Here is a 144,179-nt window from a genome sequence, read left to right as displayed (position 1 = left end):
ATCTGGGATACAATTTCCATTTACTTTGTGCAATCTTATTGTGGTTGAGATCAGCAGAGATTTTTTACAAAATGGGATCTGCAAATAAATTATTTTTTAAAATATTGTTAAAACGTTTACAGACTTGTATGCCTTTATATTAAAGATTTACAGACTTGTAATGACTTTGTATTAAAGAATAGGATTTCTCCTACCTGATTTTAAAAACAAAATAAGATCAGTAGAGCAGTACTGACTTCTGAGCCTGCTCTAAATTCAGCCTTTTTTTTTTTTTCTTTTTTTTTTCTCCGCAGAGACTTCAAGGGAATTTTTCTTTTATTTATATAAATAAAAGTGTGCTTTCTTGGTTATAACTTTCTGGTCTTTCATGGGATAAGTGAGTTTTAAAACTCCATGGAAACAAAAATGGACATCCAAAAAAACTGCAACTTTTAACTTGCAGCAAATATTTTTACAGTACAGATAGAAAAAGTGATTACTGCACTAAAAAACCCAACCAGTTAAGATCAATATGATCAATATGTAGAACCTCTAATGAAAATAATGCATCCAAAAATCACAGAACCAAGCAGTGCATCTCTGTACTTATTGAAACAAATTCCAAGTCAGAAACAAAAGTGTCAAGTCAGAAATAAAAATGGAAGTTAGCTAGAGAGAAAGATATAAAAGCTAGAAAACACGTAATGAGAAAATTGAAGACAAGAAATTTACTCAAAATTGCTTGCTAGTAGAAATAGATAAATAATTTAAAATAAATTTCTGCATAAAACCCCTTGGTTAAAAACAGCTGATATCATAACATTTTTTGCTCAGTCCTATGCAGCCAAAACGAAAGCCAATTAAAATATAAAAGTTAACGGTCAATTCCTATCCTGGACACAAAATTGCTAGATTTTTTTTCTGTTATTGTTACAAGGTACTGATTATGACTTAAATTTTAAAAAGTAACATGGATATCATTGCTATGTAAGATTTCTTCTTAAGCATAAGGATTTGACAGCTATAGATGATAACTCCCTGTGAGCTCCAATATGGATTGATCCTGCACTTTTAATGACCAGCAGCAAAGCGAATGCAGCAATGCGACGACTGGGATCTCCATGTTAGAGGAACAGCAGAGCTTTGGATCACATTGCAGTTAACTGCTATTACCACTCAGAAAGAAAGGGAAAGATTGGTCTTGCTGGTTCCAGTGGAAAGTCTGTGGGTTTTATTTATTTGCTCACTTATTTTTGCAGTAGCAGTACTAGCAATTGCAGTAAATATTGTACTTTAGCAAGTATAGAATTCAGGGACAGCAGTAGGAGACAAGGACTTGTAAACTGAACCCTGCTCCAGTGGGTTAGTGACCTACAAAGTTTTATTCCTCTGTGATTTATGACAGATATATGTCAGTGCTGTCCCCAGCACTAGAAGTAGCCAGCTCTGCACATGAGCCATTCTGCAGGAGCCTCAACTCCTCCACTATGTTTCCCTCTTAGTTTTGGATTATGGCATGTGACCACTGGCCACGCACATCCCATTCGACTGTTACTGTAAGAATGGTGGTGTGCTGTACTGATTTCTTTTTTCCTTATGTGCCAGAGCACATTAGAGCACAGTAAAACCCTTCTTTGGCTCTCCTACAGAAACCTTTCCTTAAAAGGAAAGCAAAATAAATCTCTCCTCTGCCCAGCTTCAATTTTTTTACAAAGCTTATACAGTCTGGTGTAATTTTGATAGCTCTACTGCTCTGATAAATTTGGTTGCATTACACAGTAAGTTCAAAAGCTATTGAGAAAGTATCAGCAAGAGATAAATATGCCATTTCCATCATATAACTAAAATTATATCAGCCAAATCAAATTCACTGGGAAAAAATAATCTATATTAGGAGAAAATAATTAAATCAGTTTTAAAAACTTGTAGCAGAAAACATAATTGATTAATCAATTTTAGCAGGATTTAAAAGGAACGATGAAAGATCAAGTAGGCTTCTCATAAAATAAGTAACAGACAGCACACTTTTTTCTACTTAATAGTTATTATTGAAAATATTTGTAAAAAGCATAGGGTTGCTTTTGCAAGGACATTCACTTAGGATTTTTTTTTTAAATTTTCTCAAACCAAAGGACTGATCTATTACAGAAAGACCCGAGATGATTACCTTTTTACATAATGCTGACAAGCACAGTATGTTTGCTAAGGTAATGCCTAATAAAAATTCAGTTGGAGAGCCAGCCCTGGCTGGTATCACTGGCACACTCCTACAGCAGATGTTTCTTACTCTAACATAGCTGAAATGGCTCCCAACTGTATCCTCGAAATGAAGAGTACAAGGGGGAAATCTTGACAAGAATATGGCATTGTGATCCATAAGAATTGGTCATCATAGAAAGGCTCCTGAGAAAATGGAATTGTCTCCTTAGCTCAGGGAAGTCTTTTGTCATGGACTGACTTTGTGCCCACGCTCTTTGATGAGAAAACCTTTTCATAGTGTTTTTAGTAGTTTTCCCTGAATCTTCTTTTAAATACTTCATATTATTTCACTAATAAAGATTTTATACTTCATGTTCTGTTCTCAAAACCATATAACTTGGTACCATTTTTGGCCCTGAACCCTGCTCTAACAATGGGTTGAAATATTTAATGAGACATAGATCAAGGTTCAGATTTTTTTCTGGGGGATAATTCTGCTATCCATAGATGCAATATCACTTCTGGGACTTAAGCTAGTAGTTCTGCCTACTGCCTCCCTTTTCAGGAGGATACACCCTACAACTTTCAGCAACACTTAGGTCTGATCAGGAATTCCTGGCATCCTTGTCAGGGCACATGATGTCAGCTACTGCATTTTTATACTGTTTAGCACAATGGAGCTCTGTTCATGGATGTCCCTGGGATGCCACCCTGATAGAAATTATAATATCCTTTCCCCTCTCTGACCATCTGAATTTCTCTGAGAAATTCTGAATACTGATGGCATTACAGACAGAAAAACCAAAATTTTCTTTGAATTTTATTTCTTGACATGCTTCTCAAAATTAAATTACTGCCTTAAATGTCATGGGCCATGTCTACAAGTCCTGCATTATACTGATTTTCACTGGGTTTTTTGCAGGTCACCTGAGAAAGGAAGTATAGGGAAGATTCATTATAGTTTTCAGGAAAGAGCAGTCATATGAGTAACTGCTGGTAAATATTATCTTACCTTTCTCACATTAAAATATCTTTCACCTACAACCAGAACAAGATGTATCAAATTACTGCATTATAAATAATCACTTTCCACTCATCACTCAAAGTGCTTCTTCCCCTATTAGTCATTTTCTTTCTTTATAAGATGTACAATTAACTACTCAAGATGAAATACAGAGGCCATTCCATGTTCTGAGCAACGGCAAGTTCTGAGCTTTATGTGAGCTTAGTGTGCTGTCAAAACTCAGTAGGATTTTCTGGTTTTCTTCTTAATTTTCCTAAACTGAAATGCACACAGTTGTAATATTGAGTAGTCAAGGAAAATGGGTTTATTTTTGATTAGCAGAAGCTGTATGTCAATCCCTTGAAATCACTGGATTTTTACATGGGTTGCTGTCCCTAACAGAGCTGACTACAAACTGTGGGCTCAAAACAGCATTCTAAAAGACATTTGAAGAGATAATTCTTTCTATGTTGGGTAATACCACAGGAGAAATAGAAGTGTTCAAGTTTTTGCTGTGTTTTATGAGTATGCTATAAGCTGATAATTCCTAACTTGAATAGAAATCCTTGTCACATGTTCTTTCAAGCAAAGGAGCTGTAGAATCATAGGAATGTGGCTGCTGTGGACATAAGGTATGGTTGTGCTGATGGATGGGGTTGTGCTGATGTGTATCTACAGAGAAGAGGGAAAAAAAGCAAGAAAGCACCACTGGACTAGGACCTCTCAGATGACTAACTTTTTACAAAAAAAAAAAAGAAAAATAAGTACCTTGGGAAAGAAAAAGCATTAAAAAACATTAGAAAGTAGTTCTTATTTCCTATAACCACAGCAGAATTCCCAACCCTATTTATCTCCATGAATTACGAATTCAGATTCCAACACCTGGTTAAAATGATTCATAATGCCCACTACTGTGGAAGGACATGGACATCTCTAGTTGCAAAAGCACCTGACAGGTAGAATTGCACTGGCAGAGATAAAACTCAAGAGGTTTCAGGCAGAAAACAGCTTGTAAGTACGACACTTGGATTCTTCAGCCCTGCCATACTCATCAGAGTCCTGACACAGCTTCTGTTGATGCTCTCAGAGCATTGGCATGGCCAAGTGGTGGTTTGGCAGACAAGTGCCAGGGTCCTATCTTCCAGTTCCCATGAGGTCTGTTGTTTTCCAGTGCTTTCTCATTGTATAAGCCATCTGAACTTTTCTGTTGCTAAAGTATCATACATGCATTCAAGTGCAACTGTGAACATTTACGTCTACTATTTTTGCATCTATATTTTCACAAATTTTTAATTCTTTAACAAATTTGTAGGTCTACGAGTATTATATCTAAAATTTCTATTTCCTGTCAGTAGTTGACCTGATTAATCAGATAGACTGGAAAAATGTAAAACTTCAGTGGAAGAAAATGTGACAATCTAAAATCAAGCATATCAGAAAACAATAATGATCAGTAACCACATGTAAGTGATGCAATCAAGGCTTTTCTATGTTCACTTGAATTATGGTAGCTCGGTGTGTCCAAGTTTTGAAAGTGAATCCAATGTGTCTTATAATCAAAGGCAAATACTGTTCCTCAAATAACAAACGGAAGGTATCCTATGTAGTGTAAAAAAGATGCACTGCCAGTTCTGACCCTTAGTTTCTCTTCCCTAAAATCTGTTACTGGCTCCAAAGACACTAATCCTTAGCTTCCAATGCACCCCTCCATCTGTAAAAGACATCAGCCTTTCAATTTCACGTGCTCTACCTCATCTCTGTTGAGCACATCATTGATGGCATTTGGTGGGATCACAGATATTGCACCCACCTAATGAGAACTCTGGATTTAAATTCTTCTTTGTACATCTGGTGTGCGCTGCCATGGTTTAGGGCTTTGATGAAACAAAATAATGACTATCTATGACCACTAATTACATGCAGACATAAAATAAACAGTTTTTGAAGCGGTTCTTCACTTTTGTTTATTGTTTTGGAATCTCCAAGGGATCTGACTTCTTCCTTTCAGGTTCACTCACAAGAGAATAACCCCGGCAGTTAAAACAATTTGTCAGTGTGTTCTCTGTACTCTTCAGTCAGATCTACAAAGTAATCTGATACCCCTCTGAATATATTATCTTGCTTTTCTCTTATTTACACTCTCTGGGGTGTAAATAGCATTCGGTATGTTGGGACAGTTAGACATGCTTCAGTTACTCCCTTACAAAGACACTCCTTTCCAGAATATGGACAGTAAAGAAAAGATTTACAGAAAAAAACCCAAGCAAATAAAAACCAAAAAAGTCATCAAGATTATTCTGTCACGTAAGTGCCAGCACAGTACAGAACCAAACACACTGCCATGGGCTGTGCACGGCACCCAGCTCCTGTCATTTACACTCAGTGAGATATGCTGAAATGCAGAGTACTGAGCTGCACACTACAAGTAATATTGCTGTGAATAACAGCCCACTTTTCCATTAGTCTGAAAGAGAGACAATAGCTGTGCTCTCATGAATCTTTATTCTTGCTTATATTAAGCAAGAATAGCCTGGAATCTGTGGTGCTACAAAACTATGGGATTTCTGAAGACAGTAGATCCCTCTAACATACAGGAAAAAGCAACCAGGCACAAGTAGGGCAATGATATTCATGGTGTGCCTCATATCTTGTGCAATAGCTTTCTCTCAGTTAATACCAAACAGATTAGTGTCTCAGGAGGTGATAGAGGAACTGAACTGTCTTGCAGGAGCAGAAATAAATGGCCTAAGACAGGGAGAGGAAGGAAGCCCATAATCTGACCTTACTTGTGAAACTGCTGCGCTGGGGAAGCACCCATTGCTTTCATTTCCCTTACCATCCAGGCCTCATAATGAGCTATAGCTTACTGAATATCTGGGGCTCTGCACACATCCAATTGTTTTAAATTACACCTTAATTTTTATCCAAAAGGAGAAATTAACAAGTTTAATTAAGGCAAGATTGCTGTTCATGCCTTGCATTTATTTATTTTCAAAGGAATCATTAGGCATTATATATATGTGTATGTGTGTTTGTGTGTGTGTATTATGCATATATGATATATATATTATATATATATAATATTTTAAAATATACGTGTGCAAATACATAGTCAACACAGGTAATGTATTATGCACACACATAAATATATTTGTGTGTGGAATAATACAGTGTACATATTAGATACATATATTCTTTAGTTTGTAGACTTTTCCCTTTTGTACTTTGACAGAATCTCACGAACGAAATTATCAGAATTTTCTGCTCCCCTGATTTATTGAAAAGTAGCAGAATTTCTAGCTGAAGATCTAGCTAGTCTCCAAAATTGAAGCTAAATGATTAGTAGCACTTATTTAGCACTAAGATGTTTTTCTGCCAGGAATAAATGTTTATAACTTTCAGATTTGTTAATTTGATTCCAAAACAACTTGGGAAGACAGTAAACTCCTTTTGTAAACTAGAATTAGTATGGAAAAGTTCATTACTGTTAATGTTATCTAAACCTTATACTATTAAAGTCCTTTGAAACCATTCTGAGATACCATCTTTGACAAGAGATCACCTAGATACCACTCAGACAATGTAGATTGCCTGAAAACTATGTTGTCAGTACAACATTTATCCTTCCATAATCTGTCAACAAGGCTGTTTGTTTACCCAACAAAAATTACAAATATTTCTAAGAAGTCCAAACAAATTCAAAGGGAATACCAAACCCATAAATACAAGAAAGAAGCAATGAAATGTTTTATGTCTCATGATTAATATGTCCTCTGTCTTTAGAATGGTTTTTTATTCACTACTTTAAAATATTTATTGCAAATCTTGCTAACTAAATATCAGCATTCATTGTTTCAAAGTAGCTACTTGGTCATACTGATCATTCCAGGTTCACAGTATGCAATTTATCCCTAAGACTTCTTACAAAGCAAGAGAAAAGTTCATGTGGACAGAGGATTATGTTATTATGGGAATTGAAGATAGCTAGTTCTGACTAAAAAGTAAGCCAAAGTGATTGGTCACTCTAACAGATTATCCCTGAGGGCATACACTGCAAGAGCAGTATTAAGTAGTAAGAAATATGTTTTGAAGTGTCATATACACGCATATCTCACTGGTATGGCTCACTTTTCTGAACTAAAATAAACTGTTGTTGTTGAAGACTTCCTCTATTCATTGTTTCATGATATGAATGCAACCGGAGTCTCTTCCTGCTTCTCTGTAAGGGAAGAGATAACAAGAGCAGCATCATACCAAAACTAGTTTGCATGAACATTTATAAAATCATTCCTCTTTAGTATACTTTGAAATATTACATAACTACAGTCATTTTTTCTATAATTATTTTTTTCTACACATTCATGAGTGACAAATTCATGTGGCCGTGTTACAGTTTTTGGAGGGGGGTGGGGGGAGGAGGGCAATGTCATATGATATTCCTATTGTGTAAGATCTAGGGATGTCTTTAAGACATCCAAGGAGTTTCAGTGTTTCTAGTTTATGCATTATATGTATCCATAATTTAAGGCAAAAGAGAAAAGAATAGCATATAAAGATCTAACAGTATACAAGCTAGCCTCTTCTCTCCAAGTAATCAACTGAAATACAGGTTATCTGAATTTTGCAAGTAACAGGCAATTTGTGAACAAAAAACAACCAAGAGACCAACAATATATGCTCAGATTATCCAGTCACCACATTCTTATGACATTTTCTTTACATTATGAATCACCTACTTAAAAAAAAAAAAACAATTGTCAGGCAAATCTTTTCCTAATAAATAAAATAACATATGCCTTTATTTTTTCTATACCAGGCCCTCAGTTTTAGCACGGACGATACAGCAGTGCATATTTATTGACAAAAGAACATTGCCGAGAGAGTCTCCGAGTACTTGTACCAGCAATTTCAGTTTGAATGGCTGGGCTGGCCCACCGTAGCACACCTGTAATCAAATCCAAAGGTCTAGCATAAGGGGAGCAGCTTAATTAATTATGACACAGTTCTGTTTCATTTATCTCCTGAGAGCTGTTTTGATAAAACACCAATGTCTGCAATACTGTCTGCCTCAGACATCCTGTCTTCAAAGTGAAGTTGCTATAAAGACTGTTTGTAAAAGCACATCTTCACTTGCCAGACCAGCATAGCACCAACAATAGCTCTTACGTCATAAAGAGTTTCAAGGCTTTCTGAAGTTCTTCAGTTAGCCTCTGACATACCTTATTCTGCCTTTAGGACTTGGAAAACTTCTTGTTCTAAGTATTGCTGAGAGATGGAAAAAGCAATTTCTTATAACAGTATCATGTCCTGCTATTTACGTGTCTGAAACTGATGTTTCTTTCCAGGAAAAAGTGCGGAATAAATGCTCTTTTTCCTCACCAACTGAACATGGGAAACATGGCAGTAAATCCTTTACATTATGAGTCTAACTAGGGTGGATGTGTAACAACACCCTTAATGTTTCAATGTCTGGCAGTCATTGACTCCTACCATCTCTAGCACCTGCACTTTTCTTCTGAAACACAATATTACATAAGTAATTTTGAAGTCTTATCTGTCCATTTCTTTTTTTTTTTTTTTCCTTTAATTCCCATTTCTTGAGTATTATGTCAGTGGCTAATAGCATGTTAATCTGTGCTCTTCCATGGCAACCATGCTAAATATGGATCTGTGTCTGACTGCATTCTTTTTCAGTATGCATTTTATTAGTGTGAGTATTTTCTTTCTGTCAACCTCTGACACTGGGTTATAAGCACTAGCAGTTACATATCTAAATCCATATTTCATTATAAACTGCCTAAATCATGCCCACATCTCTCAAAAAATAGACCCCTATGGATATACATAACTGAAAAAAACCAAAAACTGAAACACGGTATCTACTGCTTATCTAATAGAAGGAAAATAACTAACAGAAATTAACTCAAATTAATTTAGTGAATTCAAACTTGTTTATACATATCTGCTTTATTTACTCACAGTTTGGTGTATATATAGAAGACAAAAGTTTGGTGTATATATAGAAGACCAAGTTCCCCCACATTTCTGGTTTTAGGGATGAATACACTACTGAAAGATGGGATAAAAAAAAAAGAACATGGCATACAGAGAGACTATAAAAGCTTGCAACCTCTCTTCACCTCCAACCAAGAATGCTTAGTGCTATATATATATTAACATGTGTGCAGGGAAGGTCAGACTTTCTAATAACTAAAGAGTTGTGATCTTGAAGCTGCCAAGCAAACCACTCCAGTGAACTTTTGCCTTCTTCTGGCCTGCACAGGGGTATATTTGGAAGGCTCTTCTGGAAAAATGCCCTGTAGAGAAGAGAGTTCCAGGAGAGCTGCTGATTTTCAGGGATCATCTCCTACAAGACCAAGAAAGATCGATCTTGACGAGTGAGTAATCAGGCAAGGGTGACAGGAGGCCTTCATAGATACCCAAGTAACCTTTAAAAATCCCAACTCCAGAAGCAGACACATAAGAAATGGAAGCAGGATCATATCACACAAAAAGAATACAAAATCACTGTCCAGCTGTGCAGAGATGGTAGAAAATACCCAGCAGGAGCTGAATGTGGTAAGGGGCATGAAGGGCAACATGAAAGCCTTCTACAGACAGATAAGCAATAGAGTAAGACAAGGGAAAACAGACCTACAGCTGACATGGGTGGGACATCTTGGTAACAAAGACCATGGAAGAGGCTGAGGTATGCAATGTTTCCTTTGGCTTGGTCTTTACCAGTTAGACCAATCTTCAGTGATCCAAATTTCCTGGGAAAAGTGAGAGAATCAAGAACAAAGACCCTTGGTGAAGTAAAAAAAGTTTTTGGGGGTGCTTAAACAAACAGCACATCCTTAAGTCCATTGAGCCTGGTGGGATGCACATTATAACCCATTCAATGTTATAAATCCAATCACATTCAGTAAGATCCCAGATGCACCCAGTACTGTGTGTTATACTACATATGTTTGTTCTCATTCATGATCACAGGTTCACATGTAGTGTGGTTTACCAATTCAACACTTTAAGTCTGGTTGAGTTCAACAGGAACTTTCATGAGCACAGACACATAAATTGTAGGAGCAACAGATTAGAGATTCTTTAAGGCTGATGGTGATAAATTCGCTAGACTTGCAAAATATAAATGTATAGTGCTGTGTACAAGTGCTTCTGAGTATAGTCTGATGTGGTTGGAGGTGCAGATATTACCAAAGAGGTGTCCTTGGTTTGGGGAGGAGAGATGAGAAAACCCACCAACTTACCCATAGGTGGTCATATTCTCATCCTCTGCCCTTGAGGATTTCAAATTCCAATTTTTACTTTTGGGAGAGTGAATGTGACACTGTAGTCAAATATTCTGTTACTGCCATCATAAATGTTGGAAAGTTAGAAAGATTACAAGGGCTGTGGGTCTTGTGCAAGGGTGGAACAGAACTGTGACAACTTAGTATCACTGCCTCGTCCAGCTGGCTGATTGCACCACAAGGGTTGTCCAGCCTCCACCTGGTAACCTCTCCGGCCAGCAGCATGCCACCATGTCCATGGGAATCCTATCACCACATACCTCACTGCATATCACATGGCTTTAGGCCCCATTCCCACAAGGCTGTGGAGTGTCCACCTCTATTTTACAACATGCTGCTGTAAAAATTACCTTTGTACTTTGTTTAATTGCATTTTTGCAAGTGTTTTAGAGATTGTGTCTGTAACATGGATTTATTTTCTACCTAGTTTTAAACAACAGCAGCATTGGTTTATAATCTGATTCATACAGGCTTAGTTAAAGACATGAAACTTTCTCATACACATTGAGTCATCTGTTCAAACCAATTTTTATATATATATATGTATGTATTTGGAGGTACTTAAAGTAGGTGCAATATGACCTAGTCCAAATAAACAACAAATAAAGAAGAATAATCATGTCTATTCTTTTACATTTTCTTAAAGGCCATCTTGTTCAACACAGATAAAAGCGTTTCAGTAGAGGTTTCAAAGTACAATAATAAATATATTGGGATGAATTATACTTTCAATTGTCATTAGTGCTCAAAATTCCTAAATCTCTACATTTGCTCCTAATTCTTTACAAGAGAACTATATCTCTTCATGGAAGTACCTGTGGGGAACTAAATTTCATAGTTTTCTTTGACTGGGAATTTGCACCTTTGTAAGTTTTCATTTTTTCAGTCTTTATCTTTACTGCATGTCTGTGAAAAAATATTGCTCAACAGCATTTGAAAGACACCAGGTTAAGTAAAAAAACTGAATAAAAATTTTCAAGAATAATCTATCTCATGGACACTCTCCTCACCAGTAAAGGCAGACATGTTGGTGTTGATCTCATCTGTGCTGTCATCTCTGTATACATGTTCTGTCTTAATTTCTTTCAGCTCCCTTTTTTCTTTATTAATGGTTTCTGTGTTCTCTGGGAGACATTTTTAAACTACTTAATTGTCCTGAACCTTTGAACCCACAGTGAGGATATCCTTCTGACAATAGCATAGACCTTGGTGCTTGGCCAGTCCAATAGGAGCCAGCAGCTATTTTTCTTTGCGCTACAATATATCTCTTTAAATGTGTTATTCACTAATGTACATATTTCACATGCTCCTTTAGGAGGAATGTGCATATTTCAGCTTCTATTGTTTTAATCTTTAAATATACCAATAACTCAAGCTGCTGTATTCATTCACTCATTATGATTTTCGTAGTTTGTAAACTCTATTTTTTTATTTTAGGAATTAGTTCCAAGTCTTGCAGCAATCCTCCCCTCTCTAAATTTGTCTACAGTGTCAGATACCAAGAAAAACAAAAACAAGAGAAACTAAGACTCTCTGGGAGAGATTGTCTATATAGAGGTGTGGTGGGTGAATATCTGCGCCACAGTGGATCTCCATGGGCAGCAGGGGGACAGCTGTCTCACCATGGCATTCACCATGGGCTGCAGGGAATCTCTGCTCTGGCACCCGGAGCACCTCCTCCTCCTCCTCCATCCACAGTGACCTTGCTGTCTGCAGGGCTGTTTCTCTCAATTTTTTTTTACTTCTTTCTCTCATCTGCTGTTGTGCAGCATGTTTTTATCCCCTCTTTGGAACACTATCACAAAGGTGTTCTAGTGTGATCCTGCATCACTGACAGGATCAGCTTTGGACAGCTGGCTGCATCTGGCTCTATCCAATGTGGGAGCAGCTTCTGACATCTCACAGATGCCACCCTTGCAGCTCCTTCACCATCAAAACCTTGCCACATAAACCCAACACATTTTGGCATGATCCAGCACCTGAATGTCCAATCACTTCAGGTCTCAGCTAGGGTATGTCCTGTTAATTCACAAACAGAGGGTGCTACCTTGAAAGTATTTGTACTTGGTCAGATGCAAGTCATAGTTTTGTCTTCCATAAGCCTTGGTCAGTATTCCCTGGTTTTACCATATCTAGCATACTCAAATCATTGGTGTTTTCTACTGAGTTAACTAAAACTTTGTGAACTGAGTCAGGGTTACATGACAGTCAAAAATAAAGCTGCCTCTTTCAGCTGGCCAGCCATGATCTTTTGAACATCTCTTACAACTTCCAATAAAATCAATGTTGGTGTTTAAGTTTCCATATGCCATGATTCATATAAATTACTCCTTCTTTGTTCTTAAAAAAAGTTTCTGTATCTATTTTCACAGTTCACAAATATTCATACACACACACACACAAATATATACACATATATATTTTTCAATAACCAGATTATGCTTCACTAGGAGAAAAGCTTTTACTCAAGAGAATTATAATATATATATATATATATACATGTGCTGAATTAGTTCTTGCTTAGCCTTAAGCTCTTTAGAAATGTAACATGTTTTAAAATAAGAGTTAAGTATATGGTTAAAGTATGAAATGTGTGTGAATTAACTCAAACACCCCAGACAAATACACCCCAGACAAATTCTCAGTCAATTATCTTCTATTGCACCTTCTGTTTCAGCTCCATCTTTTTATGCCTGAGTGAATGATTATGGAAAAGGTAAAGAAGTATTTAATGTTAACTGTAAGCACATCTTAAAAGCTAAAGATAGAATTAAAACTGCGAGGTACAAAAGGGACACTGACTAATATTGCAAAGGCAAATTTATTTCTGGTGTTTCCTAAATTTTAAGAGCATCCTTTGCAACCTAATGATGACATATGAATGAAACTGCTGCATATAGGTCGATGAAATATAAGGTAAAGATGACCCTTTGATGCAGTCAGATGTGAAAGACCCACTTGCCTCAGAATTCAAACTGTTTTAATTCTCTGATCAGCTTAAATTGAAATTGGAAGTGACAATAGGGACATGTTTTGTGTTTAAAGAACAAAGGCAATGTTAACTTTTAGAACAGAGGACAAGTCTGACCACACTAACTGCGTCTTTAAAGATGCCAGACAATTCTAGGAAGTTTATCAAAAGTATCCATTTTTAAAGAACAATAATATATAGAACATCAAAGAAAAAATCTTGCCAAGATTTTAATTAAATTCGGGAAATAACAAAACCTGCATTTAATTCAGATATTTTTAATTTGCCTGTTGGTCTGCTATTACTCCTGACAAATATATTCATATATATACACTTGCCTGTGTAACTGCTTCTGCATAAGTAATGTAGCCATGGAATATCTGCATGTAATTACAAAATATGCTAGAAGTCCTAGCACTTCAATTATTTGGATTAATTTTCACATGAGAGCTATACTTGCTTTTCAGTTGTCCCATAAGTAGAAATTTGTTCTTTAAAGGGGAAACCATTAGAAATACTTAAAGTTCTGCAATTAGTCTATTCTCCATTGTCTAAAAAGATGTCCTTTCTTGTTGACAATAATGGGATCATGCTAACATGGCTTCCAGACAAATTTGTGAAAGAAAATTAGTGTTATATTTGATGTAATCAGAGAATAATGAATCATAGAATGGTCTGTGTGACTTGATGGCTTGACAGGTTACAAGCTTGTAGTTGTATGTCCTTTCTTAGCACAGAACATTAAGGGGAAAATTACTTTTCTTGAAATGAAATTTAGACAACTGTTGATTCCAAAACTCAAACAGAGACACTGGACAGCAATGTTTAGACACCAAATTTTGCTTCATTCAGGTGAACTTGATCACTTGAATTTGATCACTTCTCAAATTACACCTGTCTGATACACTTTAGACTAGAAGATTTAATTGCTTTGACATATCTCACCCACACATTGCTTCTTATGTTCAAAACATATCAGAACTAACATCCACTTCTCATACCAGCTTCCCATTAAAAAACCCAAACACCAGTAACACACAGAGGTTCACAGAATCCTAGAATGACTTGGATTGAAAAAGACCTTAAACAGAATCTGTTTGCAGCCCCTCTGCCATGGGCAGGGACAACTTCTACTAGACCAGGTTACTCAAAGCCCCATCCCACCTGGCCTTGAACACTGGGAAGAGTGGGGCACCCATGGCTTCTCCAGACTGAAGAACTCCAACTCTCTCAGCCTGTCTGCACTGGAGATGTGCTCCAGCCCTCTGAATGGGAGCTTTCATGCTTCATGGCCCTCCTCTACACCTGCTCGAGCTAGTCCATGTCCTTATGCTGGACACACTATTCCAGGGAATAGGAATATTCTTATGGGACTCTTAAGAGCAGAGAAAAAGTGGAGAATTACCTGCCTTGACCTACTGATCACTAATACCAGTTCTACTACTTTCTACTAACACTATTCTAAAAACCTGGCTGGCATATTTTTTGTTTTGTTTGGTTGGTTTTTTCTGAGTGAAACAGAGCCTCAGTTTTGTTTAAAGACTGACCCAATAACCAAATTAAAAACCAGTACAACAAATAACTACAGGTTAATAAAAGTTTTAAATTGCCATTTATTTAATTATTAATTAATTAAATTAATTTAATTAAGTATTAATTAATTAATAACCTTATTAAGGTTTTCTAAGAAGAGGATCAAATTGTAATTCTTAGGCAAAGGTCATTTAAAAATCAAATATTTTGAAGAAGATAAAGCTTTCATTAGCAGAGCTAATGCATTCTGCCTTTGACTCAGTCATGGCAGTGCATCTTCATCCATCTAATCCTCTAAAATCTTTCACTGGAGCACTTACATGAAAAACAGTGATGAATCTTTAAATTTACAAATTCTACATTTCACAGAATCATATTGCTTCAATATTGCTTCAATTCTTAAGTCTTGTTTTTTTAAAACAAAGTCTTAATTTTTCTTTTCCTGGAAAACATACAAACGAACAAAAGATCTGTAATGTGTCTTCATACAGAAACATTACTTATTATAAAGAACAGTGCATGTTTTGTTAAAAAGCTTAATAAAGACCTCTGAGTGCAAGAGATAAGAATTTAGCAGTGTCAGAAATAGTAATGAATGTGCTTCCATAAAAAAATAATCAATAATAAGTAAAGCAGGTATGGGCTTTTAAAGGATTTTCATTATTTTGATTTTGGTACTAGTTAGTGAAAATCCTGAAAATAATTATGTCTCACATCTCTTCCATCTTATTCCCATTTATTCTGTTCTCATAATATTCATTAAGCCAGCACTTGAATGTGAAAAGGTAATTTAAACTCTTGTGCTTCCTCTCATCTGCACAGCTACCTATGATTTTTCTTTTGTCAATAAATGAGTGTGTCAGAGTGCAGCTTTTCTGAAAAAGTCATATGTCTTCTCTGCACTCAGGAGAATGGAGCCTACGTGATAAGGAGTCCTAACATTTTAAATTAATTCAGAGCACTGTTCACAAAAACATACATTCTGTTTTTAAAATGTCTTATTAATTTACAGCATAAGATTTTTAACATGATCATCAGATACAATTTTGATTAAATCCATTATATTTCACATGATTACTTCTTTTTCCAACACATCAAGTCATCAATGTTTACAGAGAGGAGCAGCAGGCAAGAATAAGGTAAAATACATAGAAAATAAAAGGAAAAATAAAATGCAGCACCCTAAAATAAGAAATTGTGTCACTGTATTTAATAAAGTACAGTGTTTAAGACCAGAAATATAAATCCCAATATTATTTTATTTCAAAGCATGGAAAAGCAAAATTTATCTTTCCATTTCTAAAAATAAGGAACAACCATCAACTGCATAATTAACATGTAACGCAAAGCAGTCTCAGCTCTGTTGTCAATCTGCTCATCTCTGGAAGGTCGTTGTGTGCAAGCCCACCACAGTCTGCTGTAAGAATTTAGTCTCCACATACTGGAAGTACTGAAGTTCCCACATTTTCTTAGTGAACAAAAATGATACATCTGAAGTATTGTTCGTTATGCAGCCACAGTGCCAGCCTTTGGCCCAGTTTGTGATTAGTCAGTGAGGGGTTATTGCACCTTCTGAAACTAGGTAGTAGGAAGTAGCTCTCATTAGAACTATATAGCAGATTACTCTTTTTTTTTTTTTTTTTTTAAATTCAGGCCTAATTAGTCATTCACTAAAATAAGCATAATTCAATGACCTTTCTAAGAATCAGATGCATTTCTGATTCATTTAGAATATAAAATTCAGAGAGATTGGGTTGTTTTGTAATACTGCTTTCTTTAAAATTTCCTTGAAACTAACTTGTCTTAACAGTCTTAACACAATTTGGTAATAATGTGCTGCATTAACATACTCCTCATTGTCAGCTGATTGTGAAAAGTGATTTCTAAAAAAATTATTTCTATTTCACCATAAGTAATCACTGGTTACTTATGGTGAAATACTGCAGCATTCCCTAGAAGCAAGCATTGTTCTAGTTTATGGTAAGTGAGGGTACTGACCAGCTGAATCATCACAATTCAACTAATACTTCACACAGGACATGCAATGTAAGAAACATAGACATTCTTTTCCTATTCCATCTATTCCCTCAGTTTACAGGCATTAATGTTTTAAATCTGCCAGGGCTGAAATTTAGGTTTGTTGGTGAAAGGGGAAAAAGGCCACGACAGGTTAAACTCTAGCTGGAGTGAGGATGTTCACTTGTTGGCCATAGCACTGGAGCAGAGCAAGCCACCAAAAGAACCTGGCTCTGTACTGGCTCTAAGACTGGAGGAAATTAGATATTTGTTCTTCTTTATCGCTTGTACACAGACACACTCCTTAGAACATGACCTCAAAGTGAGGATCTTGAACTAGTATCTGCACAATATTTAATATTGTTTGGTACTTGACTGAGAATTTTTGTTTGCATCCTTCATACCAGATGAGTGTGGAACACTGAACTCATCAACTTATTTCAGCTTTTTTTATTTTGAACATTATCTTCTGATATCAGAAAATTATGCCTGCTGAAGTCACATCATTAATTTGGATTTTGCAGAGGAAGCACTTTGTTTCCCTAGAAAAATAATCATCTTGCAAAAAAATACTTGTCATGGTTAGAAGCACAATGAAATGCTGCCTGGAAAAATCAGGCAATTTAGATTTCTAACAAAACTAGGTATACAGTACACGGCATTGAGAAAGTTGTATAAATTCTAGCCACACTTTTTAGATCAGTAAGACAGGTTTGACATACATACAGACCACAAAAAAGTAAGTGGATGAAATGCATAATTACTGCTATTGGTATGAGCTTAAGGGTTTTCAGTTAGAACTTCTGATCCATATTTCAGTCAGAGCACAAACTGTTAACAGAACATTAGGAAATGCTTTGTAATAAATGTAAATATTATATCCTGATTCTGTTTAGCATCAATATAAATTACACTGTTTGATTTAATGGCTGTGCAGGAACGTCACCTTATCTCAAAAGTCTATCAAACCCACTGTCTATTTGAGGTAGAAATTATTAGCTTTAGTCAATAATAATCAATAGGCCTAATATATATTCCAAAAGTTTAAAAACTGCACAGAATTAAAGCTGTACAGAACACAGAGAACAGAGTAGAAATCCAGATGGATGACCTCTGATGTTTGGTATACTTAGCTTGTTCTGAGCCCAAACCCAAATACATTCAAATAAACATTAAAATAAATAAAAGTTCAAAGATATTGAAAAGTACTTCTGGAAATTAAAACAGACCAGGACTTTTATGAGAGAAGCAGAATTACATTAAATATACCACATGCAGAATTGGTAGAAAAAGCAAGACCAGAAAACAATATCATGCATTTGCTCAACAGAGACATAGGATTCTCAAAAAAAAAAAAAAAAAAAAAAAAAAAAAAAAAAAAAAATATATATAGTTAGTAGAAAGAAAGGTTACTCTATTCAGAAGCTGAGCTAGAATAAGAACAGCCAAAGAAATGGACATTTTCCAAATTCATATAACAAAATCTTTCAAAGAATGAAACTGAAGTTCTATTATTTCTGAATTTCTACTGAAAGAGTGTAGAAATACATGGCCTAAAGTGATTCAAAAGATAAATATTTATCAAAAAAGAAAAGAGCTACATCTGCAAAACTTTGCAAAAATTTCACATCTGTTGGGAGATGAATCAAAACAAATTCTGTCATGCTCTGAGTGTTTCCTGTAAAAGTGCAGTATGAGCCAGGTTATCTCTTACAAATGTCATCACTATGTGCTGTGTATGGCTACAGCTTCCTCCCAGGTCTGTCTCACCAGTCAGTTAGCAGAAAGTGCTGTAGAAAGAGACATTTTGCTAATAAACACCAGGTAATGTTGTCCCCCAAATTAGTACTAGCCTGCAGGAAAAGAAAAGGCAGACCATCCAAATATTTCCTGAAAATAGTTTGGGAGTTGGAACTACTGGGAGCAGGTGAGGGAGTTTTCACTCCTCACCTAGGCTGACTTAAGAGATGCAGCACAAAGACATGTAAGCTACACACACCTCTTAAAAATAGCTACCTTACTAATAAAAATAATTTTTAAAAGGAAACAATCTAAATAAATGCAATAAAATTGGAACATAGAAAAAAACTTCCCGAATTCTTAGTTGCCACTTCTATGATATTTTCTGATTTTCCAACTCACAGAGATCAATAGACATTACAGTTTCAGGATGTTAGGACAATAATTAATCCGATCTCCTACAAGAGACAGGACCAAAGTTTATTTCTCCATAACCCATAGCAGGTGTTACCAAAGTGCAGCAATTGAAAGGTTTGAGCATTAAAATCTAACTTCAGGTGAGCATTAAAATCTAACTTCAGGCTTGTTTAACAATTATTGATAGAAAAATTAAAATTAGTATCTCTGTAACAGGACTAAGCTGAACATTGTATCACTAATAAGTAAGCCTCAGTAAATTTTGTACGTTTAGTATGTTCCAGATGCACCATTAAAATAAATGTTGATTTTTGGGACAGCACCATGGCTTATTTCTTCTTTCTGTTGTTTTGCTACTGCTTATAGTTTGCTAAAAAAGACTGATCTCAGCACTGAAAGAGCACGAGAAATAATTGTGCAGTAGAGAAAATCGGAAATCAGGAAGCCAAACCAGATTAATTATTCACCTTTCTCCAAGGTCTCACCAAAGATGGAGGAGGTTCCTCAACTTAGTTGTACACAGCTAATAACCTTCAATGTTTTTCAGTTTTCAAAACTGTAATCAGAATAAGCTTTTGTGTATTCTTAACTTCAGTTTTCTTAATACAAAATCCTCTACTTTATTGCTCTTCTTTTTGTTGTTTTTTTGTTTTATTAGATTATCCCTAATTTTAATGTTCTAGCTATATTTGTTTCATTGGTGTTCTTGTAATTTTGTTGGGAGATAATAGTAACAAAATCTTTCTTTGGACCAAGAAATAAATGTATTTTAGTGTAAAAAAGTGTGAAAGTCTTCCTTTATCTTTTTCTTAGTGATAATAAATTGGAGTATTTAAGTATCTTCCTATATTTGCACATCAACCACTAATTTGCACTTAGAAAAGATAGCAGGCTTGCATTACACAAAGTTTTACATTTAAATACTGGTAATAAATATAATAGCATCAATTTGAGGAGAGACATAATCAAATAGCCATGATCTTTGACTCAGTACTTAGACAGTATTGCAGGGTATTATGGGTTTATTTCAGAAGAAATTGGGCTATAATTTTTTCATGACTGCTAAAATCAAAATATCATAAACAGAACAAGAGAAGTGATGCATCAGTTTGTTACCTACATTCACAGACAGGAATTTGTTTATCTATTTAACCCTGGTTTCTGAAATGGAAATATTTCCCAATTATTTCTTAATCCTTGCTAGCTACAAAACTGATGGTTTTTTCCTTCTTATTTTTAAATTTTTTCCCAGATTTGGATCACAATGAATGACTGTACTTTTATATATATATATTCATAGCATACTTAATACTGATTACTGTGTAAACCTTGCACATGGCCCAATTCAGTGTAACTCAACTTACTGCTTTTGGGATTTTTCAGACTAACAGGCTTTAGAAGAAGGTGGTAGAATGTAACCCAAACATAATGAACCTTTTACAAAGACAATAAGTATTTTCATTTGCAAGCAGATGGGGAGCTGGACATTACCAAGATATCATGTAAAATACTTCAGTCATGAATGCTTTACTGCACAGCAGTGAGGACCTGTGTGCCTTCACCAAGAACCTTTGTGCATGGAGAAGCATGTGCGTCTTCAAACTACACTTCAGTCTAAGTACCTTTAGAATTCAGATTTATAACTAAGGGTTATCTCTCAGAGAAGGCAAAAAATATTCACCCATGGTGTTTCTAATAAACATACAATGCCCCTGAAGACTAGGATTCTGCTTTGACAGAATTTGTTTATTTTTTGAAAGTACTTTCCAGTAAATTGGAAGATTTTGGCCCTGACTCTCCTCCTATGTTCTTGGCTACCTCACTGCTAAGAGTATTAGCAAATCTCCTAAGAAGACCTAATTCACAAGGTCATTTACAAGATTACTCACAAGGTCAATTACCAGGTCATTACAAGAATGGTGGCCCCACTGATTCAAGCAATGCAGCTTTTCTCAACCTGCTGCTCATCTACCAAACATCCTGGCAGATTTTCCCTATCCCAAAGAGACTGCTGTGTCAATGTTGCCTAGAATTTATTGAATCTTCAAAAGTTCATTTGAGCAACAAACAATAAAGCGATACATTTTCTTTTTTAACAATGCTTTACTTAAGAATATTTATTATCCAGTATAGTGTTGAATCACTCAAATATGACTCTTAGGAATAGCATAAATTATTTTCCTACGACCCTTGATATAATTAACTCCCATTTTAATAATAAATTTTCTGAAGCATGGGAATAATTACTAAACAATTTATATACAAATATCTCTTTTAAATGGGAATATTTATTACAATTTAGATTATTTATTTTTATTTACTGATTTTCCTAAATGATTCTTTCCTAAGTTTATCTGCCAGCTCTTGTATAATGGCTGTGGTCCAGTAATAGAGTCTTGGGTTCGAAACAGAGTATTTTAAAACCTGACTTTAGAATACATGCATAATATCTGTTCTGTGAGATATCATCATCACTGCCACCAAGAAAGAAAGACCAGTGGTTATGGACACCACAGAGATTTCTTTGGAATTGAATTATTTGATCCTTAGTTCCATTGTGAGTTGAAAAAATTCTATCTCTGAAAACTCATTGAAGCAAAAGTCACAACAACTTCATTTTTTGTAAAAGTTTTGAAGTGTTCAATGTAATATTTGTACATGGAATTTATTTCTGCTCAGAATATATAGATAATTTGGGCTTCATTCAGTTCACTAGCCAGCATTTCAAGAAGTGTACTGCAAAATATTCCACCAAAATTTTCAGTGAGGGCCATATTTCATACTAATTTTTAATATATTTTTCATCTTAAAAGCTAAGAGTTTTTATTTTTGTCATATAAAAATGCAAAATGAAAGAAAACCAAAGGTCACTTCTTCGGTGTTTTCTTCTGACCACTCAAAAAAAAACCTAGAGTTTATTCCAACAACATGAGATCTTATAGACCTACTAGAAAAATGGTCTGGTATGCAATGAGAAGTGCTGACCTCTACAAATGCAAAAGAAAAGCTGAATCTCCAGTAAGGTCAAATAAACAGAGGGATTATTGACATACTCTGAGGAGTTTAACATTTTGCATACTGTTAAATATCTACTATTAGCAGCATTAATTATTAACAGGCTAACTACAACAAATTATTAACCAACAGATTTTCAGCATTCATCTTTCAGGTCGCTTTGAAAACTATTCCTCAGATTCTCAGTCTGTTAGGTTTGATTTCTGATATGTACCTTCTAATACACAGAAAAGTGTATATATTGTTATTAACGGCTTTTCAAATATTCCCCTTTTAAAATATTGCTGTCATCGAAGATCCCACATCCTGAAGTACAGGTCTAGAGAATTTGTGATTAGCCTTATCAAAATTATAATCCTTCCACCATATTACCTGTGTTTTTACAATCTCATGTCAAATTTAATCTTTAATCAGGATTTTACGTCAAAGTTAAATGAATTCATTGCTGACTCTAAAACTCAGGTACCTGCGTAGTCAAAGTGTATTAGACCCACATGAATTTCTTTGGAGTTAACGTGTTTTTTCACGTATTTAATTCATTAGAGATTAAAAAATTGAAACAAACACTATGATTTAAGAGCAGAACAGTTTATAAGGATGTGAGAATTATGAAAGTGGAGATTTAACCCCAGGACCTCCTTTTCTTTCAAGTCCTCTTGCTCTAGATCCCACACAGTTTTCTTCAATGTCTGATTTCACTTATCTCTCTGTGTGATGTACTTACACAGGTTACCTGAAAATGTATGTAAAAAATTCTATTATTAAAGGACTTATTCTATTTGAATAGCATTATTTCCAAATGTAATTACTTAAGAGGAATAAAAAAGCAACCAAAGTGTAAGTAGAAGCACAACTTCCATTTTGAAAGTTTTCAATGTGTTTACATAGTAAAAAACATCTGTGAGAATAGCTGTGATAATGACTTAAGAAATCTTTCTGGAAATACTATTTGACTAGGGAATATAGTGAAAACTCCACATTCATTATACAAAATTCCTCTTAATCAAAGTCATATCTTGCACAACACATCTACTGAAATATTAGGACAACGTTTTTCGTAGTTTATTTACTTACTGATTGGAGCAATATGGCAGGCTGACAATACTGTTGAAGTCCCATCCCCCCCAGATTGCTCTCCTCAATTCACTGTTGTTTATACTTTTTGGCTCTGCAGCTGCAATGCTGTCCTTGGTTCTTGGGCTGGAAAAGGATTGTTTTGTCTAACTAAACTGTAAAGAGAACTTGCTAACACTCTATATGAAGTTCAGAGTTATATATTATATGCAGTACAGAATTTGGAAAATATGAAAGCCAAAACTCAAGGCATCACTGTAACCAATACTGTTATTGGCTCTCACTTCCTTATTGTGAGAAAAAGGCAGGCTATGAATCTGTAATGCATTAGTTGATTGGAAACTGCCACCTTCAGCCTAGTGTTACATTCCTTTCATTTATTGTGGAATGAAGACATGGGCACAATCAATTAGGATGGGGTGAGTACACTGCAAAATTTTCTTCGGTCACACCAGATTTCCTACTTTAGTCATACAATAGCTTATCCATGCGGCCAATACGAATCTTCCTGAAAATTTCAACTCCCCACAGGATCTGATCAAATGCGCTGCCTTAAAAGGAAAGGATACAGAGCTATGAAAAATAACATACAGGCATAGACTCTCCTAAGAAATTCATTAAAATGTATGAATAACAATGTGGTAAAACATTTTAAGTACATATACATTATATAATAGATAATCTTTAGTAGACAATATTATATACCAATATGTATTAGTATATGTAGGTGCGTAAAAATATTGCATATACATATATATATATAATTTCCCCTCTTCCTTACTCCCATGGGCTTTTTCAACACATTCCTTTCAAATTACACTCCAATTATATTTTGGAAGTGAAATTAGCTCAATAGATTAATGACAGTTTCTTTTGCCTGAGACTTATTTGCCCTATTATCATTACCCTTGAATTATGTTTAACGTTTCCCATTTATGCTAACCTTAATAAAATGTGTTCAGTGATTATGGCTGCCCATATCCAATACATATCTCTCTCTATTTCATATGCTTTTCTATATTCATAGAAGAATGCAAGATCTTCACAAACTGAATCAATTTTTTTGTGGATTAATTAAGTATGTCTTCTACATCATGAGATAACTTACAAGCATTGACTTAAACAGACATTTTTCCTGAAAAGAAAATTAAAGCAAAACAGTTTTTCTTCACCAGATTCACAGTACAGAACAAAGAAACAAAAGAAACCTACTCTGGAATAGAAGTGACAGGAGGATGAAGAAACATTTTTTTCCAGATCTAGCCTCATTTACCCCAGACTGGTGAAAACTCTAATCAAGATTCTTTTCATGTATGAGACATATCTGGGGTCTGAGTTCAAAGCAGAATAATTAAGCACTTAGTTGTTGCAGGTCAGAACTCAGAGATATTTAAAAAGCAAAATCCTTAGTTTTCCATTATATAGTTTTAAAATTACTTATTTTTTTTTTTTTCCTTTACAAAATAGATCATTCTAGCTAGAAAAAAAAAAAATCCACACAAACAAGATCTTCTCTGTGAATACAGGAGAGAATTAAATTAAAAACTCCAGAACTGTCATTTTCAGTAAGGATGAGATAAAACAGTATGAGAGATGATGCAAGAATTCAGATGTGATATGAATAGGTCCAGTGTCAGGGGAATTCCTGACTCCTAACAGCTTGTGTCCTAATGAAGAACTAAACTAAATCCCTATTGCTTTCAATGGAATTGAAAATGGAATATTTAAATGGAATGTTCTCAGGCAGAGAGTATGAGCAGCTTGCCTTAGAACATAGCCCCTCTGCAGACTGACACCAGTCTCCAGTCAAGAGGCCACCTTTATACCCCAAACTTCTGCATACAAAGCAAACCTGTACTAACAGTTGCTAGATGCAAAAAAACCAACCGCAACCCACCCCCAAAACAACAAAAAACCCCAAAACCCAACCAAAGAAAGAAACAAACAACCCAACTTAAAAAAAAAAAAAAAATCGATGTAAAAAAATTTAAATGCATTTTTCTTGATTTGTGTTTTGGGCAAAGCTGAATCTTCCTGATGCATTTTAAGAATGGCCAAGGGAGTAAGTGTCCCTAGGAACATGAGTTCATGTGTTTCCACCTCCTGCAGGCTGAGAACTGAGCATTTGGGCGCCTTTAAGGACTTGGGAACACACAAGCATCTAGTGACAGAAACGTCACCCCGAAAGATCTTGACAAGCAGGAGCTGAAGGTGCTCTTGAGGTGTGTGCACAAGGAAACCCCTGCAGGGCAGCAGAGCAGGGTTACTGAGGACTGGCACTTCAGCCTTGTATCCCCCATGCCAGACATTTAAGCACCTCACAGGTCTAGCAAATGAACATACAGAATTGCTCAGAAACAGGTGAAACCATATATCTTCTAGGAAATGAAAGTTTTGAAAGCAGCCAAGAGTAGCTGGAAAGATTGCAGGTAACAGAAGAATATGATCATTAAGGGAGGAAAAAAGTAGGAAAACAGTATCAGAGTAAACACAAAAAAAGCCTCTTTAGATTGTTAAATTAACTGTGTCATTAATTGGTTTTTTTTTTTTTTTTGTGATAAGAATCTGAAATGAAGCTATACTTATTTTTAAGAATTTGTTGAATAGGGATGGATGACAAAGTGCCTTTTTTTTAGAATACAGACACATGAGGATTTGACTCTAGCACAGCAGGTGGAGACACAGAAGGACCTGTGCCCAGAGGGAAGTAAACTCTGGAAAGGAGGTTCTTATACACCAAGAAGGCACCAAGGGATGAATATTGGGACACATTCCTAAGTTTTAGATTAAACATCTGCTGCTCAGGAAGATTATTTTAAATGAGGCACAACATTTTACATTTAAGGATCCATTCTCTACGTTCTTTGAGATTGTCATTCCTGACTTCCAAACTTCGACTTGTTTTCACTGCTCTTTTTCGTCTTCCGTTTTTTTTTTTTGTTTGTTTTGAAATTTAACAAATTACTTCAGCAACCATATTCCCCTTATTTCTTAAATAACAGAATACAGTAAGTTCTTCCATTACATTGTAATTCTTTTTTACCTTAACTAGTTGAAATGTTTCTGGGAAATGATTCTGTGCCTATAATTTACTTTTCGTATAAAGTCAGAATTGTATATTATATTAAAAACCAAGAATATCACCCAGTACTAATAATATATTTTCAATTTTTTAAATTTACATCATCATAATACTCATCATAATAATTTTATTATTGTTATTATTATTGTTATTATATCATTATTATTTAGAATAAATACCTTTTATTATATAAATCTTTTAGCCAACCAGCCTACCAGGTAGAGGGCGTGGAAGCAAAAAAAGGAAGGCTGAGAACTGCATATTCTTCTCTACCTTCACAGTACTGATTCACTTCAATCTTTTGTACGGCTTTCACTACCATCTCCAATACATATAAAAAGGCAATTTGCATCTTCAGAAAAAACTGAATTCTACCGCAAATTTTCAGTTAACCTCATGTACTACCGCATGAATTGCACCAGTAATTTGGGACACACAACTGTGGGACTTGCACATCAAGGGATTTGTTTTAACATCATTGAGTTGGCTCTTTAAAAGGTCATTTATTTAACCTGTAGCAAGAGCATCTCAGGACAAAGGGGTAAGATGGCAAAATAATTCCAGAAGACAATAAACATGCAAGTTTAGACAACTCTTCACTGCTACATTAAGATTTCAGTAAAATTATAACCACTGAAAACAAGACACTTTCATGTGATCTGTTTCTGTATTGTTCTGTGCAGAATGATTTTCACATGTCAAATACATCAGTTTGCAATAGGCATTGTTGCCTTCACAAGACTACCTCCAATTTAAACATATGCTTTAAAACAGAGGCTTTAAAATGCAAATTCCTATAATTTCTTAGCTTAGACTGCTTTAAGGAAGGACAAAATTAGAATAAACTTCCTGGATCACAAAATTTACTTCTTTATTATTACAGGTAGCATTTGATGAATTCACTTTCAAAACTGTTCATAGCCTTAGCTTAAAATAACTTTTTTTCCTCCCCCCACCATTTTCCTTCAAAGATAGTCCCAAAATATATTGTTCCAGTAGACTGGGCCTTTTGCCTCATTTCCAGCTTGAGTGTATTTATAATTGTTTTCTCCCTTTTTGTTCTTGTACAAACATTGGCTTTTAGCCTAAATGGCAGTATGTCTTCCAGTTTTAACCCTCCTATTGAATATCTTAATAAAGATCTGCCCTTTTGACTTGTTTAGCCTCAGATAACAAGCTCTGGCTCTTTTCAGAAGACATTCCTCCTTCTTTACTTATCCATCCAGCAGAGATTTTCTGTAATTATTTTAGTTTTAATTTATTGATCTTGGACATAGACAATCAAAACTAAGGAAGTATTCCAGATAAGCATCACCAAAGTCTTTATTTCTATTGGAGTTGCCTTTCTGACACAGTCATGTCATTTTTGGGCTAAATTAATTCACTAATTTTTAATATTGCTGTTATGTAGGACAGCCAAGTACATTTCTACCTTATTTCTTTGCTAAATTCTAGCTTTCAACAGAAGTGGGATACTAGTAGCAGGGTTGTGATGGCCCACCCTTTAGGGGAATGGTGCATCACTTTTTATTATCTATTATTGTATTTAATCTGATTTCTATTAATCCAGTTGAAATAAGATATTTTTATGCAATACCATACCCTATATTGACAATGCTTACATATTTGTATCATCAACAAACACAATCATCATTTTTACTGTATTTCCACCATGGTCATGACTGACATTATTAAAGAAGTTCAGTGACAAGTTATGTTTGGAATATCTCTAGTAAATGCTGCACTACCAGATATTGCAGAACTGTCTTTCCCTGCTGGAAAGCTTTTATTCATCTTCTAATAATTCCACTAATTCTTGTCATTTGTAGTTTAACTATTAGTTTCTCCAGAGCTCAGTTTCAGGAAGATTTATCAGGTGTTTTATTCATCTGTTAAATCAACCAAAAAATAGCATCTCAATTTACATAGATTGAGAACTTTACGGTATTTTGCTTCCACCTTTTTCTGTGGTCTGTTGAATTGTCTCAGTATATCTGTGCAAAAACTCTGCCTCTTGCAGATCCATCCAGTGCTTAGAAAAAAGTGTAAAGCAAGATGGAAGTGACACTAATCTAGTGTTTACTCAAGCATCCAGTAATCTGTGGAGTATACATGTCTTGACTCACTGGGGTACCTTTGTGTGCAAAAATCTTATTCATTTTTTATTATTCCACTTAAGCCTTTCCAGTCATATTGTACCTGCAATATTCCAAACATGGTCTTCACAGCAGTCTCACTATTTGGTGCTATTGTATGTACATGAGCTTCAGGATCTATGCATAATCATCCTGAATTAAAATAAAAAACTTTGACATGGAAATTGACTGTAACATTTAAAAGCAAATTAGTATTTTCTCTTTAATTAAGCAGTTGAAGAAAAACAATAAATTCTTCAGAAGAAAATCACAGGCTTGGAGGAAAGTTAACAAACAATATCATGAAGACTCATATTTCAGTAGAATTAAGAAGCTTTGTCAGACCCTAGATGCTTTTTAGCTAGTCCCAAATATATAATGAAAATGCCATTTTTATTTATTTTCTGGTTTAGATCATCACATTCTTCCATGATGATAAGCTTCTCAGGTCAGAGGACACATCTTACAGTGGTGTTATTTAGAGCACTGCAATTTATCCTGTCACATGGAGAACATGGGTTGGATTGTTGCTTAAGATTTATAGTTACTGGCCTAAGGTATACAAAAGTTGCTACCAGGACAATGAAGAAAACATTCCGTGAAGAGGTGAATTCAGGACAGAAGTACAGAATAATTCTATCTAATTTTGTCCTCATCTGCAGAGTGATACAGTCACGACCTTTGTATCACTCTATAGATCGTGTTCTAGTTTAGCCTGTTGAATGAACCCTCTGTTTCACATTTTAACGAGACACTTACCAAGAAGTACAAAGATAGCAGCCTTCACCTCTGAAGTGATAATGAACAGGAGATAACAGTTTGAACAGCTGCTGCCCTTGGAAGCAGAAACTCCCACCTTCTCAAAACCCTGCCAGATCACGAGCAAAAGAAATCCAATCACAATACACAACAGCAAAAATCAGCCACATGGTGTTATGCTCTCTATATTGTACAACTATCCTGATTTATTTACATAAGTCTCTGCTTTTAGCTGATCGTTTGTGTGATTTATGTAGCTGCCTCACAATGGGTAATAACCTGAAGCAGTCACTTGGTCATCAGTCCCTGTAGGTATTTTTCTATGCTGCTGTTCCAAGGACAATAATGAAAGTTTTGAATAATAAGGCAAAATGAGCATTTTTCACAGTGAATGTTGAAATAATTGTGTTCCACTTTTTTAGCAAAGACTTACATATGCAATTTATGTACATATATACATATATTCATATGTATTTAACCACCCAAAAGCAAAGAGCAGAACATGAAGATGCTTATTAGTTATATATAAAGGCTTTAATCCTTCAGTTACCTCCTCTTTTCAGTCCTCTGTCCTGGAACACTGGCAGTGTCAGAAAGTATCACTGCCACAGAAACAAAAAAAAAAAGACGAGAACAAAGGAAAGAGAACATAAAGACATCAAAAACAATAGAGAGACTGTGCTAATGAAATGCAATCTCACCTCCAATCCCTTTATATAGGTTCATCTAGAGCTGAAGGAGGAGCAGCATAACTACTAAAAGCAGCCAAATGACACAGCTTTTAGACTCCAAAGTTGATATTGTCAGTAATTTACGAGTTAAAAGTTTGCTTTATTTCCTCATAAGTCAGAAGGCTCCTAAGACAACCAGACACAAAACAGCCTAAGATAACAGTGTTTGTTTTTTTGGTATTAATTTTTAAACTAAACTCCCCCATTTGCTTTCTTGCATTTCAGTTGCTTTCTGATTTATGTGGTTTTCTCTTTTCTAGTCACAGTATGTCTTGTGTTTGTAAGCTGAAGGTTCATCAGTCAATTTTATAATCAGAATTTTTTAAAAAACTGTTATTTAGAGGAAAAGATCTTACAGTCAGTAAAATAATCAAAATTTAAAGGAAGTCAATGGAAAGAAGTATCCTTTTTAGTACAAGATAAACCATTGCAGATAATTTGAAAATCTTGGAAAAATCTTTACGCATCTTTGTAATGTCAGTGGTACTTTTATCTTCATGCAATAAATCTATTTTTTGGATCAAATACATAATTTTTCATGTATAATACTCCCTAAACTCAATTATACTTATTTTTGCTTTTCCTGAATGTACAAATTAGCTCCTTTGCAATATCTGTTAAACTGTCTGAAGGATTATCTTTGGAATGGTAAATTTAAAACTAAATATTTGTACTAAAACTTTGACTATATTCACCCAAGTGAATAAAGGGGCAGAAACACAGTGTGAATTATACAAATAGTAGTCAGTGTTACAGATCATACTGTAACTTCATGAAAACCCTCTCATATAAATACATCTAAAGAAGTAGTGCAGAATTCAGCTTCTTTTATGTTTTTGCCCAGTATTTGAATTTAATGAGATTTAAGTTGTCACATTCCTTTCCATTCTTTTTATTTATTTGTTTGCAGCTATTTATTCTGGAAAACTGATAAAAGTATATGCATAGAGTTGAAGAAAACCCAGTATTCCAGACCTGTTCAAAATTTGTTCAACGGGTAGAAAGGGGGTTCAGAAGCTCCCTTTAAGCCTCTTTTATTAACGATTACTGTATCTTCAAACTGAGATAATAATCCATAATGTCTGATACTCCTGTAGATGAAGTGAGCAGTGCACCCAAACAAAAAGGCAAACCTTGATTATTCAGCTGGAGGCTGAGGAGTGGTAACAACTAATCCCCCAGTCTGTCAGCTGCCGGTGTCACAGTCTCCTGCCAGCCCTCGGTACTGGGGAGTCGCTGCTACAGATTGTGCTCCACTGATGCTCACGTACAACTAAAGTGTAAGGCTGGGTGAACAACTGCAAATGAAATCAAGGTGAGTGCATGTTCTAGATGGTATTTTAAAAATCAAGATTTATGACTTCTACTTTCGGTAAGACATCCTGTAATTGTTGTATTTTCCTCCTCCACCTACTCTCATTGTGAGCAGATGAATACTCATGTAATTAAAAATACCTTGCCATGCCTATTTAAAAATACAATACCCTGATAATTACATGTGAGGAACAAACATATATGCTAAATAGGGGTAGGATATCTGAACAACATGCTTTATTCCAATGCATAGAGTACTACGTGGAGTCCTTCAAGGCTTCACATTCACTACAGTTACAGAATTGATAGATTCATATAAATCTTCTAAGTTGTATCACCCTCCAAAACTGTATCAAACACACCAAATCACCTGCTTCAGTGATCTATGAGTAACTAAAATTTTGGAAAGTATATATACTTTTTTCCTCAGTGCCAAGGTGCAGTCTTGCATGCAACACCCCAAGCCAAGCTTTTAATTTCTTTGTTTCTGTCCATAACCACAAAAGACTGAACTCACCCATGCAAGCAGGTAACCCCTAAATTTGCTGTAATGCTAGTGTCTCTGTATGGGTAATTAGCAAAAGACAATTATAGTTCTGTAAGCACTGGTGAAGACACAAGCTGAATAAGGATTTTTTTCTCCTTTTTTTTTTTGGTAGTGTCTTTCTTATACTGGTAAAGATGTAGCAGCTAACAGTTGTTTGCATTATGCTAGAGTAATAACATTATATTAATTTTATTCTAAACAGAATTCCTTAGTTGACAGTAGATAGTACCCATAAATTCTAACTCTTTCCAGCTATCTTTAAATTATGATCATGCCAGAGAAGGTTAAATGTGTTTTTCTGGGATGATTTCCTAGCCCAGGAAAATTATACAGCTTATTATGTTGTTCCCAAACCAAGATAATTGTGCATGAAGTTCTCTGATTTGTTTGTTTGGGTTTTTTTTTTTTTTTTTTTTTTTTTTCTTTTCCTGGTTTGGTTTTGTCATTATTGCCTTTTGTAAGTTGATATCTGTATATGATTTCCTCTGGCTGTTTGCAAGGGACATATAACCCACACGCTGATCCACTAGTTTGCAGACAGGTGCTAGACTGTAAAAACCAGTTTTAAAATTTTTCTAAGAATATTAACTGCACCACCACTCAGAGCTATAAAAATGTAATCTCTATCTAAGATTATTTAAAACAAAATGTAGCATTGCAATATTTGTAACATACTAAGCTATGTTATTTTGATTTCAAGAAGGAATGTCTTATGTTTTTATAAGCTCTCTTGGAGGTTTGGGGGACAGGTTCTTCTTCCTGTAGTTGAAACACTGCACAGACTGTTGTATTTTTGTATGGGAAGGAAGTGAGGAAAAGGATGGGTGGAAGGTGTCTTACAGCCTTTCCATTCTCAAGGTTTCTGTCTAAGCAAAGCAGGATGCCTAGGCTCAAAGTCCAAGCATAGTTTTGGTTACATAGCAGCAGGTGAAGCAGGACTTTCCTGGAACAGCAGGTTCTGCTGCAATTCCAGACATTGTGCCAGACAGAAGTGAATTACAGATCTTGTAAGGAAGAGCCTAGCCATGTACACTCGCCCAAACGAGGACCCTTCCTGGAGCTTTTGTGCAATGCAAAGTTTGCAAGAGACTGGGATGGGCTGAAAACTTCCCTGAATTGTTTTGATCTTCATTGAGTCTTTCCATAAGAAACTTCAGGAAGGCACAGATACCTGCATTTTTAGCCCAAAGGTCCACACCCCTGAAGAAGGCTTGTGAGCTACAAGGCTGTCATAGTTTGACATGGAAGGAATTCAGGGAAGTGAAGGAAAGTTTTTGCGTAACAAAAGTACTGTTTTTTGTTGCCCCTCTGCAACTGCACAACCTCTAGGTATCTGAGTGTCCCAACAACATGTATGCATATCCAATTAACCCATATGCTTATGAGTCTATCTATGCATATACTCACCTGCAAAAGATCCAAAAAATAAGGACAAATGCATGCGTCTGTGCTCAAATCACATGGACAAATAGTGTAATACTTAAAATGCTTACTCTGCAGCTGTATGTGTAAGTGGGAAAAATTTTGCATATGGATGCAAAGATGACACAAGACATCCACTCCATTTTTTCAGCAACTACAATAATTGCACTGTATGAATAGAGAACTACAAATTATTTTAGTATGCCTGTTCAACTCTTATAAATTCCTACTCCTTGCACATTTAGTGAAATTGGAGAATTCTGAAAAGGGATGATATTTATGTTGTTTTGCACATGATGATGGCAAGAAGAGAAAAGATAGGTTGAACTGGAAGGGGAAAAATACCCGTCAATTATTCTGTTCTACCTGCAAGCAGAAAAAGCCAAAATTACTCTTTTTGATCATTTTCCTATGTGGAAATGCTATTTTGGTAGTTTTTCCACAAGCTATGTCACTTCAATTTAATGAACCATTTTTCTTGTGAAAGCCTAATTTTAAAATGGCTGATGCATCCTAACAGGATAAATACAACTTGTTAGTCAAAATACTTGTTTTTACTAACATTTCTTTGAGAGGGACAAAGAGGGAATAGAACTTGAGAACAGACTTGAAAGACATCCAGCAACATTCAGTTTCCATCTATCTGATGATTTTAGTTAAACCTGATGACACTTCTTAGCACCAATAAATCTAACAGTTCTTGCTAGTACCTAGAGCTACGTGGATGGTCAAGATGAGACATGACTGAGGCTCAGATGCAGAGATTGAGACTGTGTCGTTACTCCCCTCTTCAATTTACTCACCAAATAAAAATGGTGGGACAATGGCAATAATAGGAGCTCTTCATATAGAAGAAAGGAGAATCCTGACCTTCTCCATCAGAATACCTTTTCATACTATGTAGTTCCTGCCATTTTCACATGAATGTTCCTTCATCTTACCCAGAATAACCAGAACAATGGCTAATTTTTTTCTAAAACAAAGATTTGGAGGAAGACTTATTATGCAAGTTAATGTTTCTATAAAAGTCAACATACTCGCTATTTTAGGTGCAAGTACCTGAGTTATTCACAGAAAAGTGATTTTCAAGGTGTGGTCAACAGATTCCTGTGAGCACTTCTTTAAAAGCAGCACTTAAATATTCTTTTGTATGACGAACAGCTGCACACCATATAATTGTTCCTGTCAGCTGCTTGTAAATAACATTTTTTAAAACACACTTCCCCCCCACCTCCCCAGTTATTACCATGCAAGCAATTGTTGTGCTAACTTTAAGAATGATAAGCAATAAATAAAAGGTCTGTGCAAGGAAGCCCTTTACCCATTTAAGATGTCTCCCACAGAGATAATTATTACATCTTACAGCTGGAATACTGCCTGAGGCAGAAAGTTGAGCAGGTACGGAAAGGATTAAGTTTAAATGGTAGAATTGTTAAGGAATACTTCCACGTCATGAAATAAGACAAAACATTAAGAGTTAGATTTAATGATCAGTGAAAATTATGAGTGAACTCATCTCTTACACTTCTTTCTGAGAATTAAGGAAAACATTGGGTTTAGGTAATCAGTAGCATATTTAAACAAAAATATATGCATTGCATAAGGAAAAAAGCAATACTGAAATTTAAAAGATTTTCATTTTGTGTAAGAAATTAAAATGATGCACTAGTGAAAAAGTGTAAATGGGAATATTTTAGTAGTCAAAATAAATATTTAATAAAAACCACACACCCAAGACAAAGTATCAAAACAACAGAACTTGGTATTTGAAAGGACACTACCTACATTGTCTTGTGTTAAACATGACTAAATTCAGTGGTTTAATTATTATCGCACTGCCTTGAGCAAACGTTGCTTATATTAGTGTTGTAAAAAGTCACGAGAATAGAAACACTGCTGTAATGACAGAAATAGTAAAACCAGATTGCTATAAACAAGGAAGAATTTACTACACCAAGGAGTTAATCCACAGCCATTGATACAAAGTCAACAAAATGGACTACTGCATAGCGTACTGGTTACTGTACCAAAGTGCATTTATCATCATTCAATGAACTGGGGAAAAAACCACCCTTTATAAAACCATTTCTGAAAACAATCAGATGACTGATAGAAGAAACCCCACACATTTCCTTTAAATAAAAAAAAGCAGAGTCTAAAGATCTTAAGAGCACCATAAGACTTCTTACCAGGTAAGAGAGTACAAACCATTAGCATTGTAAATAAAGAACATCTAGAAGTTAATATATCATTCCATATTTAGAATGCAACTGAAAATTTTAGTGTGTTGTTGCATCCTCCTATACTACATCCAGTGGCATTTTGATGACTTTGTTAAGGTCTGGAAACAAATAATGCAAAGAAAAACTGTTTTTCTTGTTCAGCAGAGGTCTAGAAAAATTTCAGCTGATGTCTAAACTGAAATGTAGATAATGAGAATACAAACAGATTTGTTGGGGGAAAGAAGGAATGTCTGGCTTATCCCACTAATTCACCATTCAGTTCTTCCACTGAGTCTTTGAAAGTAGCATTACTTAATATCCCTGACTACCAACAACTTTTATGAGTGCTATTTTCTTAGTATTAAGGATTCTGCATTGAAGACTTTTCTCAACCCTTTATCCTTCAATTCCCACCCATCCCTCCATCATATTTAAAAGTTGTGGCTTTCTCACATAGAGCATTGTAATGCCTTTTGCTGCTTAATAAGTGATATGCAGTCAACATTATTTCTATTTTCAAAGCACTGAGAACACTTTCCAGTTGGCTCACAAATTAAACAATAATTAAAAATAGTATTCTCCTCTTATTCTCTTGTGACATGGTAAAGACTATTCACCATTTAATATACGCTCAATTTCTTCTAGTCTTTTCAATGCAGCGACTCTCTTTTTCTCAATGTCTTTGATTTCTTTCGTAGATTTTTTGGGAGTCTCTTTGTCCACACTGCTTTTCTCTGTTGGTTTCTTATTTTTTGAGTGCTCCTTATTATCAGCTGTTGATTGGGTGGTTGTCTTCTCACTTTTTGCTTCTTTCAAATTCTGAAAAGAATTTTTTTTTGCTGCTGCAGCTGCAGTCCCATCTGATGGAAGTGATGACTGTTCCATAGCACCAAGTGATGCAATTTTACTTCTAACTATGTTTAGATGACGCTGAATATACTCTTCATGAGGCGCCAGCGCTAGTGTTTCAACCAGACATTTTTCTGCCTTTATTAAATCTTTTTCTTCAAAATAAACTACACAGAGATTATGTTTTCCTTGTACATTTTTGGGATCCAGTTCCAAAATTTTTTCAAAACACTTTTTTGCTCCAACAATATCCTTCTTTTGGTTCATAAGGATATCTCCTTTCAAAATCAGACCTTTGGTATGATCAGGGTAGTATCTCAGTAGGTCTTCCAAGACAGGCAAAGCCATCAATTCTTTTCCTGTCTGAGAATACAGCAGGGCCAAATTGAACAAAGCACTTCGGAAGTTCGGTTGTAACCTTATAGCTTTCTTCATCCATGCCTCTGCTTCCATGTCTTTTTTGTCATCCATTGCTAGCATACCCAAATTGAAGTATCCATTTGAGTCCTGCGGCTCTTCTTTCACATAATGTAGCAGTCTTTGTTTAGCTTCAGGTCTAAGTCGAGCATCACCTAAGTGACAGAAAATGCATTTAATTATCAAGATATTTCCTGAAACATTTACACTGAAGGATTTTTAAACTGTAAAATGCTTTATACAAATTAAATTGCAACTGTAAAAGGGAAAGGGTTTTAAAGGGTTTTATCATAGCTATGTAACAGCAAAACCAAATGTTATCTACCTTCTTTATAGAATGAAACTATATACAGTTGACTTCTAGCCAAAGTCAGCATCATTACTCTATTAGCTATTGAATGATATTTAGGATTGGTATAACAGGTACAAGAGGTGTCTCTACAAGCTTAAGAGAAATTATTTTCATGCACAGTTGAGCAAATGGAATACACAACAGACACCAGATCTGACAAACCAGCTCTTACAGAGGCAAACTTGAGTGGAAGATCACATTTTATTAAAGATTGAAAGAGTTTAGACAGATAGCAGATAGGGTGACTTCTAATGTAGGCAGGCTAAGGTATCTTCCAACACCAAAACAATAAAACCTGTAACCCCTATATTTTAATTTGCACCAAAGTTTAAAAAAGATTTAGTAAATTTTATCTGACAATACCCTAGGATTAGCTAGACATGCTTGTGGTCTGTGTTATTTTACTGAATGATACAATGAACATATTTTAGTAACGAACTCCAGACAGAGACTTACTGAAGGATAGGGGAGCTACTTTCATCTGCCCTCTTTCACTCCCTGAAACAATATCGCACCTTCTAATATGAGTGAGTACTAAATAGGTAATACTTCTTGTTTGAAGCTGCTTGTGCTTCTACAGACAAGGAACAAGGCATGTCTTAAACTACCTAATTTACAATGTGAGAAGAGATGGAAAATTATCAAGTGTCTTTAGCTTCAATCAACTCTGTTTTATCTTTTTTAGGGGCAGTTTACCATCTCAACAAAAGGGAAACAAATCTTAGCAGCTCGCCTGCCAAATACTCTTTGCAACAGCCTTAGTTCACTTAAGGGCTCACCCTTATCCACAGAGGTATATATATATGAAAAAACAAACTCAAGAAAATCCAACTGAATTCATCCTAATTAGCAGTATCACAGAAAAACCTATGAAAACATTCATATTTCTAGAGCTGGATTTAAGCCCAGAGACATAAGCCAGATTTCTGAGTCAATAATTAAATCAAGCACTATAAATGCGAACCAGGTATTAAATGTATTGTACTAAATACTATCTTTAAAGATTATACAGGCATTATTTTGAGGATACTTGAGTAACAGTATTTTTTATATGTGTAAGATATATTGTAAAATAGCACTTGTATTAAAGATGCTGATCAGCTAAGGTATATGTACACTTTGCATCAATTCCATACACTATAAATTAAAAAGCTACAACAAACAGTTTCTTTTTTGATGATGCTATGTACTTCTCCATTCCAAAAACAGAAGACGATAAAAAAAATTAAATAGTTTGGATCCTATAAATGCAAATATGCAATATGCACAGAAGGGACACTTAACATACCAGATTCCTGCATGAGCAGTGCTGAGTTGAATAACGCCAGTTTATGCGCTGGGTTGAGTTCTAGAGCTCGGTTGAAATTCTTCAGGGCTTCTGCTGGATCTTTCAGTTCAATGTAAACAATTGCCAGGTTGTACCACAGGTCTGCATTGGTTCTGTCCAGTTCTAGAGCTCTAAGGTAAGCTTCCTTAGCTTTCAGAGGTTTGTTCATTTTTAAAAGTAATTCTCCCCTGTTGAAGAACCATACTTTTCTTGTTACTCATATGAAAATCAACAGGTTTTTTAAAGTTTGTCTTCCTACAGACAGTAGATGTCAGAAACAGTGTTTTTTAATTTAGTCTTAAGCACAAAACAATACAAGACCCTCTTTTACATTCTATTCCTAAAGCTTTCAGTTCTCAAAAACCTGTATAGAACAAGTATATAAGCAGGACAAGAACAAAAAAGGAAGTGAAGAAGGGTGCCTGATTTGGCTTTGCAATTACACTGCAAAGCTATAGTTCAGGCATCTTTGAACATCCCTAAGTCCCAGTGGGAATTACAACAAACAAAATAGTGGACAGAAGCCTCAATACCCACATCCACATTACCCTTAACTAAAATGCAATAATGTCAACTAAATAGTTATGACTTGCATTTTCTGGACCATCTTTAACAAAAAAGTATAAAGAAAGCTCCATGATTCACACTAACCAAAAGCTTTTTACTTCAAAACTAAACTATGAGGTTAGAAATTAGAGATTCATAAAGAAATCTAATAGAAGCGTCTTTCTATACCGTGTTTGAATACAGAGACCCTACATGGAAATATGCCATTTGAAGCAGGAATTGTAATGAATAATTGATTATTGTCCCAAAACTTCATCTTCTCATTTGGAAATGAAACAATTTCAAAAGCTAATTGAACTGTACGAACTAATAGTGTTCACAGTACTACAAAAACAAAAAGGTTCATTCAAGAACATATATCTCTAAAATTAGAAAATATACCTGCTGATGTAAGCCTGCTTGAAATCTGGCCTCATACTAATTGCTTGTCGATATAACTGATCCGCTTCTTCGAGGCGAGATTCGTTTGCTCGAATTAAGTTTGCAAGATTGATATAAACATTTAGATGGTTAGGAGCAACTCTTGCTGCATACTTTTTCCCTGGAATAATCTGTCAAAATAAATATGTACCAAACATAGATGAGGAAAAATATGAAAGATGATCAGCACGGAACTCCTTTTCACTCTGTCACATTTGTTTTAGGGTACAACTGGACATTATTGTGTAGGCTCTTGATAATGACAAAGAACAGTAATTTTTTTCCAGAAAAATCATATCAAAAAATAAATAGAATATTATCTGTGTTTTCATAGAAATAAATAATAAAAAACTTGTACAATATTTAAACTCTGCTGCTACTTAGTTTGGTTTATGTAGATAGCCATTTAAAACCAAACAGACCTTGCAAAACTTTCCCCAGTCAGACAAAAATATTTCCTAAAGCCTAAACTGCCATTCTCTCAGACATTTTAATTCCTTTTTATGACCCTTCAGCCTAAGAAAAGTGTAAATAAGATTTTATAGCCAATGATTTGCCAACTGATATAGAAAATGAAATGTAGTGAGGAGATATGCAAATGCTGTGACATTGCAACTGCTGTACTGTTTATACTTTAACCATTTAGAATCTTCATATTGTTTAACAGAACAAACTTCTAATTGCCATGCTTCTACTCAACTGGCTGCTCATTGCTGCCAGTCTCATTTTCACCACAGCTTTTATTACTTTCACACATTCTTCAAAATACTACTCTCTTTTTCTCTAAACAGCTTGAACAAGTACAATTTCCTAGGTATATATATAATTTAACAAATAGAAAAGGCAACAAAACACACGTATATAAAAGCACGTTTAGGCAAATTTTTTTTGTTGCTGCTGTGGCTAGCTTCTCCAACCTCCCATGCTGTATTTAAGCCTTCTCTGAAGGGCTCAGAAACTCAGTCACCATCAATGTATTAGCTGTGAGTGAAAATAAAGCAATTGTGACTAGAAACTGTAGGTTTTGGCTGCTGCTTTATTTTACAACCTCAATTTCAGAAAAAAAGAAGCCCAAAACACAACACAGCATTATAAAAAGTAAATTCAAACAGTTACAGCAGAGTTTCAAGTCAGCATTTTTTAACAGTCATGAGTGTATACAGCATATTTTTTTCATAGATAGCTTTTAAAAGAACACTTTAAATAAACTTTAAAATATACAGCCACACAGAGCCATAGGAAAAAACACCCAAAAAATGTATCACAATTATAGGTCCTGTGCTGTGGTGGTAGACAAAATAAAGTTACTAATTACCTGTGGCATCAATGATTTAGCAATCATATATGATTCTTCAGCTTCTTTCGTTTTGTTTAGGTTCTTATAAGTTCTTCCTACATTCATGTGGGCACCAATATCATCTTAATAAAGAAAAGAATGAAATTTAACACATTTACAGGCACTGAGCATCATGAATTAAACACTTCTGCGTTCAGAATAGCATGAAGTACAGGTACTCTGATGATACAGCTCCATCACCAAAAGAAGAAAGCAACTTTATCAGTTTTCATCTAAATTATGAAGCTAATAATTTAAACAGGAACTGGTTAAAGAGGTATTATAAAATTTAAACTGTAAAAAGTTTAAGGTCCCATCATACTTCCATGTATCTAATTTTTTGCTATAATAGAGGCATATAAACTGGAGGTTATTTATTAATCTTCTAAAAGGAAAGATTTTCCAGTACTACCTAGAACTTCTTTTGTGACAATATGTAAAAAGGATTAAATGTGGTATTATCGAGATTTTTTAAAATTTTCTTACACACTTCCTAAGTTTTGAATAAAAAAATAAAGCCATATTTATACTCCATAAGAATTCACAGCTCAAGTTAATACATAAAGAATGTCATACAAGGAATAGTTCTGAAAGTATTTGCAGCTTTTTATAGATAGAAACTTCTTCTGGAAGACATTTTTAGTTTATTTTCAAAAACCCTGGATCAATTAACTTACTATGTGACTTTGTCTGATGTTCAGTTGAAGCAAAACAGTCCATTGAGAAGCTGTTAGTAAGCTAAGTATACTGAAATACCAGGAAGAGATGACAACTAGTCAAAGCTTTACCTGGTTGCACTTGCGTGGCCTGTATGAAAAACTGCAGAGCTCTTTCAAAATTTTTTTCATTTTCTAATGCATGCCCCACATTGTTCCACAGTTTTGCATTGTTCTTATTTACCTAAAACCAGAAAACGATACAAAAGCATAAGGTATTCAGTTGAAATTACCTAACAATTGAGTTGCTCTTAACAATATCTCAAGACATTAAAATGACAAATGACAAATTTCATCAAGCTACTATATGCAAAGAATAACAGGACACTATACACGGAATGATTACATTGATCTTGTGCAACATCAATTTGTTATAGTCATTTGCTCCTAGAAATACTAAAAATATTAAAATTCATTTTAACTGTTATGGGATATTTTGCAAAGCACCTTATCATGCCATACGAACTTAGAAGAAATAATTCTATGCCTCAAACTTTTTGCAGATTTTTTACTGAAACATATCCAGCTTTCATCCAGAGAGGAGAATAAATTCAACTGCTTTGACACAAAAAAAATTATTAACTATTTTCTGCATAGGAATTTCTCTGTGTGCATCACACTGCTTTTACAGCATTCCCAAAAGCAACTAATTAGATGCCAATACCCTCAATACAGAAATTAATGTGCTGAAGCAAGCATAATTTTTGTCCATTTTTATCATGTTCCACTGCAGCTTCTTAAGAAAAGCAACAAGAACTTCCCATTATCCTTTCCAAACAGAATACAGTACCTTTAAAGCAGACATAAACAAAGTGTACTCCGACTCCCAATCCCAGTTTCTGTGCAGTGTTTTTAAGGCATGAGTGAACAGCACCGCAGCCAAACAAACCCAAGAAATTTTTCTTAGCACACTATTAAATAAAACAAACAAAGACTTGTTGTAAGCACACCAACAATTCTAATTTTTATTAGAATAAGTATCTCATATGCTAAAAGGCGAACAAAGGACCACATTTGTGATTAGCACATTCCAGAGTTTGAAAGGAAATAATGTTCAATTTCAAATTAATTTTGTTTACCTGCTTTTGTTGTTATGCCCATGAAGAGTTTGAAAGGAAATAATGTTCAATTTCAAATTAATTTTACCTGCTTTTGTTGTTATACCCATGCAAGTCCTTTCATAAGAACAAGTCCAATTCACACAACACAACAGAATTTGTATAGAATGCTTACAGAAATTATACTTCTCTTAAAACTTATCTGTAATTTAGGATAATAAACATGATGCCAAAAAGCGAAGTTCTCCAAAACACTGTACAAAATGTTAAAAAACGAAAAAAGCAACTAAAAAAAATCTCATACTTTTGTTCCACGTCAGACAATTCCACACATATTCTTTATTGCACACATTGCAAATCTTTCCCACACTGCAGAACACACCCTAATGGAGAGATCTGTGGAGACTACCCAATCTTCCATAAGCAAATGTAATCCTAGTGCTACTGTAATATCTAAGTAGGAGAAAGGTTTAGTGTCTTTCTAGCACTTTTATTTATAAAGGTGCAAAGTGGGGCAAAGGTCACTCTCTGTGACAAGTTTGTCAGGAATAATCTTCATTTTGTGCAGTTTATTTTTCTGGAGTTCAAACATGACAGATATAAAACATACACATTAATATGCTGATCATTTGGTTTCTGGATTCTAATTCAATTATGAAAAAGATGTCAAACATTCAATAGCCTTCCCACAATTATGAATACACTTCGTTTCAAAAAAAGCTCTCATTCTTGAGTGGACATAGAGGGGTCCACCCTTAACCGCTATTTCTCATATTTGGCTTTTGGAACAGTTGTTCACTCTGCTACCTATTTCACAAGGGTTTACTAAAAACGGCAAGGTTTCTTCCCCCCACTTCCACTTCTAAGATAAGCAAAATGCATATTTTGTCCAGCACGTTTGGTTTTAAAAATATAAAAAGGGGGAACTGTAAAACTGAGAGAGTAATTCTAAAACACTGCCAAAGTGATCAATAAGAACTGGCACATCCAATAATCCGTAAACCCATCAGGCTTATAAGAAAGTTTTCTTCTTTCCACATATTTCTAAAGCAAGGACCCTTTCTTTCTCATTTTAGAGAACTGATTTCCAATGTTTCTGTAGTAAATGACACTAGCTGCCTAATTTCTCTCCCCAGCCATCCTCTCCTGGTTCCTTGCTTTCTTTCACATCACTTCTATTTTTACTGCATTGTAGTGGGATTTGTGAGAAATCCACACTGCCACAATTTATCACTAATTTCTCATTATCCAGTGCTGTCAGCTTCAGCAGCACCAGTTAGTGTACATTTTACTGCAAGGCCTAATCTCTAAGAACAGCAGACAACAGACTGCAAATTGCTGCCTTTCCATTTGTCTGAACTGGCATTAGGATACCACTGGGCTAAGGATAAAGCAACCACATCAATGGGAGGTATGTCCAAATCAATGCAGAAGATATCAGAAAACACAAAAGCGTGGCAAAACATGCTATTACAGCGCAATTTTTAAAGAGAAATTGTTAACCAAAGAATTGTTTTGTTTAAAAAATACTGAATGGCTCTGATATCCATTCCTAGCATGGCATTTCTGAAAATTAAATTTTTTGCTGATAAAATTTTCAGCAACTTGAATTGGCTGACTCACACGCATTGTATAAACTTCAATCAGTAATCAACTTTATGAATAAAGTTAAACCAGTTTTGATTTATACTCATCTATTTTTTTCATAGAAGATAACAATATTTATGGCTATGCAAGCTTTCCCATTAGGGCTTTTATCAGTATGAATTTATTTACCTTTTATTTGATAATTTCTTCCATCCATGTGCTACTAAAATGCAGAATCCCATGCTAGGAACATACAGCACTCGCTCTGCTACTACAAATCCAACAGGAAAAAACAGGTTTGATGCAGGAATGAATGGCAGCACTATTAAGCAGAGAGCCTAGAAAGGAAATACAAATAACATTAGCAACCAAGATATTGGCAGTGACAAACTGTACCCAAGAAACAAGTTACAAAATACAAAAAATAATCCCATAAAACCAGCCATAAATAGTAGATATTCAGTCTTTTTTTAAAAATATTCAGATCTGTTTTACATTGAGATCGCTCTCAATATGAAAAGTAGTAACCTGCAAATGATTCTATTCCTTACTTAAGGGCTTGGAAGTCCATTTGCTTTACTATACTACAAAAAGAGGACAAATAAATAGGATCAACAGATCAATTAAATTCAAAACAATGTTTTAGTGAGAGTTCCAGATACAGAAACAAGATGGTGTAAGAACCTTGGACATTATCTGACAATTAAAAATTTGTATCAGCTTATTTGAAGCATAAAGCAGCTATTTTTACACTACAATAGAGTCTGTTTTGTGTTTCTGTAAGAAATGTGAATAACAAAATCACAATCAGTCACCAAATAAACATCACTTTTTGGACAGAGTGCTAAGAGTACCTCAAAGTATTTGATATTACAATGAACTTAAGAACTGCACAATTGTAGTTCTTAGGTTGGGGACTGACTTCTCATCAAAAATTGTGTTTATTTAGAGACAAATCCATATGTTGCAAAGAAAGCGGACATGATCAATTGCTTTAAGTCCTGGACGACTGTTAAGTAGCAGATTTCCAGTCTCTGGCTCCAGAAAATACATGAATAATTATTTCAAAATATCTGGCCTTCAAGTTATAAAAAAAAAACCTTACAAAAACAAACCTACAGAAATGGACTTTTTCTTTGAAGAAAGAAATTTTCCAGAAACTTTCAGTACAATTGGCTGTCTAGAGTTAAGCATGACGTTAACTGCCTCTTCCATGCTAAAACCAGTAAAAGAATCCAGTTTAAAAATCAACCCATGATTACAGATATAAAAATGCAACACCAATTTAAAACTTTAAGACTTTATCTTGTATTTCAAAGATATTTCAAGAATATGCACATGGATCATTAACACAGCTCAGCTGCTGACCCACAGCATTTCATTAACCTCCAGGAAAACAAAAACACAACTGAGCCTCACAACATACAGAACACATTGATTACTTGGGGTTATTAATGACTTACTGGAATGCAGCAATAGGCTTTGGCCTATTGTATTGTTTCATTTTGTAGCACATAACATTTAATATAAAATATTGCATTTCCATTTCCTATGAAATTTGCTTACAGGCACTTCAATGCTGAAGAAAATCAGCATAATATTGAAAGTTATATACACAGCATAGGTACAGATTAAAGGAAAACAACTTGCATTAAACCAGGACTATACTGTGTCAGGTGACATTGAGGCTTGCATGCCAGAGTGAATGATCTCAGAAAATCCTTCCTATAAAGGGCACTTGGAATAATAAAAACACATGTAAAAATACCACCTTCAAACAAAAACTGACTTACACCAACATATGCTAAAAAACCAATTAACCCCTTCCTCTTGTGAACTTCACTAGGTAGGGAATGAACAGAAATGCAGGGAAATAAACAGCCTTAAAATTCAGGAGCTGTCCCATAAAAAAAGTGAACCACACCCCACACACATTTTTCCTGCTAACAGTGCAGTGGAGAAAAACTTATGCCTCAGCTTATATAAGGAGGAAAATGCAACTACTCTGCATATTAGAAGTGCTGTAAAACTTATTTTCCAAGCAATTGTGCACCTTGCACATTTATGGTATCAATAATTTCTTCTCTTCATACACAGTTTCCAAATTCAGGACAAGAAATTTCATCAGCAATACTAGGTATCATTTTCACTGGTCTTCTAGGGAAATATATCGCCTTGTTTCAGTGACAAGACAAGAAAAAAACATATGAGTATGAGTCAGAACTATAATGCTACGTCTTTTAGAAGTGCATCAAAATTTGTCAGCTGCTTAGCAAAGAACTACTTAAATCTTAGGTTATACAAAAATATTTCCACCCATCTGAAACCTTTGTTTGCTGATTAACATACTAAAAAATGCATTACTTCTGAAGCAGATTAAGATAAATGCATGCAGGTTTGTTGTACACATAATTTCACCACTGAACTAATAAAAAGTATGGTATTAGATTATCATTCACCTTGCAAAAATTTGCAATGGAATCAATAATTGATGACTGTTTTTTTATCAAAAATACCAGCTCCTTTGAGACTTCCCATTTCTTCAAAAATATTCTTTTCTGTTAACCCCTCTCAGTTTTAAGATCATATATAATAGTGAACAGACACAGGAACTGATCTTACAGCCTGACAAAATTAGTTTTTCATAATATGAAAGCAACTTACAGAAGAAAAACAAAACAACAATAAGAAAAGTGGAAACTTTATTCCTAAATGCAAAAATATGTCCTTTCTTTTACACCTATGAGAAAGAAAATCAAATCTCTTGCTAAATACACATCACGACTACTGACATTTAAATAAAATAGACAGCTTGCAGGATGAAAATGCATTCTGGTCCTTGAAACATATCTAAATTCTATTGAAAGCCTCCATGTGCCAGTTGAGATCTGAATATGTGAGAAAGGCTGCAATACAGTTCACAAATACATAACAAGGGGCATATTTATTCTCATCTCTAACAGAATCACACACTTAATTGCAATTTAGCAGTTTTGTTGCTAGACAATTCTCCTCTTATGTGTTCATTCTAGCCTAAAAGGAGATGCACATAGTATCTCTGGGTCACAGCAGATTACACATGTGACCATACAACCTGAGCCACTTACTCTTAACGACAGGACAAAAACAGTGCATCGTTCATACCATCAATACTGTCTTGGACGAATCTCCAGGGTATCGGAGACTGAAGACCATCAAAGACCCCAGAAAGCAAAAGAAGGTAAGCGTGGCAATATTTCTAACATCTAACAAAGACTCCACAAGAGGAATAGTTCCCATTGTCCAGTCACAGCATAATTCTGAGGGATTGAGAAGAAGCCAAGCATTTACAGGGAGGAGGTAGTTGAAAGTCAGCTGTCTTGCTGGGGAGGGACTAACAGCAGCTGGGTTATCAAACCTAAAGCAAAAGAAAGGAGAAAAAGGAGCTTTTAATGAAGAAAGATATGATCTTGATTCACTTTGTGGCAAACTTTAGAGTCATAGCTAGAACTACTAATTACAGACAGGTAAAATATCCTAATCTTCCTGCATTTGTCAGGTGTGAAACCATGCACAGTGATTCACTGAAGAGAGGGACAGAGCCTCCCCCATGTTTATGAAACTGTTTTGGGGTATAATCAACATAAGTTTGAAGAAACAGAATGATTTACATCTCAAGTTGAGCTCAGTGGTCCTTGTTCATGTTTTTAATAGTTAATCTCATTTTTTCAGGGACAGTTTTAGATTCTTGCATTTCTACATTGCTCAAACTTAAAGATAAAATAGTTTTTCAGTTCTAATGTCATTCATATACATTTATCTTCAAGTAGTCTATCTGAAGACAACCATGTTTTCCGCACAGTACATACGTAAAATGTAAAATATATTCTGTATGTAGAAGAGGAAAAATTTAAGAGGTTTGGAGAATTCAGCCAAGGTTCAAATAAAGAGACAATAAAAAACACTTAAGCAATAAGATATTTGATTTCTGAATTACTAAGATGAATTATCAACTATAAACTTTTTAAAAAGGCTGCCTGCTCAGTACCTCAATATTTTGGACATTTTAGTCAACAGTTGCTAAAATATTTAATTTAGCAATTTCACAAAAAATGCAATATTGTACAGAAAGCAAAGAGTAATATTAAAATAGGTGAATAACACTTAAGTTCATATTTTTTTGGCCAATTCATTCAACTTCATTAAGTCACATCTTATTTATAAACAACTGTAAATAAGAAATACTTTACTATTACCTTGTAAACACTGGAAGCTGAGACTGGATAACCTGGACTCTGACAACTACAAGCAGGAGTGTACTGAACATTAGGACTATGAGCTTCAACAGTGTCTGGAGCATAGAGAAAGGAATACTGCCCTTCCCTCGAAGAATCTGTAGAGCTGTGTCCAATAATGCTGGCAAGGTGTACTGCAAATTAAAAAATGGTTTATAATCAGTCAGGGTACTCAATAGCTCCTTAGATAAATATGAGCTACCTAATGCTTTTTTCCTTGGTTTTCTGTAGACATCTGCTCCCAATAGTTACTTAATTCAGCTTCTTAGTGCCTTCATGACAAGTCCCCAAAATAAGGTCTCCATTCTAATAAACTAGCCAAGTACTCTTGCTAACACTATCACAGCTGAACCTGTACACCCATAGCTATTTTGTGCTGACAGATCAAAAAATTGTACCATCTTCAGAGGCTTGAACAAATGAATCAAAACCGTGAAAGAAACTGTCAAGAAGAAAAATCACTATTTTCAGAATTATGAACCTCTCTGAAAACTTACCCTATAAACAAAATTCCTTACAAATGATAGAAATACTATTCGCTTCCTGATTAGCCCTGGCTTTCTGTTTTATGCCTCTACTGCAGTAAGTCAAGACTCCTTGCCTCATGAACATCATAATCTTGCACGGTTTCCCATTACATAAGCTAATTTCTTCTCAGTGTACCTCTTTCCCTTTGTCTTCATGACTTCTGCTGGTGATGATTTATTCCTTCAGACATACTGGCTGGCTAAACTACAGAAACTGAAATGTTTTTGAGGACTGGTAAAACTCTAAGTTCATGTGACACCTGTGCTTTCAGAAGAAGCCTCAGTTTGCATTTTACCTTTCCTACTCAACTGACTTACACAATCTTACTAAACTTCAGTGAAATTGAAGATCAGATCAAAAGTTACTAAAAGGAAGGAAGAGTGGGCTGAAAACGAGTCACGTACTGCTGATTTCCTTAAAAATCCAGCTAGAAAAATGTATTTGAATTCACTAGACCTGCAAAATTCACCTATGTGCTTTTGGTGTTTCAGCCTTGATTATCTGTCCCCAGGATAGACAATCTTTTGGCTTCTATTGGTGCAATTTTTACAAAATTTTCCTTCCTAAAATTTATAGTTATTATACATTTTATAATAATTATAAAATCATCTTTAATTATGGAATGCTACATTTTAAATTGCTACATTTTAATTTTTAATTTATTTTGGTTATTAAAAAGTCTAGAATTATTTAATTGCAGGAAAATCTTGTTTCTTTAAGGAAAAATTACTATTAATTTAAAGGCTTATCAGTGCTTAAAGTGAAATAAATAAGAGCATTCTTAGAACAACTAATTTTTTAAGAATATTCCTTATTCAAATAGGACTACTCTATAGAAGGTTACTCAATAGAAAATTATGAAATTAATTTGTATATAATATGTTATTTTTACTACAAGGATTAAAACCAAATAATCCTCCACCTTTAGGCACCTCAAACTGTTACATGTTGGGATTTGCAAATCTTAGTCAGCTAAAAACACAGGCTTCACAGGCTTGCATTAAGACCTGTCAAGTCTTTACTGAGTATATTTACTAACATCTCTGCACGGCATGTAAAGGACAACCTGGAAGTTATTTCTTTCCCTCACTGTCAAACATGAACTGACTCAAAAAAATCTGAAAAATGTAAGAGAACTATTGAGTGAAACTTAACTGAGAAAGATCAGCACCAAAATATGAAAGTACTTAGTCTCATAACAGAAATCCACTTTATTTTTCAACAGCTTACCCCTTGAGCAACAAAGACTTCATACACACAGCATATCCCCACCACTGTTATTCCTTGTTCTTTACACAGTGTTGCAACAGCTACAAGAAATACAGTCACTGCAATTGGTGTCCACACTGCAAATAAAGAAGATATTACTGAAAATGTTCCATTTTACAAAAAACACATTTAATGGAGTAAATTACTTTAAAAAGTGAAGGCTTTGGCTCCTCACATCTGAATATGCCACGTTCTGTAAACTTGTTTAGTATATATAATGTCTTATGAAAGACGACCACTTTTACCCTACAGAAAATAATACACATGCATCAATTTTAAAATTGCCTCCCTTAAACTGAATAAAATAAATGAAGGGTAAAAGACTAATTTATAATAAGTAAAACAAAATATCTCAGTATTTCCTAAATCACCAAAGCACTTTTTCAAATGGAATACTTTATAGGGAGTCATGACTTCTCACTATGTCAATCTGACTCTGGCAAAGACAGAAGCCTCCTTTATCTGCACTGAAACTCTGGAGTTTACTTGTGACTGACCATCTGAGGCACCTCAGCACACTTCCACTTAAATGACCATAATAAAAGTCAGTGCAAGTATCTCCTAGGGCAGGACTTATAAAAATAACTAAAGAATTGCCTAAATCTTGGGGAAAAATGCAATTTATAACGGAAAGTAGTATTACATGGGTATCTTGGCTCTGAAGGAGTTTTGGTACACACTTGCTGAATAACCAGTTCACCTCTATTATAGTTTTAAGAGTGTTTTTATCAGTGATAAAGAAATGAAATTGTATCTCTATTTGCCAATCATTTACCTATGGTATTATCTGGCCCTTTAGACTTTGTGTACGACAAAAAAGCAGCTAGGAAAAAAATAGATGATAAAAGCTCTGCTCTGCCCACAACTCCAGTTACCTGAAAAATAAAATAAGAAAAACCATAATTATTATCAAGTATTTATTATTTGATATTTTAAGATAGTATTTGCTAAGTTTTTATTAGTAATTTAGGTATGCTATTTATATGTTACTAGATATTTATTATTATATAAAGATAGCAAATCTCTAAGGAAGTATTCCATAGAGCACAGGAGTTGCCAATCGCCAGGAGCAAGAAATTTGGTAAGGAAAGCAAGACATCAGTGTTGCTGAGTAGAGAACTGTTGGTCAAACTAAAGTGGAAGAAGCAAATGCCCAGGCAGCGGAAATAAGGACCAGTAACCTGGGAAAAATAACCTGGGACAAACCTTGGTTGTGCAGAGATGGGGTGTGGAAGGCCAAGGCAAAGCAGGGACTGAATGTGGCAAAGGACATAAAGAATAATAAGAACGGTTTCTACAGGTAGGTTAACCAGAAAAGGAATGTCAGAGGTGTACCTCCCCACACCAACAGTGCGGAAATAAACTGGTGACAATGGACAAGGAGAAGGTTGAGGTACTCAACAACATTTCTGCCTCAGCGTTCAATTGCAACCTCTCTTCCCTTGATGAGGCAGAGAGGAGTGGATTTTAGGAAATTCAGAGAAGAGCGTGCAAATGGCAAAGGGTTGTTTCAGAATCCCCCAAAAAATACAGATTCATTCCCATTTCAAGAACTGTTTTCAAAAAAAGCTAAAGTGAAACCAACAATCAGATATGGAAGACAGGTCATTATGCTCATGGTTACTGCAGTAGCCACTGTGTTGCCACTAGTCCTCTTCTGTAGTGCCACTGACTGCTTCCAAATTTTTACAAGTAACATGGCTGAAAAAAAGCATGCTGTCCTGAGGTAGATGGTATTTAGCTAAGGAAATCACATAGCTCATGATTTAACTAAGATGATGCTGAAAACTGACTTTTTAACATATGGACCCAGCTAGAAAGTTTTATTGCTAGTACATTCTTGGTCAAGCATGATTGATCCAGCACAGCATAAAATGAGAAAGTAACTCAGTATTCAAGGTCACAGTGTAAAGAAAAGCATTCTAATCTGAATCTGAAATCATACTCTAGTATTTCTTTTGGGACTACTGCATGTTTACCAAAGGATTCACTGAATCACGCACAGACAAAGCGTGTTTCACAGTTGGTAAGACACCACAGTTTGTGTTAGTATTTTGAAGAGCATCTAAGTATTTGTTTCCAAAATATCTTAAGATGTTTCAAAGATTCCTGGTCTGGATTCCAAAATAGTCTAGCATTAAGACATTAAAGAGAACTTTATCTGTAGATCAGTTGAAAGAGAACATTAATGAAGCATGTTGGTGTGCCTCCACAGTTGACTGCCAACAAAAGAGAGGTTCTATTTCTGGATACAAACGTGACTTATGAGAGAAAATTCCAGCACTCACAAGATTAGCTGACATCCTCTACTTATAAAGGTGGTTTACATACTTCTGGCCAGAATAGTAGCAAAGTAGCTAGGAAGACTGAACTGGAATTGCAAAGACAAGGAGAAATGAAACAATGATGCTGTCATTCAACTAATTTCCTAAAAGGGTCTTCCTCAGAAAAACAGATATTATCACTGCAAGAGCCTAGCTTCTTCGTGAACTCAAGCAGAAAATGATCTTCTACTTATCCTGCTCTGATAACTTTCTCAGGAAAAACCTGTTTATTTTAAGATAGGCAAAGGGTTAAAATATTTCTGTATTGTATCCGCAGTTTCAAACTCTTGTGCAGGTGACTAATATGTAGGAGATTATTTTAAAGAATTAAGACCAGGTACCTTTCAACTATAATTGTAAAAGATATAAAAATCCCTAGTCCTAACATACATCTCATTATTACCTCCTCTTTTCTGTGTAAGGAAACTTCCACTTTTCACACACTGGAAGAGGTGAGGGTAAGACGAAAACAAGCCCTTATGTGACTGTTCCCCGAGTACCTGAGTACAGCAGCAGGGGGATTTAACCAGAATCGCAGTTTCGCAGTGTTTCCAGCCAGCACGAGGTTGCAGCGATCCTTGTGTTACAGTGCCCCCCCGTGGCCACGCCAGGCCTTACACACCGTCTGCCACACCGCCTTACACAATTCGCTTCTGCTACACAACGGGCTGCAGGATTTGCACGGTCCCTCTTACTAACTCTGATGCACGGTACTAAAGCATCTGTGCTACTTGCTATTTGGGGCAGAATCTGAAAGTTCAGGCATAATAAAGAATCACCGAAATTTGGAATGAAAGTGATAAAATTACACTGGCTGATCTAACCTGTGAGCCAGCCTAACTAACCTAAGTCACTGGCAACTTGTTAACACTGCTGCAAAGATCCTATCATATTTACTACAAAGAGGTAAAGCCAAATTTGGCAATTTAAAACATGTTTTTTCAAAGAAACAGAAAACCAAATGAAATAAATAATTTTCTTTTTTTTAATCCGTATTTTGCCCAAGTTTTTATAGTGGTTTGTGCTTTGGAGTAGGCAGAAATTTTAGATGCTTAACTTCTTCATTTCACACATTCCATTAACTTCTAGCAACCATATATTTGTAGCTTAAATAACAGCCAAATTTATCAACTCAATTCCTGTACAATTTGCTCAAAATACATGGATGCAGGCATCTTAATTATTGCTTAAAAGGATCTGTACTATTAGTGTACAAGAGATAGATGGAAACTCTTTACCCAAAAAATCAATACCAAAAAAATTACAACGAAGTGCAAACCCCTCTCATTTTATTAAAATCAAAAGACTCTACTCTTCCCTTCCCCACCTAAAAAAACTCTCTCCACTCAAAAAAGTGGTATCACCTCCAAAGCAGTAAATGATTCAAACATCCTCAGTTTTCTGAAAATAAGCTAATACTATAAAGAAGAAAACAGCTAGTTTTAGCTGTATTAGCTAAAATTAGCTAATACTAAAAAGAAAAAAACAACCACCTGTGCATTGAAATCCAGGAAAGCAAATTGAAGGGGAGCAGAAATAACAACAGAAAATGACACAAATCTGCTTTATCAGATTTTCTGGCAGAAAGAAATCTAATGAATGGTGATCACAAGACTTCATTTCCTCACAACATTGCAAGCCTGGTTGGCCATTAAAAAGTATATAATCAGAAAACTTGTACAAACAAAGCTTTTTTTTTTAATAGCAGTGAAGAATTCCTTCAGAATCAAAGAAAAGAAAGGAGAGAAATGTATTTCTTCTTCCTTGTTTATGTTAAATGTTAAAAAAGTGGAAGGTTCAAACACAACTGGGCCTAAGCTGGCTGTAGCATAGGAACAACCATCCTAGAGAAAGTCCCACTGAGACAGACAATTGACAGAAAAGAAAGCAGACAGAACAGACATGGTGATTAGCCACAAGGGATTCTGGAAATGCATTAAGAGGCATTCATAGTATTTACAAAATAGGATACTGCATGAATCATCACAGAACACAAATGTCTACGTAAACTGAAGTCATAAAAGCCAACGTGCATAGCAGAGGCCTAAATTATTTAATAACTAAATTCATGTTTCTTTAATTATTTTCCAGTAGCTGCATGAGCAGCTCCTAAGCATGGAAATTTGTCACTTCTACCACTCACTGCAAAGGAAAGAGTAAGTACAAATAAAATCATACTTTCTGAAGTTGTAGATACACACCATGAAATTTATGTTTAATTAACACAGCTCAAACAAATTAAGCACATCACAGCTGTACCTACCGCTTCAGTATGTATTGGGTGCACTGCAAAGAGCAAGGCGGCAACTACACTGCTCCTGTTGTCCAGGAAGAGCTTACAGACCTTGAGGAAGACTATGCAAACCACGACATGAAAGACCAGATTTAGAAAGTGGTAAGAAACTGCATTTAACTCGCTGAACAAGTAGTTTAAACGAAACGTTAGAACTGTAAGGGGACGATAAGATTTATGACTCCTCTCCTGAAAGAAAACAGATAGATCAATCAGTCACCACTAACTTACAGAATGACTTTCACTCCAAAATACCTTCCTAAACACTTATCCATACCTGAATCCCCTTCTACTGTCAGGCATCTATTATGAAAATCAGTAGCCCAACAAATAAAAAAAAAAAAAAAAAAAGAAAAAGGCTTTTTTTGCTTTTTTCCACTGGACATCGTTAAGGATGTTTTTCAGTAAAAACATGAAAAAATGTACTATTTGAAATTTCACTGGGGGAATTTAGGAACCTATTTAACCTTCAATGAATACAGAATTATGGCATCTGGAAGCTTTGGTTACAGGGTTTTTGAAAATCTTGTCTCAGAGTCTATTAGCAGAGCTAGCAAATAGTATGTCACAAGGAACAAACCCCACAGGTTATGAACATAACAAAAGATTAAAAAGTGGAATGCCTTGATAAGCAGAGAATGTATGAATGGGAAAGAATTTTTATTAATTTGCTCAGCAATAACAACATGTGTGACTTTTAGAATTGTATCAAAATCCTTTAGCTATTGCCATTTAACAATGATTACCAAAAGCTTCAATGCTAATGCAGCTTTTCACATGATACATAGCCACTCTATATAGGCTACAAATCAGAAACACTGAATTAATATCTATATATATGCATATATACTTAAATAAATTTAAATGAGACAATATCCTAATTCCAAGCTTTGTTGTTTGTTATTTTTCCTTCCAGGCTGCATTTAGAAATAAATGCCCTTGCATGACAATATCTAATTCTTGCAGGAGAAAACAAATTGGTCAGAGTTGTTCAATTTTGATATTGTGATTACATAGGAACTAACATCATGATGCTGTGCACTGTCAGTACAACTTCATTTTCTTACCAGTTCTTTTATTGAACAAAGTGAAAGAATATAAGCTACATGTGTTCCTGATATTATTGTACAAAACACTAACACCACCAAATTCCATCAAATCCAAGGTATTCTGTTAAAACAACACTAAGAAAAAGAAGTGTAAAAATACTCTGCAAGGTTTTTTTCAATTTCCTAAATGTTTCAAAGTGTTTCACAGACCACTTACCTCAGACATTGGAGTGCCCCAGAAGTCATTCTGAAACAGATTTCTTAATGGTGTAGAAGGATGCAAATCTTTATTGTCCAAAATTGCTGAAACATCATCAAAAACAAACCCACAAAAGAGACTGTTCCAGTAGCAGGCTGCCACCACACCAACTATTAGTGCTGCTTCCTTCAGGCTTACGTCAGCCATCTTCTCAAAGAAGTTTCATGGACAGAAGCTGAAATGTATGTAGAGAAACTTGAGTAGTTTTACTTACTAAACTTGATTTTAAGAAGTCAAATTAAGACAGGAAATACTGTAGAAGTTAATGACACTGCATACCTGTAACTCAGATAGAAAAGTTTCCTCAAGTCACACATGTAACATGGTTTGGTGTTTAAAGTAAATACTCTCATTAAAATATCTTACCCTTAAAAAACCTTACAAAAGGTGGATACACTGCTACTCTTCATGTTTTACTTACAGGGGAAGAAAAAAATTGCATTGATAATAAATTGTGATGTAGCTTTTGGCAGACAGCTATTGCAGTTCAAGAGAATGCTGTAAACTGATAAACTATGAAAAATAATTTCTCTGGAATCCTGAGTAATTTAACATACACAAAATTCTAAGTTAGGAAAGAGGCAGATACTGTGTCAATTATTTATGGGGTTTAGATTTAAAGGTGTTTCTCAAAATATTTCGAAATCAATTAAAACTAAAACAAACTTCAAACATTCTGATGAATGAACAGGAAACTTGTAGAACTTCATAAATACAGGGGTTCAAGAACAGGTAAAGGACACTAATAATAAAAAAAAAGTTAAACTTACCATTGAAGGTCACACTAGGCTCATTTGCATTCTTTTTAGAAGTTCATGAAAAGGTCATTTTTTTCCCCCTCAACTCTGCCAGTTGCTCTGATGTCACTGACTGTTCATATGAGACTACTGTCTAAAAAAAATAATATACAAAAATCCAAAATTAACTATCTTATATTATTTTCTCTCATCTTGCTTAACTTGCTAAACCCTCGAAATTATTTATCAGCAGTTTTATGATTATTTACATAACATTATATGAGTGAACTGATCAAAAGGTGAAATTACTGTGTGTTGCATTGTTCAAAAATACTGTTCTGCCTTGGAATAATAAGAAGGTCAAAGGTACTTCTTTTGACCACTAGTTGACTCTGCACAGACCACTGCCAACTGTTGGGACTAAAGATACTGAAAAGCTACAGACAGTTGAACACTGACTTCATTTTGAGAAAATGGACATGACTGAACAAGAGTATTTTCTCCCCAGACTGTAGGAGGGGAGCATCTGTAAGGATACAGAGCAGTTAATATTAGCCAGATAATGCGGATCCATGAATACATAATGACTGCAGCTTTCTGTTTATCACAGTTCACACATCAAAGCTGATGAGCTATTTGAAAGCTACAGTCTGCTTTATTGTCCTAAACCCTGAAATCCTGGTGATTTTTTTTTTCTTTGGTCTACTGGGCTTTTTAAAAAATGTGTTCAGATTTATAGTAAAACATGCTGAACTGGAAAGGATTCACAAGGATCACTGAGTCCAACTTCTGGCCCTGCACAGGACAACCCCAAGAATTACACAATGTGCCTAAGACTGTTGTCCAAATGCTTCTTGAACTCTTAAGACAGGTATATTAGGTAGATGATAGTTGATAGGTGATGTTGTTTGTAGTTTGCAGCATGGACCTGAGAGCTCACAATCACTCAGCACCAGAACTAGTGGCAAAGGAGCAGTAGATACAGGAAGGAATATATGTGCAACAAGATGCAGGTGCAGCTAAACTGAAAACCAGGACACATATAATTTCAAAGAAATCAAACCAAACCATTTGCTATTCCTCACATAATGGCAGTTAAGGGCTTTTGTAGCACTTGGAGCATTGGCTATTGATGTTACTTCAACAAAGAAAGCCTTTTTTTAAAGCTGCCACCAGCTTTGTAATTAACAAAAACAAGTGAAAAAAACACCAGTGTTGAAGGTTGTTGCTACACCTTTTTCATGGAATCACACAATGGTTCGGGTTAGAAGGGACCTTAAAGATCATCTAGTTCCAATCCCTCTGCCATGGGCTCAATCTGAGTACTTTAAAACACTAAGGTAAGTTTACAACTAAACATATCTATGGTCCTCTCAGCAGCCAGAGAAATCTTATCAAAAAAAGAAAACAAAGCATGTTACAGGAATACACTTTTGAATTTGAACTCATCACTTTTTTAGTTTCCCCTTCAAAGAAGGTGGATACGAAACATATGCTTTTACCCTGACAGAATTTGAAATTCCTTTTTTGCAACAGCTTGTAAAGAGTCCACTTCCTACTTCTTGAAGTTCACTAATTCTACTGAAAAGCACTGATATCTGAAAAGGACCTATAATAAACATGTCAGGATTTTCCAACATACAAGCCTTTATTATTTTAAATACTGTGACATAGTAATACTACCACACAGAAACAACTGTAAGATTTATTTAAATTTAACCTTTAAGAAAAGGCTTTTTTAGGTGAGTAGGGTTTTGGTGACTTCTAATTATTTAACAACACTTGTTCAGAAACAGCTACTGTTACCCAACTAGCAAAAAACCAAAATTGATTCCTAAGTACTGCGTCTCATCAGAATGAAAAGCTTAACCAGCCTTAATTATTAGCTCTTTCAACTTTTAGTAGGTTTTCACTTTTCCACACGTGAAAAAGTACGCCAAAACATCTACTATACTTATCCCTTAATCCCAGGTGATTCTGATGCTTTCACAAGCCTTTCATTTTGCTCTGAATTTCTAGTATTACTTCCACTCAGAACTCCACACTCTACACCACTATTGACCATGCTGCTCTCTGACAGAGCTCCACTTACCTACATGACAGCTGTAGGGAAATACTGTTTTCATTTGAATGAAAGGGAACTCTTAAGCATAAATAAATTCAGATATTAGATAAATCTGAAGTTTATGTTTTAGTGACTAGCTCACTATCAGAAAACTCCAGAAAATATCCACATTTAACACTGAAAGCTTTTATTGCAATTCACCTTCTCCTTTACAGGCACATTTCAATCACAGATACAATTACAACTACATGCAAATACATTGCTGTGCTTTGGTCTTTCAAGGCAAGTATTTGAGTCACAGACACTCCAGGCAATCCTGTACAGTTTTACTAAAATTACTGTAAGCAATGAATATATGCAACAAAATGCAACGTTCTGGTTTTAGCAGCAAGTCACCCAACCTATTGCTTGAACTGTATCAAACTTGGTAACCTCTAAAGCATCACACTATAACCCCCTCAAATTTTAGTTGTGTGCTAAAGCACTAGATCCTGAAAACAGAGAGGGATAATGGAAATCTGGTAAAGCCCCCATATTCAAGCACTCTGCTTCCAGGCTAAGCACAGAGAGAAAAATGGGAAATGTAAGACCACCATACAACCTGTAGATTGCACAAAACTGCAGTACAGGTACTTCACTACTTCTGACTTGCATTATGGCATTCTAAGGTCTTATTTTCCTGAAATGTACTGTAAAGATACACAGAGTGAGGAAAATTACTTTTTTCCACCAGGTCTGATCACAGGGTACTTTTAATGTTCTTGCTGACTTAAAGCATAAATATGTAATAAAAAAATTGCAGTCCTTTATGTTAGCATAACAATGCAGATTTTGAGCAAGTCTTGCCATCAGAACTACTACTTCCTATTTGCTACTGTAGCTGGGTCCACCCTCACACTCCAAGCTCCCAACCTGCAAAGATCATCAACATGTTGAGAATGTAGAACTAAAGCAGAGGTTTATAGAAGATCATCCATACTTGGTAAGCTAGGCAGAAGTATGCTTGCCCTTAAACTCAGTGGAAAACAGCAACTGCTTCTTGGCAACCAAAATTACTTTCGCGCCAACTAATCTATTATCAGTTTGATGCTGGAAAGAAAGAAGCCATGTAAGGAGTATATAAGACCAAGAACCTTGCAAATCACAGATGTGCAAGAGGCTGCTGAAGCCTTGATATGACTGGGCTGCTCATGTGAGTGGATATATTCTCCTTAGCCAACTGACATGTTGATCAACCCAAGCAGGATCTTGCAAGTGCCACTACTTCACTTCCAGTGGTGGATGTATTTGATAAACACCTGTAAAATGCTGCCTAACAACTTTTTTGTTGAAACAGGCTTGCTGTGAGGGAGAACCACATCACTGCCTAGTCCTAAACATGCAAACAGTCTGACCATCCCTCAGGTTATTTTTTCATCTCACCTACCTGCTACTTTCACAGCTTCTAAGACTGCCCCTCAGATACCTTAACCAGCCCTTGGGCTGTATGACTGCCAGCTTGTGGTCTAGTGCACTGCCCCAGAGCTACCATTTGACTGGATGAAATCAGGACAGACATGTACTTTACATGCTTTATTATAAAGACTTCTGTTGGATGCTTTAATTTACAATAATATCTGACTGTGTCATGAAGAATACACAGCTGAAAACATTATGAAGAGCAAAGTAAACCTTGAGATTCAGAAAATGCACAGTAGTCATCAGAGCCAACTGTAAAAACGAGAATACCCAGGCTGTGCAAAACAGCCTATCATTGGACTAAATCTCTTAGGCTGTTTGGCACAGAAACCTGCACTTTGCACTGCACTGTTTTCACATTTGTACAGAGACATTAAATGGAAAGGACAGAAGAGAACCAGAACTCTCAAGCCCATTTGGCTCATAAAGTAAAGAGCTCTCCTGTTCCAGCTTATTGAGATCACTCTAATAGTTCATCCAGTCTTCAAGAATAACAGATGAGTAAAACATAAGAAAGTCTCAGAAAACTGAAAAAAATGCACTGACAAAAAACCAAGTAACAATGACCAAAAGAACCAAAGCACTTTTAGAAGGCAAGAAAACACAATATTTCTCAACAATTGCTACTAAATCCATGACACTATGGATGGTTTAGCACACCACATGTTGCAAGATGCAGTAGTCTGCATAAGAAAATCTGTCACAAATAAAAAATGCATAATGATGTTCTAAGAGTATCCTCAGTTGGGAAATTTGGGTGTGCAGAAGCCATTTTCCGTCCATCAGAATTTAGAAAACACTGGCAAGTGTGTATCTTGGCAAGAATACAGCTACAATTCTGAAAACATGCAAAAGCTATTCAGCATTCCATAATTAGCTATCTGCCACCTTACAATAAAAGACCCTTGCAGGAACAAATATGTTTTTGTCTGTTAGACACATCTGACTATTAAGCTTTAGAAAGTGAGTAATGGCACTCACCGATTGAAAGGCATTAATAACAACGTGTTATGACCATTTAATAAAAAATAATCAGGCAATACTAGAGATTTATTTACTAGACACACAAACTTTATTAATCACTGAAGGTTCTGAACTGTTTAGAACATTACTTACAGTTCACAGAGAAGACCTTCAAATTATCAAAGGTGGAAGAAAGTGAAAAGCTGTTAAAACCACTCCTAGGGTTATTTTTATTTTTAAACAGCTGAGCAACTAGTTCATCTAAGAGCTGGTAGCTGAACTAATGAATACCAGCAGATATACACAAACCAATAGCACAGTCACTTAAAAATAGCATTTTAATTCAGCTTCCAAGGCTCTGCTGATGTCCTAATTTGTATTGCCTACTTGCTAACCTTTGTTTATTTTTATTCTGAGTTAAACTGAACATTCTTTCTGCTGATTTAGTACAAGTGTTTACTGACAGAGAGAGATCATAATTTTGTTTCTGTTTTGCCTTTCCAACAAAGTCTTAAACTTTATCTACTCGTGCCATTCCAAGGTACAACTCCAATATGAAACACGCACAGGTGAGATTTAAATGCTTTGGCTTAAATCTGACCTAGAAAGCAAGAAGTATTTGGAAAGATGAGAAGATAAATAATACAAGACATGCCTGAATTTCCCTTTCATCTTGCTGAAATCCTAAGCCAGGATAAATATAATAAGAAAAGTTTTATTGTGGAAAAACCTTCTGCAAGGTTTTCACTACCAGATCAAGAGGCATGGGACTGGTAGGAAATACTCTTCGCTACTCAGGAAGGTAATGGCCTCCAGCCTCCTCTTCACATGGTTCTGAGGGATTATCTAGAAGAGCACTGGCAGTGGCGGTTCTGATACAAAGTCAGAACACGTGTTGCAGACCAGATGAAAGAATTCCCACAGGGAAAGAACTTCCTGGCAAACAGGCGGCTGGACCAACACCAGGGACATTTTAGGTTACTCTGATACAAACAAGGACCAAAATGGAACACAATTTAAAATGGGTGAGATGAAGATCCTGTTTTAGCTGGTGGTTTAGCTTCAATTTGCTCAATGCAACTGGTACATGCCACTTGAAATACAAACCACACAGGTCTAGCTTGTACTTTATAACTTAGAAACTTAAATCAATAACAGAATCTCACATTTCCATGTCAAACCTTTATGGGTTTTTACTACATTCAAATAGTAGCAAAATAATACCCATTCTATTTAGAGCAACTACATAAAACATCATCTGTGGCTGCACTGATGCAAAAATAGTGTCTCTAAAATAACATTTACCACCACTCTCAGTGTTTCAGAAATGCAACAGCACAAACTGTATGCTTGTTTACTCCAAAGAATAAATGAACAAAAGCTACATGTGAGGTATAAGCTGAAAACACAGCCTTTAGACTCTGCTACTCTGTCCTTACTTAGTATGCTGGGTCTGCATAAGATTTCTTGTGTACTTTAAATAACATTCCATTAGGCTTTTCATGGTGCAGTTTTTCTATTAGGTCTTTGCAAGGGCACACTGTTACCAAAGCTGTGATTTAACATGTATGCCTAACTCTTCTATCAGAGTAGGTCAAACTGTTCACTATGGAGCTGAATTGATTTCTTGGCTCCAGAACTGTAAGTATCTATTCCCACTAAGAGAAGATTCGCTTACACAAAGTTCATAACATGAGGTGATGCAAAACATGCTAATTTACTTGGTCCAAGCCATGATGTATTTTAAATATTTTGTCATTTTGTGTGGGGTTAGTACTTCGATTCCTTTTACTCTTTTTTCACTTTTGGAGTTTCCATGCCCACCTCAAATCCAAATACCTTTTACTTCTGCACCAATGGTCTTTACTAGCTGCATTACACAATTACAACCCAGATATGGTTTCACTACCAGTAAATGTAATAACATGTTCTCTGCTGATTCTGCAACAGAACACTCAACAATACTGATGCATATTAAATAAAGCACATTAAATGAAGCACATACTGGCATTAACAGCTGGTTAAGATGATGAAGATGATTTAAAAAAAAAAAAGCTCCTATACAGCAGCATTCCAGCATCAATGGATTATTTTCTCTACCACAGAAGGATTCATTTCCTGAAGGCTTAGTTTGTGGCTAAGGTGCCATTATTTTCTGTGTCACTTCCTACACTTATAAAAGTCCCTGCTACTAAGAAACCATTGTTTTACACCTAATTAATTTTATTTTTAGTAATATTACCCATTCATTAAATATAACACAGTCTCCTTCCCTAACTACACAGTTTGCCTTTTGCACCCAATATGGAACTATCATTAACCAAGCCCTGGCTGAGATATAGAAGTCTTTGGAGTTGTGCTGTGACTGGAACAAGCTGCATAACTGTAAGATGCACAAAACATCTTGCATCTTGTCAGTCTCCATTAAATATCAACACTGGTCAAGAGACAGCAAAAAAATTGAAAACAATTATTAATCCAAAAAATGGCAAAAGTACAAAGACAACGTTATAATCACCTTTCTCTTACAGTCAAAAACAAAACAAAATAAATCCACTTCAGCTCTCCACAGCTGTTAAACAAACAAATACAAAGAGATAAACACGCCTGGAATGGTTACTAGTTTTCTTTTTTTATTTGAAAAGATGTTTCCACACCCATTTAACTAAAACACAGGATCCCAAACTTTCTCGGCTATCAGACCACTACCAAAACTCAGACTTGCCGGCTAGTAGTACCCAACGGATTCAAGTAGTTTATAGGTGTGATTTTCCCCGCTCCTTCTGTTCCCCACTGTTCCCTCCCTACCCCCAAAGCACACCAGGGCAGTACCGGGGCAGTCCCGCAGCCCTCCCGCCGGCCGGGCAGGAACCAGCACGCTGCCCGCAGCGCTGGGGCGAGGCAGCCAAGGTAGGGGCAGCCGGGGCGGAGGAGGCGGCAGAGCCAGGGCGCGGTCCCGTTCGCCGCTCAAGCGCCGCAGTCAGCGGTCGAGGCCGCACCGCAGCCCGGCAGGCGCGGGGGCTCACCCACGGGGCACGGCGGACACGGCCAGCGGACCGAAACTACCGCGAGCAGCGGCTACACCAGACCCACTCCTTCCTCCCTTCCTCTCTTCTCCCCCCCACCCTCGGCTAGGCCCGTCGCGGGGCGCGGCCGCAGCGCCGTGCCCGCCCTACCTGAGGCCGGCACAAACGCTGGAGCCGCGGCCCCACCACCGGAGCCGCCACCCACCGCGCACTCCGCCGCCGCACACAGCGCATGCGCGCCGTCCTGCAGAGGCTGTCGGAAAAAAGGTGGACGGTGCCGTCGGTCCAGACGCATGCCGGGAGCTGTAGTCCCGGGGAGCCCGCCCGGTGGCGGGGGTGGTGCTCGGGGCCGTTGCCCAGGCGAAGCGGCGCTGTCGGGCGGGATCGCGCCCGGCCCGCCGGGCTGCCCCTCGGGACTGGGACAGCCCGCTTGGCACCAGGAGGCTTGTCTGTGGGTGCCACGGAAGCGCTGACTTTTCCTGCGCCCACGAGTATCCGGGTCCGCGGGAGAGTCTGATGGCGTCGTCTGGCAGCAGCCACCGTCATCCTCCGGGAGCGGTGAGGCCACGGGGCGGGGGGTGCTCCGGGCAGGGAGACCAAAAGCCGCCCCTGCCGGAGCGGCCCGCGCTCCCCCGGGAGCAGCCGGGCTGGGGGCCGCTCCTGCGGGCCGGCCGCGGGTGCCGGGCAGGCGGCGGCGCAGGCTGAGCCCGGGGAGGGAGCGTCCCGCCGGGTCTGCCCTCGGCTGCTGCCTCCGCTACGCCTCCTGGGGAAGGCGGCTGCAGAATAAAGCACATTGTTAGTTCAGCAGAGCTGGAACGAAACAAAAATTGTCTCAGCAGCATCCTGGAGGGATCCTGGGCTGTCATTGTGTCCTATGTCTGGGATATGCCAGACAGGAGAGAATGGGAGTCTGCGAAGATCCTCTCTCGACTGGGGCTTTGTAATTAAGATCTTGCGCTTCGCAGAGCTACTCCGGGTAAATGCAATTTGAAAGTAAAAAGTAGCTTAAACTGGATTACGCCATGTAAACAATGCGGAGTTAGCAGAGCACATCTCTGGCATGACTGTGGCGCTTCTTGATGTGAAGTTCCCCTTGTGTGCACATGGCTCTGTGCTGCCCATTGTACACATCATTTCCCGCTGGGAAAAGATCACCTCTTCCCAGTGGAGCTTGATCTCGCTGTGATGGTAAGGTGTCCCCTTGTGAGCTTGCCTGCCTCTGCGTGGTTTCCTGCAGTCAGACCGGGGCATTGTTGTTCTGGTAGTACTTTTCCAGTACTGTTATTCTGGAAGTACTCCAGACTTCCTTTTCTGTCTGAGACTGCTGAACTGTACAACATCTGGCTGTTTTATGTATGCTTGATTCTCTGAGTCCAGAAAGTCTTATGGTGACTAATACCAAATCCCCATCTATTTCACACATTTTGTAGATCCATGAGCTCAGCGTCTCACCATATGGATCATCTGTTTACTAAAACCACTGGTTTTAGTTGTTGACAACACATGAGCGAAGGTGAAAAACCTTTCAATTAAATAAATTCTCTCACAGTATGTATATACTGTGGAAAATACACTGTGCACAGGTTGTGCTCCCCCTACCTTACTGCAAGTTGGATTCAGTTGTTTATGTACAATGCAATTATGTTTTATCCTTTTGGAAAAAAATTTAGGATGGATATTTTCTGAGAACCTTATTTTGTAAGTGAAGGGAAAAAGATATATGAGAGATGGAAGGTGGGAAAGGATTGACAGTAGTAAGTTTGTGTATTTGCTTTGAGAATAGTTTTGATTGTTGAGCATTTAAAACTTCAAAGTTTTACAACTCATTGCTTAAGAAAAAATGAGTATAAGTTTAAGAGTTTAAGAACTCTTATTCTTAGATAAGTATGTTGCTGAAATCAAGTAGTATTCAGTTAACTGAATAAGTCAAAGTGCCAGTATTCTCCTTGAATTATCCTTTGCCATTACAACAAAACAGAAAAGCAATAATGCATGTAAGGTGTCATCCTTGTGAAGTCATGGATCGAATGTAATGCATGTTTTATGGTTAGCAAACATTGAAGAAATATAGTAAATATAGGGGACCTTTCAAGTAGTTCACATGTTCAGAAAGGATGAAGGTCATTTTTATCCTCCTTTAAGCATACAGTTGTATTTCTGAGTCTGACAGCTCTTCTTTCAGAATGATTAGGCATATTAGTTTTGGAAAGTAATACAAGTTTCAGCCTTTTATTAGGTTTCAGTTGTTGAGTCTTTAAACTGGTGAATAAGGAACAGGGTGTGTGATGGATCAGATCTCAAAAGATTGTGCTCAGCATACAGCATTGCTGAAGTTATTGATTGAGCTTGATTTTTTTTTCTATAAAATACATACCCCTGCTGTGTCGTTCGTTTTTTGAATAATACTGTATTTACTGTTCTAGTTAGCTTTATTTCTTTCTTATTTTTTCTTAACCATTTGTGCTGTATTCATAATTTACGGCAATAAGTAGATTAAAAATGTTGTGTTCTAAACTTGGCAGAATTTACTTTCTGAAATATTGATCAGAAAGTCTAGAGACAGCTCCAAAGAACAGAATAATCCAAGATTTCCAATCCCTTCTGCCTTTTTCAGATACTGCATTGACTTTCAGGCATGAGAGAAATCAGTGTGGCCCACAAGAACCAGTAGGTAAGCAGTAGAAAAAAACTTTCCCCTACTTTCTGATGAGATTTTTCTTAGTTTCCAGGTTGAATAATGTCCTTTGTCAATTCAAGTATTCTAATCAAAAAGAAATGATGTTTAATACAATGTCAAGAAGTTGGTGCTTACAGTATCAAACGGAAAGTGTTGTTTGTGTTTTAAATACTAGAAATAATGATTTTTGTGTTTGTTCATTGGCATAAAAATACCACATTAAGAGATGGGGAAGAAAACAAGGATGTTGAAGTTAAAATATAGGTTTCATGTGTGTTCTGATCTTCACTGATAGTTTTACAAATTCATTGAGTATGCATGGTGTAATTCTTAACATAAAGAAAAAATGGTTTTATTATAACCTCCTAGTTTGCAATAGATCAAGATGTGAACAGAATGTTAATCACTGTTACAGTTATTGGAATCATCTGGTGTGTTCAGTGGCCAGCCTCCATTAAATCATTTGACTTAAAATTGGTTTGCACTGATAATACCTGATAACTGTTATTTTAATCTTTGTTCCAGGAAAAAAAAGTCATACCATCAATATGGCACCTGTTTTAGATTGGAAGAAGCTCATGAAAGTTGATCCAGATACTCTGCCTCGTCAAGAGGAGCTAGCGGACAGATTGCTGGATATCATGATCAAGGTGCTGGAGAAAATGGGAACATGAGGGTTCTGTCATCCCTTCTTCCCTAAACCATCTCTGGTCCTTCACATACATGAAAGATTCATTTTGTGTATTTCATTGATATTAGTGTAAAACCACTTTTGTCTCTTTTGGTAGGTTGATGGGAAAGACTTAAACACTGAAACTCCAGAAAAAATGGTACAGCTTTTTAAAATTACTCAATCACTACTGAAGGTTTGTATTAAGGCTTACTTTCTTCAATTCTGCAGATGCATTTGTTTTGCTTTGTGGGTTTTTTGTTTTGGGTTTGTTTTTTTTTTTGTTTGTTTGTTTGTTTGTTTGTGTTTTGTTTTGGTTTGGGGTTTTTTTGTTTGTTTTTTTTTGGTTTTTATTTTGTTTAAATGGAAGCACCTTTTTTTCCCCTGTTCCTGAAAATACTGCTTACTCCTAAGGTAATTTATGTGCCAAATGTGTGCTTGCACCTGAGCTGTTGGAATTTGGTAGTGGGAGGTGAAGTGAATTGGAGTAACATCATTAGATAGATGGAAAATGCAAATAAATGTCTCAAAATTAATATATTCTATACATAAGGTCTATGGAACAATATTTTAATTTATGGTAGTAGTAAATATTTATTCTTTGCTTGCTCTGCTTCTTTTCTCAGATGAAAGCTCAAGAGGTAGAACTGGCACTAGAAGAAGTTGAAAAAGCTGGGGAGGAACAAGCCAAATGTGGTAAGCAAGCTTTTTTATGCTCTTCCTAAAAGATTTGTTAAATGTGTTTTTAGGTTTTTGTTCATGCTGTTTTGTGGCTTTTTTTTAAGGTTTAGAGACCTGGACAAAATACCAACTGCTCTGAAGTCAGTTGCTTTAATGTATTGTTTTATGTGCTTTTTTCCTTATTGGGTAATTCACTGTATCTGTTCTGTTTTAACAGAAAATAATTTTAAAACCAAGCTGATAAAACTTCAAAATGAATTAGAGGTATGTTTTAAAATTTTGTTAGTGTGTGAAGTGCTCTGGTGGGGTCTTTTAATTATTTTATTTGAGACTAGTATTTAGTCTTGTAAAGTCGTGAAGTAGCGCTGCATTTTAGCAAATGCTTTTTATTGTTTTTTGAATACGCAGCAGTCTTGGATGAAGAGTTACTTGAGTTTTTCACACTTGAAAAATCCCATTTATTTTAGTCTTAGTATCTGCTTTGTTTTTTTAGTTCTTTCTACTTTGAATATCTACTATATTTATAATGTTATTTTAATGCTCATAAGATGGCGCAAAAATGTGCTTTTGGTCGTGATACTCGTTTTTTGCGTGATGAGATCCACCAGCTGGAAAAGGAATTGGAACAAAAGGAGAGACAGTTAACAGATACAGAAAAGGAGTTGGAAAAGGAGAAGAAAGTGAGTGAACAGGTATGAAGGACTTGACCTTGACATCTTTAGAAGCTGTCAAATATTTTAAAAAGTTGATGTTCTGAAAAAAAATCTGAAATGTAAAAAAAACCAAAAAGACTGATGACACAGGATTGCTGTGCATTTGTTTTTTTGTTTCTGGAGTTCTTTGTGTCGGTGATGCATATAAAGGTTTTCTGTCTTGTTTGTAGCTTGCTCTTCGAATTGAAGATGCTGAAAATGAAAACATCAGATTCAGGAGAGAGGTTAGCAAAAATTATTGCTGATTTACTGTATTTTTAACTTTTTAAATAAATATACTATTATATATTTCTGTTTTTATAATTTTTAGTGTGATGTTTAATTTTGGAACATTTCCTGTGTACTACTGCAAAGTAAATATGTTGTACATCTGCTCCAGTGAAATGTAATTAATTGGGGTCAGGAAGTCTCTACATATCAATTTGAATAGTCCTACTGTGCATTAACTTGGCCTGGATTTTGGGTTTTGAATTTTTAACATTTTTGTTAAATATTGTTTCCATGTAAATTTGTTTAATTATTGTCCTGGGGTAAAACCTTGATAATAATTTGTCAAAATACCCTTCTATATATGTGTGTGTATGTATGTATATGCCTGCAGAGGTATAACGAAAGCTATTTTATTTTGTCTCTATCGATTAATATTTAGTCTTCCAAAAGCAAAGCTAATTTCTAATATTTTTCATGCTTTGTTCTCTTGGTCTTGTTTTCTCCATTTTAATATGAAGAAAAAGCGCATAAAGAAAAAGGTGAGGCTTCTAAGACTTCTAAAAGCAGACTGTAGGAATTTGGATGGGTTTTGCGTGTCTTAGCTCTTTGTGTTAGCTCGCTAGAAATGCAACAGCTTTGTCTCTTAGAAATGGATTTAAGTTGGGATTGCTTTTTGTGCAGAATGAACAGTTGCGTCAGGATGTGGTTGACTATCAGAGGCAAATAGATTCTCAAAAAGAAGCAATTCCATTACGAAGAGGAGAGATACCTGATTACACATCACAGCTGTCCAAAAGAAGCTCTGAGCTTGTCCAGTATTTGGATGAAATTCAGGTAAAAATCTATGCATTCAATTGAGTATCTATTGGAGTTTTACTGACCATAGTGTCTTCCATGACACTATGTCAATTTACAGAAAAAGTCATGTGGAGTAAGGGAATTCATAATAAGGAATTCAGTCATACATACAGTCTGCATCTCTGAATTTGGAAGAGGTAATGAAGTTACTGACAGGGAGAGAGATATGTCTTATTTGCTGTTTGGCTTTCTTGAAATTGATAACCTAGAGGGGAAATACTCTATTCTGCGCTAATTTTGTATAAGACTTTCAAGTTTGTATTCAGGTATTAAGACAGGCACTTTCTAAAAGCAGGGGTTTTTTTATTTTTGCAGAATTTGACAGAAGCAAATGAGAAGTTAGAGATTCAAAACCAAGAAATGAGGAAAAATCTTGAGGAATCAGTGCAAGAAATGGAGAAGATGACTGATGAATATAGCAAAATGAAACTAATTGTGCAACAGTCTGATATTATTATGGATGAGTTAAGAAAAGAGAAAGATCGGTACAAATTTCAAGTAAGAACTGACTAATTATTTTGTATAATTAGGTTTCTACTGTTTTCATATTTTAGCTGAAGTTAAAACCTTCTATCTATGCAGTAAAACCACACACTCCTCTAAAGTAATGCTCTTTAAAAGTAGTGTGATCTTTGAATGTGGTACAGATTTTAAAATTTTACTGCAGACTACAAAATTTTTTTTATATAGAATGTTAGTCATGCCCTGTTCTCAAAAGTCATTCCCTTGCTGTTGTAATACTAATCTGTAATACTAATCTTGATGTAGTGTGTTTGTACATATATACTGGATAGGTCCAAACCTTTTTGTAATGTGATGTTCATCCAAATGACATGTCTAGGTTCAGGATCTTTCAGACCAGCTGAAAGCAAAGAATGAGGAAGATGATCCACTCATGGCAGCTGTAAACACAAAAGTTGAAGAATGGAAGGTATTTTTTAGTACTTTTAAAATCCTTTTTAGGAATTACTTCAAGTGTTCTGATGGTATTTTATCTTCTTTTCAGAAAATCTTATCTTCAAAAGATGATGAACTCCTACAGTATCAGCAAATGTTATTTAACTTGGAAGAGAAAATGAAAATGGTCCAACTTGATGTAGACAGAAACAGTATACTGTCCCTTCAGCAGGTACAGTTCATGTGAGACATTGCATACATAGAAATCACCATTAACTAAATATGCTATTGACCAAATATATATTTAGTCTTTTGTAGTTTGCAAATACAAAATACTTAATTTTGAGAATTAAGAGACAGATTGATTCATTCCACTGCAAAGTTTGCTTAATAGACAATGTACAAAGGAAACTTCTCTGTATGTATGTGTGTACAACCTGAACTCTTGGTAGCTGGCTCTGTTAGTTTCATATTTATCTTTTCTAACTATTATGTAGCATTTCTAAAATATGACTTTAGCTTCCACTAAATTTTTTAGTTAAGGAACGGTCTTACCTAGTGCATTATTTTTTGTGTTCGTTTGTCTCATCTCATTAACTCTGTGGTTCATCGTATGATAGAGCTAGCTGAATTTGTGTATCTCTCATATTCAGGCAAAATTACATAGTTCTTCACAATTTTGAATGCCTCCACTTTCTTAAAAAACATAATCCCCTCCCTGTCCCCCCAAAGTAATGTGGCCTGTTAGGAATCCTGAAATAGTCTCTATGCAAAGCATACTCTATGATTCCAGGATGATTTCCTGCCTTGCTTCAGGTTTTTTAAGCAAATGTGTAATGACATTTATGTTACATTTTGGGTTCTTGTAAACGGAGCAGTATGGTGAGATATATTTATGCAGATAGCTTCTCAAGAGAAAAACACCCTAAATTACAGCCTTAGGTATCAGAAAATCAGCCTTAGGTATCAGAAGAGGAAAGCAGCTGAAAGTAACTTTGATAAGCAGTTGTTTGATTTTAGCCGATTAGACGGCTATAGAGGCTGCTTTTTTAGAGGGGTGGGAAAAGGAGGGGGCATTATTAGCATGGCATTTTGAAATACTTTGTGTAAATAAGCATGTATTAAAAGCAGACATTTAAAAATTAATTAAGTTACTGCTCAGGTTTTTACTCAAAATAGACTGAGCTTGCTATCCTTCAATGTGTGTTTATATTCTATAGGGTTGTATCTAGGTTTTTACAACTTTGCTAAGTTCTGTACTTTTAGGTTTCAAATGTGGTTATATTTGTAAGAAATGCTGTAAGTTGTTTTTCAGAACATTGGTATAAAGTAAGGACCTTGAGATTTTTGTGTTTTTATTATTACATTATTATTAATGTACCTTTTATTATTATTAATGCCTGTAAATTTTTTAAAGTCTGTTTTTTATCTTTTACCACTTTTTTGTTAACCACAGAAAAAGTAGCGTTAAGATTTCTATGTTGTTTCTGAAATTCATGTACAAGTACAGAAATAGTATACATAGAAGTCACTTCCATGTATATCTGTGTATATCTATGAATGTATATGCATCCAAAACAAGGTAGTATATGAATTTTGAAAAGTTAGATGGCTTGCTGAAAGGCTGTCTGCAATTCATGTGTCATGTATGATGGATTGTTAGTCTTTGCTATCTTCAACCTGTATCACTCAGTTTCCAATGGCAATTGTTTATGAGGAAGCTGCTAAGAAACCTGTATTATCCAAAATTTTTCCTCTAACACTCTCAAACTCTGAGAATACTGTTTCCATTTAAAGTCATTATACTAAAATGCTGCTTATTTTTCTGTGTTTGAGTGCTTTATTTTTACTTTCTTTTTTATTTTTCCTGCTTTGCATTTATATACCAAACTTCTAGATAATATCTGAACTCTCTGTTGTAAGTATAGTATATTTGCTGTTCTAGAAATTGTTTTGTATTAGCTACATGTAATTTCTTCATTTCCCATGTGGTGTTCTGTATTGGTAGTTTGCCTGTCAGTAAAGAAGGATCCTTTAATGGAGTTTCTTTTTTTTTTTTTTTTGCATGCCTAGGGTATGCAAGAGCGAGATGCTCAGATAAGATTGCTCACTGAGCAAGTTGAACAGTATACCAAAGAAATGGAGAAAAATGCATTCATTATTGAGAAATTAAAATATGATCTCAAAAACGATAAAGGTAACACATCACTGTTTTGTATTAATGTCAAAATCAGAAAAATCAGAAATCACAAATTTACTTTGCATTCTTTATTTTTTAGAAAAAGGGGAAAAAATGCAGTATTTGAGCAATTTTAGTCTCTCATATTTTTTCTTAATTTTCTTTTATTAAACATTTGTGAAGAGTTTAAATTTATCCAGATTACCTCGGTGGATTTTATGGGTAATAGAATTATATCTGATCTGTAAAAGTTAGAGCATAAAATATAAGGTCTCAGCTCCATGAAGAATTGAAAAGGAGTTATAGCTTGCAATTCCAAATAAATTCTGATGTCCTTTCTCTGCACTCACTTATGATAAATATTGTTTGAAGAAAATGTTAGGGGGAAGAGAACCCAATCTCTTATGTGTAGTGTCTTGTACTTTCCTAATTAAAAAGAGCAGGGAATTAAAATCTCCTTTATAATGTTTTCTGAAGTGTTTCTATTTTGATTAATGGCAGATAGCAAGAATTCCTAGTCGCATTGTAAACATCAAAGTTTTTCTTTCCAGGTCACTCATCTCTTGCTCAGCCAAACCAAACTGGGGATATGCAAGAAAAGTTTAAAATGCTAGAAGAGAGAACTATGGAGGCTGAGAAATCAGCAGAATTGGCAGAAGCACATGCTAGAGAAAAAGACCAAGAACTTGTTGAGACTTTGAAAAGAATGAGAGACTATGAACTGGTAAACAGTTTGTCAGAGTGGAGCGGGTATTAATCATATTTTTAGGAGATTGTTTTGTCCTCCCATATTTATTTAATTGTTCAAATTAGGAATAAATAAATTTCTTTGGTGCCCTTCCCCTTCGTTCTTCCCTTTCCTATTGAATAGTAATTGGATGCTCAAGATATGATTCTTCAAAGGATCATATAGTTGGAGGACTCACTTTTGAAATATGCAAGCTGCTCTGTAGTCAAGGACAGATTTACAGGATCTGATATTTTCACTAAGCATAGTGCAGAAGAGCGATAGGGGTTGAAAAACATTTTTTCTTGTCTGTGTAATGATGAAAGAAAGATTCATGATCTATTTTAGTAAGTCTTCTATTGGTTGTTTCATTCTTACTTCCTGTGTGGGGTTTTTGCAGGGAATATATGGTTTGGAAGAAGCTGTTGCTGAAATCAAAGATTTAAGAAAGCAAGTCAAAATACGAGAACATGAGATTGAGTCATTAATTAAGGAAGTCAATAAACTTGAACTTAAAATAAATGATCTTCTTGATGAAAATGAAGAACTCAGAGAGCGCTTAGGTATGCTATATCCAGTACATGTTCAATTATTTGTTGTGTAAAAATTGAAATAGGATTCTATAATGGAAATTTTTTTACTGTACCAAATCACTGGAAATAATTTGTTATATTCTGCTAATATTTCCAAGTAGTTTTAATTAGTTTGGACAATCTGTATGATTGAACTTGGCTTACAGGTTCCTTTGAGTGAACAAAGGAGGAGGATAGGGTCTCTACTCTTTTTTTTGGTTTTGATTCCTCTTCGATCATACACTGCCTAATAAACTTCATAATATGGTACCTGGAAAGCATAACATCCTGAAGTTGTAATGCTAGATGAAACACACAGAGAAAACTTCAGATAGGCTTATTTTTAAATAGAAGGATTTAAATGTAAATAAATTTAATTTTAAGTGCCACTTTATTTTATTTTGGGTTTTGAGTAACTGAGGTTAAATTAAGCTTTCTCCTGCTCTTAATACATGGAGTATAAGATGTGTGTTTATGTTATATAAATAGTTATATATTTTTATAGATAGTTGAAATACAATCAACTATCAACAAATTATTTTTTTAACTCTACTTCTCTAGTTATGTTCTTATATAAATTAACTGCATTAACTAACATTACCATTCCTCAATAAATGACTTTGATCTATTTTGTTTCAGGTCTTGAGCCAAAGACAATGATTGATTTAAATGAATTCAGAAACAGCAAAGCACTGAAGCAGCAGCAATATAGAGCTGAAAACCAGATTCTTTTGCAAGAGGTAAGTGATAAATCCTATTTTTGTCTAAGAGCTACATAATGCATTGAACAAAATGGAATACTGATCTGTGAATAATAATATACAGATTGAAAGACTAGAAGAGGAAAGAATTGAACTGAAAAAGCACATTCGTAAGTTGGCTCAGGAGAAAGGAAGAAGAGTTGCAACAATAGGTAGGATGTTTTTGATATAAACTGTACTTTCAAAAACATTCTGTTTATATTTAAGCATAAAAATTCTGTTTATAGTTAATGTAGCTATGTTATACTTATTCATTTTTTTAAATTAAAGGGCTTAATATATTGCATTGAATCTGTAGGAAGAGGTGAGTGGTTTTTGGATTTCCTGATCTTACAGCCCAGTATTGAGTTGTGATGAGTTGTAATGCATCTCTGGGCCTTCTGTTTTTACCTTGCAATAGGTGTAGGATGATATTCCCAAAATTTCCAGTAAATCTACATAATTCATGCATTTCAAAATTCTTAAAGTTTCAATTCCATGCCACTCATGGTACCATAATGCTCAGAAGAAAAGGTAGAAAACTATAACTCAGATATAATAAATGGAGTATATTCTTTTGATTGAAGACCAATTAAAATTTCCTAATAATTTATTACTTTTACATCTGCTTGCATTTAGGGTTGGATGCTGATAATATGCAGATGACTGATAGCTTTACTGAAGAGAAGGGAAAGAATACGAGGAGGTTGGATTTCTTGAGCAATCATGGCACTGCTGAAGTAGAAGCAAAGGTAGGTTCATAAAGGAAGTTTATGAACATTTCTTATATTTCTCTTTCAAAAACTAAAACCACCTATTTTGTAAATATTGTTAAAATACTTATCTAGGGGCTTTTATTAACTGCTTTTAAAAAAATCTCAAAATTAATGATTTGTAACTTGTTTTAGAAAACTAGTGAATATTCTGTATTTTCTGTAAATAATCCTAGCAGCTCATGTAATGTGGAATGGAGAAACATACTTGCAGATAGAATAGCATCAGCTCAAATTCAGAAGACAGAGAAAAATATAGCTGAAAGCAGAAAGGCTGTGTGAAATCCTCTTAGAAAAACTTCAGGCATATGTGAGAATTCAGATCACTTGGAAAAAAAAACAAATACTTTTTCAGTTCATTTAGTTCTAAGCCTATGAGATAGAGTGGCAACTAGTTAAACACAAGTGTAATTTTGAAGCTCTTGGTGTTTTCATATTACTAGAGCTACAACTTACAAAGCCTCACAGACTTCTGGTTTGTACCAGACCACTATTCCAGCTGCTGCATGACCCAAGAGTGCTTAATTTGCTATGGACAGTTATATGGGATAGACTTCATATAACTATTCAAGTGAATCCATTTCTGTTCCTATTTAGGCAAGACATCAGTACGTGGATGGAGAAATTTTCTTGAATGCCAATTTCAAATTTGAAAATGTCTGGGACTAAAATATTAAACTGCTAAAATTAGATTCTACGTATTTTTTTGTCTAGGAGAAACTTTTTTTTTTTCTTTAGAATGAATACCTTGCAACTGAATTACGTGAGAGAGAGAGAGATTTGGAGAAGAACAGGACTGTAATGGCCAAATTTCAATCTAAATGTAAGTTGCAACCTGTTTTAAAACTAGGGAACATTATCAGGTACCTGTAGATAGTTTGCTTATTTAGTTGTCCTGTTTCTATAATTGTGATCAGAAATATCTGACTAGTAAAAGGAATCTTGTGTTTATATTGTATCTATGTGTAAATATACATACATGGTGTTACCAAACCAGTGATAGTACAGAAAACATAGTTTATTCACATTAAATACATCAAAATATTATTTCCTGGTTTTCCTTCTTGATTCAGACCTGCTAAAGTCTTTAAGCGTGTGAGTAATCCCACTTCTAACAATTATACAACTTGTGTAGTTGTAGGGCTTTTCTGGCTGAAAGGAAATATTGGGGAATTAGAGCCACTTGCTGCTTACATACATGTCTGTATTAGCTGAAGTGCACTGCTTGAAAGCTCAGAAATAAAAATAATTTTAATTTCTCTGGACAATAAGCTTAATTTTTTTTTTCCCAGAAAATGTGAATTCTTAAAATTCTTTTTGAATTTTTAAAATAGACTTGGTGAAACCACTCAAGTTTTTGCAGCTCACTCCTGGGTGTTCAGGATGATTAGCAATATTGTTTGAGTGCAGAGAATGTCCTGACAGGTTTGTTGCGGGTTTTTTCAGTTTTCAGGCTTCTCATTTTGTGCTGGAAATTGGAAATTCATTGAGAAACTACAGGTGGTATGAGTCTTGAGACTCCTTGACAGCCACATAATTTAAATGCTCCTTTTTTCTTATTCTGGAGAAGGAATTCAGGCAATTCCTAGATACCTCATTGTTACACTTAGGCATTTCCAGCACAACCATGTTTCTAAACTGGTAAAGGTCAGACAGGCTACTAAAGAAGTTTAAAGTGAAGTAAACATTGAAGACTGGAAGGTTCAGTGAAGTAAATTGTGTCCCATGAAGCATTTAATTTTTTTTTCTTTTTTTTATATTTCATCACTGAGATACATCTCCGAGATATTCCTAGCAGCTCTTGATTTTAATTTCATAATTGCTTATGCCTAGGTATGTATAATGTGAACATTCTTTTAATTTATCAAATCATTCTTTTAATTTATTAAGAATCATGATGAAATATCCTAGGAAACCTTAAATCATTTTTTCAGTGCTTTTTAACAGATTTACAACTTTTATTACAGTAAAAGAGTTATCAGAAGAGAATAAACAACTTGAACAAGGAATGAAGGAAATATTGCAAGCCATCAAGGAAATGCAGAAGGATTCCAGTATGAAGGGAGGAGAAACAGCCTTAATAATCCCTAGTCTGGATCGCTTAGTTCATGTAAGCTTGCCTTCTAAATTATTATTTAGCTTTGTAGGATTTACAGGGATAAAATGTAATGCTTTTTGCTAATTTCGTGTAGTCTAAACTTGAGGGCTCCAGTTTACTCTGAAAAAATTAAAGCTTTTCTACACTTTTTCTTTGTTATGTTAATTAACTGTTTACTGCATTAGGCAATGGAGTCAAAGAATTCAGAGGGGATCTTGGATGCTGGTGTACACTTGAAAGCCCAGGTTGACCAGCTTACAGGACGAAATGAGGAATTGAGACAGGAGCTAAAAGAGACTCAGAAGGAGGCAACAAGTTTGTCTAATCAGCTGGCAAGTGCCAATGAAAAGGTATATAATTTATTTTATATAATTTATTTTCAACTTTAAAAGTGGCTGTTCTGATAATTTAGAACAATCCACATGGTCTATAAGACAATGAATTCAGCTTATTGAACAGTGTCATTGTACAAATCTTACTGAAATTTATGTAGTGGACCTACGAATTTGTCCTTTTTAACTTCAGATCTTACTCTTATTGTTACTTTATCCTTGCAATATTCCATCATGTTAAATAAACACCAAGCATGCCTATCTTCTGGGGAGAGCTGTGTTCAAAAAAGCTCACAGATCTACTTCTTCAGAAAAGCCAAGAGTCTTGCATTTTTTATTTATAAATATGTAACAGCAATTAAGTGTTAGAAAGGATGAGTCGTTCTTTCAAGTCCTATATCTTGTTTTTAGTTGTACAGTTTATTCTGTGGAATGGTTCTTCCCAGGAAGGAATGATGAATGAAATATTGTCTTACAAGAAGCTAAAGTTAAATTTGCCTTTTATCACAGCTTTGGTGATAAACTAATCCTCTAAAACAGTGTTAGAAATGAAAAGGCAAAGATTTGTTTAGAAAAAACTGTCAAATAACCACTGCAATAATTCTTTCCAAACCTTAATCTTACTAAAGGAGTAGGAAAGTTTTAAACAATTGTGAATAAAACTGTGATGTTATGTGTAGTTGCCCTGATTGCTGGGGTAATTTGATAAATTTGGATTAATTTACTATGCATTTATTGATTTATGAAATCTTAGCATTTTTAAAGGATATTTTAAGGAGTATTAGAGTGTTTTAGAATATAAGTGAAAATTTTTATGTTTTATGTTAATAACAACTGATGTAGCAATATATTTTTCATCATCTTTTTAATCTAATAGCAAGAGTTACTTCTTTATGACATTTTTGTATCTGTCTTTAGATTGAACAAATGAAAAATGAAATTTCCTTATTGCATCAGTCAGAAGGTGCCAATATTGTCTTCCAAACAGTGAATCTTCCAGAAGGAATGGCTCCTTCAAGTGTTAATACAATTAATTCTCTGAACGAATATTTGATACATCTTACACAGGTAACTCATATATTCCTTGAAATAAAGAGTATTTGTAACATGTATCTAATTCTTTTCTAGTCCAGTAGAATGTCATATATGGACATGAGAGATGTCTCCAAAATTATTTTGGTGTTCTAACATCTACTAAACTCTTTGGGATATTCTGTAATTTAAAGCTGTAAATATTTTGATGTGCTGTAAGCCTGAAAGGTAATAGCTAACTAAATTTTGGACAACAATTCAGATTTTTTTTTGTTTCAAAACTGAATTTTGATCTAAATATTTGCCCACTCTTCCTTCTACTTCCACAGTTACACTCTTTCTATGAGAACCTCTCTCTTAGTGCTGTCTGGATTCCACACCTGAGTCTGCATGTGCAAATCCTACTTGAACAGTTTTTCCCTATAGAGCCAAGGTCTCTAGTAATTTACTGTATGATTTTTCATTCCGATATTTGTCAAAAATACATTCAACAATTGTAAATAAAGGCATAAATACATTGAAACCAATTCCGGTGATTCCCATGGGAAGCATAGCAAATAGGCGTATAGTAATGAAGAACTATTTCAGACTTGGAGTAAAAAAAAAAGTTACCTTTTTATTATTGTTAATTTATCATTTTCTGTCTTTGATAATTTTATAATTTTTTCATTAGAATATACTTTTTCAAATCTGTATGCTTATAAAGTAGAAGAGTATTTGAGAAAATGAGAAGAAATGCCACTTGCCAGTTAGACATTCAGGTAGTATTCTTTGTGAGTTAGCTACAGGTCATAGTGTTTTGAACTTTGGGGGCTGAAGCCTGCAGTGCAATTGTGCTCTCTTTCACACTGATAAATGTGAATGCTGAAGCTCATTGGATTTTTTCATCTGTTGCTTCTAAAGAAAATGCATTTTTCATATTCATAGTTCACACAGTTCATGGCAGAAGCGTCTATCATGAAAACACAAAGGACTGCCATTTTGATTAAATTGCTAGTTTCATGTTTAAAACCTACATTAATAATTTCTGTATTTTTATTTGGAAAATAATAACTAGGAACTGGAAAACAAAGAAAAGTTGCTTAAACAATTAGAAGATGCAGTGGAGGACTACAAACGAAAATTTGCTGTAATTCGTCATCAACAAGGCTTGCTGTATAAAGAATATCAAAGGTATTGCTCTCTTTACTGAATTATGAAAGTTCAATTATCTAAATATTTAACAGTCTTGAAACAAAATTTGCTGCTGTGTTGAAGTAGTTCTTTGGTTAATGTCATAAGTGTTGCCATGTTTGGATATGGACTCCATACATATTCTTTAGTCCTGTAAGGATTCAGAAAACTCCTACAAAACTGTCTTCTGCTGGACTCTTCTCGTTTTGCATGTTTTGTCATGAGGACAAATTTCATTGTGCTTTCTGCATCTGATATCTTGCACTTTACTAGAACCTGTATGATGTTTATTAGCCTAATTTTCTTTTGCTTTCAAGTATAGGTTCTAATAGGCTTTTGGGAGTGGAGAGGAGGGGAGGGAAAAAAGCAAATTGCTGTCCAAATACAGTCAGAGATGTCTGAAAATTTCAGGTTGTTGGGATTTTGTGGTTGGTTTTCTTTTGGACTCCTAGTTGTTTTATATGCTTCAATTAACCTGAATTCCTTAAAATTATTCTTATGGTCAAAAAAATTTAAAAAGTGTTTTCATCTGTTGGGAGGATAGGGATGAATATGATAATTTGGATTTTTCAATTCACAAACTATTAGTTGGATACTCCCTGGATTGGAATGAACAGTCACCCGAATGGCTTCTGGAATAAGGGTTTAATCTTTCAGAAACTTGTGTTTGTTCTTTGAATCAATTAAGATTCCCAGACAATATTATCTCTTTTTTTAGTCATTAAACAGACAGTTTTTATTGAAGGCTGTAATATACTGCCTCATTTACTACTAGGTGAGATAACTCCAATATCCAACAGGGATAAAATGATCATTCAACGTTCCTTCTCTAAACCTGGTACAGACAGAAATTACAGAAGGAGATTCTTTGACTTGGCATCCCATAAAAGTCACTTCCAAAAAATTTTCTTCAATTCTCTTCCATTTTACTCCATTATTTAAGAAACTTAGATACGTCTTTGGAGAGAAAATACCACTTCTAAAATACCCTTGATAAACCATTTTTTAAACTGTCCTAAACTATGCCATATAGTCTATAGGAACTTCTTTATTAGACATGTATGAAAGATCATAATTTTTTTTTCTCACAAATAAATAAATAAAGAAGGACAGAGGAGAGTAGTTTGGACCAAAGTGAAGCTGAATAAACTGAATCTTTTTATGTTTTGGGTATGGTTTTCACAGAAATAACAAGGGTGGGAAGTTACATCGTTTAAGCATCTATAATATACATAATGTACATTTGAAGAACAAAGAAGACACTGAAGAATTATTTTCATCATTTAAGTGGCTGTAGGCTAAACAGGGGATATTGTTTTTAGTAACCCATCTACAATTTATCATGGGCTTTTCAAATCATATTGCTGCTAAAATTAAGTACCTTGGTTTTCAGTATTTCAAAATTTCTTTTGAAGTTATAGTTTTAAAAATCATCAGCTCTTTCATTAATAAATGATTTGGTACTGTTTTAGTCAAAAGGAAACCTGGCAAAAAGAATCAGAAAATATTAAAAAGGAAATGAAAAAACTGGAAGAGGAAAAAGAAGAGGATGCTACGAAAATAAAGGCATATTCTGTAAGTAATTTTGTTACTTTCAATTTTCAGAAATATTTTAGGACATAGAACAGAGGTTTTAATACACTGCTCTAGTTTGTTAGATGGGGAAAATGTGTACACAGACCTCTTGTGCCTGTCCCAGGGTGCTGTGTATGCATGGGGGTGCTCCAATGTTGTGTGTGCCTGTTGGCCTTCCTGCAGTTTGCTAACCTATGCACTGGGGAGAAACCACCCCAAGAGGTCATATCACACTCCTGATGAGGTGTGGGTCCCTAATTGTTGCACTTAGTACTCTCAGAACATCATCTGGAGTACTGAGGTATGGTGTCTAGCAGGGAGGAGTCACTCACAAATGTGTAGAAGATAGAGGGACAGTAGAGAGACTTCTGAAGCTGAACTAGGTTATGAGTGCTGCATTATAACCCTTTCTGCCCCTGCTGTTAGAAGTTTTTATGCTTTTTTATGCCAGTTTCCAAGCTGACAACTTCTTTATTTGAAGTCTCTTATTTTATGGTTACTCTTCAGTCTGGTTAATGGTGATCTTTCTCTTGAACATTGTCAGTTTTGAGCAAATGCCTTCTAAGGCAGGTTTTCTGTTCACACACACGCTTTACACCCACACTGCTCTCTGAGCAGCAATTGTTACCCAGGCTTTGATTGGCAGGAGGAGCATGCAAACAAGCCCTTGGAAAACACATTAGTTTACACTAAGTATTGAGGTATTACTTCCAGCTGTGTCTTATTATATGTATCTGTTAATGTATATGAATCAGTGTTTCAGCAAAACAGGAAACAATTCTTTTTACACACGCATGCAAACACGTGTGAGGAGCATGCAAACAAGCCCTTGGAAAACACATTAGTTTACACTAAGTATTGAGGTATTACTTCCAGCTGTGTCTTATTATATGTATCTGTTAATGTATATGAATCAGTGTTTCAGCAAAACAGGAAACAATTCTTCTTTTTACACATGCATGCAAACACGTGCGTGCACACAGACACACAAATGTTACTATGGAAGGGATCCTGTGGTTTTTTACTTTACAAGTACAGGTTTGATCTTCAAAGTAGGAGGTTATTAGGGTTTGTTTGGAACCACAGGACTTCTGTTTTGTTTAGAAAATTGTTCCAATGCATTTATTTTATTCTAGTATAAACAGGAAGACTGATGACAGTGAATGCAAAGAACCATTCTTGTTCTAAATTTTGAAAGTGTCAGCATTAATTAAAATTGCAGTTAGTCAGTGAAATGTACTTAGCTACTGGTTTTGAAGATTCATCTTTTTCTTAGAATACTGTATGTTTGAGCCTATGTTGAGTGCACATATATTTTATTAGCAAAAAAAGAAATTATTTCAGAAAAATTAATGGAATTTTTCCACCTAGATTAAAAAGTATACAAGAAATCTTGTATGTATATACTACACAATGTAGTTGTGCTTTACCATATTTCTGTACAAAGGTCTTGTTAAAAAAATGTTTTACAGAATTTACTTGATGCACTTGAGAAGGATCCTGATGAAACAAAGAAAGTACTTGCAGAAAATAATAGAAAAATAACTGTTTTACGAGTTAATGAAAAATCACTAACAAGGCAGTGTACCACTTTACTTGAAATGGAGCGGCACCTCAGAAAAGAAAATGATAAACTAAAGGGTGAAATAACACATATGGAGACTGCAGTTACAGGGAAGATTGGAAACTTGCAGCGATTCAAGGTATGGTTTATTGTAGTAATAGCACACATTGTTTATTTTTACATTTGGGAAAGAAATACCCTTTGGTTTTAAATGGAGTTATTACTAGTTTCTTGAATGCATTTTCCAAAAGCTTTCTAATTGCTGTTACAAATCTTGTAGAAATATTCTTTGTATTTATATAAGTATTGTGACCTGGACATGTTCAATAAGTGGGTCCATGTGAATATCATATGGTTTAACAAGACCAAGTGCAAGGTGCTGCACTTGGGTCAGGGCAACTCCTGGTACCAATCCAGGGGAATGAACAGATGGAGAGCAGCCCTGCTGAGGAGGACTTGGGGGTGCAGGTGGATGGGAGCTGGACATCACCCAGCCATGTGCACTTGCAGCTCAGAAAGCCAAACGTGTCCTGGACTGCATCCAAAGCAGCAGCGTGACTGCTATGAGGAAAGGCTGAGAGAACTGGGATTGTTCAGACTGGAAATGAGGAAGCCTCTGTGATGACCTAAATCTGGCCTTCCTGTATCTGGAGGGAGCCTACAAGAAATATGGAGAGACTTCTGACAATGGTATATGGTGACAGGACAAGGGGGACAGGCTTCCAAGTGGGGAGAGTAGATTTAGATCAGATGTTAGGAAGAAATTCTCAGCTATGAGGGTGGTGAGGCACTGGCACAGGTTGCCCAGAGAAGCTGTGAATGCCCTGTCCCTGAAAGCATTCATGGCCAGGTTGGATGGGGCTCTGCATAACCTAGTCTAGTGGAATGTGTTCCTGCACATGGCAGGGTGGTTTGGAATTAGATGATCTTCAAGGTGACTTTCCAATTCAAACCATTCTATGGTTCTGTGATCCTTGCATGAAATCAAATCTTACCTTTTGGTCTTACAGGTTTTATTCAGGGCCTATATTCATTTTACAAGATATGTTTTGACAGTGCCTTGAGAGGCAACTGTTGATAAAATTACCCAGAGAGTTAGAATATCAGAAAAGTTTTGTCAGTGTTTATTACAGGTGGTTTTTGAAGATGAACGGTAATTTAGAAAAACTAATATCTAAAGTGCTGTGTTAAGTATTATTCTTTTTATGTGGAGTAATTTTATATTTCTAAGTGACCTTAGAACTATTGTGTTGATTATTTTCGTAGGAGATGGCTTGCTTTAAGATTTCAGCTCTGCAAAAAGTGCTGGACAGTAGTGTGCCATTGTCTGAGCTAGAAGTGGCCAATAAGCAGTACAATGCATTAACTGCTAAATACAGAGAGATGTTACAAAAAGATAATTTGCTTGTGCAACGGACAACAAACATGGAACACATGGAGGTAATGTTTGTGTTACATTTTAAACCTGAGGGAAAAAAATGGGCAGACAGAAAAGCATTTTGTTGTGGCTCTTTGTTTATTTGTTTGTTTGCTCTTTAAACTAAGTTTTGGGTGTGTTCTCTCAGAAATTATTCTTAGTTCTTTGATTACTAAAATGAGACCAGCAGAAGGAATATTTGCTATCATCTTCGGTTTTGGAGGTCATAAGGAAAGTAGAATTAATGAAAACAATTGGAAAGCTTTCTCTCAAAGTATGTGCTCTTACTAATTCCCAGCTTTCACAGGAATGAAATGGTAGTTCCAAAAAGAGTAAAGCTTTGGAATTTTACTTCCATAAAAGAGGCCAAAGATGGTTTATTATGTGCTTGCAAAATATTGTAGGTACTACAAATATTTAACACTTCTTGTGAAACTTTTATTCCAAAGTAGAAGGGACTTTCTTCTCAAGAAACTGTGAAGTTGGCTTCAAAGATATGTTACTACCTCCCACTTTTCACAGGCAGTAAAGAATGAAGGACTCCTATGTCTATTTTATGGAATTTTGTGTGTATGAAAACTTGCATTACCTATTTCAGCAACTTCATAGAGGTAGAGAATAATATATAAACTAAAAATGTGTCCAGAACACTCAAATAGAAAATTAATATTAAGTATTCAGTTAGTTTTTTTGGTTAATGTGAAATTTGTATTTCCATTTGGAGGAGTGAAGGAACATTTACAAAAGTAACATTTGGCATCATATTAGATGCCTAAAAGAACTAAAAGAAATGTGATCTGTCTCAAAGAGGTATTTATGTGCAACATGAAGTGTTCTTTGTGGGATGAAGTAATCTTCCAGAATTACTTCTTTGCCACTGTTAATGAGGTGCTTAGTATGACAAACAAAGATTTTTCTCATCTAATTTTAGCTGCTGTAGGAATCACAGTTGGTGGTAATAATTATTCCCAGTATTCACTAGCTGTGACAGTAAGATACAGAGCACAAAGACTAATATTTTTACACTTTACAAACATATACACTTTACAAACATATACACTTTACAAACATATAGTCTTCTGTTGCCATATATGTAGGTTATGGTCACGCACAAATAAAGTCTGTTAATCTGAAAGATTTTGTAGATACTAAACATGAAATCTGCTACAATTAAACAGTTTGCAGTTATGTTGCATCTTTTCTGTCACATAGCGTGAGAATGAATCCTTGAAAGAACAGATAACTTCGTTGAATAAGGAACTGGAGATCACAAAAGAAAAACTTCACACTGTAGAACAAGCGTGGGAGCAGGTTACTAAACTGGGCAAGTATGAAAGTTATATTGCAACATTAAACACCAAATGGTATATCCTGTATAAAAATATTTTAAAATATTTTAAAATTGATGTGTCTAAAATAATGAAAATAAAAAAAATCATAACTATTTTATGTCTTTCAGTAATGATGTCTATTTTTGTGCTGAATTTTTTTGTTTGTAAGTTTAATTTTACTAAAAGCAAGTTCAGTATTTTTTTCATGAAACTCTTCCACTTTGACTTTTTTGGGTTACTGGGTCAAGGGTTTAAAAGCTTTTAATGCAACATCACCTGAACTTTTTCTTTCTTAATATGTTCTAACTTGATTGTCAGTCATAGTGTTTCAGAGTTTGTCAAGAAAGTAAGTTTGTTTTGCTGGTTTCATGCCTTGTAACAAAGTATTCTTTCTTACTATGTGGGGTTTCTTTGTATAGATTTCATTCCTATTATTCAGCCCTGTTGCTTTTGCAGATTTTAAATTAAATTTCCTGAAGGTTTGCCAGTTGTATTAGGCATAAGGTGAAAGGCTACACTGAAAATAGCTATCAGTCTCAATAACCATGGTTGCAGATACATGCATTCATAACTGATAGCAGTATTTTATTAAAGTTGTATACTTTCCAAACATGTAGTAAGGCAAGATAACTGTGCATCCAGATGCACAGATGTTATGATAAAGTTTACTTGACACAGATAAAGCAAAACTCATGTTTGGTTTCATGGTGGAAATAATTTTCATAGTTGAATCAGTTTGTGTTTCTTAATTTAAATATTTTTTTCATGTAGGGGATGACAATGCCATGGACAAAGCCACAAAAGCAATAACCAACAGTGAGATTTTGTCCATTTCTAAGAAAATCACCATGTTGGAAATGAAGGAACTAAATGAAAGACAGAGAGCAGAGCATTCACAACGAATGTATGAGCACTTAAGGGGCACTGTAAAGCAAATAGAAGAACGTAATTTTGAATTGGAAACAAAATTTGCTGAGGTAAATGTCTGAGATTTAACAACCTAATTTACTACATCTTAAAAACATATTTTTGAGCTTTTCAAAAATTATTTATATCAATAATATCAATTTATGTCAATAAATAAGTGTATAAATGAGCTTATGATGCAAAAAATAGTTTTGCAGGCTTTAAGAACTGCAATTTAGCATATGCAAGACATTGGTAAAAATAGAACTGATTAATTTGTCAGTAGTTTATTTCAAAAGTTAGTTGACACGATGAGCATCTTGACAGATGCTAGTTTCCTAGTTTTGTCAGCAGACTGCAAGAAAAAAGTCCCTTCTAAACCTATTTTTTTTTGTCTAATCCATATGATCTCTTTTTCTTATAATTTTTTCCTTATAATTACCAATTATTCAAAAAAAGGTTAGAACTTTACATCCCTTGTGCAAATGATAGTGTTGTGATTCTGCTACAGACTGGTTACATCTTATGCCGTACATTGTCTACAGTACAAAAATAGAAGTCATGTGCCACTGAAGCTGATGAACCTTAGTATTCCTGTCCTATCAGTCTTAAACGTGTTAGATATTTTTGTCCACACTATTCATTTTTGAATTTTTTGTAGAAATTTATTTTTTACTAGCAAGAGACTTTATTATAGTTTCTACAATAAAATTATATATAGGAATTGTACAGGTGTGTTCTTGTGACGTTACTGGTCTGTAATTTAAGCACAAGGGCAGAAAGAGAATAGTTGATAGGAATGCTGATAGATTGCATTCATTTCCACTCCATGTCCTTTGCTAGAGTGTAGTCTAACTATTTTAGATTGCTGTTGTGTGACTCCCTCTTTCTCTGATGTTTTAGTAATGTTTGTTACATTATTTTGGTCTGATTTAGTCTGGGAGATGGAGTAACTGAAAGTGTATAAAGCTTTTCAGCAGCAGTATTGCTAAAGCCTTTTCTGACGGGGCTCATTCTTTTATTTCTCTAAGGAATGCTTTAGGTGATGCACCCTAGTGTCACATTTTTCATATACTCTTTTGTATATATTATTTACCTTGTGATACTTTTATACTTTAGGTCTGATGTTCTTCCTTCATTCTGAGCTGATGAACTAATGCTATTCTTTCTTACTCATACCTCTGCATCCCTCTTTTGCCTCATTTCTGTAGTTCCAGGACATACATTTTCTGTTTCATATACCCCTGTTGTCAGTACCTCCTAACCTGGTATAATTGCCTTTTTTTGTTTGAGAAAGATAACAAGATTGTGTGGGTGTAATTAATGAAAGCTGTAGGTAATACCAGTTTAACAACTGATAACTATAAGTCTACTATACATCTTTTTAAGTCATAAATCAACTTCAGCATTCTACTTTTAGTTTTCCAGATACGTGAGGATACCCTGCACTTCTTTTTGTTTGTTTAGGAAATCAGTTATTTTATTAAGTAGTGGTATCAGAATAATGGGTCACAACTGTATGTACTGATTAAGTCATGGGATTTCTCTTTGTTAGGATTAAGATAGATTAAGATTATTTATTTTAATCCTTTTTGGTTTGAATTGAAATATTGGTTACTCAGTATTTGATAATTAACTTGAAAAATCAGGCTGCTTGAAAGAATATAATTTAATTAAGAAAGGTTTTTTTGGAAGGAATAAAAGAACACAGTATTGTCAGTCCTGGCATTTATAACCTCTATTTGTCTTACCAATGCTAATATAAAAGGCAGTATATAAATATGTAAGATCTTCATTTCCCTAAGTGTTTAAAGTCTTTTTTAAAAAATTTGTTGTTAGTTTTCATTTTAGTTTAGGAGCAAGTTATTGCAGTAGTGGTTTTAAGAAAATTCACTAATAAAAATTGTATTTAGTTTAGAATCCTTTTCTGTGCCAAATATTGCTGTATGCATAGAATCCTTCAAACAAAAAAGATGTGTGAACAGAGGGTAAGGGAAACTGGTTTTTGAACTCAACCTCATCACAGCTGAACTATGTTTTGTAATGACTGAAAAAAAAAAACCTTTTGGTGCTGCTATTTCATTGCAGCGTTTGAGCAGTTATGTGCTTAGGATACCATTTTGTTTGTTTCTGGTTTTGATTTTTTTAAGCTCACCAAAATCAATCTTGAGGCACAGAAAGTGGAACAGGAATTAAGGGATGAACTGTCAAAAAGTGTAAGTAAGGCAGTAAGTGATGCAGATAGACGACAAATTATGGACCTAGAGAAGCATGAGATGGAGCTCAAGATTGAAGTTTCAAAGTAAGTCTTGAATTTATAAATTTTGAATTAAGTATGATCAGAAATGTGTGAAAATTAAGGCATACTAGTCTCTTACATAATACACTACTTGTGTATCAGTGACATGCAATTTTCAATGCCTGTTTTTCTGAGCATATATATATGCCAAATTTGGCATTGAAAATGAAGCTTTTAATTCCTGACTATAAAGAATGCAATTTGTTTCATTTTAATTTGAACAAGGAATTAAGGGCTGGCTGAGATAGATAGGGTAAGTGTGCAATTAGATACTTATACTAGTATTTTTACACTAATTGAGGTTGATTTTGTTTCTGTGCCACAACCCCCATTCTGTGTATGAAAATCTCGTAGAACTAATTGGAAAGCAGTTCTTTCTTTGAAAGACTCATATCTCAAACATTAATGTACAGTAGGAGGGAGGATTTCCATTTACTTAGAAGAGATTAACTTTGCAGAAATTGGAAAATGGAGCTTTTTAGATGTGTTGCTATGAACATTTGTCTTTGAGTAATTAATGTAATCCTGTTATATGCCTAAACCAGCAAAATCTGTAGGGATACTTGCACTTTTTGGCACTGCAAGTAAGTTATTAGATTTGGTGAAGCAGAGAAGGGAATTGAGAATGAAATGTTTTGAGCATGTAGAAAATGTTGAGTATTTATAACCTGAAGCAGGAGAGAAATAGAGGACAGAGATGATTAGGTTAGGTAAAAAACCCATGGCATTGTTTTCCTGGAGTAGGTTACTGCTAGCAAACTTCTGTATGATGTATAGGAAAAATGGCCTGTGAAAATGTTGAGAAGCAATATAGAAGAATTTTCTTAAACAGATCTCTAAGAGTAGAGAAGAGTATGCTGAAAAGAATGAAATCCAAATGTTTTGATATGAGGAAACATACGAAGTATCTTTTCTTACTGTCTTCTATGTAGAAAAACTTAATAGGTTATTCACTGATTTCAAGTGACACAATACTCTTGTTTTCTCTGGAAGGTTAAAAGAACTGTCTGATGTAGCACAAACACAAGTTGAAGCTCTGGAGGCACGCCAGCAATACAGAGATAAAGAAGTGGAATATCTTAGAATGCAAATTTTAGATTATCAGGTAAAATTTAACCTTTATTAAAACTGCAGTTTGGAATCTTTTTTTCCCTGGAGTGAGAAGAAATGAAGTAATTTTTCAATGAATTAGAAAACTGCAAAAGTATTTCAGAAGAATTTTAGCAAGCTAGTTCTTGTAGTGCCCATACCCTTTCAAAAGTTCCATATTACATTAATTTTTCCCTTCTCTATTTATTCCATTTCTAGCTGTGCAGCTATTACAGATCCTGACATTTTTCATGTTGTTTACATAATATTAATTCCTGTATCATCAATAGCTCATGGTCAAGGAAAAACTCATGGTGAGGAAAGCCTGATTGTTTTTCTCAAGCGAGAAATTACTTGTAAACATTGAAGATTTGCAATAGGTTTAATATTTTGTTATTAGCTAAAACAATTTATTGGAATTTGGTTTCACATTATGTAATGGTTTGAGACCTTAACTCCAACACTTGTGTCAGCTTTGACATTACCATATTTTCTAAGTGTAGGTACATATTTCTTCCTCAGTTTCTGGTATTTTGGAAAGAGACCATTTTTAAGATCAGTATCTGAAAAGCTGTACTTCAATGTGTGGCTGTAGAAACAATAGTGGAAAAATTAAAAGCCTCTTACAGGCTGATTCTTACCTTTCTCTGTGGAATAAAATACATGCAATATATAACACATATATATTAAAAATATCTTGTTTATATTTACATATAAACTGTGTTAACATATTCTGCGTTAAAATGAAAAATAAATTTGTTCTATCAATTTTGTTCTTAGGCACAATCAGATGAAAAAGCAATTATTGCAAAACTGCATCAAGATATCATAGCCCTTCAAGGTAGTGAATCTGTTGCTGTAGACCAATTGGAGAAGTTTAAGTTGAAACTACAGAAGATGGAGATCCATAATCTACGTCTGGAGCAGAAGCTTGATGAGAGAGATCAAGCGTTATATTTTGCCCGACTTGAAGGAAAAAATAGAGCCAAGCATCTACAACAGACAGTTCAGTCTTTGCGGCGACAGTTTAGTGGTGCTCTGCCTTTAGCACAGCAAGAAAAATTCTCTAAAACAATGATTCAGCTACAGACTGACAAACTGAAGGTCTTGGAAGAAGTTCAGCATGCCCAGCAGGAGCGTAGAAATGCAGAAAACAGAGCATTAGAGCTGGAGTTGAAACTGAAAAGTTTAGAAGAATTAGTAAGTGCATTGAAGGATACAAGAGGAGCTCAAAAGGTTTGTGATTTTATGGTTTTGAATAGCTTTGCTTATCTGATCTGCATTTAAATTTATAAGTTTCAGTTCAGTTTGTTTTCTAAATATATATTTTAATGTAAAACTTACTGATTTCAAAATGCACTGTTAGAATATGACAGCTATCATATTTTGTTTTCTGTAAAAGTCAGTGCAGTTATATGTACTAATTATCTTCTTTTGTGCCCAATTAAGGCACATAGGAACTACACCCTAAGTGCAGTTATATTAAATTGAATTAATTAAATGGAATCTAATTAAATAATGAAATAAATTAAATTAAATACAGAGTAGCATTCTGAAGTTTTGTTCCATGAGCTTGCAGCAAAATCTTCAGATCCATGTCTTTTTAAAATAAATCCAGGGGCAGTAATTTAGACAGCATGGTTAGAAATGTTACTATGTTCATGTAATTCTGCTTAAGCATATTTTGCAACCATAAGCAATGTCGCCCTGAAATCTTAAGAATGCTTTCTCACTTCTCTTCAAGATCACTGTGTATTAGATAACATGATTGTATCTGTTGTGACTAAAGTTGTCTGCATGTAAGCAATGCTTTTAATGCTCTGGGATGTATTAGTTTTAAGTCAGTTTTCAAAATATTTTTCTAGAGCATTTTGACATAAGTATGTCTGTTATTCTTAGTACACGTGCATTTTTTTGAGCACATACAGTTTTTAATGGTTTTGAATTCTCTTGCTCTTTTAGAAAATACAAACCAAACTTCTTGCTTACTATTTTTTGTTCAGTCTGGACAGATACATAAGGTATAACTTGAAAAATTTGAAAATTGTTTACAATGTACTTTTGTCAGTATAAGGGAAACCTGTTGCCTCTCCAGTTGGCTGCTGCACTTATCAGTCATTCCCCTTGCAGTTTCATACTCTTGTCATACTTCCTCTCTCAAGACAAGTGAAGAGCCTTAAAAAGGCAGAACATGTGTCTTCCAGTTAGTTTGAGAAGTTCCATCCTGCCTCAAAGCCAAAGAGTGAAGCTTCATCTAGTTGGCCTGTGGTAAATGATAATATACTGTGTGTTATTCATTGCAAGGTAATTGTGTGGCACATGAAAATGGAGGAACTCCATCTGCAGGAACTTAAACTCAGTCGAGAGTTAGTCAAGCAAAAAGAAGAGGTGAAGTATTTGCGTAATATAATTTCTGAATATGAATGTACAATCAGTAACCTGGAAGAAGAAATTGTACAGCAGAACAAGGTATGTATTCCTGCATGCTATTGAAAAAATATACTATTCCTTATTTTACTAAGTGATTTTCTAATATTTTTTAACACAGGTGTTTGTATCTTGGTTTTATAATCCTTTTTAATAGCTTGTTTGAGTGTTTTATTTCTTGGTAACTATTTTTTCAGTTGACATCTATAAAATTCCCCTTGCCTTCAATAAATAAACTACCTCTATCAAACATTTGTTACAGTTTCATGAAGAAAGGCAAATGGCTTGGGACCAGAGAGAAGTAGAACTACAGCGCCAGTTAGACCAGTATGATCATCAACAAACTGAAATACTTAGCACCGCTTTAAAGGTACATGCACTAAAAATAGACACATAGGCATGTTTTTCAGAGCTGTCAGATTACATGAATATGAATCTTTCTGTGCAGTTTGAAGAGGCTGCAGGCTCAGTTCCAGACCCTAGTTTGCCAGTCCCACAGCAACTTGAGTTGGCTTTAAGAACGATTCAGGAACATATTCGAACAATCCTGGAAACTAGGGCAACCTGCAGATCACTGGAGGAGGTAATTTAATGTATAAATTATAATTTAACATGACAAAATTTGTATTTCCATATGCTTTTACTTTTTTTTTTTTCCCATGAAAAATATCCTTTTTAAAATGTCATTTAGACATGTTTAATACTCAGAAAATGTGAATAACATAATCACACGATGAGTAAAATGAAATATTTTTTCCATTGGAAAAAATCATACATGAGACTTTTGTAATGTTTTTATTCATCCATTTAGTAGGTTCAGATGTGTCTTGCTGTACAAAATTCAGTTGACTATACGTAGCTAAATTTAGCAAGTGCTACAAAATACTTTTATCTTGGGTTGTTAAATTAATGCTCTTCTACAGAAGATACTTTGTGGTTCTTAAATAATTGGTAAAACACCGGCTTCTTCATTTGGTAGGACAAAATTAGTTGTTTAAGTGTCATGTGCCAAGCAAATACATAAAGACAGTAATGGTATTCCAGGACATTTTCATCTAATAGTAATCCCATACAGCTGGAACGCAGTACAAAGTGTTTTGTGTTTATAAGTACATTTAGATAAATCTTTCTGGTACATTTCTTGAAAAGTAAGATCTTTTTGCAGTGTTTGAATTCTGGAAATGCAGAAATTGCCTTTTGTTGTAGAAATTAGAAGAAAAGGAGACCGCTCTGTGGAAAGCTGAACAAAATGTTATATCAAGAGACAAAGTTATAAATGAATTAAGACTTCGATTACCTGCAACATCAGGAGAGAAAATAATGGCTGAATTAAGCAAACAAGAAGATGACTCAGAGTACCGTCATGCCATTAAAATTGCTCATCAAACCATTGCAAATATGCAAGCAAGATTAAATCAAAAGGAGGAAGCGTTAAAAAGATACCAATATATGCTTGCTAAAGCAAGAGAGGTAGTTAAACCTTTTTTCTGAAATGTCTTCCATTTTCAAGTTGTCTTAGTTGATTCTTTGTTTTCTCATTGCTAGCGAAGTCTAAAAATAACAGTTTCTGATCTCACACAGAACAGAGACTTTATATGTGGGAAGTTCATATAGCATTTTTTAGCTTTTTAGAATAGTAGGTTTGCTTAGTCAAGAGGTTATGTATATAATGTCTGTCTAGGAATTAAAGTAGTGTGGCATGAAGAAAATGAAAATTCTGCTGAAGTGGTCTCAGTCTATTTTGTATATTTCTTTGGGATTTTTCAGTATTTGCAGCAGATCTCTTGATTGCATCTGGTAGTGAATTTGGCAAGTATAAGAAAGACATAGATTTATGGATAACATTCTTCTTAAAGCATATTTTAAACTAAAGCATTTTTTAAAGCATAAGCAGTGTGCCTAAGCATACTTTATATTATTTAAGCATAATTCATACTATTTTTTCTTTATATCCATAAAGTATATTTTAAAGCAAAAACGTTTTGTCAAAGAGGCACTTCAACACCAAACATGCATTGGTTTTAGATCAGAAGTACATTTCCAAAGCAGACTTTCTATCATCTTCACGTAGTGTGCTTTGGTTGACACATGGAGCTCTTTCTTTTGGGGGAAATCAAGGGGTTTTGTTTGGAAAACACACAGAAGATGCAGTCTTAAACTGAGCCTTAAAATGTCTTAAAATGTAGTCTTAAAATGTGTGCTAGCATTCCATCTATGGGATCACACTGTAGTCCAAGGTACATAAACTGGAAATGTCCCAGGTATGGATATTACTGTCCACACTGATAGTCACAGCTGGTGAAGACCAGCACCAAGTGTTTTGCTCTCCGGCTTCTGTGCTTTTACATCATACTACTTGCTGCATAGTTTAAACCTGCAAGAGTTGATTTTTTCCCCCAGTAGTGTAAAAAGGAAAAAAGAAAATAATTGATTATAGCTAGAAGAAAAGAACTTGAAAAACTTCCAGAATTAGAGGAAAAATCTGGAGAGCATTATTGAGCAATGAGTAAACAAACAACTTGAAGGCACTGCAGTTTCACAACTTTCTGGGATAGAGTACATCATTTGAGTTTTATTTTGAACTAACAGGAACAAGAGGAAATAGCAAAGAAGCATGAGGAAGACATAAGAATTCTACACCAGAAGTTAGATTTGTACACTGACAATTCCCTTAATAACTTCAAAGAGACAGCTTTGGTGAGTTATGTATTTTAGAATTTGTGAAGTTGTTCCTATATTTTTTACTTTGTTGCTGGAAAGAACAGTTTGGCAGTCAACAGTGAGTAATAACTGGTGATAGAAAAAATAAAATGGTGATTGATTTGTGATGGTTGCATTGTTTTTGAGGCATTAGAAGGCATGAGAGGCATTAGAAGTCAAGTGTAAAAAACCAGTTACCACCTCAGTATATATAGGCATTTTGCATATTATTCTAATTATGGAGAATTCTAGGGAGGAGAGTTATATATTGCATTCTGTTCTTCTCATTCTATGTATGGCTATATTAAGCTATCTATTTAAATTCAAAATTCCTCTCTGCACTTTATATTCTGCTGTATTCTATTGATCAATAGATGTATAAAGCTCTTTTGAAACCAGCATAACCTGTTTCTCTGTGAACTAAGGATCACATTTCAGTAAATAAATGGTAGCTATTAATGCTTGATTATATTTAGGAATGAGTTAAAAATGTATCAGTAATGCTTATCTTTTGCTTAAAGCTTAAAATGTTTTTCACTTCCATTTGTTGTGTTTTACAGGAGTTGGGGAAAAAGACTTCTATGTCCCTATCCAACAACAAATATTTTCATCACTTAGAGCAAACTGTAGCAGAACAGGATAATTCTCTTGCTTCACTTGTTGGAGAATTAAAGAAAACATCATCTGATTTGGAGAAACAAAAACAAATTACTGTATCGAAAATCAATGAGTTTGAGACACTCAGAGCCCAGTAAGTTTTTAAACTATTAATATGAGGCACATTGCAGTGGTTCAAGTCAATTATGTATTGCTGCTACAGGACTGATCTATCAAATTGAATGTGTTTTTGCTGACTTTAGGATTTAGCTGAAAAAAATCTCAAATGCATTAGTATAGTTGGCAATTTTAAGTTATTTTTAATCTGTAGCCCTTCACTGGGGCTAATACTGTGGCTTGAAAAATGCTGTTAAGTTGTTAGCTTTGTGCCATTTAATGAAAAAGAAAGTTGTTTTTAAGTTACTGCATTACTTGCTGGCTTGTGTTCAGTCATTTTTCTCCCCATGACACATCCATTTGAATTTGCTGCTGAACAAGTTTTTACTCATGAAAGTTTATCCCATGTTTAAAAGGAAAAAATATGATGCTTTCTTTACCTGTAAGGGCCAGGGTTGAAAATGAGCAATGTTCTAATGTAACTTTGCTGACCTTCATGAGTAATTCTCTTATTAAATAGGGTCTGCCTTTGTTGAGTCATCTTTCTTTGCTGTTTCCAAATCTAAGTGTCTTTTTCTTTAATAATAATAAAAATAAAATGTTGTGTCTTTTGTGATTTATTTAGAGTTTGCTAACTTAATTATTACACTGTACCCTCTTAATGCTTATTTTTTTATTAGGCTTCAAGAAAAGCACACAGTTGATATGGAACAAATCAAAGAAGAAGCAAATGAACTGAGGAACATATTGTCTCAGAAGGAGAAGGAATTAGCAAATGTTAAAGCTGAACTGGAGGTCCAAAAAGAAGCAAATAATAGAGCACCCACAGCAACCCTGAAAAACCTGGTGGAACAGTTGAAGAGCCAGTTAGCGATAAAAGAGAACCAGCACAAAGTTAGTCAACAAAAATTAATCTCTATGTCACTTAAAGACTAAATTTTTCATAATGCTTAAGAATTCTTTATATAGCTGAGCAGGAGATAGAATATAACTGCATAACATGCCAAAGTAAAATATAACTGCCTTTTCTTGTTTTGTAGCAGCATCTTCACTTACAAAAAAAATTGAATTAATTATTTTCAGGCTTTGAGTAGAGCACTTCTAGAGCTCCGAGCAGAAATGACTGCCAATGCTGAACAGCAAATTATTTCTGCTGCGTCACAAAAAGAGGCACAGATGAATGTCCAGGAGATTGTTGACAAACAAACCAAGGGGCTTATGGTGAGTACTAGGTAATGTCATTGTACTGCTTTGTTGTGTTTTACAGGAGTTGGGGAAAAAGACTTCAACCTGATTTGGTGCTTTTGCTGACTTTTTTGTTTCCTTCTAGACACAGATAGAGGAATTGAATAATCAGATGATAAGACTTACAGAGAACCTTAAAATAAGTAAAAGCAAGGAAGCTTTGTTGTCTGATGAAAGGGATGAGTTAAACCAAGAGTTTCAGAAGAAAGAAAAAGCACTTGCTAAAATATTGAAGGAAAAAAATGAAATAGAAAAAGAAAATGAAGAACTGAAGAACCGAATTAGGAGGCTAAGCAATAGCATTCAGGTAGAAGTGACTTTTCAAACTATGTTTGATCTTGGTCAATTTTCTGTATAGATGAACTGGTTTGGGGGGATGAAAGATTTAAGTATCTTACACTTGATTAAAAAATTTATTTTTTGCTCATCGGGTGGGTAACATGTAAGATATTAGCTTGTTTCTTTGCCTCAGCTTAAAAAGAAAAGTAATTGCATACTTCTTGAAATATGTTTCTGAGAGTCTGAGGAGCTGAAAAACCACTTTCATAGCTTATTAGAAAAATGGTATTTTGTCTTCTTCCGGGCTCTCCTTATTTCTCCTTTTGGAAGAAAAGTAAGGGATTTACAGAAGATTCTATCTATTTTTTAAAATTCAACTACTTGCTGCTGATTATTCAGTTCAGAGGGAAAAGTTATGTTCCAATATTTTAATAATTTAAAGATAATTTTAAAAAAATCATTTAGGTTTTAAACTAATTTTACCAAATTGGAATTAAAATCCTTATTTTTTGACTGGAGAAAAAATTCAGTAGTCACTAAACTTGAAGCTGTAAAAATTTGTAATTTTTCAGAGCAAAGCTGATGAACAAAATCTGGTAGATGTGCTTCAGAAAAAAATTAAGAAGTTGGAAAGTGACCTTGAGAAAAAGTCTGAGGAAACAGAAAAGAAGGGTCTAAGAGAAGACAAGGTATGTGACTTTTATATCGTGGCTTTGAAAGAGCTCATCAGCTGAGGCCAAGGTTGTTCGCCTCTCCCTATTTCTTCTAAAACGCACCAGCCAAACTTGACCAGAATAAAAGCAGTTTCTTGGCTGCAACTTTTCATCTTTCCCATGCTCTTTGTTACTGCTCTTGTTACTTAGTATCCTAATGTTCTCCTGCCTTTTTCTAATGGGTGTTTAATTCTACAAAATCTTAGAAAACTAAGATTTTTTAGGTAGTGTTGAAATTGATTACATGAGTCCTGCCAAATGTGTTTTTGTGAAATCAATGCAATAGCAAAAGCATCAAATACTGAGGAACAAAAGAGTGAATCTTAAAAGGGATGATGTCTCTGTAAGTGATTATTCTTGACAATTGTGATCTCTTCATACAAGAAGTTCTGAGTGATTAGAGTTAATCACTCAAATTTAATGTTAATTTGTAAGTTTTTTGCTGGTTTCTTGCTTGTTACTATGTCAGTAACTAATTAGTGGCTGCTCATATTAATTATAAAGTATGCTGGAATATTGTAGCATACTTGTGTAATGAGAGTCAGACTATTGATGTATGATGTGAAATATTATTCTACAACTGCACATATGCTTTCAATTAATTTGAAATGTTTTAAATACCTGTTGCTTTGTGTCTAGAGGTATATTTCTCACACTTGGCATGCATTTTTCCTGTTTTCCAAGATTTTCTTTTCATTCTATCGCTTCATAGCAGTAACTGTTTACAACAAAACCAGAAAATGAAGTACAGGGAATAACCAGAGAAGGAAAAATTCTGACTAAAAATAAACAAAGAAAACCCCAAACCAAACCCAAAATTTTCTACAGGAATATTGACTGTGATTTTTCAGTAGCTGTTTGTGATTCTATAAGTACAGGTTTTAACCAATGTACAATTGATAGTTACTGAGTTATTAACTCTAAATAGAGATTCTGTTTCTTGTAGAAAAAGAAGCTGTGCAACAGGGGCCTGCAAGCCCCTGGTGCGTTGTAGAAGACAGATCTGTTGTAAATTGCCATACAAAAAACCTACTTTGTCTTAAACCTAATGTGTCATTTGAAGTAAAAGGGCACATTGCACTAGCACCTCTAATTTCATGAAATGCTTCACTTATTTTTTTGTAAAATGAGTATTAAAATCTAAGGAAGAATTTGGTGGGAGCAATCAACTGCATTAGCTTTATCCACCAATCACAGCAGTGTATCCAGCTGAACCTGCTACTTAGCTATGGCAAATAATATATGCCTGCTATGGCTTCCTGCTTTAAACTGATAAATGAAGAATGTATCATTCTTAGCTTTCTAATGTGTTTGCTTGTTTTGCTGTAAGAGAAGAAATCAAAGGGAAATACAGAATCTATTTATGTTCTTCACAGACCTCCAAGGAGGAAATAATTAGATGGGATGAAGGTAAAAAATGGCAAATGAAAATGGAAGGATTGCGGAACAAACTAAGGGAAAAGGAGAAAGACGCAGATGCTTTATCCAAACAGTTGAATACATTGAAGGAAATTTATACAAAGTGAGTTGGATTTAATTGATTCAGCTACAAAATGATGACATAAGGGAAATACAGATGTATTTGACATACAGTAATTATAAGATAGATGGTGAGAATATGATATTGCTGTTGAGACTAAAAGGATTAGTTAATTTTCAAGCAGCAGGCTGCTGACTCTTCTAGTATACTTTCCCTTGTGGAAGCCAACTACCTGTATTAGAAGAAAGTGTCTCAAGATAAAATTAAGTCCTTTATTAAGCTTCCTGGTTTAGCATTCTGTGATTAAAGGAAATAACAGCTTTATGAAGACAGGCTGTTTCTCACAGTGGTGTTATTTAACCAGGCTGCTAGGACTGGATACTTCTAGTGTTACTGCAGTAATGACAGTTCTAGGATTGTGAATTGGAAGCCTTTTCAGGAAACAACCATATTCATATGCTCTGCAGATGTTTACTTCAGTGAAGTAATGGCAAGATTTTACTGATAAAAGATGTGGGGGTGATTGTAGCTGTTACTAAATTGTGATTTGAAACTGCTTCAAAATGGCTCTTATTCTTAGCAAGTCTTGCCTGAATTTCACATAGAACAAGGCAAGACCAACAAGTGGTTTATGATGTGCATGATACTGACTTCATGTCCATTGGGTTTTTTTGGGTTTGATAGAGATTTTGGTAAGGCTGTAGTGTCTACACAGTAACCTTATTAAATAGAAGGCAGATAAAATGCAAATGTGATTCTTTAAGACAGAAAATATTTTCTACTCAGGAAAGCAGTTTAGCAAATAAGCCTTAAAATGTAAATTTACTGGATGTTGCAGGAGTGAAAAAGAGAAAATTGCTCTGCAGAAGAAACTGAAAACTACTGGCGTCACTGTTGACCGTGTTGTTGGAGTAAGAGCCACAGAAACTGAAAAAGAAGTGGAAGAACTAAGAAAACAGAATCTAGAGTTAGAAAATGAAGTTGCACACTTGAGGTGAGAGACTTTTTAAAAAAATATAAAAAAGTGAGAAATATAAATTAGTAAAAAAATATGTGGAATGAGATAGTCTCTAATAAGCAACCTGTAATGCAAGAAGGAAAAAAGAAACAGGAATTTAAAAATTTTTAAAAAGAGTCCATAATGAGCAAACTTAAAAGTATTTGGGAGCAGTTGTGCATGTTCAGAGAATATGCAGCATTGGTTCATTATTCTAAAAAGCTAAATAATGTAAAAAACATATGGCTTCTATTGCGAAAATTTTAACTACAGTTTAGAGTTAGTGAAAGTTACTGGAACTGCTAAGTGCAGTTAGGAAGTGCTTAACCAGTCATCCTGTATTACCGTGGATAATGTACCTGAGTAATAGAAACTGTATACATCTGAAAAGAGCAAATTCCTTTTGCCAAAGCAAGTATCTTCCATTCATTGGGATTAGTTGAAATACAGCCAACGTTGATTCAGAATAACTGACTTAGAAACACTGGGAAAATCCAGTGCAGAAATCCAGAATTTCACAGTGCTTTTACATTAAGGGATGTTTTTCTGCACTAATAGCCATTTGTCTGTTGTTTTGGCTATTCATTTTTGATGTAGAACACTGCAAGCAATCCCACGAGACTCTGTTGTGGAAGATTTACACTTCAAAAATCAATACCTCCAGGAAAAGCTTCATGCATTGCAGAGACAATGTTCAAGAGAGACATTTTTGAAACCCTCGGTAAGTTAATTATGTAACCATAGTACATAGAATACTGCTTAGGAAAAGTATTTGTTTTCTATTTGGTATTCTATGTAATTTATCTGGTTTTATTTAAATGACATTATCCTACAGCAGGATACGATATACTCAGCTTTTAGTGGTTTTAAAAAAACCCAACAAACCAAACACCAAAAACCCCCAGATCCCCAAAACTTAAAATTTCTGTGTCCTACAGGTAGAAGATGGAATATTCAGCATCCTAGCATATGTGGAGAAATAAGGAAAATATATTTTTAAACATAAGTCTGCAACTAAGAGACTACTTTTATATTATATAGTGATTAAAAATTAATGATGCACAGAGTCTGGGGAAATACTGAGCTATATTTCAGTTACACTAGGTGGTTTTGTCCCACTTGGATTTTTACAAGGCTGCTTACATTGCAAATTTTGCATTGTTAAGTTTTCTTAAACTTTCAAGAACAGACTTAACGGTACATTGTAGTTCCCTTTATTTCCTGTTTTCTTTTACTGTGTTCTGCTTTTCTTTCATGCTTCACTCTATCTTCAACTTGACTCAGAGTACATGTGACCAAACTGAACTTACCAAGTCTCTTCCTATCACTGTCAGTAAACAAAAGTATCTGAATTTCCTTCACAAGAAATCTATTTCAAATAGGGCTGAAATCAAACATCAGACTAATAATAGAGTTACTGATGGCAGTGAAGTAGATGAGGACACAGACATGCAAACATGCATCATGCCTAATGAAGTCCAGCAGGCTGCTGCAGATGTAAGCAGAGAAGTGTCTCCTGAAGAGCACCCTGAAGATGGTGAGAAATGCAAGGACACAGAGATTTCTAGGGAAGGACTGAAAACCAAAATTATAGCTGAAGCTGGTAAAGAGAACTGTGGTGAAAAAGAAGAAAATATAACCCAGCCTGAAAATGGAAAAGTTAATGAGAAATGTGAAGAAGAAGAAGAGAGGAAGCAAGAAATCTTCAAGCAATCAAATGTCAGTGAAGAAGAATGTGTAGAGGAGCCTGATGCTGACAAAATGAGCTGCAATCAGTCTGCTTCAGGGCAACCTCCTAATCAATCTAATGACTGTGAAGCAGAGAAAATAAATATGAATAATGAAATGAATCAACACACTGCAGAGAATAAACAGGAAAATGACCGAAGCTGTACAGAAGGGATTGAAACTACCCCAGAATGTTGTGAAATGCCCGAGGTTTGATACTGTAGTGGCCCTCTAGCATTTCTTCAGTACAAATGATGTAGAAATAGAATAGTTTGATCTTGATAAAGCAGTGCTTTCCTGTGCATGGTCTGAAGGGATATTGAAGTACTCACCAAGTGGTCCATAAAGCAAACTTTATACTTTCATGATAGCATGCATGTCAGCTTGCAAGTAAGCTACTGTCAATTCTAAAACTTGGATCCAGAGAGTTTACAAATAACCCTAAAGATACATGGAGCTAATTGATGTCCTTCATTCTTTAAGAGACTTATGATATGTTATTATTTACACTAAAAAAAAAAAGCTTTAATGAAGGAAATACTTGATTGCTCTAGTTAGTGATAAAGTAATGAATCATACAGTTAATTCCCAAATTACATAAATAAAAACCACTGATTATTAAATTATTAAAAGGTTTTACTCTTTACTAGTCAGGCATAATAATTTACCGTATCACTATAATTTAGTTGGCACTATTAAGTATGCAAAACTGTCTTTGTGTAGTTGAAATCACTATCCTCCATGGAGAAAGACTTAAGATTTTGGGAACTAACAGATTCAATGAGAGTTACATACTACTATTCCTGGCTTGTTCTCTGCTCCGTTTGACATAATTGAAATTTCTTATGACATATGTGCTACTTAAAAACTATCAGAATGTGCCCTTAAAATTAGATGCTGTTCCCAGGTACAGTGTCACAGCTTACTTCATTCAGTAGCTTCTTTATCTTTTAGTCTTTGAGGTTTACTTCTACAGAAGAGTTTGAGAAGTAATTTTGGTTTGATGAAATTTTTATGATTTATACTGATCCGTAAACTTCCCTTAAAGGTTAAGCAAGTTTAAGAACTGTAGGAGAGGGTGGTAAAATCAAAGCAGATTAGATCAAAACTGGTAATAATGCTTTCTTTTTTAATTTCTGTGGAAAATACTAGTTTTCTGTTGCTCTTAATCAGCTACAACTGATAGTTGTATTGAATTAGTACATTACCATTTAATAATAATTTTCCCCCCTCTTTTCTCAAGACATCAGCAACAGGATCAAGTGATCAGTATCGAAGACAACAAGAAAAGGAAAATTTAAGATTGTCATCTGAAAACATTGAGCTAAGATTCCAAATAGAGCAAGCCAAGAAAGATTTGCCAAGACTAAAGGTGACATCTTCTTACTTTAGTCCCTACCCTCACACTGGTCAGGGAATTGCTTAAAAATAAATGTTTTTTGTTTTTTTTTTCCTGTACATACTGTAAATTTTCATGTTTTTACAGAAGATGAGAAGGTTGAGTAGGTGGTAGAAATAATGGAAAATGTCATTGAGATGGGCAATTGTTTTCTCTTAAATTTTTCCAAGTAAAAGCACTGTAATTTTGTTCAGCAGTTTTTCACCTCAATTTGAGATCTGAGTTGCTTATTACTTTTTTTTTTTTTGCTTGTAGGACCAAGTAGAGGATTTGAAAGAAATGTGTGAACTTCTCAAAAGAGAGAAAGCAGAAGCTGAACGAAAGCTGAACAGCATTAGAGGGGTGAGTATTCTAACAGCACTTTTATCATAAGTAAATGAAAAAAAAAATGAAAAAAACCCTTAAGTATTATTGAAGCGAAATCATTTGGAATCAACCAAAACCAAATATGAATTGTTATATTTCATTTTATTGACAAAATGATACAATGAATTAATGACATTAACAGGACCATTAGAATGACTATTAAATATTTGCACTATCATGGCCTTATTTTGTCATTTGGATTAGTTACCTTCAGAAGCATATTTGTACAATAAATACCAGTTACAGCCGTAATAATGAAAATTATATTCATGTATTTGTGTAAATTATTTGATGCAGATGTAGAAAGGGTAAGTTACTGTTAGTGAAGTTTTTTATTTGTTGTAGTATGGAAGGTGGCATAGCTGAATTTTACCCTAGCTACTGTCAACTACCTTAATAGAACAGTATTTCCAAAGTTAAAGGGAAAAAAGTACTCAGCAGTGTGTCTCCTGTGGCTCACTTATCAAACTATTTGTTTTCTAGAGAAAGCCAAACTAATAAAAGCTCCGAAGTGACTTTGTAGCTCAGTATGCAAGAAGAATTGATTTCTGCTTCTGCATACCTGGAAAAGATCAGATATTTTTTATTATTTTACTTATGCTTTACATGGACTGCTTGTGTGCCTGTCTCTCTTATGCAGTGGTATTCTTGGACAAGAAGATTCAGTTTATACAACTGTTTCATGCAAAGGTTCTGAGGAGAAAGCAAATTCTGAATCTTTCTCAATTCACAGCCAGCAAGATGTGACAGTTTTTCTTTAACTCTGCTGTGTACCAACACAAACCTCCTAATCCCTCCAATTATTTTAAAGAAAAATAAATACTTTTAAATAATGAAATTTGGTCACTATATACATTTATGTGTAAGTCCAGGGAGTAAAATCCTCCCCATTTTCCTTATGAGATCACCTTATGGCCCCAGAACTAGAATCAGAAGTATCTTTAAATTATAATTGGTGAGGAAATTGCTACAAAGAGGATGAGAAAATAAATGGATTTGAAGATTCCCTAAAATATTTTTTAACTCATTAATTAATGTAGTGAAGCAAGGAAAATAGAGAAATTACAGTATTTTCCCCTACATTTATTTATTTTTCATTTTGCAAGAAGAATATATTCCTTTGGAAAGGGAGATGTTTATGCTTTAATACATAGTTCTTCTGTCACTTTAATTCAGAAGAAGGGTTGCTAAAATAGGGCCCTCTTTTCTTCCCTCAAGCCTCCAGCCCAGCATTTTTCCCCAATGCCCCCAACAGTAATTGCATGGTCTGTTGGATTGGGGAATTTTTCTACAAGAAAAGCTAAATAAATTAAGTAGTTCTTTGATTTATTTTCCTAATGTTTCAGTTTAGTTCACAAGTACAGCAGATTTTGAGACTTAACTGCAGCCCTTTAGGGTAATGTAGAAAATGAAGGAGTTGATTTGTTGACTTGGGGAATTAATAAATAATTAGATATTTTGGTGAGGTAAGTATGCTGGAAATTCTAGGGTTCAAGTCATATTAAAAGAAAGCATCTTTTTTCCTATAAATATTAATTGCAATGGGAAAATAAGCAATAAAGTAAGATTTGGAGTATCTCAGAACGTTAAGATGAACAATTTGCTCACTTTTTTCCTTACCCCTCTGTAGGCTGGTAGAAGTGGAAAGACAGTCCCAGAACTGGAAAAAACAATTGGCTTGATGAAAAAGGTTGTAGAGAGAGTCCAAAGAGAAAATGAAGAACTGAAAAAAGCTCCAGCTGTGGTTTCTAATGAGAAATTACTTGGTCTTGAGCAGGAAAATGAGAGGCTAAAGGTACAGTTTTATCTCCAGTAACTATATATAGGTAACAGTTTATATGCAAGTTAGTAACAAAATGGAGTACCAAGCCTGTTGATACTGATTGGCACAAAACTGTTTTGAAAATGCCAGATATTAAAGATATAGAACAGAAAGGCAAAACTTCATTTTAGCCTAATATACTGCACAGTTTAAGATACTTTGTACCTTAAAGGTATATTTAACTATGTGATAAAATGTTCACTGTGCTAAGTAGCTGTAACTATGGTGTGCTTTAAAAATGGAAATCTGAAATCTTCTAAGTGATGTAAATGTGTTTCAACAAATTGTTTGATCTTTAGTCTGAAATGGAAAAAATGAAACTTGATCTGGAGGGCCAGCTGAATGTGCATTATGAATCTAAAACCAAAGGAATGGAAAAACTCATTACTGAAAATGAGAGACTGCGTAAAGAACTGAAAAAGGTATAATCATTTTAATGCATCCCTTTATTTCCACTAGCCACTGGTTATGGTAAGTATATGGTTTTTATTTTTCTTAATGGTCAGTATAACACTGATATTGCCATGATAGTTTTATTTCACTATATGTGGAGAGGAGGTATCCAAGGGCCAGCCCAAGACCAAATCTGGAAGTTGCAGTGCTAGTAGCCTAGGATGCAGTTTTCCTCTACATCAGCACTGACCCTCTCTCACTGTCATTTGAGATACTTCCTGCGAGGTTAAATATTCCATAAAACTTTGCTTTTATTGAACAATAGGAAGCTGACAGTGGAGAGAAGCTACGAATAGAGAAGAATAACTTGGAGATATTAAATGGGAAGTTAAATGTTCAGCTGGAGGAAACCATTAAGAAGCTAAATTTGGCTGAGAGCCAATTTGATGGAGCTGACAGCAGAAACTGGAAGTCCATTGTAACAAGGTAGGAATTGAGAATGTAATAAGAGGACAGAAAAATGGTGCAATGCTTATGCTATTAAGAGAAATAAACAACCTGTGTCCTGCATAAGGATGGCAAAGAGCAATTTTTTGGTAAGAAATACTTAGTCCTGGACTCCTGGGTGACTTCAGGATGAAGTAAGTTGATGTGTTGCAAAGTACTCTTTAAGAAACAGAAGTGGAAGGTATCTACAAAATCAGAACCTCTGACAGTAAACTTGTTAGGGCATAAAATCAGCTGGACAGGAGAGAGACTGTGTCTAATTTCATCTTAGGTGAGATCACTGTTGATGCACAAGATTTTACTCCCTTCCCAGTCTTGCACTCCCACAGGATCCCTTGGGTGGTCTAGTGCTACTCTGACATATTGCTGAGCCATTTCTTCATTGAGACCTCAAAAAGCCATTTGGTTGTTTTTAACCTTCCCCTGAACTATCAGTGAGGTAAAATGTCTCTATGCAAGGCCAGATGACAGCCATAATTTGTCTAAGGAAGGAGGGCAAAACCAACTGCAGGACAGGACAGAAGTAGTTAATGGATACAGCAGAGACGATATGAGCATGCCATGAAGATCATAGGTCCTTAACAGCTGGCATATCAGCTCAGCAGTATTCATGCATTTATTCTTTTTGTTCTTCACCTCTCTGAAAAACATTTCTACTTGGTTCTATTTAGTTGAGACATACATAGTTATGTAGAGGTACAAAATACATGGTCATGTTTAATTGTACTTGCCTCTTTCAACTCATGTGAATAAAGCCTTCTCTTTGCTTTCACTTTAACATGAATTTAAAGTAAGTTAATAACATAATGACCTTACTAACCTAAGAGAAGCTGCTTGTGGAACTTTAACATGCAATCCACAGCACATCTACCAATGCATACACAGGGTAATAGTGTTTCTTAGGGCAGACAAAGGGGTGTCACCCCAGTGACCCTTCAGAAGACTCTGGCAGATAGCAAAGTGTTGGACACTGTATTGCTATCTGAAAATCCAGATGGATTCAGATGGGAGACTGGGCTACGTGACCTCTAGAGGTACCTTAAAACATTTCAAATTCTACACAAACCTTTTTGTAGCCTCGTAAAGCTCAAAGCAAAATGGAATCTTCCTCAGACTGCTCTTCCTCCACGGTAAACAATTTACTGCAGAATAGTTTTGGCCTTGCAGTCTTCATCTTCTCTATCTATATTAGCCCTTTTCTCAGTACCTTTTCCATAAATTACTAAATCATTAAAAAAATACTTCCAAAGGTATAACACTGAGGTAAGATCCAACTACTGTACCTTATGTACACTTTTAGCACAGGTGTTTGGGGTTTATGTGCAATAGCATAAAAAGGTTCCTGTCCCTCTTTATTGAAGTGTAGACACAAAAAGAGAACCACAGAAGTGTAGTATCTAGAAAAGCCTTTATTTATTCTAGGATTAAAGATGTGTTTCTCATTATGCTTCTTTCAGCAAACTGTATTTATAAGGCCAGTAATTATTTCAAGGCCATATTTTAGGGTGTATTTATTCTCCTAAAGATATTTTAATCTCTGTTTCTGCATAAGTATTAACTTTTGCTCTTATTTTTTCTAAATGAAAATACTGCCAGAATGCAGGAAACTAAGTTGAAGGAAATGGAAACGGATATTGCTAAAAAAGCCCAAAGCATTGCAAACCTTAAACAGCTGCTTCAGGAAGCAAAAGAACGTGAAAACAATGCTGATAAAAATTTACAAGATCTAAAAGAACAAGTGAGTAAAATTTAGCTAGATAACTCTGAAAATAGAATGCTTAATTTGTCTTTGTAATGTCTGTAGTGGCAGAATACTTGTTTTTTCTCCAATCCTTTATTTTATAGGTTTTTTCAGTCATAGTTGCTATATTTACATCTTTTAGCCAATTAATGAGGTTTATCACATATTATCAATATATATTCTTGACTTGCAGTCTGAGGAAAACTATTATTTTTCTACTGTGTTCTTCTGTACTTTCAGTGATGACATGAAAGCCTGTAGATAGATGCTTCAAAAGGTCTTACAATCTTTCCAGCTTGTTCTGCAGTGAGGTTGCTGCAGAGATTTCCCTATTCCCTCCAGTTTGTTTTTTTGGGAGGCAGGAGAGTATTGAGTTTGCTATCCCAAACAGAATCCTCATTTCTGTTTCCAGTGTGCCCTCTTATGTGCAGTCTCCAGCAGTCTTACAAGTACTTTTGTACATGTGGAAGAGTTGATGAATTTTCAACTCAGGTACCTTTGAAAAGATGTATCATGTTTTGGCTTTTAAGTACAGAGGTGCAGTCCTAGAATTGCCCCTACATTAGCTTTTATCTTCTCATTTATTTATATGCAGATGATTTTCTTCGCAGGTACCTGGTACTGGTGCTTCTCAGTGTAAGGTATCAAATACAAAACTTCCAATTTGGGAAGTAATAATATATATATATTATGTAAGGAAGTAGATGTGTTCAATAAATAGAACTTGGAATTGATTCCTGTAAAACAATTACTTTGTTAGTTTTTCCTTGGTTTTCCTTTTCTAACATCAGTGTTACTAACATGAAGTATATACCAGCAGCAAATTTAACACAGAGATAGAAGTATTACTCTGGGAGCAACACAGTTTCCAGTTTCTTTCACGTGTCAAGTACTGATGAAGGGATGAGATCAAAGTTAACTGCATTTCAAAAAACAGAGCCTGATTGTGTAAAAAAAAATAACCCAAATCCTTACCATGTTAGGTAGTAACAGAACAAAAACCTGTCATTGCCAGTAGCCTCATGTGAGTTCATGAACTGTCACTGCATTTATTACCTGTATATAATCACACATTTAAACCACTGTTGTGCTCCTGCATCTTTACGAGGCATCTCTTTCAGAGGCTCCCTCCCTCTCTGGTCAGGGACCTCTTCTAACTTAACTGCAGGTCACCCCTACTCACTGTGCCCTCATTGGGGTTGTCATTGCAAATCACAGGGTTTTCGTACACTCTTTTAAAATGAACTGGAAGAACCATGTGCAAATAAGCACATCAGTAATATTTTTAAAGCATTTAAATTATTTAGGCATATCAATTCCTTATGCATATAAGGAATTGATATGCCTAAATGTATACTTATGTATACACTACGTTGGAGTAGCTATGTATCCAACCTTCTTTGTCAGTCTAACTTCTAAATACTTATTTCTTCACCCTTCATGAAATATGTAGCAATGATCTTTACAAACTTTGCAAAGGCTGCCAAGAATGAGCTTTGTGTGTAGAAACTGTACAGGAACAATTTATTTTTTTTCTGATAGCTTAATGTTTGGTTACATCCTTAGTATTATTTTAATTCTTTTTTAATCTTGTATTCAAGAGAACTCTATCTGAACTGCATTGCCGTGGATATTGTTTTCAAGAATAAAACTTCCTTAATTTTTCTTTTAAGATTGAGCATCTTAAACGTCTTCCTGAAGGTGCAGGGACAGAGCAAAACATCATGAAGGAGCTTCAGCTTTTAAGGTAACGTACTTCTAAACTAAGTAAACCTCAGCCAATATACATGAAATAAGATCAGGAAATGACCACTGCAATTTTTAGTTAAGTATTTTATGTTTTAAAATATTTTAATAATTTTTTTTTAAATCTAATTTTTTTTAATATGCCAGATCAACTAATAATCAGTTAGAGAAAGAAAAAGCAGAACTACTACATCAGATGAAGGCTTATAAGAATGAAAGACACACCTCTACAAGTGAAGGTCCTGCAGCTGGTAATAATTTTCAATACCTTAAAATAATGATCTTCATGTATTTAGAGTCTAAAACTACTTAATATGTGTGTGCAAAGTGATAGTAAATCTACCCAATTATTTGAAGTAGATTAACGCTGAAGTAGTGTAAAGTGAAGCAGATTAAAGTCTTGGATTTTCGAGTACGTATACAAGCTTTTTGAAAAGAATTTTCAGTAAAAATCTCCATAATCAATTAATTTGAGCAACAGGCTGTAAACTTTGTATGATTTTCCCCTCACAAGAAGGTGTTTAGTTCCTGCTCCCATCTGTTTTATTAACCTCAAAAGACTGTAAGATGTCATTCATTCATTGAAATCCTCTTTCCTGCACCTCTGGCTTTGGGTTCCAAGATGCTAGTGTTTATTTCCAGTTACCAGCTCTGTGAAGGATTTAAGACCTAGCAGGCATTAGTCCCATGGGAAAAGTAGAGCACTATGGAGAAGCGCACTGCCATATGACTGGAGAAAAAAAAAAAAAAACAAAACAAAACTAACCTTATGGAAATCATGAATATATGCAACAAGATCCTTATGGTATTTCCAAACTTCCAACATTTGATTCAGAGGAGGTGTACAAGTTGTATTTCTCAAAGGCATGCTAAAAGACTGGCCACTGGGCTACTGCATTCAGCCACAGGAACTACACACCACTGCCTAACTGGTACAAGAACTAAGGAAAAGCCAAGGTGACTTCAATGTTTGGTGATTCCAGTTGGTTTTATTTAACTGTTTCAGCTTTTAGGACATGCAGAACTATTGAAACAAGATTATTTGTACCATGGGTTTTCACTACTTAAAATTTCATTAAAAATCTTTATTTTTGCAGGACATAATGAAACTGTAGAGGATAAAATTGACAAACTACTGAAAGAAATTGATGACCTCCAGTCACAGCTGGAGGTTTCAGAGCTCGAAAAACAGAAATTAAAGGTGAGCTGCAAGGACCATCCTAGACAAGATAATAAGCAAAACTGTGGTTAGCTAGAAAGAGCTGTTTAATAGCTGAATTAATATTTAATGACAAAGTCAATTTTTAAACATTGTTTACAAAGCCTATTTTGTTTTTATGAAAGTACTGTTTATGGGTAGAGTTTTTTGCTTCTAGACAAGATCATTATTCCTTTATCATATAATACCTCAAGAAAAAGGCAAAAAAGGTGTTGTGTGGTATTAGCAAAGTTCTGGATAAAGTTGGTACTCCTTCATTCTTTTCAATAGGAAGAGACAAAAGAGCTGAGAAGAGAACTAGAGACCTATAATCCTTCCTTTTTTGAAGAACTTGAGGATCTAAAATATAACTACAAGGAAGAAGTAAAAAAAAATATTATCTTGGAAGAGAGATTGAACCAGCTTTGTGAAGAGTTTGGCCTTCAGGATAGTCCAGGCAATATTTCTGTTGATTAGGGTAGCGTTTCGTATCCTCATCATTGATACAAAAAATAAAACTGTCTGTTTCTCTTGGAATTATACAAGTCTCTTAAAGTTATGTTAATCTGCACACACCTAAGAGGGCAGAATTGGATTATTCAACAGTTAATTGTCAGTATTTATATACAACAGTCAAAACAAAAGCAAGTTTTATCTCTCCCAGCTCTTGTGCAATAATCTATTTTTATTCAAAATAGTTAATTTGGATAATAAGGTGTCAGGTGAAATTGCAACTTTGGGCTTCTTTTAAAAATTAATAAACCTTTAAACTGTCAGCATACTAAGTATGCTAAATCCCAGATCAGTAAGATTATGTAATTTGCTCTTGTTGTCATGTGCAACCATAATGTTTAACTCTGAACTCAGGGTGAGTGTACTGGATGCCTGTTCTTACATTCCTGGTTATTTTTACCTCAATGTTAAAAAATCCAAGAACAAAGAACTGAAAATGAAGCTATAGTATTTCAGACAAACCACTGGTATTTTTGTACATAATTGATTTTTCATTTTGTTTATTTTATATTGCTGGATGTATAGTTTTATAGCAGAGATGAAATAAAGCCAACTCAAATGATCATTCAGTCTCACCTTTATTATTTATATATCTTATCTTACTTAATATGCCTGTGATGAAGTTTCCCAATTGAGACACAGTTGTAAATAGGAATTACTAAGCCAAGTCATGTCTCTCTCCACTTATTAGGCTCTCCAAAATAAAACTAGAGTATTTTCTATTATTTACTCTTTTTGTCCCAAAATAGTGCAAGTGCCTGTAGGATATAGGTTAACTGGGTTTTTAAATAATGCTGCAGATGTACAGTTAAATGATACCAGGAAGTTTTCCCCTGTAAGAAACTGTTACAAATTTTTAAAAAATTTAGGACTAATTCTGGTCCCAACTGAAATATGTCTTTTTACAGTTAAGAAGCTTGATGCTAAGTCTCAAACCTACATACAACAGTGTCATAATAATTACATTTGTAGAAACACAATCTATGTAACTTTCCCAGTTGATCGCATTCATTAGTAAAGCTTTTAGGACCAGCCAGTGGTAGAAAACATACTTCCTACACTTAATGCTAACAGTTTCCAGGAATGTGTTCAGAAGTTAAGGATTTTTCATAAAATAAACATGCTAGAAGTTAGATCTCTGCTCTGGCTGTCATATCTCTGTTATTTAGTCATTTAGGACAAACTTAAAATGATACGGTAGTACCTGGGCTGTTGCCTAAGCTAGAAGAGTATTCATGAAAAATTTTGTGATAGACACAAGTAAAAGGAATGCAGGACATATAACAATTAACTTAAAAAAAATAATAATTTCAAGCATCTAACTTGATATCTTTGAGTCGGTCAAATCTTTGTCCATCCAACATTGAAAAACGGTGAAACAAACTCTTTGGTTCAAAGTCATAGTCACATTTAGTTCCATTAAAAGAAATTACAACAGGCTGAGAATTCAGGTACGTGTCTGCAAGTGGCCAAGGTAAACCAAGATGATGGCGATGGAGCTATAAGAAAAGGAATGAAGGTCAGTTCAGCCATTTTGATAGAGTAATGCAAAAATTCCCAGCTTGGGAAGCGCGTGGGTGTCTGTGGATTCTAGGATCCTCTGCATCAGGGCACTTAAAACCATTAATAAGTTATCTCTATAACGTGAACAACAACAAAGCGCAAAAGGCAAACCAGAACCAAGGTGTCCTCCACAGTTTCAGAAATCGCATTCTTATTAATAATACTTGTTCTATTAGTCAACATTACGAGAACTTAATTTTTAAATAGAGGAGTTAAGCTTTAAAACTAATGATTTCTATAAAGAGAGGCAAGAAAATATGTTCTCAATTACTTCATAAGCATGTTGGGAATGAAAAAGTTCAATATGTTACATAGTCATTGTAGTGATTCAGCGGCTTTACTAATTGTACTGTCATCTCATTGGTTGGAGAACATTACTATTAAAGAATTTGGAAAAAAAGACAAAAAATTAATACAGTACATCACATTTTAGGAATTCTTACAGTGCTTTCCATGTGTCCATCTACATACTCACCTTGATTAAGCACCCATCATGGCAGTGCCACACAATTCCTTCAACTTTACCCTCCGTACAGCTTTCAAACCAAGAGAGTATGTCATTTTGCTTCAAGGCAGGTGGATTCTTTATTTCAAATGCTCCATGTGGGACCAGAAGATGTACAGGGTGCTTCTTGCTTCCCAATCCTATGTTTAAAGAAACAAATACCTTCCTTCTCGTTACTGTGTTTCTTCACTTTTGTTATTGCAGACATCTTAAAAGCACTCTGTAAACTTCTGTTAGATACTATGATATTGTCCTGCCTTTAACAGAACAGTTAATTAAATTTTTAAGTACCAAATGCAGCTGTCTCTCCTCACATTTTAATTAATATTTATTAAAACCTCCTCCTCTTTTGTATAAAATAAACATTACATAGATTTATACTGTCGTCTGTTTTTCCATTGTGGTCACCTCCTCAGTCACCACACCAGCTAAATCCTTCACACTTCAGATCACGATCAATGGTACAAATACCTTAGTTCCTGAAAATCTGCCATATCTTTTCATGACTACTTAAAACTGGGCTGTTAAAAACTGCATTGCCTTTTCCTGTTAACATAAATCTTCATTTAAGAAGGCAGCTATTAGAACTTTTTGTTGCAATTCTGGTACATACTGAGGAAATGCTTAGGACCAGGTAGGATTATTTTTCCTATCCATCCTTGCAAGTTATCCTAACAGCAAAGCACAGAAGTTAGAACTCGCTTGTGCTCGTATGTAATTGGTTTCTCATTATAAGGCCTTTAAAGGAAGAAGCCACAACTGAAATTTAGCCTGTATTACATTTCCTTAAAAAATGCCTGTTGTATCATTTAAAAACTGCAACTTGTGGGGCTCCAAAAACATGGCTGAATAAAGTTTTCTACTTCAATTCAAAACAAACTTTAAAAATTATACTAGTATTTTAACAGTAATATTTACAATAGTTTATCCAGTTAAAATATTTTTTGAAAGACAAAAGCAATGCATTTTTATAGTAACTCAGGTTTAATAGACATAACTAGTCCCATGACAACTCAGCTTTCTAAGGTGAGTATTTTTGGGTGACAGTTTCTTCAGCCTTTCTCTCCTTTCTAAGAAGGTTGCTACTGGAAAACGCTTTTAAAAAAACTTACACAAAGAAAATGCATTGATTTCACTCAAAAATACCACTTAAGAAAAAAAGAACAGACCATATAAACTTACCATATGGATTTGCATTGATATTAGTTCCAATAAGCTCCAATGTTTGTTCTAAAATTTCCGATAATGGCACGGGACTGATTTCCAGCAGCCCTGGGTCAGCATGGTGTTTCAATACCAGTGCTACTCCAGCCTCATAATTTATAACAGATGAGTGCCAGCAATACTGCTTACTGTTCTTCTCCACGGGCACCCAACCTATCAGAAAACACATTTTACCAAAGTAAATAGCAGAAGTTAATAAATGCATACTAGAAGCTGTTACAGGCATTAAAAAAAAACCCTACAGTTAACTACAAACAGAAAGAGTAAAAACTTGTGTCTTAGAAGAATGCAAATATGACAATTATGCCTTCAGCTGAAGGCCTGTAAGTTTGTACAGCAAACTGCAATTATTTCCATGTGTCACAAGAACAAAGCCTTTCTGGATAGTCAATGAATGATGTTCCAATTTTTTCTGAATATGATAACTATTATTTTTAACTCTGGAATTAATCAGAAATTCACACACACCTTTCCCCAGTTTTACCTGTGCTGCATCATAGGTACCTGGCATATGTCCATTTTCATCGGGCAAAGGATTGCCATTAGAGAACTCTATGTCCTTCGCTGGAATCCAGGTATCCGGAACAGGCTTGAAATCCTCTTCAATATTCCAAACAAATTCTAGACACATAAATGCAACACTTCATTTTTGGTAAACTGTTAACCAACTTTGCTTTAGTTGTCTGTCAATGCAATTATCAAAATAAGATTGATCTAAACCTTGTTTTACAGACAGTAGTCCCAGTTACTTTGTACAAACACCAACATCTGTCACACTCAAGTGGTTTACCATTAGGATAGTTTAAAGATGCCTTTAGCCTTTAAGAAGTTTAAAAGTTAAAAAATTCGGATTAAAAATTTAGCTACCTATTCAAGTTTAAAGCTCTTCAATGTAAAGGGTGATGTTAAAAAAACTGGAGCGGGATAACTGATTATTTGTTAGCCTAGTTGTTTTTCTACCTGGATAACTTACATTGTCAAAAAGAAAGACATTTTCACTAACCTTTGCAATCTTCCAATGAGTACAAGAATCGTTTAAACCTTTTTTCACCTTGTTTGGAGGGTTTTCGATCCAACCTGGCCCATAGGTAGGGTTGTCCTAGGAGTTTCCAAAGACAAAACCGTCACTTTACTGAGGTGACCATACCCTGCAGAGTACTGAAATCAACTACAGAACAGGCAAGACAGGAATTCCCATTTGTCACTAGAGAAATTTTATAGGCAAAGCCATCCACTCTTTAATTTCAAAGTACACTATGTGAATTTCCGAATCTATTTTAGATTCTGCGTACAGTCCCGCCTAGCATAATACAGAGTTTACATACAACTGCAGGTGAAGGCATGAGCCCCAGCGAGTCACTGAACCAGTCTTCTCATTTCCTCCCAACCTCTGTACTTCTATAAATCTTCCCCAAGGAAATTAGACACTCTATTATACATGACCCATTTTGCAAGGAAGATTTACTAATAGGAAGTTTAAAAACAAGAATAGTTCCTGGATGTTCACATTCACTTAAGTCATACTTCATGTATTTTGGAGAGTAAATGCTAGAACAACTTTAGAAACACCTTCTAAGTCTATGGTAACTATTACTTTGTGGTGAAGATGCTTTATGACACTTGAATTCACAACAGCTGTAAATAAATCATACAAAAAAGTGAAAACTTAGTAACATGAGTTCTAGTCAGATGAGAAATCTGCAAATGGATCTTCCTCATTACCTTTATATGTTGTTACATAGCAGCAGGTTCCATCCACTTTTTCAGTAGGAACTGCATTGTGTACATCTGCCTCTAATGCCTTTCCAGTTATAGTGTCAGTTGCCAAAACTTTAAATGGCTGAAAAGAAGACAAGTGGCTACGTTACTGCCTTGCTCTCATACAGATTCTTGCTCCTTTTACAGCTGACCTCTACAAATCCAGCTCTTTAAGTATTATAGGGCTGATTTCTAACAGTTTCTTCAAAACTTGATAGTTTGCAAAGTACTCTAAGACAGAAAAACTAGGGCAATCTGTTTCTAAAGTCTCTCCCTCTTTCCCATTCTTGGTTATTATTTAGAGATGATTTTGCTTTCCACTTTAAACAGGGCAAATAAACTAGAAAGGTTCCAGTCCAACACAGCAGCATTTCAAGATCCACCTTCCTGCATTAGGGTGGCAATAGAAATTCCTCATGACTAGCTCTCCCCAGCTTTCAGTTTGGAGACGGAAGTCAATAGCACCATGTTAGTGCAATACACAGAGCAGGCGTGCTTTTGCAAGGTAGCAAAAGCATCTGGTATTAAACACTTGGTATCAGCAAGGTCAGTTAAACGCTTTTGTGCTTCAAAAGAGCAAAGAAATACATGATCTGTGGATCTTAAACAGCCAACTAGTACAAATTTCTAGGACTTCTGTACAGCTTCTCTAACAGTTTCACTGCAAACATGCAATCAGTTGTGTTTGGACTCAATTCTTTGTCTCTATAATCATCATGCCTCCCTCTTCTCTGCCCAGTCAGCTTTGTCTTTTAATCTGGACTCTCTCTGCTAGCAAAACACAGAGCAAGTCCTTGTCTGGCAGAAGTCTTGAAACAGAATGTGGAATTCATAAAATGAGAACCTGTGTTACATGACACGACTGTTTCACGTTATAAGATGTGTAACCATAACAAACAGCATATATGAAAATTACATTAAAAATTTCAGGGTCGTGACAAAACATTCCCATAGGTTTTACCACCATGACCACGCCCTTTCTTCCCTACCAGTCATAACCACGTTTTATCCTTGCCTGAACTTTAAAAACCAAAACAAAAAACAAATCACAGCAACAACAAAAAAATACAAAAAATCCAAGCCAGAACAAGCCAAACAAAAACAGCACATGCCAGTTCCAGATCTATTACCCTGTTAGGTTTTACTGTGCGAAGAAACACCAGCATAGGGAGGTACCCTTATATTACCATTATTGAGATGGTTTAACTCTGAGTTGAACAATTATGTTACTGTTGTTTTGGCAATCATTTCAGCTCTTTCATGCAGAAACCAACCACCAAGGGGAGAAGGTCACCCACAGCTGCATTCGCTCTCACTACACAGCTGCTACTAAAATCAGGGAACACAAGCAGGAGATCTGCAGCTAGACAGGTGAGTGTGCTGCCCCAGTTTGTCCACATCTCACAGCCTCATTTTTCTTCCTACGAGGCTCACAGGCGGCAATGGCAGGATTGGTTCACACAGGCTCCCCATGTGGTCATGCTGGAGCTACCTTCACTTAGAAAAAGCAAACACAGCATCAGGGTGAACACCTGTACGCGCTTGTCGGGAAAAGCGTGGGGCTGAGCTGACACGGCACTCACACGGGCCTTCCTCCCCGCATTTTAGCGGGAGAACCCTATGCCAACCTCTCCCGTGAGGTTTTCTTAAATCTGCAGCCGACCTTCTCGCCACTCGGCCGTGGCTAGGGCTCTGACACGGTCCGTGCCGTTGCAAGCCGCGGCCCAGCGATTTCCCCTGGGCTCGGGCACGGGCCCAGCCCCACCCGCCTGGCCCCCGTCCTCCCGGCCCGGTGCTGCCCCAGCCACCTGTCGCTCCCGCTTGGCCGAGGGCTCGTCCTTCACCTCGGTGACGAACAGACACGGCACCTTGCGCTGCACCGCGCCCCGCCGCCTCATGGCCCCGGCCGGCCGCCCGCGCCCCCCGCCGCCGCCGCCGTGCCTGCGCCCGCCCGCCCGCGCTGCGCCACGGGAAATGGAGTCCGCCGCGGCCGCCGCCGGAGGCGCTGCTGCTGCGCGGGGCGGGGCTGCCTCCCGTCCAACATAGGCCTAGCGACGCCGCGACTTCGCTCCCCCGGCCCGGCCCGGTCCGGTCCGGTCCGGTCCGACCGGGGGCAGCGGCGCTTTCTGCAACGCCGGCTCCTGCGAGAGTAGACTCCTATGGACTCCTGGGTCTATAGGTTCTGCCAGGAACTTACTCCAGCGCTGGCTACTCATGGGGTCACAGCCTCCTTTGGGTGCTCCCACCTGCCCTGGCGTGGGGCCCTGCACAGGCTGCAGGGCCATCTCCGCTGCATCGTGGATCTCCATGGGCTGCAGGGGCACAGCTGCCTCACCATGGCCTGCACCGCGGGCTGCAGGAGACATCTCTGCCCCGGCGTCTGGAGCAGCTTCTCCCGCTTCTTCCCGGACCTTGGTGGCCAAGGGTTCTTTTTCTCACGCATATTCTCACTCCTCCCTCTGACTGTTGTTGCCCAGCAGGCTGTGGTATCTTTGTGTTATCAGAGATTTGTTTTTAAGACCACAGTTGCATCAGCAACAAGTTGGGTATTATTTAACCTTCGCTAAATTGGTTTGTTCAATTTCACATTAAAAAAGCACCAGAATGGGCGACTCTTTGAAACAATGTGATATCCTATATTTTACTTGGATGCAGTAGAAAGAAAGGAAGTGTTCAGCCTGGACGGGTCATGTAGCAGCATCATGCTGGTGTGCCAAGCTGGAAGAGCAGTTGGCAACTGTTAAAATGTAACATTCCATCCTGGCTAACAACTGCTCTCCGTTCAGTTCAACAGTTCAGCCACATGGAGAAGGTACCACATGCTTCCTTCAACTATTTTTTGTTTTAGCTACACTATCCACTGACTTTTATGTCATCTGAAGGTTTGGCATTTGGAAGAAAACTGCTTTCAGGATAAGATTATTTGCCTGCCTGCTGATAGCTTTAATTCAAAGAAGTACTTAAGTTCCACCTGGTAAAAATCCAGGGATGGTTTTAGGGCTCTTGGTTAGTCCATCTATTTTTAAGGGTCGGGAAGTTAGGTGTTAGCCTGGGAGATGGGCTTTGTGTCTCAGGGAGGGCCCAATTGTACTGACTACAATCCAAAAGTTTTTGGAGATGCTGCTCTTAGACATAGCTGTTAATATCTGAAACTGGGAGAAACCTGCTTCCAAATATTCCAATATTTTCAAGTAGGGCCTTGTTTTCATTAAAAAAAATACGCAGAAACTCATTTTGAAATAATCCCCAACCTGGCATTTACAGTTATCAGGTGGGATGTCATTCACATCCAGGATATAAGCCTGATTTTACATATTCAGGGTAAATCTCATGAGTCCTTACCTCTTTGGCATTACAAGTTTATCATATATTTGAGAAAGATACCTCAGGTTATAAGGATAAGTGAATTGCATCATCAGAGATGATCAGGTGCTAAAATCTGAACTCTGATGAGACAGAGATGTGGAACAACAATTTTATGACTAACAGAAATTACTTGTGTTGTGAAAGTACTGTCTCTGCACTATTGCACAGACTTTTTAGCTGGTGCCACATTGATCCATAGAGGGACAGGAGCAGTATGAGTATGAGTAAAGAAGCAATAATTAAACAAATCTATGTAGACAGTCTATTATTCCAATTAGGTTTTTGTTTGTCATCTTTAAAAACAGCTGAAGCTGGAAGATGGTGCGAGCAGTGTAATAGCAGTAGTGCCAACATCAAGTCCCAAATTTTTTTAGTTTTTGTTGGGAATCTTTCTGGGTTTTGTTTCTTATCACATGTTTTCCCATAGATTCATGTCCTTTAATAGTAAGGCAGTACAAGGGCAAGATTTGCACTTGTACAGCACATTTCATTGGAGATTGATCTGATTTTTCCATTGTACAGAAAAGTAAACTCAGCCACATGTCAGTTAAATGACTTAAGAGATTTTTTTTTTCCTTCCCACCAGCTTATGAAAAGTCTCCAGTAAACTAAGTAGACTTTTTTACCCCTGTTCTAATCTAGAAACAATTTTACATCTCCAAACACCATTGACTTAGCTCAGTAACTTTTGACCTAGACCCAGAACTTACGATAAAAGTCGTAAAAGACAATTTGAAATGTTGTAAACTATAAGAATGTGGTCCCATAAAGTCCTGACCATATGTTTATAGCAGTGTGAACTGTCATATATTCAATCTTACGTTCACACAGCATGTAGTAATCCTTTTGTTCCATTTTGATTGTTATATTTACAACTCCTGAAAACTGTTTTCTCCTGCAGCAAAACTACAGCAAGTTCTCCTGTTTCTGGGAGACAGAGCCCGTAGGCTGCAGGAGGATAAGCTGTGACTTCTTTCACAGAAAACCCCGTAATATAAATGGACTTTATTTGCCACCTAGTAACAGTGAGTAAAAATATTTTCTAAACAATTTGTTCATTAGAGTAATGAAATAAACAAAATGTCCTTCCAGTGCTTATGTTATATATAGTAAGGTCAAGAAATGCACCATGGTGAATCAATCAAGTATGATCTGCTAGCGCAGCAAGTTTAAGGGAAAGAAAGGAATTTGTATAGGATTGCCACATGAATTATTTTAGCTGTCATATTATGAATCTTCATACCTATTAGTGATATAAAAGATGAAGTCACATTTACGTTGCTGAGATCCATGGAATAAAAATGTTGCTTAACTTGAATTTCTGATAGATGAAATCTGTCTAGTAGTTCAAATGGTTAGTATGCAGGTAATAATTTAAGAGAAATCAAAAGCAATGTGTGTGGTGGGAGGAGGAGGTTGCTAGGGACACCAATATCTGTTGATAGAGCACAACATGTATGGATGAGATGCCCCTTGTAGAGACAACATCAGATTACAGAGCTGTTTGTGCAGATGTATTTCCAGTTTGTTGTTTTGAATAAAAATCTGGGGCTTGAACATAGCTTAAATATTACTAAAGTACAGTAATAGTGTGTAAGGCAGCACTCTTATTTGTGAAAAACTCCATTACAAGTCAAGTTTTTTCCTCATCCGTTTCTAAGAGGAGCTCTTGACTACCAGAAATCCTGGTAGACAGCTGGAACCTGGAACAGGGTAAGAGTCCAGGGCAAACAACAAAGACAGCTGTCAGAAGCAGGAGTGAGGAGACCAAGTCACCATGTTCCTGAAATTGTCCCAGGAAAATGTAGCTTGTCATATCCGGGTATGTGGAGCCTAACTAAGCACGCAGGATCAAGGCAAGACCTGGAGTGCTGTTTTTCCAAGTGCCCATACTGCCTTCAGCACAGCTCCCACTTACATGGCACATTTTGGCAGTGGTGCAAGTCTGAGACTGTACCTAAAAGGCACTGTGGGCAAGGGTGTCCTGTGCAAGGGCAATGTCCAACAATCACAGCTGGAGAACGGACCAAACCCTTTTACTTTTTACTGAAATATGTACAAGTTCAAAGCCTGTGTATGCCACAATAGCATTGCAGATACTAAGCCTGCAATTTTTTTTTTCTTAAAAATCTTGTTAAACTAATTTAAGTTTAATTTGACTTATTCTACATGGAGGTAAAAATAGCCTGTTCTGAACACTGAAAAATGCTCCATCAAGTTAGTGATGTATCTTACACATCTCTTACATGAGATACAACAAATCTAATTTGCAATCGTGTTATGAGAATAGGTTTAACATTATATATATGCTGCTGATAGGCAAGCAAGAGATGCACAAGAATAAAAACAACTGGAATAATAGAAAAATGCCTACACTTTCTTTTAGACTGGAAAATATATCAAAGTTCAATATTTTTAATATAATGCACAGAAAACTGTGGTTGAAAATCGTTCAGCTTGAACAATACCCATAGACTCACCATCTTTCATCATGTTTCTTTTTAGTTCATTGTATTTCCTCGCTCTTGCAATGTATTATCCCAGTACTAAAGCCATTTTGCTGAAAATATTATGTGTCTAGATAAATTTCTTAGGAAATTAACATATAAATTCCTTATAAATAATGTATTTCCTGATTTTTTTTTTCTTATTAAGTGTAAATTATTTTTGTGTACTTCACATTCCTTTACAAAATCTACATTTTGTCCTAGTAATGAGAGTTGAGATTTAGTTTGATATAAAAAAACTCTTCAAATGTGCTTAGCATTGCTGAATTCTTCAAAATGGATGCTGTAGGGATTGATACAGCATGTTTGCAACTTTTTAAAATAGTGCAGTGAGGAAAATGTTCCTCTTTTCAAAAATCTGTATTCATCAATGCCCGTGTCTGTTCAGAGGAGCTGGCACCTGTGTTTTTCATACTTTCTGGAGGTGGAAGGTGCTCTCTTGCCAGCCTCTGCACAAGATCATGCCTAATCTTGATAATGTTTTCAGAAGTATGCCTGCTGCTGTCAGCCTGGTTGTGATACTTTAGTTTCCTTCTAACAAAAGAAATTGAATGTTCTTATCTGCAGATGTCCCATTGAAACAGGATGTCCAAGGAGGCATTCTGCATCAAGCCCATCGTCAGGACTCACTCAGAAATCAAGACAATGTTTTAGTACCAATTCATCCTCCACTGATTATAAACCTCAGTGATGAAGAGGATGATGAAGAGGATGATGAGGATGATGATGAGGAAGACAACTGTAAGCAGTTTTTTTTCTTTTATAAGCAAGTTGTAGGGGTTTTGTCAGCTCTTGCAATGTACCTCACAACTGATTTATTGTAATAACCGTGAAATTTTTAGAAAAGAGTTGTTGAAAAGTTTTTTGAGATAGTTTTCAGCTAATCTTTAAAATGTTGGAACTGGTAGTTACCAGATGTGAGCAAGGCAGTATTTTCTAAAGCCTGCAATCCAATTCAAATGGCCATAAAAAACTCTTCAAAATTTTGGGATGAAATTACAAGTTTAGGAGGTACTTTGTTTCTGAGAAATAAATTTTTGAACAAGGGCTGTATGCATTTGTCAGTGAAGGTGAAGTCACAAGTTTTTTACAAAAGACAATTGTGTGACTTTAACTTAAGTAATTTTTTCAGCTCATTTACCAAACTCTGTAGGCAGTCATTTTTTAGAGAAAGTTAGTCTTAAAGCTAGCAAAGACAATTTGTGCAAAACTCTCCAGTAGTTTAACTGAATGTTTTTACATTTATATATACACATATATGTTAATACTGTTAAACCATTGACCGTATCTCACTTAGAGATAAGAGACTCATAGGGATGGAACAAATGCCACATTCCTGGAGAGCAAAAAGTGAAAGAATGACCTACTTTCAAACATGCATCCAGCAACTTGCTGTGCTGCCCCAACCCACTTTTCACTTTCCCACTGCCCATTGGGATGGCTGGTAGACCAGCCTTCTAGTGCTTCCTAACTTGGTTTCAGCCTGAATATGCCACTTAAACAATACAGAAAGTAAGGCTTTGCTAATCTTCATAGCCTTAACTGCGAGAGATCTGGAGCACTGACTTCACCAGCTGTGCCAGCACGCATTACAAGGTAGTAACTTTGGGCAAAGGTTTTGTGACAAGCACTCGCTGGTGACGCATTGAATCAGATTTCCTTGTGGGTATAAATGAAAGATTATTTTGAAAATGAATATTGGAGATATGTTTGAATCCTGTTGAATTAACAAATGTTTGCTTTTTAAAATGTGTTTTAACTGCAATCCCATTGTACATGAAAATACCTGATATTAAGTAATAATTTTTCAGTCCAGAAGCACAGGTTGCAGTCAAAACCTAAAATAATCAATGACAAAAAGTAAAGTCCTTATCATATTTCATTATTAAGAATTAATTAAGGTATTTGTATAGTTATCTTATAATCTTTTATAAATATTTCCTGCAGGTGTTTCTAACTGGATGTCTAAGACTGTTATAGATATTGAAGAGGAAAGAGCAATAAGGGATATATGCTATAAATCTGGTAAATATGAAATTAATCATTCTTTCTTAAAAGCAATGCTTCCAATACAGTAAACTTTAGGGCTTTTTTTTTTCCCTCTTGGGGCATGTGTAGGAGAGTATTATGGAATTCAGAATCCTTACAAACACCAGTCAACAAAAACTGTGTCTTCACTGTGGCAAGATGAGTTATTACCCTTGGAAGTTACTGAACAAAACCTGCAGAAAGGCAAGTATTTTGATTTGGTTGGATTGAATTTATCACTTCTAAAACTGCTGTAACAGGGAGAAACTATTACGATTTCCTCCGTGCTTTTTAAATTTAGTGAAAATAAAATATTGCAGAAACATATTTGTATTTGTCAGCAAATTACACAAACACTTAATTCTTATTTGCCATATATGTAGTCACACTAGTGCTGATTACCTGCATCAGCTGTGGGTAGAAAAGGTAGAAATGGGCTATTAACCCAGTCTTTTCTGATATACACAACATAATTACTTCATATAATTTCGTGATTAAGATTTATGTAGTCTAATTTTAACAATCCTAAGGTTAGGAATGTAGTTTAAATTTCTCATCTCGGCTCTCTGGTGAAAATGAAGAGAGACAATGTATCTCCTTTTTATTGAATCACCAGGCAGTGCCTAAGGGTGAGATGAGCCACTTTTCCATAGGTGCTTCATGACCTCTGCTGACTATCTTGGGTGTCTTGATGTTAAAATGTATTGTTAAATCAAACTTTTCTAGAAATAAATTTAGATTAAATGCCTCCTTCAATTTTCTTGTCAAAGAGAAGAACAAAAGAGTTACACTTTGTTTTGAATTCTGGACTATCCAACATAATTAAGGTCAAAGGAATATAAATTTATAAACATTTACCCCAGTTCTTATGGTTTTTCATTTACTAATCTCTTCTAATTTCTAAATTTGAAATGTTTGATATTAAAATAGTTTTCTTAAATTCTTTCTAACAAATATATAGATATATTTAGTCTATAGGTGAGAGACTCAGTGACAGATGTGTGAACATATCTTTTAAGAAGTGTCTTTATTTAGTGTCATCTATCATTAGATGCATTAATAGATACAGATTGATATGTTTCTCTAAAACAGTTTTCATTTGAGTTCTCTGAGGCTTCAGGCATGACATGCATTTTGAAAATGCCATAAATTCTATTACATAGGATTAATAAATATAATTCATGGGTAGTGAGAAGCTCATGAATAAGCAGGTAATTTATAGCTAGGTCTTTACTTTGGAGCCATAGTCTTCTTTAGTCTATGAATTATGATGTTTTCTTGTAGAGCATGAAAGATGAAATCAGTTACACTAGACAGGATTCAAATAATTAATAAAAGAGAAAGAAGGTTATGAAATGAGAGATTAAGAGAAATTACACTAAATCAATGGCTCATAGGGGTGGGAGGAAGAGAATGTCAGTGCCATTACCTGTGCTTACACACAGCTAAACATTCTTTTTGTTGCCTTCCCAGGTGATGGTAACACAATTCCTACAAGATTTAATAATACAAGAAAAGAAAAGGAGAATTCAGAAAGGAGAGTATCAGTAGAGAGTATTCCCAGAACTGATCACAAATCCTTTGACAATGGAGGTAATATACTGTAGCAACAGCTTCTCATTGCTGATGTCAGGTGGTAAATAAAATAATTAAATATGCATGCATTAAACTTCCCGATTTTGCATTTGAGTTATTATATGTTCTTTATGTTTCAGACAGTCTTTCTCGTGCTGAACCATTAATTATAACAACGAATCATAAACATTATTTACGATTATGTATTATGCTTATTTTAGGATTGCACTGAAAAAAATCCTTTATGCAGATTGCAGTTGAGTTTGGGAAAGAAAGGGTTCAGTGGAGTTATGAAAAAGCAGGCATAGAGATGCAGATGAATTGGCTAGAGCCCGGTGCTAGTAACACCAGGGACATGGGTTTGATCCCTGTATAGGCCATTCATTTAAGTGCTGGACTTGATGATCCTTGTGAGTTCCTTCCACCTCAGAATATTCTGTGGCTGTCTGAAGTCAAAATGCTTTCAAAAACTGTTACCTTTGTGAGACTATCCTTAGTTAAGATGAATAAGCTTTGTATTTTTCAGTTATCCTACACAGAAAAGTAGCAAAGCTGCAATCCTGAAACTTGTGTAACAGGATCCAATCCCTCTGCATAATCTTGGTTGACCTTAATGAAGACACACTCTTTTGACCAATTGAGTTCAGTGTTGAATCTTGTCATTAAAGTTGAAGAATGCCCCATTCTCCTTGAATTTGCTTAATACTTGGTAATATTCAATCCTTTTTTTTCATAAATATTTATTAATGATAAAATTAGTAGTAATTGTAGTATTCTTTTTCTCCCCTTAGTTTGTAAATGCAAAGTAGTGCAATACCATGCTAGGGCTGCTTGCTCTAGCTTGGAGCAAAGTGGTGTGTGTCTTCTAGTTCCAGAACTATTGCACAGTAGAAATGAATCTTACATTCTACATATTTTCCTGTCACCTTTATGTACAAAAGTATCTTTCTTTTTAGATAATCTTTATGTCTGTATAAACAGTTACCACTGAGCCACAATTCAGTAATTGAATCTCTGTTCACAATTATATGTATTTAAAGCTTTTAACAGACTATTTAACAGTTCTGCTTAACAGACTATTTTCTCTAATTTTTGTGGGCCTTATTAAATCAGTTATTTGGTTTCTACTCACTTCAGCTAAAAACATGCCATTTAAAAACAGACTCATTGCATTGTTCACCTTTCTCAGGGTGCTCTCAAGTATAGATAACTATGAAATTCCTTTCCTACAGGAGGTGGTGTTTCTGTGATGCAGAGGAACACATTTGTTGATGGGAACAGATTTGAGGCACTAACTTGGGAAAAAGAACTAATTGCATCAAAGTATTCCAATGTGAAAGGTACTTCATTATTATATATTGGCAAATTTTTAGATTAGATTACTTTTGTTCCTCTGCAAGTGTGGTGAGCATTATATATTTTGTGTAAAACCAATCTGAAGTGAAATTTCCATTAACAGTGTGAATTCTTTCACTGTGAGATGACAGCAATTGTTGTATGTTATGGTTTCATTCTGCTTCTTTTGGCCAGTTTACATCCTCTGATACATTCAGTTATGAGTCCCTGAGTTAGTAAAGACTTTGACGCTCACATTAGATCATAGGGAATGCTGTGCACTTTCCACTTTGGACAAGTAAAACAAATTTGGTTGTACGTAGTATGTCACAGAACACAGGACTTAAAAAACCAGTAAAAATATAGTTAAGGAAAAAGCGTAACACTTGTGATAGAGTGTTTTTTTCAAAAACTCACATACAGCAAATTAAAATATCTACACCAAAGTAACTTAATGATAAGTTTTATCCTTTTCACAGGAGAGTTCCAGAATATATTTGTTAATTTAGAAAATGCTACTGTAAGTAGATTGTTATGCAGTTATTTCTTTGCCTTTTTAGAATAAAAGGGGAAAAAAGGACAGAGTTTTGTCTTTAAACTAACCCAGAAACTGAGACAGAAGTAGAGCATTTCTGCCGCATTTTGGCCTGAAATAAGAGGAACCAAAAGTGCTTCTTTACTTTTTCAGGAAAAAAGGGAGAACAAAGCTCCATCTTCCCAAAGAGTAGCAGGGCCAGGAGAAGAATAATGTGGTTACTTTACAATGCAACTTTCCCTGTCAAGTTCAGTTTGTAGTTTGAAGTGGGCAGCCAGTATGCAACCAGTGCTGTTGCAAATTTATCTCCATCACTTGTAGTGTTTTGTTGTGTTCATGCACTGCACGTGTCCAGGGTGTATCCAGATGCTACAGGCACAAGTCATCGACGGTTCGGCCAGGCATCCTTTGAAGTGCATGGGTTGGTGTCCATGGGCTCAGCCATGGGAGTTCCAGAGGTCCACACCTATTTAGTGTAGAGAAAGGATGATCTGATTTTTGCATTTAGAGTTAATTTTTGAGTTGCTCTTCAAGATTTCTTCTGCTACAGGAAATACCGACACTTATGCTTTCCTTCTGGGGAATGGCACTTTTAGAATAATTAACATGTGAAACCAACTTCCACCCAAAGGGACCTATTTATATTAGGAGATTATAAAATAAAAATACCACAGTATTTTTGGCTATGAACATTTCTTATGCTTTCCAAAAAGTGAATACATGTTATTTTGATCCCTCAGAAACAAGCTACACTGAACTGGTAAAGAACCACCAATTTAAGGAAGTAAAGGAAAATAAAAGGATTTCTGAGGAGCGAAGAAATTCAGCTAATGCAGTAACTGGCAAAGGTATTTGGAAAAAATCATCAGCTTATTCATTTCTGTTTACTAAACTGTGAGATGTTTTAGCACTATCTAGTAAATTTCTGTTCTTAGTGTCAAGTATGGACGACCCACACTTGGATTTGTCTATCTACAAAGAAAATTTTTTTAACCTTGTTTGGTCTCCAGTTGCATGCACTATGTGAAATTTTGAATAATAGGACAACATTTTTGGTTATATTTTCACTTTTAGGAATTCACACTCCGGACCCCAAAGGAAAACCAGGCTATCAACAAAGGGGTCAAAGTAAGGAGGATGAAACTGCTTCTTCCAGTCCATATGGGAGAGACACTGGAAGATACACTCATTTAAATTCTCCAGAACCTCGACGATCAGCTTATGTCGTCTACCGGACTGTCACTCAAAAACCAAAATTCAGTGGACCTACAGGTGAGTTCCTATACTCAGAATTCTTAAAATGCCTGTCTATATTGTGCTGCTTTCAATTGGGTCCCTGCAGCTGAATAATAAGTTATTTATGCTTAAATACAGGCATGAGTAAATTTGATCAAGCATCATTTTCACAAGTAGATTTCAGCCATATCCAAAGACAGAAATGTAAAGATTTATAAAGCTTTACAGTTTGTCAGACAGAATATTCATGAACATTAATTGATCCATCTTTACAGCAGGAATTCATGGATGCAATGAAGTGGTCATGTGCACAAATATAGTGATCCGCACTTTTTACAGCATGTCTTATGGGATTTATTATTTTCAAATATTTAATAAACCTTGAAAACTCCACCTTTAAGCTCTTATTTTATTCTAATTACTTATAGTAGAAGTATGTTTTGCAGTAGAATTTCAGTTATGTCTCAAGAAATGTTTCTTGTTCAACCCTATTTTTCCCAGTAGGAAATATGCTGCTTGCTTTGCAGCATATATTTCCATAATTGGGATTTCACTGGAGTTTTCATGATTATGAATTTGTATTCGTTTTCATTATTTAGGATTATTTTTTGTCTTGAATAAACAAGGTTTTGGGTCATATTCATACTTCTGTTATCGATTTAAATGCAGTGTAAATCTTTGTGTTTAACATTAGTATTATTTTTTTCACATTAATTATGCTGGACAGAGGACTGAATATATTCTTTCTGCTGCTCATAAAAGATGGTACTTTCCTTCATCTTACTCTACTGTCTTTTTGATGGTACATGCTATGTCATTAATTTGACAAGAAGCCTACAGGTAGGATTCTGAGTCTTGCATCTTTCTTTCTGGCAATCTGCTTCAGATTTATTACACCTTTCACTTTATTTTTGTCTTGCTAATATATATAGCCTCACCCAATCTAGTACATCATTTGGGCTTTATTTGAATTTTCAGTTTCTCTGTTCATGGTTTCTCTGGATTATTTTATCATTTGTCACTTTGTCAACAGATTTAGTGGTAAATAATTTAAATGATCAGAAATCAAAAGTCATTTCATCTTGGCAGTTTCAGTCATCTCTCTTAAGCTGGATTCATTCTCCATTTTGAGGTGCCTCCCTGTCTTAATTTCTAATAACAGGGACCTCCTTCAGACAGAGTAAAGCCTACTTTAAGGTGAATAAAGTAAAGTGTAACAAATTCCAACATTGGTGCTTTGTCTTCAGAACAAATAGTTGTGTCTTTTGTCTTTTTTCTTTGAATATTTGCTTTCATTAAATGTAGACAAGGTGGTATAGAGATTATAGAGAGAAAATTATTTATGTGATGTGAGGAATACATTTTATTAAATTTTCAGGTTAAAAAAGGATAGAACATTTTTGAAAAAATGGGAATTGGCATTTTTCTTGTAAAAGCAATCATTCATATTTTTGCTGCCTTTCTTTCCAGCAGTACCTGAGTCCTATGGTCAGAAAGGCTCCAAACAAAAGAATCAGCCTGACACCAATAGGAGATTTTGGACACAAACAGAAAACTATGGTAACATTTACACATTGTGTATAAACTGAAAATTGTAGGATTATTACAAAATTAGTGTTTTTAATTAATCACATTAAGATGGAATTAAATGACAAATATTAATAATATTAATTTTTAATCAAATTTTAAAAAATTGTTTGTGATTAGGCAGCATATTCTGAGGCACAATCAAATGTCTAGCAAAAAGCCATAATATAACCTTGTATATAGGGCTTTCATAAGCAGGGATAAAACAGAAGCTGTTGATGTCTTTGGGAAGCTCTTCAGCCCAGGAACATTCCCTTGGTTAAAACCAAGGATGTTGGTAGCAGAATCTCTTCTTTTGGAAGATCACATGAGCCTCATGGAAATGCTACAATGCTGCAAATTATCTTTGAAGTTCTAGAGCGAGTCTGCCTTTAACACTAGCTTGTGTTTCAGAGGCGGTATCTCACTCATCTGATACATTCCTTGAAACTTCAGCCAATGCAATATTTAATTCACATATCAGACTAAGGGACTCTTTCCTGAAATTTTGGCTGAAGTTAGAAAACAATGTGTATGTTTTTCCTACAGGCAAATATACTTCAGGATCTTCTAATTCACCAGCTTGGAGGAAAAGAAATCCACAAGCAAAACCATTCTCTAAATTTAAAATAACCATTCAGGTAACTGATAAAAATGGTTACAATTCTGCTTTTTTAGGAGAATTGGTATGTCTCTGCCCACCTAGAAAGTGTAAAAGTGCTTGTAAAACTTCCTCATTCAAAACCTGCAAGATTCTGATCAATTTTGAGTAGCTGAAAGAGCAGTTAATAGTTTTATTTGTTTTCAGTCATGTACCTTTGCCTGAATAACTAACCTGTGATTTCTTTTTTTTTTTTTTTTTTTTTTTTTTTTTTTTTTTTTTTTTAACAATAATGCTTATATGAAAGCAAAGTGCGTACTCTAAAGTGCTACAAAAGGCAAGTTTTGGGTTCTAGCACCAGGCAAACACAGTAGAAACCATATGAATTTGATCTGTTTCTGTGCTGGATTGATTGTGAAGCTTCAGCCATGGCTGAGCAATAAGCAGCTGAGGTCTGAAGCCATGGCTACAAAATGTTTGCAAGATACCCTAAAGACCATGCATACATTTTACAACTGCCTTGAAAGCTGAGATTAGAACCTCTGTCTCATGTTTCACCTTGAAATTTTACTTCTTGTTTCTGAAGGAGCACGTAGTTTTACTCTAAGAAATTATGCACAGAATTTTGTGTATATCTGTTTTGACAGCAGAGTAAAGAAGACATGGAAGTGAATAAAAAAGGAGAAAAAGAAACATCTAAAGGGAAATAAGGAAATTATCAACTTGGATATCCAAAGATGAAGAAACTGCAAATTCCAAAAAGAAGGTGAAGGAAGGAAGCACACTATAGTGTTTCAAAACTGGTTAAAAATTCTTAAAAGTATGCTCTGCATGGTGACATATAAAGATCTATATCCACTGTGTTTAATCTACTATAAAATTTTGGCACTTGAAGTTATTTTTAGAGACTACGACTCTACATCATAGACTAATAGTTCATAGAGAAAAAATCCCTAAGCAGAGTCTTCTCATATTTTATTTGATAGATTTTTAAGGCATAATTCCTAATATGAATAAATACTATTAGTTATACTTAGCAGTTTCAGAGGACTTTTAATGTAAACAGCAATAGTGTAATGAATTCTAGAATGTGGTTTGCTGGTACAAAAGCCAGATTCCTACATGGTTTATCTGCTTTGTCACATGTTTGGGGACTCACTCTGAATTTGATCTTGAGATTTTGTTATTTTAATGGAGCAGCAGTTCATAACTGTGTTATGAACTAAATGAAATTCACAAGAAAACTTAGAATTAACTGAGATATGTATTTAAATGTATTTCAAACTAAAATATGAAGAGTTGTATAAAGACTGTTAAGAAGCATACTTTAATATTGCTTTCTGAGGAAACAAACCTCTCTGTGATTAGTATTATATACATGACTTCATACATGACTTCATACCTTTTTCTCAGATGTTTTTTCAGTTTTTTGCATTTACCTGGCCTTTGATCATCCTTAGAACATCATCAGTTTTTGTAAAGAGCCCTTTAAACTTCCTTCTGTAACTCTAGGATGCAGTAATTATCTTGGTGGCACCTGTAACTGTGAGAATGAAAGCATATTGCCACCTTGGAGCCTTTTCTTCTGTGACTGCTTAGAACATGAGGCTGGGTCAGATACATTCCAGGGTACTTCTAGCTGAAATAATTCTATTGCTCTATGAGAAATATAGTCATTTGCTTCTCTGCTCTACTTGATTATCTCAAAAGTGATGTAATTTTTATTTTATTTTGAAATTTAATTTTTAATCATTTGAGTTAGAACATACTGTACTGATTATAGACAAGTATGCAGTTATACATCACTGTTCTTAACTGAGAGAAGAGTAGAAAAACCTAGAGGATTTGTTTTACCTAAGTAATAATGTACAAAACAAGAAGCATCTTTTCAAAATCAAGCACTAGGTGTGTTGGAAATGTTCCCTCCACCTCTAATTAGACATTGGTGTTTCAAATTGTAGCACAATTGCCTTGAGACAACATTTCACGTGTTGTCTGCCTGAGGCAATTTAAAATCTCAATTCAGAAGGCTGTTGTATCAAGTTATTTTTTAATATTGCAATAAAGGCTTTTAACTCCCTTTTTTTGCATAAAAGAAATATAAATGTTACATTTGCTATTTGTCCAATAGTCTTAAATTTGATAAGACCAAAAATAGGCATGGGCAAATGTTGTAATGCTGGTCTGATTTTAGCATTCCGTTAAAAGGGATTTCAATATTTAATTTGTGCAAGTGTTTAATATTGTTAATACTATGTGGATATATAAGTGCAGGCTGTGCTGTGCTGCATGTGCTGCCTGCTGACTTGTGCCACACAGATCCGTTTCACAGGAGAAAATCAGCAGCTCCTGCTCAGTACAGGTGATTACACTCCCTGCTGGGCCTCACATTTATTTAGCAGAGCAGCAAGTTCTCAGGTGGATGTCCTTTCTGCTTGACAGTAGAAATGAGGAATAGAGTTGGCTTTTTTGGGAAAATCCTGTAAGTGACCAAAATAGGGTCATTTCCCATGGGTGAAATCTGCAGGGTGTGCTGGGTTGTGGTCAGAGGCCCCATTTGGCTTGGGGCTCCCAGCATCTGAAGGGTCACATGGTTAATTTTATCTTCCTTTTCTTTTTAGTGTGGTCTCAAAAAATCATGATCTTAAGCGGTCTTTTATAGAATCTGAGCACCTTTCTGACTGGGATCATAAAGAACACGGCACTCCTTATACAATTTAAACCACTTCCCCACCCTGAAAAAGCAACTCAACAAACCAAAGCCAAATGAAAATAATTTTCCAGCATCTTAAGATGCGAATATCCCAGCAGATGGTTGGGCTAAGTGTCAGACTCTTCTCAAGAGAAACACAAGGAAATGCAGGAAGAAAAGGATGTAGCCATGAGGGTAATACTGGGCTGATCCTCAGTTTTTGTGAAATCACAGCTTCAGTACTCTTTTCACTGGAGCTTCCTGTAGAGAAATTACAAATACTGTTCTTTTAGTCATGACTTGCTCAACCCAGGAATTCACAGATACCCAAAAATATCTCAGAATTGCACATTAATTATATGGCTCAGCAAGATATTTACAGTTCGTGTGAGGTGTTAGCTGCTCTTGGCAGAAATGAGAAGAACATTAAGGGATCAAGTGGTTTGTGTGATCAAATCTTTAATTATGGTTTCCCTTTCACAGCTTCAAAGACGCTAAGATTCTCTAAAATAATAAACCTGTTTGTTTTCCAGATCACAGACACATTCCCTGTTATGTTTTTTAATCTTGCCTGGTTTTCTCTGTCATTAAAGCCCCAGAGAGGAGCCAAAGAAAACAGGGAATATTCAGTATTTCATGCAGTGAGGCCCTAAAGATTGATTGCATTTCTGTACTTCCACATAATCACTGTGTGACAGATCCCCCACTGATTTACACTTATAGCGGTTGAAAATAAGCTCTGAGATAATGAGCCAAAGATCAGAGGCAGAGGGCCACTGAAGCAGAGTTGAACTTGCTCTGGTATTGAGTATGCATGCCCATAATCTGCTGCTGAATTGAAAAGCCCAGGGGAAATAAGGGATTTGTTGATTTGACCCTAGACATGTTAAAATATGCTAATGTTTTTCCAGATGGTACTTCTAAAAGCACATCAGACATATAATCTAGGTGAATCATTTTCCTTAGTAAATAGAATAACAGTGCTACCACCTGTATTTTGATAGAAATTTGCAAAGCTTCCAGTCTGAGATCCTGCATTCCTTAACAAACCTGTATAGCTAAATTAATACTATTGACTCCCAGAATCTCAGCAGCGCTGATATTTTAAATATTCTGTTTATTAATTAAGGTAGGAAAGACCATCTCAAGTTAGCACCTGAACAAGAAAAAAATATTGGCTGTTGTAAAATAAAAATGGAGTAAAACGTCCCTGGGAATTGTAGACATTGTTCAAAAAGAAGGATTTTGAAATTTTTCCCCAATAAAGATATTTTCTGACTAAAGCTCCCTTGTACAGCAATACATTATGTAAATATATAAATTTATTAAAAAACCAACCGAGTCTGTCAGTTATTGGACTGTGCCCGGGGCCACCCGGGGGCGGAGCAGCCCCAGGAATGGGTTTGCACAGCACCCAGCGGGACCGGACCCTCCCTTGGCTTGGATCGCTCCCTCCGGAGCTAAAGCTTCCCCGCCGTGTTCTGCAGGGGCTTTACATTCAGAGGAAAGGGAAAAGGCCACAATAGTCTTCTTACTCGGGGGAGCTCGGGGGAGAACTACATCACATTCAAAATTGCTAAATGGTTGGAGGTTTTTTTTTTTTTTTTTTTTTTTTTTTGTTTTGTTTTGTTTTGTTTTGTTTTTTTTTTAATAAAACAGAGTGGTGGTATAACCATACTTATCTCTCTTTCTACACAAATTTCTCTTTCCTACTTATTTCTCTTTCCAAAAGGTGTTTTCTGTTATCTCCTGTTCTGGACAGTTCTCACCAGAAGCTTCTCAGGAAAACTAAGAAGTCTTTGAGAAGAGATGTTCCAGACTGAGAGTCTCCTCTAATCTTTCCTGTCTGGAAACATTTTAGATGTTTTTAAACGCCTTTCATTTCATATTTGGGGTATTTTACAAGCAGAAATAATGATAGAAACATGCTATTGTGATATGTAAGATTTGAGGCAGATGAGAGCACAACCATTATGCTTAAAATCCTACTCCCTCTTTCCTTTTTTTACTTCCTAAGAAAAAAGGATGTTAAGCAAGATTACATATTAAATTGACAGGGCCATTTGGAAAGGTAATACAGACTGAAGCTTGCCCGACTGATCCTCATTGAAGTCGCAAGATTTCATTCCTTCTACTGAAAGAAAATTCTTTAATCAAATTGAAATTGAAAAATCACATAAATTTGAAATGGAGTGACTACAACCAGTTGTACTGAGATGAAATTGGGTGCAGTGAAAAGGACTAAAATTTGCAAAATTATTCTCTTTGAAATCCCTAAAATCTGTGAAGAAAGGGAAACAAAGAGACAGAGAAGGGACTAAAAAAATTAAATTTCAAAAAAAAAAAAAAAAATCCAACCTGACATGATGTAAAAACAAGGAAAGCCAATGGGATGCCATGAAGTGCAGGAATATGGAGTGAAGCTTGCCTAATTGATCCTCATTGAAATCACAAGATTTCATTCCCTTTCCTGAAAGGAAATTCTTCCTTTCAGGCATCCTTCCTTTCAGCAGCCACAAAGTTGTTGAGATTAAAATATCTTTTGATGGGAGGAAACATCAACCCTGCTCTTGTATATGAGAAGAACTGCCTTGAGTCTGCTCAGAGGATTAGTGGGTGAAATCCTCTGGGAAAATATTTTTGCTGGTACTGGCATTCATCGGTGCTGCTCACTTTTTAAACATCACCTTCTAAGATCCCAGGAGAAAGCAATTCCCAAGTGTCATAAGTCAAGCAGATGAGGCAGAAGGCCAGCTTGGCTGAACCAAGAAAAATTTCCAATTTCATTTGGAAATTAAAGAAGGTGTACACCCAGGGGAAGCCAGGTCAGGTGACATGGGAAGAATACAGAGATGCTGCTTGCCACTGTAGGGAAAAAAAATTGCATAGCCAAAGTTCAGTTGGAGATGAAGCTGGCCAGAACTGGGGGACAATAAAAAGAGGGTTTTTTGCAAATATATTATTGGCAAAAGGCAGTGTGAAAATAACATAATGGCATTACAGGATGAGGATGGTTATCTTACAAACAGGGACAGAGACAAGGCAGAGGTGCTTAATGCATTCTTTGCTTCTGTCTTCAACATGGATGATGGACCAAAGGAGCTACAGTGCCCTGAGATTTTTGAGCAGCCTTGGGAATCTGGAAAAGTCCGAGCTGACAGGAAGCTGGAAAATGCTGTCCTGATTTTCAAGAAGGGCAAGAAGAAGGATATCAGAAATGACAGGCCTGTTAGTCTCATTTCAGGATGAAGCTGGCCAGAACTGGGGGACAATAAAAAGAGGGTTTTTTGCAAATATATTATTGGCAAAAGGCAGTGTGAAAATAACATAATGGCATTACAGGATGAGGATGGTTATCTTACAAACAGGGACAGAGACAAGGCAGAGGTGCTTAATGCATTCTTTGCTTCTGTCTTCAACATGGATGATGGACCAAAGGAGTTACAGTGCCCTGAGCTGAGATTTTTGAGCAGCCTTGGGAATCTGGAAAAGTCCGAGCTGACAGGAAGCTGGAAAATGCTGTCCTGATTTTCAAGAAGGGCAAGAAGAAGGATATCAGAAATGACAGGCCTGTTAGTCTCATTTCAGTGCATGGTAAAACCATGGAAAAATTATTCTGGGAAGTATTGAAAATACACCTGGAGGACAACACAGTCATTGGTCACAGCCAGCTCAGCTTCATGAGATGGAAGTCCTGCCTGTCGAACCTGTTTTTTCCTGTGACAGGGCATTCCACCTACTTATTCATGTCTAGTGTATGATGTAATGTCCAACTTGTGGGACAACATTTTTCTAAAAATGGGGGATGACCTGCAATTAATACAGGCAGACCTTTGGATGTGGAAGAGCACAGTGGAGGCCTTTTGCCAAAAATTAACCTCAAGACATTGTCATTATTCAACCAAAATGCTTTTCAGGAGTAACTGTTCAGGATTGTGGCCCAGTGCCTGTACACTTTGATTCCCTCTGAATCATGGTCTGTGTGTGCCTCCTGGCTTCCTTTATGAAGAGTAGCATACTAAAGAAAAAATGAAGGTTATTGTGAGGTCGACTCATACTTGTGAAATCTAGAGTGATTCGGCTTGGAGAGATTTAGGATTTTCTGCCTTTCTACGAGCCCAGTGTTATTTCATCTAGAGCTTCCAGAGCACTGGAAATGTTAACTTTGAAATTCTTGGTTGTCCCAGTGGCTTTGCCCTGGAGTCTTGAAGCTGAATTATCATTTGCTCTCTGTCTGAGGAGGTCTGTGACACACATCTGACACAGTAAGCTGGGATCCCAGATAGCACACTTGGAGGAAACAAATCAGTTTTCTAAAGGGAGAAAAGCCCTTGACAAGAAGTAATCTTGGCTGTTATTCCTTTGAAATATTTTTTTAAAATAGTACATTCTGACAGAGCACTTCTGTTTTGACAAATTCATATTTTCTCCTGGAACCAGGCTGCTAGAAAATTCCCAGCTCTCTGTAAGTTCAATTTAGTGAATGTATTATTCATGGCACCCTAAACAGTACCTCTCAAAGCTGAACTGTCCTAGTCATTTAATTCACTACATAATCGATGTTTACCCAAGCATCTCTTCATTTTTGTTGTCTGTTTGTAAACTGTTTGCCACATTCCTTTTTGATGAAGTGGTCAGCACTGAACAGTGGTTCAGAAGAAGCTCTCTCATTGATTTTTATGATGGTGTTCATTTTTCAATACCGTTTTTAACATTACTCTGTTTGCATCCTAACATTTGTTCTTTTGATCAATGCCATGTATTGAGCAGAGACTGTTATTGACTAGTTCACAGAAGTATCCAAGTCCTTTATTCCGTTCTGCATTTGCAGATAATTTGGAGTCCTGTAAGGTGCATTAGTAGGTCAGATTATTCTTCCCAATGTCTATCACTAGCTTTTCTTTTTGAGCCCTGCAAGGCAGGCAGACAGTGGTGCTGCAATCAGGCTTCCCCCCAAGGTGCACATCTTGAAATTTGGTCTGGGACTCTGCAGGCACACTGCACCAGCTGCTGTCCAGCACAGGCGTGGAAAGTCTTCCCCACAGAGACCTGTCCTCTTTATCATCACTGTGACCCCCCTCTCTTGCTCTCACAATTACTCATGCCAGCTGCAGGTTATCAGGAAGAAAATAGTAAGGAGAAGGTGACATGTCCTTAGTTCTGTCAAAGAACTGTGTCTCAGAAGCCTAGCTTTTTTTGCAGGTTATGGTGTATGAAGAAATTATTGCATGAAGTAATATTAGTATTACCCTAAAAATCATCACATACATAGCTGGTGAGCACAGGGATTTAGGATGAGAACTGTCAAGATAACTGCCTTAATTTATGTTGCTAATCTAAGTCTGATAAAATTGTCTGTGGCCTTTGCTTAAATATTCTATTTTTAAGGGAATTGAAGGCTTCCTGAAAACTAACCTCATGACTGTTGTCAAAATGCTCAATTTTTTGGGTTTTGTTATTCTTTAATATGTGCTTTTAATTGGTGTTCCTCTCTGCAAACTATTCTGTGAGTTGAGCACACCATGCTGGGGAGCTGAGCACACTAAACAACCAACACAGGCTATCTGGTACAGGCAAATACAAAGAGCAACTAACACAGGGGGGAAAAAAGCAAAATGTATGGTAACATGGAGATTTTAATTTTTTTTCCACCAAAATGAAGAGAAATTTCAATATTACAGTGGTCAGCTTGGAAAGCTATTTAAATGAATAAATTATCTAGATTTCATGGATGAATGTTTTCTACCTTTAGTAGGCAACTCTTAAGAGATCAGTTTACCCTCTCGGGCTTTTGCAGTGTAATATTTTCCTGCTTGTAAAACAAATAACAGGGATTTAATTATATATATATATGTTTTTTTTTTTTGTTTGTTTGTTTTTTTTTTTTTGTTTTTTTTCTGGCAGATTAAGCACCTGCCTTCTGTCAGGTTCCCTGCTCAATACTTCTTGCCCGTACTTGCTTATCAAAGAAATTTGTCAGCCACTAAAACATTGAACTAGAAATTATTCTTTGCATACATTTGTAACTTAATAGTAACACAATTTATATCTGTAATTTAACTTTCAGTTACTTTCTGGAGGAATACTGTCCAGGAGAGAGCCTGTTCATCATAACTTGCTTAGTCATGCCCTATAAGGATGATGATTGAAAACAAGTGTCACAAAAGACTCTTCTTCCTGATTACACATCCTTCTGGTTACTCTTCCAAAATGATGGAAACACAATAAAACTGTTACCACTGAATAATCTAATAATAATGGTCAGCCCATTTAAAAAACCAAAACCTCCCCCTTGCCCAGTCTTACAAGCTGTTGGCACTAAATTGTCAGCCAGGCCTCCAGAAATATGAAAATTTTTTGGTTTTATTTTACTTTCCCAAGGAATGATCAATATTAAAAAATGAGAAGGAATCAAATTAACTTGTCTATTACTCCTATGAAAACTTCACTCTTCTGATTAATTTAATGACATCACCATGGCTAATACAGGGCATACAGATTGTTGAGGTGTACCTTAGCAGAGTTTAAAAAATAAGCTTGTTAATGAAGCATGAGGTGTGGCAGCATCCTGCTCAGCCTCTCTGCTGTGTTGGGAGTAAATGCACAAGATTTCTTTATTTTGCATAAGGTTTTCTCTGTCTAATGGAATTTAACTATAGAAATATGAAGCTGATAGAGTAAATGGTACCCTCCCTGTAATTTGACACTTTACTCTCTGGTTTCTCCTCTGTCACCTGGCCCCAGGAATTTAAAACAGCTGTAGAATTGTAGAACAGCTATACCACTCTCCGGGGCATCAGGGGGATGTTGTTTTTGTCCAGGCCTTGAGTTTTCTTCACAGTGTGAGCTGTAAATTAGACAAAGAGAAAACTCAAGGTAGGGCAAAAGACTTCAGCATCCGACCGTCACTCTCTGAGGCACAATCCAAGGATGGTGATGTGGAGCCACCCTACAGGGCTGTTCAGGCTGATGGGAATGAATGATGTCTCAGTGTAACCTACCACAAACTATGAGGGCTGAGAAGTCATGAAAATTCAGCCTCATTTCTGAAAAAAGCCACAGCATTGTCCTGTTAATCAAAGTGTAACCAAGATAACCGAAATGCCAGGTGTGGGCCAGGTAGAGACAAAGCATGAATCACAAAAGTTATTCGGGAATGCTGGAGTCAAAGTAGCTGAAGGAGATTCACCTTGGGGGAAAAATCCACAGGATAAATCATATTTAGTTATGTAGTGCCTGATCCTTTGGCAATATGTGCTTTATACATACCCCAAGCATGAACAGGCATATGAGATGTCATGTAGACACAGTGAAGATGTATTGGGAAAAGTCCTCAGGAACAGATGGATGAGGATCTGGTTAGGCATGAAATGCCTAGAAAGCAGCAGAGCTTCTGTACCTATTACAGAAGCTGGAAGTATCTTCTCTTTCTTGGTACTGTGGATTGCCTTTTGTATTCAGCTTTTGGACCAACTTGAGGTTTTAAAGAGCTTTTCCTGGAAATGCATTCTGAGGCTGAGGAGCTCTGTGAGTTCTTTGAAAATAGTAAGTACTTATTGTGACTTAGGAACAGGAGACAGAATTAGGAAAAGGAGTCTTTTTCCCCTGGTAGTTGCTTGCCTATTTTTTCACAGGATTTATAGGAACTTTGATATTTTGTCAGACTCTTGTTCTTCCCCTGTTCGGCAAGTTTTTTGGTAGTCAAAACAGTATTTTACACAGGATGGTAGCAAAAATCCAAAAATATATGTGTCTTTGGGAGCTGGTTTCTTTCTGAAAGAAGATTAAAAGCTAGAACAAATCATAGAGAGTAGCTATCAAATGAAATTGAATAAACAGAATATAACTTTATTTATAATTTGTGGTCATTGAATGCAAACAAATCCTGCTATTATAATCTCTTACTTTGAGGTGCTAAGTAGTGGTCAAAGTTTTACTCTTTCTCACTATGCTCTGTCCTTGATAACCTGTACTGAAGTAGAAAATGCATTATTGTACCCAACTTTTGGCAAATTTCTGCTGTCACCATTACTTCAGAACTTTAAAAATGAGAAACAATCTTCATTTTGCCAAAAGCCAACTGTTCAACAACAATCAAGACGTTTCTTTTGTGGCCAATCCTCTCTGGCCTTGCCTGATCTTCTCCTGTGAGATTCAGCTATATCTTTTATGAGTTTAAAATCTCAGGTCTTGTGAGGTTCTGCCTCTTGAGGTCTCACAGGCAATAATTGCAATTATATTACTTTCTGTCCAGCCAGCCTTTGCTCTATGAATGAATCACTCATGACCAGAATGCCATTATATCATGTCAGCTTGAGAGTTTAAGAAGATTAAAACTCTAATTTTCATTGCATAGTATCCACAGTGGGCAAAGGAATGTGCTGGAAATTAAAGTGTTAGCATTAATGAATTATGGGAAAATAAAAAGTAGGATGCTTGTGTTTGACCTGTTGCACAATACAGATGGAGACAAAATAGAAGTGGAATTCAGTCAGAGTGAAGAAAACCAAAACCATCTACTGAATAGGTGATGAACACAATACATCCTCCTTGGTGAAATGGAGACAGCTGAGACAAAAGATTCAGTTCATGCTATACCAAGTAGGGACAACCCACATATTCCTGTGAATCAGGATGCAGATCTACAATGGAGTGACCTTTTCTCATCAAGAAATTGTAGCTGTGGGGGGATGCCAGCAGGACTCCACTGTCAAATGCTGCCTCTTAAATGCATTGATGCACTGAACATCTTAGTGTGCTCTTTTCTTCATCAGTATTGATGGTGAATTAGGATAGGCCTCAGACTGTGGCTTTCCTGAATAACCCTGTACTACTGCTGTAATATGACCAGGATTGATTTTTCTTTC

General features: G+C 35.6%; 4 protein-coding genes across 8 annotated transcripts; 2 read left to right on the top strand and 2 right to left on the bottom strand.

The window, feature by feature from the left end:
• Nucleotides 1–34,935: 34,935 nt before the first annotated feature.
• Nucleotides 34,936–64,631, bottom strand: TMTC3 (transmembrane O-mannosyltransferase targeting cadherins 3). Of its 2 annotated transcripts, none has more exons than XM_041409881.1 (15): nucleotides 64,491–64,631; nucleotides 56,862–56,982; nucleotides 56,050–56,266; nucleotides 54,754–54,972; nucleotides 50,942–51,041; nucleotides 50,128–50,243; nucleotides 48,331–48,503; nucleotides 47,240–47,492; nucleotides 44,285–44,433; nucleotides 42,241–42,361; nucleotides 41,523–41,634; nucleotides 40,714–40,817; nucleotides 39,360–39,529; nucleotides 38,373–38,599; nucleotides 34,936–36,887 (listed from the first exon to the last, which is right to left on the bottom strand). In XM_041409881.1, the coding sequence occupies exons 3-15, from the start codon at nucleotides 56,236–56,238 to the stop codon at nucleotides 36,076–36,078; spliced, it is 2,745 nt and encodes a 914-aa protein (XP_041265815.1). In that variant the 5' UTR covers nucleotides 56,239–56,266; nucleotides 56,862–56,982; nucleotides 64,491–64,631; the 3' UTR covers nucleotides 34,936–36,075. The 2 variants fall into 2 exon arrangements, with proteins under 2 accessions (XP_041265815.1, XP_041265816.1); XM_041409882.1 differs by lacking the exon at nucleotides 64,491–64,631 and adding an exon at nucleotides 64,147–64,456.
• A 17-nt stretch (nucleotides 64,632–64,648) lies between these two features.
• Nucleotides 64,649–113,387, top strand: CEP290 (centrosomal protein 290). Of its 4 annotated transcripts, XM_041409878.1 has the most exons (56): nucleotides 64,649–64,898; nucleotides 65,180–65,316; nucleotides 66,955–67,011; nucleotides 67,543–67,667; nucleotides 67,806–67,883; nucleotides 68,314–68,383; nucleotides 68,586–68,632; nucleotides 68,917–69,060; nucleotides 69,252–69,305; nucleotides 69,973–70,125; nucleotides 70,465–70,647; nucleotides 70,991–71,080; nucleotides 71,156–71,278; nucleotides 73,120–73,243; nucleotides 73,777–73,949; nucleotides 74,353–74,515; nucleotides 75,164–75,264; nucleotides 75,350–75,437; nucleotides 75,904–76,016; nucleotides 76,776–76,860; nucleotides 78,005–78,147; nucleotides 78,321–78,485; nucleotides 79,386–79,535; nucleotides 80,557–80,672; nucleotides 82,145–82,247; nucleotides 83,720–83,950; nucleotides 85,078–85,251; nucleotides 86,441–86,552; nucleotides 87,331–87,536; nucleotides 89,616–89,767; nucleotides 90,758–90,869; nucleotides 91,634–92,089; nucleotides 93,158–93,322; nucleotides 93,543–93,650; nucleotides 93,729–93,863; nucleotides 94,487–94,750; nucleotides 95,870–95,977; nucleotides 96,541–96,731; nucleotides 97,375–97,588; nucleotides 97,778–97,915; nucleotides 98,025–98,246; nucleotides 98,791–98,907; nucleotides 100,308–100,453; nucleotides 101,250–101,405; nucleotides 102,006–102,129; nucleotides 104,380–104,508; nucleotides 104,791–104,877; nucleotides 106,532–106,696; nucleotides 107,023–107,145; nucleotides 107,442–107,602; nucleotides 109,220–109,361; nucleotides 109,976–110,005; nucleotides 111,038–111,111; nucleotides 111,258–111,361; nucleotides 112,208–112,311; nucleotides 112,600–113,387. In XM_041409878.1, exons 4-56 carry the CDS (start codon nucleotides 67,566–67,568, stop codon nucleotides 112,783–112,785), a joined length of 7,404 nt encoding a protein of 2,467 aa, XP_041265812.1. In that variant the 5' UTR covers nucleotides 64,649–64,898; nucleotides 65,180–65,316; nucleotides 66,955–67,011; nucleotides 67,543–67,565; the 3' UTR covers nucleotides 112,786–113,387. The 4 variants fall into 4 exon arrangements, with proteins under 4 accessions (XP_041265812.1, XP_041265814.1, XP_041265811.1 ...); XM_041409880.1 differs by lacking the exon at nucleotides 65,180–65,316 and having other exon boundaries at nucleotides 68,968–69,060; XM_041409877.1 differs by lacking the exon at nucleotides 65,180–65,316.
• Nucleotides 113,383–119,819, bottom strand: CUNH12orf29 (chromosome unknown C12orf29 homolog). The gene is made up of 7 exons (XM_041409883.1): nucleotides 119,680–119,819; nucleotides 117,836–117,953; nucleotides 117,117–117,212; nucleotides 116,618–116,734; nucleotides 116,072–116,266; nucleotides 114,860–115,029; nucleotides 113,383–114,320 (listed from the first exon to the last, which is right to left on the bottom strand). The coding sequence occupies exons 1-7, from the start codon at nucleotides 119,767–119,769 to the stop codon at nucleotides 114,132–114,134; spliced, it is 975 nt and encodes a 324-aa protein (XP_041265817.1). The 5' UTR covers nucleotides 119,770–119,819; the 3' UTR covers nucleotides 113,383–114,131.
• Nucleotides 119,820–120,207: 388 nt separating this feature from the next.
• CUNH12orf50 (chromosome unknown C12orf50 homolog) lies at nucleotides 120,208–133,330 on the top strand. The gene is made up of 11 exons (XM_041409741.1): nucleotides 120,208–120,357; nucleotides 122,139–122,262; nucleotides 124,312–124,485; nucleotides 125,692–125,769; nucleotides 125,863–125,976; nucleotides 127,246–127,365; nucleotides 129,958–130,065; nucleotides 130,292–130,489; nucleotides 131,924–132,013; nucleotides 132,569–132,660; nucleotides 133,271–133,330. The coding sequence occupies exons 1-11, from the start codon at nucleotides 120,208–120,210 to the stop codon at nucleotides 133,328–133,330; spliced, it is 1,308 nt and encodes a 435-aa protein (XP_041265675.1).
• Nucleotides 133,331–144,179: the final 10,849 nt, after the last annotated feature.

Source organism: Onychostruthus taczanowskii, unplaced genomic scaffold, assembly GCF_017590055.1.
Source record: "Onychostruthus taczanowskii isolate IOZ18803 unplaced genomic scaffold, ASM1759005v1 scaffold31, whole genome shotgun sequence".
NCBI lineage: Eukaryota > Metazoa > Chordata > Aves > Passeriformes > Passeridae > Onychostruthus > Onychostruthus taczanowskii.
This window is presented reverse-complemented; position numbering and strand designations above follow the sequence as displayed.

Excerpts from the sequence above, each read along its gene's own strand:
- CEP290 (XM_041409877.1), top strand. The coding sequence starts at position 67,566 with ATGGCACCTGTTTTAGATTGGAAGAAGCTCATGAAAGTTGATCCAGAT. Across the intron at positions 67,668-67,805 it reads TGCTGGATATCATGATCAAG|GTTGATGGGAAAGACTTAAA; the intron begins GTGCTGGAGAAA and ends CTCTTTTGGTAG. Across the intron at positions 80,673-82,144 it reads CTGTATAAAGAATATCAAAG|TCAAAAGGAAACCTGGCAAA; the intron begins GTATTGCTCTCT and ends GTACTGTTTTAG.
- CUNH12orf50 (XM_041409741.1), top strand. The coding sequence starts at position 120,208 with ATGGCCTGCACCGCGGGCTGCAGGAGACATCTCTGCCCCGGCGTCTGG. Across the intron at positions 127,366-129,957 it reads CAAATCCTTTGACAATGGAG|AAACAAGCTACACTGAACTG; the intron begins GTAATATACTGT and ends TTGATCCCTCAG. Across the intron at positions 132,661-133,270 it reads AATTTAAAATAACCATTCAG|AGTAAAGAAGACATGGAAGT; the intron begins GTAACTGATAAA and ends TTTTGACAGCAG.
- CUNH12orf29 (XM_041409883.1), bottom strand. The coding sequence starts at position 119,769 with ATGAGGCGGCGGGGCGCGGTGCAGCGCAAGGTGCCGTGTCTGTTCGTC. Across the intron at positions 117,954-119,679 it reads CGGCCAAGCGGGAGCGACAG|CCATTTAAAGTTTTGGCAAC; the intron begins GTGGCTGGGGCA and ends TCTTCTTTTCAG. Across the intron at positions 115,030-116,071 it reads TATCAATGCAAATCCATATG|GATTGGGAAGCAAGAAGCAC; the intron begins GTAAGTTTATAT and ends CTTTAAACATAG.
- TMTC3 (XM_041409881.1), bottom strand. The coding sequence starts at position 56,238 with ATGGCTGACGTAAGCCTGAAGGAAGCAGCACTAATAGTTGGTGTGGTG. Across the intron at positions 50,244-50,941 it reads AGGGCCAGATAATACCATAG|TGTGGACACCAATTGCAGTG; the intron begins GTAAATGATTGG and ends CTTTATTTGCAG. Across the intron at positions 38,600-39,359 it reads AAGCAGGCTTACATCAGCAG|GGGAGAATTACTTTTAAAAA; the intron begins GTATATTTTCTA and ends GTTCTTCAACAG.